This window comes from Nyctereutes procyonoides, unplaced genomic scaffold (assembly GCF_905146905.1).
Source record: "Nyctereutes procyonoides isolate TBG_1078 unplaced genomic scaffold, NYPRO_anot_genome, whole genome shotgun sequence".
Lineage (NCBI taxonomy): Eukaryota > Metazoa > Chordata > Mammalia > Carnivora > Canidae > Nyctereutes > Nyctereutes procyonoides.
The window spans coordinates 10612190-10717355 of NW_026575117.1; the positions used below are offsets into that span (position 1 = coordinate 10612190).

The 105166-nt window shown below is 43.6% G+C and overlaps 1 protein-coding gene across 3 annotated transcripts; it reads right to left on the reverse strand.

Annotated features, from left to right (window-relative positions):
• Window positions 1-11323: 11323 nt before the first annotated feature.
• TGFB2 (transforming growth factor beta 2) lies at window positions 11324-91106 on the reverse strand. 3 transcript variants are annotated; one of them, XM_055333958.1, is made up of 8 exons: window positions 90230-91106; window positions 75308-75391; window positions 39155-39318; window positions 18523-18655; window positions 18290-18400; window positions 16616-16793; window positions 15273-15426; window positions 11324-11798 (listed from the first exon to the last, which is right to left on the reverse strand). In XM_055333958.1, exons 1-8 carry the CDS (start codon window positions 90573-90575, stop codon window positions 11640-11642), a joined length of 1329 nt encoding a protein of 442 aa, XP_055189933.1. In that variant the 5' UTR covers window positions 90576-91106; the 3' UTR covers window positions 11324-11639. The 3 variants fall into 3 exon arrangements, with proteins under 3 accessions (XP_055189933.1, XP_055189934.1, XP_055189935.1); XM_055333960.1 differs by having other exon boundaries at window positions 11648-11798; window positions 16616-16678; XM_055333959.1 differs by lacking the exon at window positions 75308-75391.
• Between the last annotated feature and the right edge of the window lie 14060 nt (window positions 91107-105166).

The window sequence follows — 105166 nt, forward strand, 5'->3', positions numbered from 1 at the left end:
GGTTTGAAGACAGCTTGATTAGGGTGTGGAAGATGAGAAGAGGACCATGATCCCATAACCCTGGTCAGTTATGAGGAGCATCCATGTTCCCACTTTCCCAGACAGTAACCTCATGCGGCTAACATGGGACCCGAGCTGTAGAAGACAATGACTGAAGAAGCTGTTTGGAAGGATGGAACTAAGGCTGCAACAGAAAGTTTTATGAACTCAGCGTGAATCAAGAAAAACAGGCAAGTTTCCAACCCCTCTGAAAATGGCCCAGAAATGGGAGAGTCAGCCAACCACAAGAGACAGGGGATTGGGATGTGGACAATGTAAAGCACGTCTTCCTGACAACAAGAAGGACACAGCGGGTCCCCTGACATCAGAAGCACGTAAAGCAAGCACAGAGGGTGTGCTGGGCCTGGGCCTGTTTGCTGTGAGATCCGTTCCTCACTGTTGCCCTCCCTTGTCCTCCCACGTGGAGAGGCTCATCCTTACAGGCTACATTTCTGTGATTCCCATCTCACCTGGCTTCCTACTGAGTTTAATCACAGAGATGCTGACAGGACATAGGGCAATAGGAAGAAAGTATCTCAGGAACTTCTATCCTACTTTGTCTCAGACATTTCCAGCAAAGGTTGTGTGCACCTCAAGGCTCCAGCCCCCAACAGAAAGGCCACTCTGATGCAACCCCTGAGCTAGTGTAGTAACACCACTCCCTCTCTGTGTCTCCGGCTTAGGGGTGGTAGGTACCAGCATCCTGCTGTTGCTCACCTTCGGGTTGTCTTAAAGTCCCCTCTGTGGTATCTCATCCATTATACCACTCGGGTAACCAGTTCTGCACACCAAATTTCTATCTCAAACACCAGTGGTTTTTATTTTCCTGTTTTGACCTTCTCTGATCTAGAAGGCCATGTCCAAGATCTGACAGATTATGACACACTCCAGGGGTCAGTGAAAAGAGTATCACAGACCAAATATGTACCTCCTATAGGCCCCCATAAGCCTCCACCAGGACCTGCATGCTCCTTAGGGAGCAGAGGGAAAGGAGGAGTGGGCAGAGAAAATCCAATACTGAGTAATTACCCAAAAGAAATAGCTTTTAAACTGAAGCAACACAGTTATCTTCACTTGGCAGGCTTCATTGTTCTGCTACCGGAACAAAATGGGAGGCTTGTAAGTTAAGTGGATTCTCTCATAGAAACATAAATTCCTTTCTTCGTGTCCTTCCTTCATACCTAGGCTTAAAATGAACATCTACTGTGTTAAGGATTTTATATTTGCCCTATATGCATTGCCAATGCTCGGAAGGGAGCGAAGCAGGGGCTGACATATTTGATCATTACTTGAGAAAGATCTTGCTGAGCTGTGAAGAATGTCTTAATTTTTTTTTTTTTGGAAATTTTATATATTTATTCACTAGAGACACAGAGAGAGGTGGAGACACAGGCAGAGGGAGAAACAGGCTCCCTGTGGGGAACCAGATGCGGCACTCGATCCCAGGACCCTGGGATTACGCCCTGAGCCAAAGGCAGATGCTCAACCACTGAGCCACCCAGGTGCCCCTGAAGAATGTTTTAGAAGGAACCAGATAACATACAGACAGATCTGTTTGTCTTCTTATAACAGCATATATTGACGGATCCAGAAGTGGCCTTTCTTGAGGATTTGAGCAATTTGGCCGTAGAGGAGGGCAACTGTATATACTCTCCAAGAAATTGTTCCTATTAATAAAGATGACAACACAAGTCCGTTTCCTTCATTAATCCCCAAACAAATTTTTAAAGAATTTGAGGAAAATGCTATGAATATGAACCTGGAAAAGGAACCATTAAAGCCTACTTTCCCAGAGCCCAAAGACTTCTGAGCTCATGGGGAATGACACCATATTCCAAATGCAGTTGTCGTTAGAGCTTTTATTTTATTTTTTTTTATTTTTTATTTATTTATGACAGTCACACAGAGAGAGAGAGGCAGATACACAGGCAGAGGGAGAAGCAGGCTCCATGCACCGGGAGCCTGACGTGGGATTCGATCCCGGGTCTCTAGGATCGCGCCCTGGGCCAAAGGCAGGCGCCAAACAGCTGCGCCACCCAGGGATCCCCAGAGCTTTTATAATAGACACAAATTAATGCATAATTTGCTCTGAGAGACCCTCTAGTTGAAAGAAATTTTGGAAATATACTCACTTTTCCTACTGCGCAACTAGAAGGTCATTCTAGAAACTCATCGTTGTTATTCATACTATTACATAATTCTTCACTGCCTCATGAACCACTTGATAACTAAAAAATGTTGAAGTTTTTGTCGAGATCACAGTTTCTCAGTTACAACAATGTTCACTTTCTTCGGCCATATAATTCTTTCCTGAGGGAGGCCATCCTGTACATCGTAGGATGTTTAGTTGCATCCTTGGCCTTTACTCACCAGATGCCAAGTAGAGCTTCCTGAATTGTAACAACCCAAAGCGTCTCCAGATCTTGTCAAATGTCCCAGGGACAAGGGGTCAAAAGTGCTCCTGGTTTACAACCCCTGGAACTGGGATTAGATGGACAAGTTACTCATGGGATAAAAATTAAAGCACACACTTGTAAGTCATAGTGATGATCTGTAGATGATGGCATGCTGGGCAACAAAACTAACTGCAGAACTAGTTAGTATTGGTTTTCAAGGATTATAGGTGGTGGAAATGAACATCAGAAGCCCTATTTGCTGGCCCTCCATTTGCAGCGATAACAGTGTTCCAGTCTTCCTTCATTATGAAAAGCTGCTTATCAGTTCTCTTGTGTGAATTTGCAGAGTTGGGTTATCTCACACAGGGGTTTATATTCCAGCTTCATCTCTGATTGGAAGAAGAAAGGCTTTGTCCACTGACAGGCTCTGATGGATAAAGCATTTGGGGAAGTAGGGGCTCTTCCTTCGCTTACACCTGTCAAATCAAGCCAAAGAAGTGGCTGCTGATTCTGCCTCCGTCAGAGATGGAAACCAAGTCTCAGTGCTGGCAACAGGGAAGCTGCAGTGTGAGAGCACATTCTAGAATCTTCTTTCAGGTTTTCACTGGAGTGAAATCCCTGCCCAAACAGAATTTGTTGAAGGCAGAGTTGACTGATTTGGCCTGTTCTGTTCACTTCTGTGTACCTGAAACCTAAAACAAGATCTGGTGTATAGGATAAGCTCAGTAATTATTTGTCAAATGAATGGTGCTTCCTGTTCACCAGCACCAGTCATAGAAAAACACATGAGGGCAACCTACAAGTCAGAAAAAAAGATTACCGAGTACTTTATTGGATCACTCAATCCAATGCTTTTGTTTTATTAAAGAAGGACATGCAGAGAACGCTGATTTCTTGGGGATACCAGACGGTGCCTCAGTAGCAGAGTTGGGGCTATAGCTCTGTCTCAGGCCTTTCCCCAATTTAACAACCATTCATTAAATTTCCAGGAGCTAAATTGTGTACTAGGTGCTGGAACGCAAGATAAATAAAGACTGGTCCAAAAATAGAAAACACAGGATTGAGATGTCTCACTGTTCTGAGGGAGACCCCAGGGGGTGGGGGGCAGATGTGACCCTTCCCAAAACCCAGTGTAGCCAGACAGAGACAGAGAACAAAGAGCCACTTCTTCCAGTCACATCATTTATGCAAGCAGCAGGTTGGCTTTTAAAGACTCCTAGTGAAAGACAAGAACACGATGGGATTCCTCCTTTGAATCTTTTGCTTGAAGTGAAGCCCACTTGACCAATTTGTTCTGTATTTCTCACTACGTTTGTTTGGTTGCTTTGGTATTACCCACAGACATCAAGCTCTTGGACTGAATGTGAGCTGCACATGAAGCTGGTGCTCAGCGTCCTTCATTTCCCCCCCTCCCCTTTACCGTGTCCCCTCCTTCCTTCCTCTTCCAATCATGCCTGAAGGTGTTCACTGATACCACTCTCCAGATCCCTGATCGAGAGTAAATAAATCAAAATCGATCCTAGCACTTCTGGGTTACACCACTGACAATATTGAAATATATATATACACACACACATACTTAGGGAAAAACCTATGGGAATAATTCCTCATTTTTGATGATCAGAAGCTGTAAAAAGTAAGCAGTAATCAGGGGGGTTGCCAGACCTCCCTGGGGCTCCACTGTGCCTACCATGGCAGCTTCCACATATCCACCTCTGTAGGAATCTGAACATAGCTAGTGGTTTCTCAGAACACCCGGATGTGAGCAATGGGAAGATGTACACTCATGGTGGTGTGAAATTTGATAGTTCACAAAATGAACAACCACCGCTTGACTTAAAGTTCTCAGTTTTCTGTACTGTTTAATTTAATTTTGTTTCAAATGGAGAAATTAGTGTTACACCCATATTTGAGGACAAGCCAAACTGCATGACTTCACATCGCCTTTAGAGCGGTATTGGATTACATAACTTCTTAGCTTGTTTGCTCCTAACATCCTGAGATTGAAAATTTTCTATATGATTCAGAATGAAGATTTGGGTCTGAAGAAAGGATTTCCATCTCTGGGGCTGGCCAGACCTTTATGATGTCACCTGAGTAACACATCTGTGTTCTTTCAGTTGGGTTGGCATCTATAGGACAGAAAATCCTACTTTGGGGGAAAAGCCTGAGAGATTATATTGGGCCTTTTCATTTACCACTAATGTCTTGCTTTGCTCTTTAATTATGTCTGTTCTCTCAGGCTGACTGATTTCTCTAGTTTTGATCACACGGTACAGAGTCTCCCTCAGTACATTCTGTTCCTTTCACTAGGTCTCAGCCCAATTACAGGAACACACTCATCTCTTCTCCAAACAGCCATTACTTGCTGAAAGAAAGACACCAACTCAAAGTATTTCAGGAAAATAAAGACACCATCAGGAAGGAACCTAAAGCAATCCTTTCATTTAAAGAAGGCTATTGAAAAGCATTTTTTTAAATAATTTCAGGTAATAACTTCAAGAAGTTGCTCATGTCTACTGATACAATGATCAGATATGTGTCTTAACAATTTCTCCAAACTTATACGGTCTAGTTTGATGTTTCAAAAGAGGTATAAAAATAACATTTTCTTTATTGTCTTTGACCTGGAATATTAGTGAAACTATGGGTCTTATTTTCCTTTGTTCAGCTTGCAGAATGCAGTTGCAGAGACAAGGGGAGGACAGAGAACAGAGCGACTGATTTAAACCGATTTAAAACCGATTTTTAGTAGATTAGCAATAAAGAGATGAAATCCAGTTGTAGCTAGAATTACAAGGTAACAGTCTTTGATAGAAACAAAAGCATGTGTTAGCTTAAAGCCCAGAGGCAGGTTTGCAGTGAAGCTCTTAAAATTTACGATGTCCTGGCTTTCCCCATTTTTATGAGCCCTTTCTAAGGCTCTGAATTTAATTTTGTATTTGTAATTTTGATTCCGTATATAACAAAAACGCAACTCCTCCCTTCTGTGAGTTTTCGGGACCCAAAGCTTAGACGCACCCATCTAAGGCCTCGAAACATAGAAAGTTCAGCACCACTTACTTAGTGAAAGAAAAGCAATGTCTTCTCAAGACCAGTAACTCAAATGAGCACAACAAATATTTTGATTTGTTTTCCCCCTTCAGCAGAGTAGAAAATGTTGTCACAGGTGTATCGATGAAGATTTCTATGGACTGAAAACATTTAATACAATAGTCCAGTGGCCCTAGAGGTGGGTTGTATTGTCCACTTCATGGCTTTGCTGAGATGTAACCAATGATTTTATCAAGGGTTTTGTCAGTGGGGCGTGTGTAATATTTGCATTTTCATGACCGTATTAGTCGATCACTGTCAACTGTTAAGTTGAACCCTAATGAATTGCCAACTGCATCAAATCAGACCTACAAAACCAGTTTCAGAGTGTTTGGCCTAATATTGTTCAACCGTACATTAATTACAAACACAAAAGCTGGAAGCTGGTCAAATAGCTTATGGCAATAGTTTAGCCTTAGTTTCTAAAGAGAGCTGCTTCCAAATCCTACGCTATCACTATCTAATCAATAGAACTTCAGTATCTGGTTCTGCATGTAGAAAGCTTGGAAATGGCCACTTCATCCTGACAACTCATATGAAGCTCAACATACTGAAAAATCAATACGTTTTCTTGGATCCATCAGAGAGGAGAAAACTGCAGCCTCCAGAACTAGAGAAAGAGGCCAAAAATACAGGCCATCGCTGCTTACAAGACTAGAGGCTCACAAGAAGGAACCATTGCTGGGGTAGGTACACCTGAACTCTGGCGAATTGCAGAAGGCCCAGTGCAAACAACTCTGAGAGTTAAGAACTCTGGAGGGATCCAGTCACAGGGGCACCCGCCATATTATTAAGGTTTACCTCTCCAGGAGCTCTACCACATTCCCACGGTAAATACTGGAGAACAATTATACAGTACATCCAGGGGGAGCAAGGAGCCATTTTGAAATATACCCAAGCACTCTGTTTTTAGCATGGTAGCCCCTCCTCCTGCACCTCCCCACCTCAGGGGAAACTAACTAACCAAAGGCTAAGGAGTTGGAATATCAGAATCTAACTGACCCAGGGAAGGGAAATACCAACTCCAGCCCACTCTAGCCATGTTGTACCCCCTAACGGTGAATGGTGGTGGAGAAAAAAACTGAGAAACTCTTGTGAAGTTCATCGTCCAGAGGCAGAGGCACACTAAGATGGAGACCTCACCAAGAGATTATAGAATGTTTCCTCTCCCACCTCCACACTAAGCTAAGAAGGCCTAGTTATAGCAGTTTCTTTTACCCAGTATGTCATGAGTGGCTATCAAGAAAAAAATTACAAGGCATACTAAAAGGCAAAAACACAATCTGAAGAGACACACATGCATCAGAATCAGACCTGGCAGGGATGTTGAAATTACCCGATTGGGAATTTAAAACAACTTTGATTTACACGCTAAGGGCTCTAAAGGATAAAGTAGACAGCATGCAAGAACAGACAGATGGACAACATTAAGTAGAGAGATGGAAATCCTAAGAAAGAATCAAAAAGAAATGCTAGAGAAACAGAACATAAGGTAACAAGTGTGAGCCACATATGTAATTTTAAATGTTATGGTGATTGCATTAAAAAAAGTAAAAAGAAACAGGTGAAATTCATTTTAATAATATACTTTATTTAATCCCATATATCCAAAATAGTATTATTTAGACATGTAATCAAGATCCAAAATTAATGCAACATTTTACATTCTTTTTGGGGTACTATCTTTGAAATCTGATGTGTATTTTACACTTTGAATTTTATCTCAGTTCAGGTTAGACATATTTCAACTGCTTGAAAGCCACATATGCCTAGCAGTTAGTGTACTGGACAATGAAATTCTAGACCTTTCCCTTACAAATTGAGGGATCTTGGACACATGATTTACCATTCTGCGTCTGCTCACTTCCCTGTAAAATGGGGTTATATATGAAAACCCAACATCATAAGGTAATACGTGAGGTTAAATAGGTTAACAGAGAACAGTACCTGGTAAGTGCTCAGCAAACCACAGTTCTATTATCATCACCTTAGGAAGTGGGTCATTCAGCTAGCCACTTTGTCTCTTTCACTTGGATTTTAGTTGGTAGACATGAGCAAAGATTTACATGAACATTTCCCCCACTATCTTAAACAATCTCTGGTCAGGCATGTAACCAAAAGTTTAACGAACAGAATTACAGATTATTCTCGGATATAACTGATGGCTTGATCCATTTATGAGATTAGCGTCTGGAGGGTTTACACATTCACTCTCAAGATGGGGAAGTATGGGCCCAGGTTACAGTCTGAATATAAACAGCTCATTGCAACAGAATTGCCAAGAAACCAAAAACAGAACAAGTTGAAAAATATGTTCAGACTACCATTTACTGATCATCAGCTATAAACCAAACACCGAGGGAAATACGTTTCATATGCAGATTCACTTGAACCACAAGGACACAACAGCAAACGTGCAAACCCCTGTAAAACAGGTTGTCTCAGCCTCATTTCAAAAATAATGAAACAAGGCTCGGAGTGGCTGACAAACTTGCCAAAGTTGGTATTAGGTGACTCTTCATTACCCCGACACCCTTCTTTTCTTACTCATCACATGAAGGTGATGCGGGCCGGGGTGATCGGCCTGGTACTGGCCACTCTGCAGAGGAGCAGGAAGTAATGTGTTGGAGGCCAACACTTCCTTTCTCTAGGAGTTGAGCATGGAAGATTAATCACAGATGATGGTAGATACGGGACCATTTTCGATTCCACCTAAACACTTGCGTTGATGGTTCGTTTCTATGTGAGGTTTAGACAATGGGCACAAACTGGTTTTTTCATCAGATAAAGCAAGCCAACCGGATCGAGCCACAACTACTTTTTTATTAGTTCCATTTATTAAGGGACTGGCAACTCACTTGCGAAGTCTGGTCTTGAAGGAAACGGCCAAAGTACTTTGCGGGAATAGGGGTTTTTTGGTGCAGTGGTCTGGGGAAGCAGAGAGAAGTAGCTGCTCCCAACACCAATCCCAAAGAGCACGTGGCTCTTGTTATATCTGGCTGGCTCAGCAACTATCCAAGTTATGGGGCTTCAGGGGATACTGTCTAGACCAGTTCTTTTGGCCCTGGGGTTGGCAGGACATAGAACCAGAAAGCCAAGGCATGGTTCAAACATCCCTCTGCATTTTTTCTGGTAGACAGTCAAGCTGGATGGAAACTAAATCTCAAACAATTACCAAATGGCAATAAACAAGAGAATAAAAAGACTGCACAGGGCTTTCTTTAGTCCTTGGTAGATACGTCCTGGCTCGTGAGCTCTAAGACATGACATTTCTGCAGGAAATATCCTTGAGAATAAGAGCGCAACCTTAAAGACGTAGGACTTTTCCAGCTTGAGATGATTCTCATGGCAGGAGAGGTGTTCTCTAGTCTCAGTGAGAAATCCCATGAGAGGAAAAACACATCAACGTACAATTGAAATAATTTATTTACCACTAGAGCACCACAAAACAGACATACATCATGTTTAAAATACAGCGTAATCAGTCATCAAAATACAAAACAGCTATTCTTATATTCCATTTTTTTAAACCATGCCAACCATAAAATTGTACTGCTGCTTAACATAGAAACACCGCCGTCCCACCCCCCGCCCGTACACTAACACCTTCCCATTCCCCCCATTCCCACCCACCTCCCTCCCCACCCACGGCAATATTTACTTATGGGAAATAAAGACCCTATAGAACCCCCCAAACTGAAAAAAAAAAAAAGATTCAAGAGATCTTAAAATAGAGCATTTAAAACATCATCAGTGCATTCATGAGGAAAGACAAAATAATACAAAACAAAAAAGTCATTCTATCTGAGAGGAAAATACCTGCAGAAATAAAAGTGATTTACATAGAATTAATAGAAAACGGAAGGTAAAATACCAACACACTCATTTCTGGGATTGGGTTACACCCAACACTAGGGTTGTTTACTCCCATGGCATCCCCCGCTCTCTTGCTTTTCCAGTTTTCAAACCTGCGAACCCAATCTGTCATTGAATTAATGGTCAGGAAATGTCAAACGAGAAGCACTGCTAGATCAAACCATTTCACTTGGATTCACACCTCGCTGGGTAGCCCTTCAGGTGACACTGCAAATATTCCATTGTTTTACCTAGTAATTTTTATCTCAAAGCTGAGGAAGAGACAACCAGCAAACGGACATCTCCCACCAACCCTGACCGGTGGTTCCTTTCTCTGCAATGATACAGCAAATCATCCATTTATTAAAGCAAGGTAAATTCTAGCCTCAGATCTAGATACCTCTCATTCAGAGGGGTAAAAAAAAAAAAAGAATTTTTTGATCATGGGAGTACTTGGCTTGTACCTCTACAACCGTCAAAGAACATCTATGAAAACCTTAACTTTAGTGAAATCAACTGAGTGACTTATGCTGACCGGGGCTTTTTTTTTTTCCCTTAAAAAAAAAAAATCAACCAAAATGTAAATCTTTCCGTGTCCCCCTGAACATCAAAAACCTGATTAAAAGAAAAGATGCTTCCTATGAACTGATCTCTAGTAAGAAAAGAATTCTGTGAACATACCGATTAAACCAAGTTGGAGAAAGCTTGTCTTCACTCAGCCACGAAGATTCTGAGTTTCAGTCAGATCCTTAGGCCTTTGCTAAAACTAAAATATTTTAACTCGCTTGTCTATACATCTATAATAGTCCCCAATTTTCCTAAAAATAGAAGACTGTTGACATCTGAACTGATTAGTATTGATGCTTGGAAGATAAAGGAAGACTACTGAAATCGACTCTATCCGTTTTATAAAAGAAAAATGAAAGGACTCAGGTAGCTTATGTCAGAATATTGGACGATGCACAAAGCACAAGTGTAGCAAATACTATAAAACACGTATTTGTAGTGCAAGTCAAACTATGGGGGCTTTACTCAAAAGTACTGGCCAGCTAAAGGAAACACACAGTTCTGAGTGATCATTATAAAGAGCCCCAATTTAAGTCCAATCTAAATCATAGTTGATGTTATTAGAGAACATTAAAAATATGGTAAAAATGTACACATCACATGTAAAGTCGTTAACGTTCTGATTTAATAGTTTGCAAAAGAGATCTGCAGATGTGTTTCCAATTATACTGGCTTCTATACCCATCTATTATAATATAGGCATGGTTACATATACCGAAACGAAGGAAAACCTAGAGCATAGCTGTACAGCAATACTTTAAGGTCCGAAGTTTGACCAGTACGTATCAAAACATGTCAACATTTCACTGGTTTACTAAACTGACAAAGAACCATTTACAATGAAAAAGAAAAAAAAATCTTACAGACTTCTTCTGACTGAAAGTTTCCTTTATTAACAGGCTTTTCGGTTTTGAACCTTACAAGAAGCTTCCTTAGGCAGTTGGTACATAGCATGTGTTTTCTGGGTCTTTCTCTTAATGCAGACTTGCTTGGTCATGTAATAACTCGCCTGGGTTTTCATCCTGTTAACATGACCTCTTTTTTTCTGGCTCGTTTGAGTTCAAGTTCCTTAAGCCATCCATGAGTTCCTGGCAAAGTATTTGGTCTCCACTTTATACACCTGTTTTATTTTCCAAGGGCAATGAAATGTTCATTATATAGTAACACACAATAAATAACTCACTGTTAACTCTAAAGGTAAGAATGGGAAGGGTGCCTATTGCATAGCAATACAGAAAAATCAAGTGAGGCATGGGATAGGAACTGTATGTACAGCAACTCCACTTAATGGGATTTTCCTGTTTGTTGGTTTTTTTTTTTCCTTTCACATAATTAACACTAACAAATTCTTCCAGTGTTTATTTTTTTCTTAAAAAAAAAAAAAGGTTTTGCTTCTTGTCTCTCTCACAGAGTAGGTGAAATGTAGAATAAAGCCTTCAATTTGTTTTGTTTCGTTTTGTTTCAGGTGCCAGTTTTAACAAACAGAACACAAACTTCCAAAGTGTTTGAACTAGTACCGCTTTTTTCAAAAAAAAATTTGTTAACACTGTTGAAGCAAGGCTCTCTTATGTTTTCTTGTTACAAACATTGTCCTTGTTCTAATCGCTGTCGTCGTCCTCCTCCTCCTCCTCCTCCTCCTCATCATCATCATCACCACGTGATTATCGTCTTGCCGCTTTTCCAAGAATCTTAGCTGCATTTGCAAGACTTTACGATCATATTCGAGAGCTGTTCAATCTTGGGTGTTTTGCCGATGTAGTAGAGAATGGTTAGCGGTTCTAAATCCTGGGACACGCAGCAAGGGGAGGCAGATGCTTCTGGATTTATGGTATTATATAAGCTGAGAACCTGAAAGGACACAGGAGGAGAAAGAGAAGATAGGAAAAGACAAAAAAAAAAAAAAAAAAGGAAAAGGAAAAGAAAAGAGGGGACAATTATTTTAAAAAGAACCATTACATATTGCCACAGTTTTATCTTATCAGTCACAGGGCTCAGTAGACAATTTAAACTACTTTTGGTTTACAGTTTCCTTCTCTAAACCCCCAATTATGGTCAACTTGGTATGTGTTCCTAGTAATCACTGAATTCATCATTTTCCTACAGAATCCTGTTCTCATGCATCATAAACAAATGGTTTTGTAAAAGCTCGGATTGCACAAAATCACTCATTCAACAGATTTTACAGTTTTCCCAATAATCCTTTACTTTGATCACTGCTCTGCTGCACATACTTGCCAGGCCCTCGAAAAACCTGGTCCTCTTACTATTTGCTTTTGTGTCTACACTTCCTTGTAACCGAGTGTATATTTCCAATTCCGACCTAGATTAGAGTTCCCTTGAGCTCAGAGGCTCTGTGGACTTTATTTTGACCTCAGAGCCCTATTAAGACAAAATGGGACTCCTGTGCTCGGGTAAAGAAGCAAATACATAGAGAAGGAGGAGAATCAGATGCCTCATTAAAACTCCCGTCAGAGCTTTAATCTACCCCTCTGTATAGAAAAAGACACCTGTCTGCATGTGACACTTCTCTGTGCTGTCTTCGAGGGCCAATTTAATATCATCTACATTTTCATTTAAGAGAAAAAAGAGGGATCCCTGGGTGGCTCAGCAGTTTAGTGCCTGCCTTCTGCCCAGGGTGTGATCCTGGAGTCCCGGGAATGAGTCCCACGTCGGGCTCCCTTCATGGAGCCTGCCTCTCCCTCTGCCTGTGTCTCTGCCTCTCTCTCTCTCTCTCTCTCTCTGTCTCTCTCTCTCTCTCTGTCTCTCATGAATAAATGAATAAAATCTTTTAAAAAAATTAAAAAAGAAAAGAAAAAAAGAGGTACGCCCGGGTGGCTCAGCAGTTGAGCATCTGCCTTCAGCTCAGGGAGTGATCCCCGGGTCCTAGGATCGAGTCCCACATCAGGCTCCCTGTGAGGAGCCTGCTTCTTCTCCCTCTGCCTGTGTTTCTGCTTCTCTCTGTATCTCTCATGAACAAATAAATAAAATCTCTTACAAAAAATTAAAAAGAAGAAAGAAGAAAAGAAAAAAAGAGGGACACCTGGGTGGCTCAGTGGTTGAGCATCTGCCTTTGGCTCAGGGTGTGATCCCGGGGTCTAGGGATCGAGTCCCCTATAGGACTCCCTGCAAGAAGCCTGCTTCTTCCTCTGTTTATGTCTCTGCCTCTCTCTTTGTGTGTCTCTCATGAATGAACATGTAAATAAAGAAATCATCTTTAAAAGAAAAAAAGATACAAGTCTTTTCATGTATTATGGCTTCCTAAATACAATCAAGAAGTAAGCAGCTAAGAGCTAATTAAGAATGACACTAAAAGCGAACTCTATTTTTATTACTCACTTTCTTACATTTTGCTTAAAACCATAATAGTAATAATAATCAACCCTCTGTTAGATTTCACATGGTACATGGTAGTGTCTTAGCTGGAGGGCAGATAGCCAGTCCCACAGTGGAATGAAGAGAAAGTTCTATAGTTAGTCCTACACAGTTAACTCCGTCTTATAGCAAAGGTGTATGGGACTTGTACTAATGGGAGTATGTAGGTTCCCTGGTGATGATAAAGAGACAGTTCCAAGGATGCCATTAGTGCATTAGTCAAACAGCAAGTGACCTTTTTCCTCGAGATTCCCTGCAGTTTTTTCAGCCTAAGACAGAAGATCTGTTCAGTGCCGCAACACTGACTACTCTATTAAGCTACCTCTGGCTTCTTGGGTAACTGTCCAAACCACATATTTGTGACCATGACAGTTCTTCTTCCTCTCTCCTTGAAAAACAAGCATGGTCTCAGCCTTCACACACTCCCTCTGTGTATCAGGGAGGGGAATTATATTTCTACTTGGCACTTGGGCCTTGCCCACATTATAGCTACTGTTGCCACAGCCCGGTTGGAACAGCCTGGCCAGAGAGCTCAGACAAAGGGACAGGCATGAGCAAGCTTTCCTCACATGGCCAAGCACATGGTCAGCCCGGAGTGCCAAAATCTACAGGGGAGTTGGGAAAACAGCTAAAGGGAGGAGAGTCCTATTTGTCAATTTAAAGTCTAGCATATGTAGGCATTTATAAATAAACAGACTTCATGTTCTACTAACACATGATTTTTCATATGAATTAAAGAGGAATTTTATAATGCAGATTGTCTAAAATAATTGATCACCCCTAAACTCTTGAATTGAGCCGAATGCATTATGTGATCCTTTTGGCAGCAGATTCATTTTCCTACCCTGCAGTGAAGGCAATTTTTCTAATGCCTCTTTAATAAGGAGATTTACAGAGGCATAACCCCAATGTGTAGCCACATTTCAGGAATTAAAGTCAGTAAGACAGAGCAAACGGAGGCCTGGTTATAAAACAAGGAAGCCTGCATTCCAAGTTTTGGTTTGTCACCAACTGTTTGATCCTGGGCGAGTAATCTACACGATCTAGACCCCAATTTCTTTAAGGAAAGTGAAATGTTTGGACGAGATAATTTATGAAATCCTTTCCATCTCTAAAATCCTACGTTATGAGGTACCAGGAAAAAGCATTAGGAAAATTTCTATTATTACATAGAAAAAGTCTCTGCAGAGCTGGGCTACTAACCCCTGGCATCCCATCTAGGATTTACCCTCTGAATTAGCTTTCTATCCTCACTGAAGTAACTTGACAAAATATATAGATTCCTGCGTACTTTGGGTATATTCAAAAAGAACTGGGGGTACTGATTTTCAAGTCATTTTCACTTTATCATCCTTTTGCTTATACATCTACTCTTTTTTCATTGTTGTTTTCAAGATTATTTCTAACATAAACATTCCTTTTACTTATAAATTGATGCTTTGAGGTTTAGAGGAGTTAAATGACTTTTTAATTGCCACACACTAGTGGGTCACTATGCCAGAGCATCAGCTGAGGTCCTCAAAGTCTCTCCGCTATGACAGTCCTTGATGTAGATGATGACAGCTCCTTTTTTCAGATGGGGACCTGGGTCCCTTCACACCCCAGCTGTACACAACACCAAGTGATTGATTCCAAAAGATTTTTTTTATAGCTACCAACAGCTTATAGCTATTGTGAATATAAAATAAGGAAAAAAATGTAAACAACACTGTCCTCTGGTTGCATATAACTTAATTGGGAAGGCAAAAGCTACTCTTCAAACTGATCAGTGTTACTCGTGATCACCTACACCCTACATTCCTCCTCATCCATCATCAAAGGATTTCTCCAGTACCCATTCATGTGTGATGATGAACGGGCACCCAGCTGACTGGAATTCACTGGACATATTACCAGCAGGTACACACACATTAGCAACCCCAAATAGAAAAGATGGAGCCAAATACTTACCCTACTGTGCTGAGTGTCTGAACTCCATAAATATGGGCATGCTCCAGCACAGAAGTTGGCATTGTACCCTTTAGGTTCATGTATCCATTTCCACCCAAGATCCCTCTTGAAATCAATGTAAAGTGGACGCAGACAGCAATTATCCTGAACATTTCTGTTAGAAGAAAGAGCAGGGGAGATTTTATAGCTGATTTCCCCCTACCCTTCATTCCAAGCCAGAAAAATGACTCATTCACTAATTCAAACAGCATCCAACATGCAAATATCATGGGCCAGGACCAAATGGCTTTACAGTCATCTCAAATGACTTTCATGATGGAGTGTCATGGTGACCTGCTGGACTACCTTCCCTTATGAATTCTATGCCCCGAGTCTCTTGGTTGTGACCTTGAAAGTCAAATCTTTCCCTTGAATGACTAGATACAAGCAGAGAGGCGTCTGAAGAGACCCATCTCCGTTTTCAGCCAACACCGGGCAGTTTTGCCAATCAGCCTCGACTGCCCTTCCAAATATAAAATGGATGAAGTACAACAGCTATTTTCAAAGAATCATCTAAGGCATTTTCCTTTGAGAATGAATCCTTTATTTCATCTCCTGTCCCTTGACCCAAGAATGGGCCACAGATCAAGAAACATGGAGGCTTGCTTAGTGCAACATTAACTCTGGCGAGCAAAAAAAAGCCATTTACTCATGAATTCTTTGAGCGCTTTATCACAGTGAGAACCCCTCACTGCCCCATAGCTCTCAAAATAAAGAAAGAACCTTCCTCTTATGAGCCCTGATAAGAAACCACAGGAGAACATTCACACTTTCCCCACCATGAGCTCTTATAGGAGTGGGAAATAAATTTGTGTTGCCTTCGCTTCTCTCATACTCTGTAGCTAACGACACAATAAATAGTATTCTTCTTCTATTTCTCTCATCTTCATGAAAAAAGGTATGGCCATGGGCCTACCATGGGGGGTGAGGGCTTCATGCGGACATTGAGTCTTTCCAATTAAGGATCCGCCATCTTACCCCTCAAGTAAGCTTATATTTGCTCTGGGGAGCAAGAAGCTCATTTTCTTCTTCAGCCCTAAAGTGCTTCAGGTGGATTTGGGAAAAAAATTCAGGGGACTAATTTTCTGACTTCAGACTTGGTTCATTGCAAAAGGTTGCAGAATACAACATAGAAAACCTGTTTAAAGCCTCCAGGAAGAATGACATGAGGAGGTATGGTGGCTATCCTGTACTATACCGGGTCTTAAGCAATGAGTGGAGTTTAGGTGAATTTGTAAGAAAAGACAAAGGCAGTGTAAGAGTTAACAGACATAATTACTTTGTTTTACTTTTATTTCCTTTACCTAAAACAATAGGCTGCATCCAAAGCACGCTTCTTCCGCCGGTTGGACTGTTGTGACTCAAGTCTGTAGGAGGGCAACAACATTAGCAGGAGATGTGGGGTCTTCCCACTGTTTTTTTTCCTAGTGGACTTTATAGTTTTCTGATCACCACTGGTATATGTGGAGGTGCCATCAATACCTTGAAAAAATGCATTTGGGTAACAAACATTTAGCTTTACCTTCATCAAATATAACCAGCCATTCCTTTTTCCTTTGCATATTGTCACAAATAGCCGCGATGACCTCACAACAGCATCATCAGCTGGCTACAGTCATTCCCCACAGAAATAGATCTGCCACAATGAGACAATCGCAGGTGACAATGAACACTTCTCACTGAGGCTCTTGTCAGGAGGCAGTTTGGTGTCCAAGGCAGGCCTTGTTGGTAATGAAGGTCACTACAGGAGAAGCCTTTGACCAGAGTCCAAGGGCAAACTGGGTAGTTTATTTTCATCAACACTCAGTTGAGGCTGAGTTCATCCCCTCAACGACTGAAGGCACAGCGGAAGAACATGGCTCGTCCCCCCCCCCCCAGTTCACTCTCGTCCTCAGACTACTACACTCAAAGACTTTCCTAATGAACACAGCCCGAGACCTACACTAAATTGCAGTGAATTAGGTTCAAGTGAAAGAGAAGTCACCCTTACCTAATGCTATTTGGGGAAGCTGTGAAGAAAGGGCTTTTTCATTTATTTTATGGCATCCTCAACACTTTCTTGATTCCATCTGAGATTTAGAAACTCGAGCTCTCCAAAGCATGCTCCAGAGACTGCCAGTTTAAGCATTTAATCTCCACACTCTAGAGAATCGTGGCTAGGTTAGAGCCTGAAATAAATCTCTAGACCTCCGGGAGAATTTTTCCATGAGCAAGGGCCACTGTAGCCTTCTGCAAGTGGATGGAGGTCCCAGGTGGTGGTAGCTGGGGCAGGGGAAATCAGCTCCTGACGTGGTGGTGTGGGGTCAACGAGGCACGAGCACACAGCAGACTTCCCTCTTATCTCTCATCATCCAAACCGGTTATCTAATAAGGGAAGTAACTCCAACCCTTGGTATCTCTTCATTCTCCTTGACCTTTGGCTCATCACCAACAGGTGAGCAAGAATAGGGAAAAACTAAAGCCTCTGTATGTCTTTATAGACTATTCTAAAAGTCTGATAAGGAGACCACTGGAAATACTGGGCACCAATTAGAAATGGTGGAGTGTTCTCACATGTAAAGTGAGGTTAAAGAGGCTGTGGTGTGAGGGGAAATATGGTTGTAGGACTCTTGACATTGCACTTGGGACATTATCAATGGATCTCCTTGAGTGCATGCTATCTTCTTCTATATTAGCATAGCTGGAAACTTGCTTAAATGAAGAATAAAAGGCTTAACTGACTAATAGTTTGGAAGGTTGATGAATCAGTCAGCTAGTACTGCCAAGTCATCACTTGGCATGTAGCAGCATACAGAGGCTTGGTCCAATTCTTTCTGCCTTCATATATCTTTCTCAACCATATATTTAGCCAAACAATGAAAACTCCTCAGGCCTCACCAAACAATCCCATTCTCACATGCAAATGGACTTCATCCCCCCATGAGATTATCAATACAGGCCCTTCCCTCCCCCACCTCGTAAGACCAAGTTTCAGTTACCTGCAAATCTTGCTTCTAGCTCTTCACTTTTATTGGGAATGATGTAATTATTAGATGGTACAAAGGTGCAGCAGGGACAGTGTAAACTTATTTTAAATCCCAGGTTTCTGTCTGGAAAACATTAAGTCAGGGAGGTCATTTGGATGTGTGACAATACCCTTAAATCTGCAATCAACTTACAATAACGCGGGGTCACTGAGCATCTAGGGACGAGGACAGAGGGTGGCTGTAACCTTTATGGTGGAGCCATTCATGGACGGCGTCGGTCACGTCAAAGGAAAGCCATTCGCCTTCTGCTCTCGTCTTGACGACTTTGCTGTCAATGTAGCGCTGGGTTGGAGACGTTAAATCTTTGGATTTGAGAATCTGGGGAAGGAAGGAGAAAGCGAACAAGCTCACTTGGCATCCGGTCAGGATGACTAACCCAAAACCATTAACAGTATTCCAATTCATTATCTAAACCTAGCTCCACTCTGGTATACCCATGTTATTGTCATCTAACAGCATGGCTGTGTGCATAAAAGCATAACACCAGGCCATCTGCCATGAAAAATAGAGCTACTAAGTCAGCTGTGTGTTATGATAAAGGTGACAGGAACCATAAAGCCAAGTGTCTAAGAGAAAGTGACAGTAATTATTTTACTTTGCTGACATAAGCTTTGTAAGATTTCAGTCATAAATTCTATGCTATTAAGTTAATGGTTTTGTTGTTCTGCTTCTCCACTTTTTTAAATCTGGAGAGCTGGGAGCTGGGGAGGGACAGGAGGAGTAGGCCAGTTCAGAGGACCCATTCTCACCCTCTGAAGGCCCTGGGTTATAAATCTCCTTCTAATAAAGAGAAAAAGGTCCTAACCCGGGTTCCTAAATCCACCAACATTAATACATGTGGCACGCCTCAGCTTTTGAGGTAAGTCTCTAGCTGAGATTTTTACTCTCAATGTGACTTGTTATGATTTATGAAGATATTCCATATCCCACAGACGAAGAATGAATTTGGGCAGGAGCAGTCTGGCACAGTGTGTAGTGAGAGTCTGAAAGCAAATCAGCCTGAACACTGAGACTTTAGAAGGATTCATTTATTTCAAATATATAAAGACCAACTGTAGTATGTTCTTGGGTTTCTATAGGAAGTGAATGCTTTAGGTAGTTTTTAAAAATTCTGAGTGTCTTTAAATGATACTGTTTTATGAACCAGTCAAGCCAAGATCTCAAGTCTCCTAGAGCTCTATCGAATCCCTACCAAACCCGTATCTTGCCTTCCCTCCGTACTGAGGGGCTTGTAGTGAGGGGCTTGTACTGCCCTTCCTGATGTCGAGTCTAACTGTTCCGTTCTCATGTCATACATATGGGTTGGTCTCTCCAACAAGTTCGGAAGCTTCCCCGGGGCACTGATCTTGTCTTCGATTTGATGCCATTCCCAAGCATGGCACTCACTTTAATCAGTGTCTATGAAATGACTATCTGAATATCTTGAAGATTTATGTGCTCTCCTTTAAACCTCACAAAACAAAAATGCACAGCTTTCCTGCTGATTTTAAAATGCACTTTTCTTCCATGTGTGTACATGATTTGTTTCAGGTAATTTAGCAACAAATGCTTCCTAAAACATCTGGCATCATGGTCGGCTTTTTTTCTGGATTAAGTTAGTTTAGAAAGAGATTCCTCCAGTGGACCTTTGGGGGGCTCTCAGCGAATTTTAGACAAAACCTACTCTATAGTCTTACCCTCGAGGTTTAACAAACTCCACTAACTGTGGAGACAATCTAGAGGCAATCATGATTCCACCACAGGCAAGACATGTTCTTTGTGAATTAAGGGATGCAAGTAAACATGGCCCGAGGGCTGGGCATGCTGGGCTCTGGGTTTGGCACACATTATTTCATTTAATTTAATCCTCACAACATTCCTATAAAGTAGATTAAGGAAACTGAGACTCAGGGAGGTTCAGTAACTCACGCAGTGCCTCATGGTGAACATGTATGGAGAGAGGATTCAAAGCAATCCTCTAGTTTTCCCACTTCAGTGCTGGATTTTGAAGGCCAGAGAGTTATGGGAGTCAGATTTGAATCATAATTCATCCTTACCCTCTTCCAGATGACAAAAAACATTCAGTGACAGAAGCAAAGGTTTTTTAATAAGATAAAAATAAATGTTGGTACCAGATGGAAATAGAACAAGTCGATTAAACATAGTTAATGCTGACATAAACCTATAACTTTATTTTTTATTTTTTTTTTGAGATTTTATTTATTTATTCATGAGAGACACAGAGAGAGAGGCAGAGACAGAGGCAGAGGGAGAAGCAGGCTCCATGCAAGGAGCCCAATGTGGGACTCAATCCCAGGATTCCTGGATCATGCCCTGGGCTGAAGGCAGATGCTCAACCACTGAGCCACCCAGGCATCCCATAAACCTATAACTTTCAAGACACAGCTTAACAGCAGTCCAATCCTCTGTAAATCAAACCTTTCCTTGAAAACACTTCCAGTTGGGCAAATAAGATACCACGGATCCAATTCATAATAATGGGTATAATTAACCTAACCTAGGATAACCATGATAATACAATATGTGAGACGTTTTCAGGCATTTCCATCTGCCTTACTGCTTAAAAATTAGTAGCAAATCCAGAACTCATTTTTTTTGAACTCATTTTTTTTAATTTTAAATTTCCTCCCCTCGGTGGACCTCCTATAATGATGCATTATTTCATGATGCTTTTATATTGGCTTCACTCCTAACCAGTATAGTGTATGTCTTATTCATCTTTAAATCCTTAACACTTAGACACAACATCTAGAACAAAACATTGCTTTCATTGTTGTATTAATACATATTTTGTACATATATAAATTGATACATAAGACATCTTATCTAAGACATCTATCTCTGATACAAATCACTGAAGACACAGAATTTTTTTTTAAAGGATATATTGACCAAATGGGCAGAAAACACACATACCAACAAATCTATGGACATTCTTCAGAGCAAATGGGTAAATCTAGATGATCTTGCTTTAAAAGCAGATTGAAAGGGAGCAAAAAGATTCTGAAACTTTCTCTCTTAAATCTCATTTTCTAATAAGTGCTTCTTTGGTCCCAAAACACCAGTAGGTTCTGACAGTGGACAACTTCACATTCTCACATGACTGATAGGTCCTCTGTGTCTTTTCGCAAGTTCAAGAACAAGCCAATTGAAACCACCCAAGAATGACAGCCAGTTCTAGCTGAACAATTCTGAAACAGTGTGGTGGCTTTGGTCTTGTGGGTTTGCTGCCTCAAACTTTATGGCCAAGGACTTCTTAAACTCACTTGTTGCAATTGAACTCCTTTCCTACCAAGTCCTTAGTGGAAACAGGAAACAGCTGCCTTCCATCACTCATAGACTATCCCTCATATGCTTGGAGACTATTATTAAGTCCCCCTCAGCATGCCTGCTCTCTCTCTCTAAGCTAAATAAACCCTGTTCCGTTAGCCCATATTTAGAGGGGCAATTTCCCAAACCTTTAATCACTTGGGTCACTAACTAGGATGAATGATGCTATATTAAAGTACTCCTCCTACAGCTTCGTGGTGGTGTTTCAGAACTGGCTAGAAAGCCTTCTAATCACATCTCAGAGTCTGAAATCTTAACTTGAAAGGTATCTTCTTTTTAAGAATAGGCACAACCTCCTTATTCCCAGTTTATCTTCCATTCATTATCCACACAAAATTAAACTGGAAGGGAAGAAAATCAACCCACTGCTGTTATTGATTAGGACTTTCCTGAAGTCAAGAGTTTACACAAAAATGATTAGATCAGTCAACTTCCCACTCCATTTCAGCCTTTGCTGTCATCTTTCTTCAGTCTCCCAACAAGTGTATTGAATGGGAACAGTTTTGAGTATCCAGCTGTTATATTTTTTTCTAGAGCCAAAGTCACCACTAAATTCCTCTATACATTGTATCATGACAAAGATAGTTTAGTTGAACACTGGAAGCTCTCATACCTGGGTTTCATTTAACAGCCAGATTAACCACGATTCCCCATTTGTTCTGTAATATATATTGGCTGATGCTGGGGTTCATTGCTGGAAAGCAACTCTCTAGTATGTTCTGAGAACTTCTGATCTTACCGGCTGAATTGTATGCTTAGCAAGTATCCATTGTATATGTTTCTAAACCTGTGTATGATAGTTGGACTTGATATCCAGTGGAATCAAATAATCTAGAAATGATGAAATGCAGGCCCAAAAGTAAAGAGAACTGTTGCTTCTGTGAAAATCAAGTTGAATGCTTTGGAAAATCTTCAATACAGACAAGCTGCTTAAAAAAAAACATTTTTTTAAAACAGTTTGGTACTTCCTCAAAAAGGTATACATAGAATTACCATTTGATTCAGAGATTCCATTCCCAGGTATATAACCAAAGGAACTGAAAGCAGGGACTCAACAGATATTTGTGCCCCAATGTTCATAGCAACATTACGATAGCTGAAAAGTAAAAACACCTTAAGTGTTCATCAGTATATATAAAAACACTATAAATAAAATGTACTATATACCCACAACAGACTATTATTTGGCCATAAAAACGAATGAAATTCTGACACATATAACAACATGGATGAATCCTGAAGACATTATGCTAAGTGAAATAAGTCAGACACAAAGGGACAAATATTACAGGATTTCACTTCCATGAGGCACCTAGAGTAGACAAATTCGTAGAGGGAGAAAGTAGAATAGAAGTTACCAGGGGTGGTAGGTAGGGAAAATGGCAAGTTACTATTTAATGGGTGCAGAATTTCTGTTTGGGGTGATGGGAAATTTCTGGAAATAATGAGTGCTAGTGGTTGTATGACATTGTGAATGTCCTTAACACCACTGAATCCTATGCTTTAAAAAGGGTTAAAGGGCTACACTTACATATATTTTGCCACAACGAAATCTTTTCCTAATTTTAGATGTTAGGGAAACAGCTATAGAAGAAATAACAAAAGGAATAATATGATAGAAACCTAGAAGGATCCTGGGGTGCCTAGGTGGCTCAGTTGGTTAAGCGTACAACTCTTGATTTCAGCTCAGGTCATGATCTCAGGATCCTGAGATCGAGCCCCGTGTCAGGCTCTACGCTCAGCGCGGAGTCTGCATAGGAGTCTGTCCCTCTCCCTTTCTCTCCCTCTTCCTCTGCTCTTCCCTCCACTTGCTCTCTAAATAAATAAATAAATAAATAAATAAATAAATAAATAAATAAATAAAATGTCAAAACAAACAAACAAAAAACAACCTTAGAAAGATCCTGCACACAGGTTGCTCAATAATTTGTCCTGAAACTTCTTTGTTCTTCAAAGAAATGAAAAACTAGAAATTGTAGATGGTGCATAATGGATATGTTTCATGCCAAAAATACAACATGGATTGGCAATAGGCAGAGCCACAGTCAAAGAAAAATCCTTGGCCTTTTATAAAACACTCAGCATGTAAATTGTGTATGTGTTTGTGCACATGTGTGTGTCTTTGTGTATATAAATGCATATTTATACACATATATGTTTTAAGTTAAAATACTTATTTCCCTCTCTCACTCATTCACTCCTGTTTCTATAATCCTCTGCTTTGACTTTTTTCTTTAAATAACAGACCAACAACTGTTTCTGATTGAATTAGAAAGGAGAGCTTCTAACATACTGAAAATGAAATTTAGCTGCCTCTTGCTTAGCTACCACCCACAGCGGTATGAATGTTACCTTCATTACATTATTGATATACACACATTATCTATAATACGTGCAAAATACCCACATACCGCCTTTGGCAAGGCTCTAAACTCTTCACTGAATTACAAAACTCCCTACACAAAAGGATCCATTCATCTCTCTGCCACTGGAAAGCAGCCAATCAGGAGTGGATCTAGGCAAAAGTCACTGATGTTACCCAATAGTTGGGGCCAAAAAAAAAAAAAGAAGAAGAAGAAGAAAGAAAGAAAGAAACAGAAAACTAGATGCAAAATTATAGCCAGAGGAAATCTTAGTCTTGAAGGAATACTGTTGTAAATCGACTCAGGATTTGCCTTAGACACCGAGGGTGATACCGATTCCTCTCCTATGAGGCACTGCAAAGACGTATAAGGAAGTATTAGGAATTCTATTTTACTTGGCATATTCAGGCATCAACGGACCTACAGGAAAACCAGGGGGCCATTTCAACCAGACTTCTATTGCAAAGGTAAATTTAACAATAAAGCTGTAGAGAAAAAACAAACAAACAAACAAAACAAAAAACGACACTGGGTTAACTAGTTGTTGGTTTTAAATGCATTTAATGTTTTTAATGTACTTAACATTTAAATGAATTTAAATGTTTGTGGTTACAGGCACAGAGTGATTAGCAAATGCCGAATTAAGCATTTACTCTGCTGGCCCTGAGCACTCTCTTCTCAGAGGTGCCTGACCCCATATTCCTTAACTTCACTCTCAGGAAGCATCAGTGTTAGAGAGGCTCTAGAAGGCCATCTGCTCCAACCCATGCAGTTCATTCATTCAGATCTGTGTCTCCATCTGAAGACTTCTCTAGACAGTGGACTCACTACTTCTTGAGAAAGGCCCTCTCACTTCTGAATAATTTGTATGTTGTAATCCTTCTTTACCTTGGACTTAAAATCTCCATCAGTCTTACTCAACAGTCATATCATGGCTTCATATTCATACTATCATTTCTGTTTTTTTCAAATATTTGCACATTTTCATGTGTTTTGGTCTTCGCAAAAACCCTGTAGGGTAGACATCAAGGCCCTCATCACCTACAGTCTGTAGCCAAAGGGAAAGAAGCCTGAAATACTTACCTGGGTGACCACAGCGCTGTAGGAAAGTCTGGACTAACCTCTTGCCCTCTTCATTCCAGTGGAGAGGGCTTCCCCCGTAAAGTGTTTTGTTCTCTGGCACTAAAGAGAAAATTCTTTCTTTTTTCTATGTCAGGCCCCAATCATAGGAGGCGACTTCTCTTAACTGCTTCCTTCAGGACAAGGTCTGAAGTGCTTCACCACCCTTGTCAAGCCCCTTTCCGATGTTTCTCTTACAATGATGTCCTCACCACATTTAGATGCTGCCTCACAGAATGTGGAGAGTATTCCAGAACGTGCCACATGTGGAAACAAGGAGCTATGGCTTCCCTTGTTCTGGTCACTATTTTTAATGCAAACTATTTACTTTTTGGCAGCAGCCACATCACACCATTGAGTCATAGTAAACTTTTTATAAAATAAAACCTTTGTCCTGACAGAAACTGTGAAGTCAGATTTTCCATCCCAAATCCTTTCTGGAATGACATGGACTGAAGAGAAAGAGACGAAGGGAGGCAAAGAGGGAAGGGAAGGTTGGTTTATCTAGCTGTGTGGTTCTCTAACTGCAGCATGTGTCAGAAACATCTGGAGGGCTTATTAAATACAACACAGATTGCTGAGCCCCAGCCCCCAAGCCTTTCTGGTCTAATAGGGATGAGATTGGGGCCCAAGAATTTACATATCTAACATATTCCTAGGTGATGCACAAGCTGCTGATCTGACTCTGAGAACCACCTCTCTAGTCTATATGCAATTTATTTTTGAACCTAAATGCAAATTACACATTATCTCTGTTAATTTTGAACTTCTTATTTGACCCTGACCTTGGGTTTTTAGCTTTTTGGGATCTCTCCAAATCATGTTTGCTGCTCAACATATATGCTATCCTTCTTAGCCAGATTGTACCAGCAACTGTGCCCTGTGCCAGGGTGTTGATAACAGCGTTAAATCACCCAGGGTCCAAACCGTAACCTGCTGCTGGATCCTTGGGTCCTTCTTTCCTTCTTGGCCCTGTTCCTTTCATCAGCACTCTGTGATTATGTTGTACACAGCAGAAAAAAGTAGAACTTCACTAGTGTGAGGCATGAGGCCCGGTTGAGGCTAGGAGTCTCACCCATCTTCACCAACTGACAGTTCAAGTCACTCAGGTTTGTTTGAAGAACCCCCTAGGGTTTGCCAAGTGCCTTTGTAAACCATTAATGTAGCAAAAAGTTGCATAGGCTCTGAAATCAGGCAAACATCAACTATCACTTACTGGATCTGTGATTTCCCTATTTATGAAATGCATTAATAAAACCCACTTTCTATGTTTGTTAATAAAATAAACACAAGTAGGGAAAAGCATCTATCACATGGCTGCTATTCAACAAATGTGAATTATTATTATAATTACGTTCCTTATCTGGTCAAAATCTTCCAGAGGCTTCTACTGTCTAGTGAATAAACTCCAGATTCCATAGTTTAGTATTTCAGACACAATTTGCCACCAAGCTATCATCCTCAACTCACCTCTCATTCCTAGGAAACTAATCTAAATGCTACCCCTGAAACTTATATTCCATGTCCCACCTCTGCTTTCAGACAAGTATCCCTATCAGAATCCCTTCCCCACTCTCACAATTTTTATTTAAAAACAGAAACAAACTTAACAATAACAAAAAGCCTTCCCACCCTTCAGCCTAGCCTTTTCAATGAAATGGTTGCTTTCACTCTGAAATCAGTTTTCTTGTCCCAGTCCCCCAGCAATACTGTGTTTGCCAAGCATTCGGCCCCTTCCTTGCACACAGTGGCCTCATGGGTAATCCCCATGTGTGCAGATGTCCATTTCTCCCAAGGGAATAGCAAACTCCTAAAAAATAGAGGAAAACATAGACTTATCTACATCTCCATAATCCCTGTACTCTAGTCAGCTGACACATAGTCACTGATTTAATTTTAGAGATTTGACTCTCTGGGGTTGAAATCTTGCTAATATCAACATTTTCTCTCATGTGAACAGACAACCAGAGCGCACTCGTGAAGGTGTTTCTTGGCTTATCTACAGGAGGAACTAGTGATTCTCCAGCATAGCACTTGTACTGACTGTGGAGGGGCCTTTTGCCCACATGACAAAAACCAAAACCGAAACCAACCTACGTGTTCTAAAATATTTAGTATGGTCAGCTCTTTGGTTTAGCCATTCATTCATTTGTTGGATAATTGCGGGGCATCTGCTACGTGTCTGACTCCTCATTTATTCATCTGTTCCAATTTATCTCATAGCTCACTTCCTCTGGTTTAGTTCAACGGATACTAAACACTTGTGAGCAAGGCATTGCCCTTCTGTCCGGGACAATAGGATGGCCCCTGTTCCTAAAAGAGTCCACGCTCTAGTAAGAGAACTCAGACTCTCAACAACGATGTAAAGCCCTGTGTTCACAAGGGCACAGTGAGGTCACTGAACTAGGGTTTCACCTGGAGCAAGGAGATAACGATCAACAGGGTGAAAAGGTAACTAGTACCATCTGAAAGGCTGGGGCAAGAGTACTGTGCAGTGTGAGAACACAGTCCAGATCATAGCAATGTGCTGGCTCATTACAAAAGAGAACACATAAATGGCTTCTTCCTTTCTCTGTGGGGCTCCTTTATCTGTCCTAAGCACCACAACCTTGAACTTAGAGTTTTCTCAGAAAGTGTGTTAGACTCCCAGGGGCTGCCTGAGCAAAGCACCACAAACTGGGTGGCTTAAAGGCAGAAATGTACTCTCTCATCATTCTGGGGGCAAGAATTCAGAAATCAAGGTGTTGGCTGGGTTATGCTTCCTGGGAAGCCTCCAGAGGGGGATCCTTCCTCGCCTCTCCCAGCATCAGGTGTTTTGCTGGCCACCTCTGGCATTCATTGGTTGGAAACTACCTAACTGCAGACTCTGCCTCTGTCTTCACATGGTCATCTTCTTATAAGGACACAGATCATACAGGATTAGGGGTCTTCCTTCTGATTTTATCTACAATAAATGACTCTATTTCCAGAAAAGGTCATATCCTGAGGTACTGGGGAATAGGACCTTAACATATCTTTTCTCGAGAGAACACAATTCAAACTATAACAATAGGTGTCCATAGGTTACACTGGGGCTGAGTATGTTCTAAATGCCCTGACCATGAAGTCCTTCCAAGCAAAGAACGTTCCGGCTCTTTCTTATTCTTTCACAAAGTCTTTTCCACTGAATTTGCACAGTTCCTTCTTGGTAAATGCTTGTTGACTTACAGACATCATTAGAAAGACTCACACAATCAAGTGACAAATAAGCTTGAACAATCCATCTTTTATAGTGATCGATAAAAACTCTTTCTTGGAATTTTATGCACACACATCATAGAGATTATGTATGCGTGTGTGTGTGTGTGTTGTATGTATACGTGCGTGCATATATATATATATATATATCATATATATGTATGTCTCAAGGAGGATGGAAAAAATGATCAGTGTAAGCAACCCTCTACTGTATTTTACCCTTTCTGCTTAATATAGTTCACTGTGGAAAGAAAACAAGAGAGAAAAAGCAAGAAAGGAATTTTCAGGTATCAGAAAGTAGGGGGCTTTATGGAGAATGAGAAGTAGGTGAAATGGCTTTTTACTCTGAGGCGTAAATGTACCCCTCTGTTCCTGCTGAATGCAGCCTCCGTGAACAACACTGGGTCACTTTAGGGGTGCTTAACAAACCAGCACACTGCCTGATTATTCTTCAGAAGTGGCTCAACAGACCCAATACTTATCTTGCTTCCCCCATCGCCCTGGCTTGTAATTGCCCTGGCTCCTTTGAAATCGCATCCCTCTAAGAGGCCACAGTAATGTATACCTCACGAGAGCTTCGAGAGAGCCTGCATAGTAGACTCCCATGGAGTACATATCAGCTTCAAAAGAAAGACACCCATAAAAATACAGTCTCTCTGGAGCTCAGATATCTACCTTATTATGTCACTATATTAAGACTTTCTCTTTAGAGTACAGAGTTCCTGTATTACACATCTCCCCGTGCAATTATGATAAAGAATGGCATATATAGATCCTTAATGACCTTTATGGAAGTGTCACCAGATATGTCTTCAAGCTACGCGCGCGCGCGCGCACACACACACACACACACACACACACACACAGAGGAAAGCCTTTCCTCTGTGATGAAAACACCTTATAATTCTCTATTGTTTCCTTCCATTTTTTTTTCATTCTCTACAGATGGGCCTTTATGCTGACTGCACATACGCATAAACCAGTAAATGCATTTCCACAGGTTTGAGGGATGAAGGAGTCCTTTGTGTGAACAACAAGTCTCTCAGATGTCACAGCTCAATAGCATTCATAAGACCATCACAGATAAATCACAGAGCAGAGAAAAAGAGTCAACTGCACAAAAGTCACATCAGTACAGGCAAGAGGGAGATGTGTGTAGTACGACATTTGATGACAGCATTTGAAGGGAAACTAAGTCAAGACCTCAAGTTACGTCAGTCGTTGAGGCTGGACCACACAGCCGAGTATGATGGATTTTGGTAATTCCACTTGTTTCCTGCTACGGGAGGAAGGAGTCTCCCCAACAAGACTATAAGCCCTCTGGGGCCGGATCTTCTGATTTTCTTAATTGATCTTCCTTTCCAAGTCCACTCTGACTCGACACCAACACATATATACTTGAAAACCACACTTCCAACACCCTTTCCTACTTCCTGGCTACCAGTAACACATATGGCCTACATTACAATTTAAGTCCCTTCTTATATTCAGCTGAGAACTTTAATTTAGGGGGTGAGATTATAAAGCAATGAGTCAAAAAATAAAGTAATGAGCCTGGGTTTTCTGCAAACAGAGAGAGTTTACGGGTTACCTAAGAATATCAGTTTCTTGAATCTCTTACATAATTTTCTTTTTTTTTCTTTTTTTTTTTTTACTTACATCGTTATTATCCACTGAACCAGCACTAGTTCTGAATAAGTAACAAAAAAATGGGCAGATATATGTTTCTTTCTTTATCAATAGTTAGACATCATTAAAACCGATGTAGCAGAATTTCCAAACCCAAATAAATGAAAAGATTTCTCAAAAGACTACCCCCGTGAATTAGACACTTATTTCACAACATTTCCTTGTACTTGAATCTGATTTTGAAATGTTTCTTAAATTCACTGGAAAACATTTGTTGAACACACACTACGCACCAGGCACCATCCCAGGAATTTGTCCCTAAGCGGTGGAGGTGAGACTAAACCAGATAGAGGTGGGATGGAAGATCAAGTACGCAAAATGATCGAGGGTGTGGAGGGGAAGTGTGCAGTGGAGAGTGGGGGTAGGAAATTTGGGAAGAGGGGCTCTGAGATGTTAGGGTGACCACGAAGGCCTCTCTAACCGGGTGACATCCGAGGAAGCACGTAGGGGCATGAAGAGAGCAGGAAGGAGAACGTGGGAGGAGGGCAGTAGCCACAGGCTTTAGGAGGAAGCGGATGCAGGTGTTTGAGGTGTAGCAAGGAGGCCAGTATGGGGGAGGCATGTGAGTGAGTGAAGTCAGGCTGGGGCGTTGGAGGGCTAGCGAGAAACAGGTCCAGACACAGTAAGGACTTTGGCTCCTAGGCGAAGTGAGGTGAGAAGCCATCCCAGGACTTTGAACAGGGGCATTTAGATCTGCCCAACATCTTAGCAGGACTCACTCTCACACACACTCTAAGGGGCCCACGGGGCAACAGCCAGACCAGCCAGGAGGCCACTGCAAAAGCAAGAGGCAAAAACCACTGGGACGAGGGTAGTAGCAGCAGAGATGAGAAGCAGCTGGACTTCAGATCTATCTTTTAAAAGCAGCTATCACGTAGGAAAATTAATTACTTTTCAATTTCCTCTTCACTAGAACTCTGGCAGTTTTTGAAAATTAACACTACCTTTCAGAAGCTCGGATTTGTTTTCCACTGAAGGATATTCCCAACTATGTATTGGTAGGCTCTGAACATGGTTCTAGAACAGAAGTTCCCCCCACCCCCCGAAAAAAAAAATTCTGAGCACTGTTGGTATCAAGAAATAAATCTACATCCTCCCTCGGAACAATTTTTGCCCTCCCTGGTGGAGGGTATGGTAGAGTTGGCGTACGTTAACAGTTTTTTAAAGTGGAGCCTTATTAAAATCAACCCAGGAAGCATATATCACGCTTATTTGTATGGTGGGGAAGTGGGAAGAGGTAGTGACAGGGGCAGAGGATGAGGTAAAACGACAGCAGTGGAGCCCTCGTCTGACCAGAGATGCCTGACAAAATCACAGAGTGGTTTTATAATCACAGGCCACCTCTAGGGGAAATATAAACCATGCTCTAGATGATAAGCAAAACCCTGACAATAGTGTACTCCTCGTGCATCCAACAGGCCAGACACTTCACATGCATCCTCCTCCCAGTGACTCGTTAGACAAGAACCATTATCTCCATTTTATGATGAAAAACTGAGGCTCAGAGACATGAGTGATTTGTAAGGCCAAACAGCTGATAAATAAGGAGAGGTGGAAGATGAAGCCAGCCCTCTGCCCGGCCACCCTGCAAAGATTCTCTTCTTTCCTGCCTGGAGCTGCTCATCGGCAACTGAGTGAGATGGCCAGGAGCAGAATTGAGGTGAAAATAGTATTTCAGGAGGTTCTGAAGTGAACTCCTGGTTCAGCCACTGAAAACCTGACCCTGCAGCAATGGAGGTCGGGGAGGGGGAGGCGAGGGGTTCATTTCTAGGAGATTTTGAGCAGATCATACATTAAAGAAACTGTTTCTTACAAAAGTTCAAACTCCATGCTTTGGAAATAATAATAATAATAATAATTAATAATAATAATAATAATAATAATAGTGACCATTGAGCAGAACTACATTGGCTAGGAGTTTCATGCATTCTCTCTTTGCTTTACAAAGTCCTGGCCAAGTGGGTGTCTTTACCCACAGTCTACTGACGTGGAAATCGGTTCAGTGACGTGACTTCCTTAGACTCTCCAGGGGGGCAAGACCACAGCTTGAGCTCATCCTGGCCCCACTCCAGAGCCTGCGTTCTTCCTACTAGTGTGGGCAAGTGCTCTAGAGCATGGCCACTGGGGCCAGACTGCCTGGGTTCTAATTCTGCCTCTGCATGGCCTGGGCGTTACTTAATTCTCTGTGCCTCAGTCTCCTGGTTTGTAAGATGCAGCTAAGAAGCCACTTCATAGGGTTATTGTAAGGATTGAATGAATCAATCTACATAAAGCACTTAAAGCGGTCCCTAGCATCCTGTGCATTAGTGATAGTTACCGATATCGTTACACAATCGTATCACACAAAAAGAACATGGAATTATTAGTTACTGTTGCAGGACTATCAACATTTCTTTGAACACAGTGGGGAAGGACTACTGTTCATACTACTTTTGGGGTCCTGTCTGCCCACAAGGGTAACAGACACTTGGTAACATCATCACTTAATGTAAATAATAACGATCCGACTTCTTTATGAGGCAAGCCTGTCATTTGATCAGTTTGAAAAAAACCTGAGATATTAATAGCCTTGTGCAAACAAAGTGTTTATTATATATACCTCATGGCTTTTTTTTTTAAGGGGGTTACTATACAGTGTGTCTCCAAGGTGGCACCGGAGTCAGGATCAGCATTAAGGGGACTGTATGCTGTAAAATTCTGTACAACAGGAGCCCAGTATAATTTTTTTTTCGGCACCACTTTTTGCAAGTCTAATTTAACAGTTTTTTTGGCTGACCCCTTTTTTTTTTACACGCCCTTGGGCAACATGAGAAATGAAAACTGAACTCTGTGTGTGTGTATGTGTGTGCATATGCACATGTGCACATGCATGTGTTTGGGGTTCGGAAAAGGCGGCAGTTTTTATTAAACCCATTTGTGTTGTGTTCTCTACGATGACGGGAACTTCACCCTTCATTTTGCAGCATTAGAGTCCCTTCAAAAGTAGGCTAGGCCATCAACCTTACAATGTTACAATTTTCACTGTAAAGCCTCTGGGGTGTGCAAAGTTTAAAACTGTTGCAGAGATTTTAGATAGATAGATAGATAGATAGATAGATAGATAGATAGATAGATGATAGATAGATAGATGATAGATAGATAGATAAGAGATAGATTCCTCTGAAACCCACTTGAGCTTATTTCATCTCAGCACATTTATCTTCTACTGACTAACAAGGACCTATCAGCAGATTATAGTCTCCCAAGCCCTCTGCCACCGACACTCGTGGCCTCATACCAGCACCATGCAAGAAGATACCATTTTCCTCCTGATGCTTAATGATGAATGAACCCATTACATCACATTATCTCCCAATGAGTTATTTTGCATGATTTTATTACTGGTCTGAAGCTAATACATTAATCTTAAAAATAATCTGACAACTGACTTTGGCAGATAATTGTCTAGAGGGCTCTTTCATTTAGAGGAATCAAAGACTTAGAAGCCAAAATCTAAGAGATGACATGGAAGGAAGGGAACTAGTATATGCGGAGTGCCCACTCTCCATCTGGCAGCTGGAGATATTGTTTCATTTCACCCTTACAATAAACACCAGGCTAATCAGGAATTATTAAGAAAACTTGGTTCACAATGCTCATGCCATTGAACCCTCCACCATGTTGCTTCATCAAGGGTGAACAGAGAGCATAGATATGATCATCAAATCCCAGGATGTTACTACACACATTGAAACACAATACAAGTAGTGTTCCAGCATGATTAAAGAAAATGCTCTGTATATTAATTAACCAAACCTGTTCCAATCTCAACCTGATTTACTCAGATATCCCTGCTATAAATATTATTGGGCTCAAAGGAATCTCTTGATTCAGACAGATGGCTCCACCCAAGGAGTCCAACCAAGATGCCAGGCTGCCCAACCCCCTCCCAATTCTCACAACTCCCTTTCTGGAAGAAATGAATTCTGAGGCATTTCTCTGGATCCTCCAGAATTTGCTTTAAAAGTACCTTGGGTGTATCTCTATTAGTAGAAAGACTGTACTTTTGAGACACAGTATCATATAACTGTTTTTGAGGCCATGAAATTTAGGGGTAACTTGTTATTCAGTGAATAGATTGTCAAAACAGTCACAAAGGTACACGTCTTATTATCCTAGAGGTGGTAAAATTTGAAATGAGCAGTTAGTGTGAAAATAGTGTGAGTTAGTGAGAGGAAGCTAGAAATATCTAAAAGCTCCACGGTCCTCGGAAGTCAATAGAGCTAACATTAAGTATTGGTTGGAGGTCCCATGGGGCCATGAAGTCATGACGGCCCTTAAATAAGTTAATAATTTCCTGGAGCCTCAATTCTTCACTTGTAAAACTGGGAATTTACCCCAGTTCAAGATGGCAGGTGCCCTTCCTCATATTGGTGATATTCATTTTGAAGACTATTTCTCTTCTATGTTTTCTCTGTCTCATAACTCTGGGCATGATTTTAATCATAAATATAGGAGCAAGTTAATCAAAGAAAGATGTGTTCAAATTTCCAAATGAGCTGAGAGCTATTCTAAATATTGCAGGTTCGAAGGCATTTCCAGAACACCGGAGCTTTATCTGATCATATTCCAATAAAGGCTGCCTTTGACATGAAGCTTGAAAAACATGGTAAGGGTCATTCCCATGTGGAAAAAGTTCAGTTTTTATCCTTTTTTTTTCCCCTCTTCTTTTTCCTCGTCTATCAAAGGCCTTTATCTCTCTCATATTCCCTCCAATATTGGCGTGTATATTTGAAGTCCTACCATTATCATACCGGTATCTGCTATTTAGAGTCTATCAACATAACAGAAGTCAGAGAGAGGAGGACAGTAAGGCTTTATTTACCACCATTCATCAAAGTTCTGACAGACTATTCTGCAGAGAAAAGAGAGCAGTGAGAACTCCGAGTTCCCTTGCCAAGCTAAATGTGACTTCCATGGAAGTTCGGGTGTCCTAATGTTCCAAGGCAAGGAGAATCAACAGATGGCCAGCCCTGGACAAAGACAAATTCTGAACTCACTCACAGAAAAGCTTTCTTAGGCCTTTCCAGCCTGCTCTTCTGGCTCTAGAAAGAGTACTTGTATACATTTTATGGAACAGAATGACCCCAAAACCCTGCCTGAAATGTCTCATTCCCAATGGAGAATGAAGAATGAAGAATGATCATACCCAAAGAAATGGGAGAGCCTTTTCACACCACATCTGTCAGTTCTCTCTCTCTCTCTCTCTTTCTCTCTCTCTCTCTCTCTTTTTCTCTAGGGAGAAGCAGAATCTAGAGAAAGGGACTGTGGGCAGTCCTTATAAAAGCTCCTATAGGGCTTCCGTACTTGGGGGAGTGCCTGCACTCACACATGAACTCGCATGTGCACACACATATGTACACACATTCTCCCCCTGCTTAAAACCAATGCCCTGAGGAACTCTAATGAATTATCCATTCCACCATCTGAACTGCCTGAGAACCCATTCATAGTCATCCTACCGTTCTTCTAGGGAGCGGAATGTCAATTGCATGTCAAGCAATACAGTAATCAGAGGGCATCTAGAAACTTTGGACGCTTTGTTCTGAATAGTGGAGCTTTCCAAGTAGCTAAAGATCTCCCCATTTAAGCACCAAATATTTTTTTTTCCCAAAGTAACACTTCAGCAATTTTGGACACATAAAACCCTCTGAAATTTTATTACATGTATTCAGTTTCCTGAATATAATTTAGCCTCACCTTCAGAACTCAAGGCCCTTATCATAAGTACCAATTTCTGTCCTGGGGCTAGACCACCAAGTGGCTGCTGAGGCCAAGTGGAAAGTCAGAGAACAAGCCCAAAATGGGGCTCCAAATAAAGACACCACAGCAGATGTCGGAAACCAGGTCAGATGCCTGGGCTCTAAGGCCTGGGTTAGCCATAAAGAGGGTAAGATTTAGAAAGGGTGTCCACAGTAAGCATTGCATTCATTCTGTGACCTGATTTTCCCAGCTAGCATCATCGAGGTATGCGGGCAAAAATCTTGAGTCTAAAGCATCATCTGCTTCTGCAAAGCATCTAACTCCAGCCCTCCACTTCTAATTCAATGCTTCTAATTTCTTGTGGTCCTAGAGACGATCAACTTGGTCACAAGTGAATAAAGGGCCAAAGGTTGCTTTTCTGGTAACTCAGCTACATGTATGCCTTGCGTCTTCTGGTAGGGTGATTGGGGTCTCTGACTTACTTCCTAGTTATAGCTCAGGAGGGTAGACTGCTGCCTCATTGAGCTCCAGATAGATAAGGGGTCGTTTCCTTCCTTACTTTCCTTCTAAAATCATCTCCTTCCAGCTTCCTCCTACGCTCATCCTATTCATACAATACGCTTCCCTCTTGAGTTGTACCTTTTCCAACTGGGAACACCAATCTGTGCAGATCTTGCTGCTCATGATGGGACAGGTGGTGCAGCAGTAACCTCTGAGAAGGCACACATCCACTAACAAGTCACTAAGGAAGAAGTCACTGAGGTCTTCTAAATTACCAGCCTCAAGGGACACCTCCTTTCCCAGCATGGAGAGGACCTCTGAGACTAAGGCAAGTGATCAGTAATTCTGCTATCAGAGGCCACCCTCAGAGCACAGGGTCAGGGGCCCACGCATAACAGTGACTTAGCACCTCATGTTATAGATCTGGCCTTCAATTTCTCAGACAACTGATATGGGGCCAGGGAAACATTCCATGATGCTATTATCCATACACAAAGTCATGTAAAAGCAATTTAATTGAAAAAAGAAGAAAAAAGAGAACATGTGATCGTGTTTTTGTTTTTATTTTTTTAATGACCTTGAATTATATATCTAGCTACCTTTGATCTAGCTTCTTTTCCAGAGAACTCAGTCTTTGCTTTCCCCCCAAATATCAATCCACCCTCTGACTAGCCTAGTTTCTCTTATTTTTTCTTCTATGCTGGCTTATCCTGAGGCAAAGAGGAAGGAAAAGCACAGCACGTGAGGAGGAGCAAGCACTTGGGAGCCACAGCTGGATCTGTATGGTCACCCTGCCATTCCCTACTTGTGTGACCCTGGCCAAGTGACTTACTTTGTCTTTGACTCAGCGTGTTTCTCTACAAAAAGGAGGACGAACACAGTAGTTGAAAGAATGCCTTCAATGGGTGAATGGGGTCAAAAGGTACAAACTTCCAGTTATAAGACAGATTAAGTCCTGGGGGTTTCATGTAAGCACAGTGACTGTAGCTAACAATGCGGTATTGTATCTTGGGAAGTTGCTAAGAGAGTACATCTTAGAAGTTCTCACCATGGGGGCAAAAAAAAAAAGTGTAACTATGAAGTGATGCGTGATAACTGAACTCATTGTGGTAAACCTTTTGCAATACATGCGTACATCAAATCATTATATTGTACACCTTAAACTAATATCATGTCACACTGCAATTATATTTCAGTGAATTCTGGAAAAGAAAAGAATACCTCATCATGCCAGTTTCACAGTATAGCTGTATTAATGGAGACACTACTTACAACATGCTTCACAAAGCCTCTGGGACCCAGGAAGCCGACCCTGACCCTATCCTAGGTGGTGACAGGAAGCAATGGCTGCCCTCTAGGTGCTCTCAGAATGTGCATTGAGATTTGAAGTTCTCCAAGAAGGGGTCCTTGGGGATTCATTCTAATAGGTAAGAACTGTTTTGCACGAACAGAGATGTAAACTAGCACCTGAAGACTCTTTTTTAGAACTTTGAAAACTTACTGTTTGCAATCTCATACACAACATTTATTTGCATAGTTAAGTCCCCATTCTCATAAGAAATACGAAGCAAATTCCCATCCAAATTATTGCAGTTTCCAAATGTTTAGAATCCAGAACGACTAGAAGTTTCTGCATACAGATGTCAATGCCTTTCTTTTCCTCAACAAGCCTCCTTTTTGGCATATAAGTCTACATGCCTCCTCCTCTCACATGGTGGTTCCCTGTTTTATTCTGGACTCTTTCTAGTTTCCCTCCATACACTTTCCTTGGAGGGGCAAGCTTCTCCCAGTCTCCCCTGACCTCCAGTCTCTCCTGAGCACCATCTATTTGAGGCCCTCAACAGGTGCCATCAAGGCTGTGTTTTTGCACAGGTTGCTCCTCTGCCAAGAATGACCATCCCTCATCCTGTTTTAACAGATACTTCTCAAGGTCCTGCTCAGATGTCTCCATCTGCTCTCTACATACACCATTCCTATGACACCACGACACACTTAAGTTATTCATGCACGGGTCTGCCTCCCTCCCCAGGCTCAGGGCTTTTAGAGCAGTGCTTCAAAATGCTTATGAATCACCCAAAGATTTTGTGAAAAATGTTGATTCTGTTTTACCTCCTATGTGTTCTGACTCAGTGAGTCTGGGATGGGGCTTGAGGTTCTGCATCTCCCATAGCTTCTAGATAATGATGATCTACTGCCCTGTAATCCACTTGGGAAGCTTTGAAGAAGCTTCCGAAATGTTAGTGACTTGGCACTTCATCATCATCATCATCATCATCATCATCATCATCATCTTTTAACACAGCTGCCCAGCAAGTGTACTTTAGGGAGATGAAAGAAATGTCAGGGCTGCCCGGAATCATGCAGGGTGGGGACACGCAGGGAATGGGGGCGAGGGGGTGCTGGAGAAAGTGAGTAGAATCAGAAAAAGGAAAGGAGAGAGAATGAGGTTAGCAAAGAGGCAAGAGACAGCAAAGAGAGGAAGAAAAGGGAGTGAAAATAACAGGGAGAGAGAAGACAATCGGAAGGCCTCCGTTGTCTGACTTTCCAGATCAGGGGGTGGACTTTTGGACGCCATCCCTCCCAAGGGTGGGTACTCCAACAACTTATGTCACTGCAGAAATGTGCTCAGGCCTTCACCACTTCCTTCTAAACATTGTCCTTCCCTGACTAATTAATGAACAAGTGGCCAGTGGCAGGGTAATAACAAATGAGAGCCTCTCTCATGATTGCAAATGCACAGAATGGTTTGTATCAGCTCAGAATATCTACGATGGGCCGCAAGTATTTTCCCCTAAGACTTCAAACCGTCCACCCCAACAACCCACACAAAAGTTACCTGATACAGTTCGATCCGCTGTTCGGACACTCTGGCTTTCGGGTTCTGTAAACGAAAGACTCTGAACTCTGCTTTCACCAAGTTGGATGCATTCTTCTCCATCGCCGAGACGTCAAATCGGACAATTCTGAAGTAGGGTCTGTAGAAAGTGGGCGGGATGGCATCTGTAAAAAGTTAGGGCAATCATTGAAAAATGATAAAATCCATTGTTCTCTCACAAAGACCATGCAGCATGAGATAGTCCCAAGAAAACATAAGGGAAATATCTACAGAACGATTTAGTTTCCAAGGGCCAATTTAATACCATTAACAATTTAACCAGAGGGGGGAAAAAAGTAAATAAACATGTGCATTTGGTTACAGGAGTAGCAGATTAATAGAGATTAACAAACCACTTCCAACTCCATCTGAGGGCATGTAGTTAACCCTATCCTTTGAAAGTTGACAGAGCAGTGGAAAATCCTAGACGGTTATGAATTGGAACAAGTTCATGACAGTTGATGCCTGGAGAGAGCTGTCGGGCTTGCATACACTTTAATCAGCTGTGCCAAGAAAATAGCTCCTAATGGCAAGCAGTTTGCCCATGTATTTTTTTTCCTTGAAGTTTTGGCATCTGGATGCTCTACTCTATCCAGGTTCATGCATTGCATCTTTTTTGGCTTCACTATTTTGGTTTTTCACACACATATGACCGAATACACCCTCTAGTTAAGTTAGGGTGAGAAAATTTGAATGGAAGAAAAGAATAAAAACCTATAGCCACACACTGGTTATATCAGGTCCAGTCTTAAAATTCTTTATTCAGGTTAATGTCCATTGGTGGGAGGGAATCCTGGCTAACGAAGAGAAAGAATCAGCCCCAATTCCTTCAGCTCTGAGCCATGTGAAACACAGAGAGGCAGATAGTACACAGCAATTTCGAGTTCATGGGTTGCTCGAGGTTTGCTGTTATTTTGCAGTAATTTGCCACCGCCTCTGAATAAGCAACTGAACTACGCCAACAAAACCAAAGCAGGTCCTAATTCTAGCCCCACGCTCCATATACAGCACCCGTTCATTGAGCATGTACACTGGGCAGGCCACTTGTTACAGATGTTTCTACGGTTCTCTTCCAAAATCTTCTGCAAACTTTCTCTCATTATTCTGGAATGCTCCATCCAAATCTGGTAGCTCCAGGACTCTCTACCCTCTTCTCAACTATGTAGCTTCATTACAACATAATCATTCACAGTTGTTTATGGCTTTTTACAAGTGTTTTTATTACTTCTGCATTATGTTTGTTTATTTTGTTTTCCCCCATGAAATTTTAAGAATCTTGAGGGCAGAGACCATATTTGCCAGGTTTTCCCTCCCCCCACCCCCACATCCCTAGGACAGGGCCCTGCACACACGGAATTCACCAACTATCCGCTGTTTGCATAGTTGGTCATCAATGGGACTCTTGAAAGACTCAGGCATCTGGCTATTGGCAAGACTAGCTTCTTATTAAATAAACGAGCCATCTTGCCGATCTTAAAATAGAAATAAATACCTTTCATGATTTCTTGGGAAATCCGTGCCCTGACGATTACGCTGAAAAAAATGCTAGGAACACACCAACATTCGCTGATCCTAAGAGCTCAGCACTTTTTACTCTCAAGGGGGCTTTCACCCATCCCTCTCCCCGTGTCCTGTGACTCTCAGAAAGCCGCTTATGGGGAAGCAGTGAACTCCAAGCCAAGCTCTGCTCCATGACTGCTTCACAAACGACTGTGTGAATGGAAGCTTTGTAGCTCCTGAGCCAGCAGTCTCCGAAACAAACAAACAAACAAAATAAAAACCCCAAAAATCTAAAGCATCCAGGTGTCAGAGAAAAGGAAGTATTCATGCAGACGCAGCGATGGCCCAATGCACTACTACTGTGGATTAGTCGGTGGACAGTTTTCGGGCAAACATTCGTCCAAGTGGCCAGGTTTTTGGAGCCCCCTGGCATTGCAATTCGAAAAAGTCGCTGCTGGGAAGAAATCTCTCTTTCCCTCCTCCGGAACATGCCCACCCCAGGTGATTGGACAAGCTGGTACTGGCCTGACCAGCTCAGCTGAAAACAGGCCAGATGCCCAGGCAGAGAAGCTGGGGCAAAGCTGGAGCCAGGATCTGGCTTTCTACACCCTCTAGTTTGGCCAGAACCTTCCACAGGCCTAGTGGCTGCATTCCTCTTCACATGGCCTCCCCATTAAGACAGCAGAAGCTTCAAACATGCTTTGAAAGAGCATCCTGAAAGAGCAAAGCTAATTCAGTGCACTTCCTGCCATGAGGACGAGTAAACATCTCTCTCGTGTTTTCCCCTCCTCATTCGGCGGAACCCCCCACAGGCCAGTTCTACTTCCCCGAACACCCATCTTTCACACCCACCCGCCCCAATCTTATCCTTCCATCAAGTTTGTAAATAAGTGCTCTTGAGATTTATTTTTATTCTCCTTTGTGTTTATTAAACTTCGAACAATTTTTTTTCCCCTTTCTGGTCTTCTGCCCAAACTCACTCTTTCTTTTTATGGCTGCTTCGGACCATGAGGTCAATTTTGTTTCTTCTTCTTCTAAGCAAATTGTCCAATGATCCTGTCCTAGGCTTTTGAGCTTTGAAGGGGCGTTTGCAAATATTTACAGGAGTAGCCTGATGGTTAAGTGCAGCTGTCCTGCTCTGCTCCCTATACGCTGGCGCGCAGCCCTCCTCCCTCTGGCTATTAGAACCCGGGCCGCTATTTCTATTTCCATGCCCCATAATACAAATCTGCCCTTTTTTTTGGGGGGGGGGGAGGGTCTTGCTTTATAAGCAGAAGGAGTTAATGCACGAGGGGAAATGACCACTGAGCAGCCCCCACCAGCAACTCCACTTTGGTCTCGTAAGCACAGTGAAGGGACTGGGCCAGGAGGAAGCAGCAGCCTCCCCCACGCCCTGGCTCGAGCACACGAGAGCAGGAGATCCCTTGATAAAGACTGTTGACCAAAGAACTGACTACCACTTCCAAAGGCCGCTTGCAGCTGTCCCCTGTTGTCATCTGCTATGGGTCACCGGCCCCCTGCCTGTCTGAGGAACTTGAGTGACTTGGCAGATGTTTCTGCATTTGGGGGAAAAAAAAAAGTCACAGCAACTTGCTCTGGCCTGGGCTGTGACCCTACCCTTACCTCATAAAAGCTTTTGGATGCACAGTGTAGGGAGAAGTGACAGTGGCCCATCTACACCCAGCCAGGGACACAGCAGGCTCACTCCCTGGGCTCAGGGCGCCCGAGAGGCAGGGTAGGTATTTAATGGCTTGTGCAGCCCTGATCCACCCACCTAGCCTTGGAGGGATGGAGCTTTTTCCTCTACCTTCTCCAAGAACTCATTTCCCCCGTTGGAATGGGAGTTCTCCCTAAAGTCCTCTGTAATTCCAATCCCAGTTCCTCTTCCATCGCCAGGTGGTCAGGTACTTGTGCTTGACCTTTGCCAACTTACCCACACTCACATCCTGGTTGGCTCTTTCCTCTCAATTTCTGACCCATTTTTTTTTTTTTTGGTTCAATCAAATCGATTTTCCTGCCACCCTTTGGATCAGACCACCAGGCTGATTCTGCTCCTCCTCCCATGCTCGTTCCCGTGGGCCTGCCTCTCAGGGAAAATGTTGCACACGGGAGATTCCAGAATGACATCAAGTGAGTGGTGTTCCCCTCTCCTCGACCCTGGCCACACATCCCTGCTGAATCAAATTTGGGGGAATGGACAGGGGAAAAACAAATAAGGAAATCTAAGTAGTTATCAATTTACAAAGTAACAGCGTACAGAAAGCCTAATCATGGCACTTAATCACAAGCTACTTTTTCAAGCCTTGTACCCTGACTGCTTATCTACTCCAATTTATTAGCAGCTCATTGTATATTATCTTCTCCCTAAGGAGACACCTCAAGGTCAGGAATCTTTACTTAAAGTTCTTTAGTTCTCCACAGCCCAGGGCTTCATGGACATGTGACCAGTGCAGTTACACAGAGTCCCCATGCTCTGAAAAGCCTCATACGTGAGTTTAAGGATCTATGGTCACCGTCTTGAAATCCTTAATGATTTCATCTTTGAGTTTAGGCTTTAGAAGGGAAGTCCGAGGGGACAAATGGAACCAGGGCAGGGGGCATAAAGCCTTGGCTCATGTGTTATTCCATCTCTCAGGACCTGCGAGCCTCCCTAAGAGTGGTCCTCAGGCCCCTTGCCCTTCACCCTCTGGTGCCCCCAGCCTCACCTAGGGGAGTCTGGGTCAGGCAGGGCAGGGTGGCAGCGTTGCAATGCATTCAGAGGGCAACTCCTGCCCACTCCTGATCCAGGTACCAAGCCCACTGCCAAGTTTGCAATCCTAGGGGTCAGAGTGGCAGCGCCGTGGGAAGGGAGACGCATCAGTCTGGTGGCTGGATGCTGGGGGCACCCAGCAGCACCGTCCCAGGGTAGAGGGCAGGGCCCCGGTGGCTGCGAGTCTGCTCCCACCCTGGGGGTGTCCCCGTACCCAAGCGAGCACGACGTCAAAGAGCCCACGAAAACATCGCAACAGGTCAAAAGACAGGAGAGAGAAGGAGATCACGGAACAAAGGAAAAAGGTTTTAGAGTTTAGAATCTTCCACAGGATATTTTCCCTGCTTTTTAAACGAGAGGCCCCACATTTTCATTTTGAAAAGCATCCTGCACATTTTATAGCTAGCCCCGCCATGGTGAAATGTAGACATAGGACCCTAATGTGACCTGGGACCTTCCAAGCCATCTGAATTTTAATCCCAAATCATCCGGGGCGAGCTATATGGCAACAGGGACGTTTCTTGGCTTTTCGGAGTCGGTTTCTCCATCTATACAAGGATTGCAATCGTGCCCTATACACTGTGCATTGAATCACATGGTCAGGACTGCGCAGGGAGCACTGAACTGGCACTAACTTCCCCTCAGAAAGGTCCCTTCCTGTCCCCTCTCCCGTTCTGCAGCAAAGCTGCCCAGGGATCCTCGGGCCTCCCTTGAATATCCGCAGGGAGAGAAGACTCTCCTACCACCTGACTAACTTCATTAGAAAAGAAGGGGGCACCTGGTGGCTCAGTGGTTGAGCATCTGCCTTTGGCTCAGGTCATGACCCTGGGGTCCCAGGATCAAGTCCCAGCATTGGGCTCCCCATGGGGAGCCTGCTTCTCCCTCTGCCTGTGTCTCTGCCTCTCTCTGTGTCTCTCAGGAATAAAGAAAACTTTAAAAAGAGAGAGAGAGAGAGAGAGAGAGAGAGAGAGAGAGAGAGGAGAAGGAGCAGAGGCAGCTAAGCATACTGGGGCAGTTCATAAATGGCTCAACCCAGTAGCCACCAAGTTCTCTGAGACACCCCCCCCCCCGCCCCCATCCGCCTTCAGAAAGGGGCCAAGGTTCCTCCTTGCACCAGCCTTCTCTGCATCAAGCCATTCTATCTCCCACTAGGATGCTCACTGCAGGGCCACTTGCATAAAAGGCCGCAAAAAACAAAACCCGAGGGCAAGTCTCAGGACATGACCAGTATGTGAGGAGCTCTGACAGAGAATGTGGGTTTGGGGCCTGAGAGAAATACCCCCGAGGATGCTCAGAGCTCAGCCTTGAGGAAGGCAGTGCTTCACTTGGCCATCTGCTGTGTCATTTCCCACTGGATCTGTCTTCTTGCCTGAGGCACTCGCCACTCACCTGGGCCTTAAATACAAGTGAGTGTCCCTCCCTGGGGAGAGGTTGCAGAGGCTTCCAGAGCAGCCCAGGCTCCTGGTCATTAGCGGATGTCTGGCCCCTCCATAGCAGGGGTTCCCAAAGGCACAGACGGGCGCCAGGGAGGCTGGTCTGCATTCTCTCTAACGCCTCAGGTGACTCTCATGTTCCCTAAAGCTTAGGAACCACTGAAACAAAGGACAGAAGAAAAGAAATCCACAAAGACAGACAAAGGAGCACCTATGATAGACTTTTTTATTTTATTTAATTAATTTATTTTATTTATTTATTTTGAAAGTACTGATCATCTTCAAACATACTACTAAAATTGAAAATACTGATTATTTAAGTCTCTATTTTTTATTGTCCATCTCCTGCTGCTAGAATATAAATTCCATAGAGGGATCTTTGTTATGTTCAATGAAGTAAGTATCCAAAGTATCTAGGAAAGTATGTAGAGCATCATAGTAATTCAATAAATATATTGTTTCAAATGATTTTTATTTATTTTTTTTATTTATTTATGATAGTCACACAGAGAGAGAGAGAGAGAGGCAGAGACATAGGCAGAGGGAGAAGCAGGCTCCATGCACCGGGAGCCTGACGTGGGATTCGATCCCGGGTCTCCAGGATCGCGCCCTGGGCCAAAGGCAGGCGCCAAACCGCTGCGCCACCCAGGGATCCCACAAATGATTTTTTTTAAATGACAAAGGAGTGTCTAAACCTTTTTTTTTAAAGAAAGTTATTTATTGGGACCATCTAAACTTTTTATCAGCATTACACGCAGAAAAAAAAAAGAGTAGGACAGAGAAAAGATGAAACTGCAGCATCACGAGACTCTGAGGCTCCTTTTTTTTTTAATTAAAGATGTTATTTATTTATTCATGAGAGACAGAGAAAGAGGCAGAGACACAGGCAGAGGAGAAGCAGGCTCCCTGCAGGGACTCGATCCCAGGTCTCCAGGATCACGCTCTGGGCTGAAGGCAGATGCTCAACTGCTGAACCACCCAGGCGTCCCGAGACTCTGAGGCTCTTATAATGGAAAAATAAAATTCCCCCATGATTTGCACTAATTGTCTACCTTGACTACGCATTTCCAACTAAAGAACTTTGAAAACATGAATGCCTGGGTCCCAGCCCCAGAGACTGTTTAATTAATTGGATTGAGAATGACTGTTATAAGTTCCAGAGCTGATTCTCAAGCAGAGACAGAACAGAGAGCCCAACCCCTTAAAAAGGAACTGACAACACTTAGCTTGCAGAAGAGACAACTTAGAGACACCAGAAGACTCCAAATATTTCAGGGGTTTGCATATGGGAAGTTCTTACTTTCCAAAAGGGCCAGAGTCATATTTTTGGCTCAATGCATAAAGAGTTTTTATAATAATTTAGAAGAGGTCTTTTTTTTTTATTGTTTTTTGTTTTCTTTTTAATGCACTGTCCTTTGGGAGCACTCCCTTCACTGGAAAAATTCGCGTAGTTTCGAGATGAAAAGATGCTATGGGATGTCCTGAATCTGGGGGTGGGTTGAACTAGGTGGCCATTCAGCTCACTTGCAGCTCATCATTCTCATTTTAAGCATTCCCCATTCATAAAACTTCCCCAAAATGGTTTTCTCCCCTAAACCCCACATTAAATGTCTGTCACTCACTACCTGCGTGGGAACTGCCTGGGGGGAGCTCATTACTACGCTCGTTACCTGGCTCCATCCCAGACCCACTGGGTGAATCTCAGATGATTCTGTTTTACTCAGGTCTGATAGCGTCTGCCCTAGACTCTGGTCCAACCACAACAAAGCTGGCCAGGCTTCCCTTCCCGTTACTTAGCGTCATGAACTAGCCAGGGATGAATAAAATATGTCCATCCACCACCCACACCCTAAAAAAGAATGGCCTGGTGTCACCGCAGCCTCAGAACTCCACTTCATCACTCCCTCCCATTTTGTGGGAGGACCCACTAGCCTCACATACTTCATTTCTGCTCAGACGGAGGGTGCTTTTCATCCCCATTTCACAGATAAAGATTGAGAGCAAGGACAGTGAACGAGCTCTTGGCTAAGATCAAGGCCAGCCTGGCCCTTCAATCAAAAGCTCTGGCTTTTCATTATAATGCCTGCCTTCTGCACAAAGATGCCCCTTGAACACAAGGCATGAATGCTACCCCAGGCAGAAATACTGACACAGGCACTGGGGCACTGGGGCAAAACCCACACGAAGAAGTGGTTCCTTCTCAATTTTTCAGCGTGACCTTGCCTGAAAGCTCTAGAAAGTTCGATGCAAGATCAAGTATTTTCACTGGCGCTCCTGGAAAGAATGGTCCTAATCTGGAGATCTGGGGGCTTGCTCGGTGTGAATGCTTCCCCATGAGACGCACTTTGCCAACATCAGTATATTGTCCAGCACCCGACGGCCTCCCATACAGATGTGCCCAGTGGCCCTCGGCCCCCGTGGCATCTACTGGCTCCTACCCCACGCTCCTCCGATCAACAGAGCTAACCTCTCATCTCCCTTTCCAGAAATGACCACTTTTCCTGCAGCTGTGCCATAATCGGCATGGACTTCTGACATGCCTAAATGAGTGTAGCAGCCCCTCATTCCTGACATCCCCAGCTTTGAGGGAAGTAGTTTGGGGTTCATTAGACATCCCCCAGAGTGTGGCAAGACAAGCAACCCACTGAATGGTTGGAGGGCAATAAACTAGCTTCTATTTGTGTGTGCAGAGACACAGCCAGCAAGAAACCAAGACAATTGTGTTTTGGGGTTTTCTGAAATTTGTCTTGGCACACCGGCTATGGATTTTATTTCACTACCACATCCCAAACACTGCTGACATTCAAGTCACAGCAATTTAACACAAAATGACTGAGAAATAAACAGCGCATCAGCAGTGGTTTCTGATTTTCTCTCTGGCCATCCCTCCTATTAAATGTAACACAGCACCAGAGCATCTGCCATTTAAAGGGGGAGGGGGGACATCTCCAAGTCGGGGACAGTGTCGAACTTGACATGCTGTTGGCATCTGCGAGGCTAATTGTGTCAGCATCAGCTTATGTGACTTGGCCTTCATCTCGCTGCTATTTGAGACTGTGCATACTGTCAGCATGAGTGTCTGGGCCCCTTCCCGCGCAGGGCAAACGCAGTAAAATAACAGTGGTGCCGGCCCATGGCGGTTGGCTTTCTTGAACTGTGACAGACACGGGGTTTCTAGTGTCTGCTCCCAAGTTTCCATCGGGCTCATAAAAACCCCACCTACATGGAAATACCTATTCTGTTTCCATTCCTCTTACGTTTCTCCCTCATCGGGCTCAGAGCTGTGTCGGCGAAGTGTGTAGGCCTTGCTGGGTTTTCGCAGCAAAATCTGTGGTTGTGGGGCAGGCCAAGCACGGCTGCTGACAAGCTAGTGGCTAACTGAGAAAAAGTCACAGACAGTGAGTGTGGCGAGGGCCACACTCGGACCCTCCTCTGTGGGCAGGTGTCCCGTGAATGTGGCATCTCCCTTGCCAATGGCCTCCCATGGCTGGGACTTTTCTAGAAGGGTTGCAGATGCTCTTCTCAGCCACTGTCTCATTCTTTAAAGCACCTAAAGCTCTCTCGGTTTGGGTTTCTCTCTCTCTCTCTCTCTCCTGCCCCTTTCTCCCTCTCTCCCTCTCTTTCTCTTTCCCCATTCTTATCTTCTCTCCATCCTTTGCCTGATTTTCTTGCTCTGCTCTTAGCTCCCTTCTCTTCAATTTCTTCTTCATTCTGTCTATAATACCTAATGGGGCAAAACAATCATGATTTGGGCCCACTAACGGCATTTAAAGAGGCCAGAGACGCCACGACATAGTAATCCGCACAATTATCCCAGGATTCAGCAATGCCTCCCAACAAGGTCAGTAGGGAAAAAAAAAAAACAAAAAAAAAAAAAACAAAAAAAAAACGCAGTATGTGCTGACTTTGCTGACAAATTAAACTTGGAAATTTAGGATGTCATCCTTAATCTCCTAATGGATTAGAAGCGCCCTTCACTTTCCATCTCTTTTTACAGACTGAGGAACCGGGGAGTAAAGTCTTCCCAGGATTACACCAAACATTGGCAAAATAAGGCTTAAAATGCACACAATCTTAGACATTCTTGCTCATCCCAGCAGAGAGCATTCTTATTCCCAAACTTCAACAATCCGCCTTCCAGAAACTACTGCACTTTCCCTGCAGCTCTAGAATGACTGGCGTGGATTTTTGACAGGCTTACTGGGCGGAGTGGCTCTTTACTAGGCTGAAAAGCTTCCTTCTAATCTTTCTAAAGTTATGGCCGTGATGCATATAATGGCCAATGCGTGTCTGGTGCCGTGAGCTTCTCCCAGTTTGCTGGAAGCTTCTTGCTTGTGGCCTGACTTCTTTGCCAGGCAATTGCCTAAGTCCTTTGAGGCACTGTGCTGAGCTGCTGTTGCTCTGCCCTAGAGCTAAGCTAACAGGCGGCGAGGCACACACCCTGCTAGGATTGCAGGCTATTTACCAACTTAACCAAGTGGCAGGGGCTATTATTACTAACATATTAAATTCATGACTTGGTAGTGAGTACATACGAGGCGGAATAGATGGTCCGGATTATCCACTTTGAAGAAGGAAAGCAAATGCAGCCAGCGTTCCGTCTCTCTGAAACTCTACGTTGCACTTAGGACTGAGAGCACATCCAGGCATTGCCTGGCACCTACCAGGCGCTCTCTCAGGGCTGTTGGCATCGAATTCCTCTGACTGCAGTTTTCTCTACAACAAGAGGAGACCAGACTGTCTCTCCCAGAACTCCTCAGCGACAGAGAACTCCAAAATCAGGTGGACGGCCTCCTACAATCTCTGATAAACTCCACCTGCACAAAGAGCTCTTCCCTGAGGTCAGCCTACTCACAGCTCTTCCCGCTGGATCTAGCTCTGCAACACAGGGGGACTTACTCTCTGCTTGAGCCCCCCTTGGAAATTTTGAGACCGGTTCTGATATCTCACCACCCCTATTTCTGTCCTAAGCAAACACCTTCACTTCCTTCCATGATTTTTCACGAAAGCCTCTAACTTTCATGGACGTTATCCTCTTTGCTCCAATCTTAAACTCAGATCCTCAGGTCTGCACATAATTCTCAAGGCCGAAGAGAGTAGTAGCACCGTCACCTCCCTTACTGCGGGACTTAGACTTTCATTAATACATCCCAACAGTAAGTTATTCTTGCTCTCTCCTCTTTCACCTTCGCATTCCTATCTTCTATGTCTTTTGAGTGCATAATAAACTTCAAGTCTTCGGTCTTTCTCATACAAACTATTTTACAGATGCTACTATCTTGTGTCTCATACCCTGAGGCTTTTTTTTTTTTAGGCACACATTTCAACCCCTACTCAAATGCCTCTACTTATTTGACTTCATTCCTCATTTCAGATATGTACAGATGGATTTAAAATCTGATTTGGTAAGCCAGTGCATTCATCTGTTGAATGATATAGCAGAGGACAAACTCTTACAATCAGAAAGCTACTTAATATATATTTCACTCAATCTCCTAGACTCACAGATCACGAACGAAGTTTCTAAAATTTGTCTGGGTTAATACAGACCTGAATCCATAGGACAACTTCTTCCTGTGAGCCGTTTCCACTACGGCAGGCAGCACCACGTGCCGCTCATGTCAGGGTGGACAGCCAAGTCTACGGCCAATACGACAAGGTCGAGGAAGGTTCCGGAACCCACCTCACCCCAGAATGCCTATTCTCTGTGAATCAACACTCTGAGATTTGTCTTCCATGTACATTTGCTCAGAAAGCTGCATGGAAGATCTGAATTGTTCTTTGTGCTGAATGCCAGCCCTGAATCTCAAATACAAAGATGGTAGGGAGCGCAAAGTGCTTTGAAGGCTTTGTTAGTTGTCAGATGTTCTTATTAGCATTTCAGTAGATGGTCATTCAGTACCTTGCAAAGAACATTCTAGTTTCAGAGGATGGTGCTTTCCTGGGGTTGGTAGATGTATTCAGAAAGGGTGTGTACTCTTCCCCCGTCCTGTTTGTTCTGGCAACACAGCTATGGTCAATTAAGATATGGGACCATACAGGAATTATAGGAATCCAGATTAACTGCGGTGTGAACGTGTTCTGGAACGGAGCCGCGGGTGTTAGGCTTGTTTTAAGAAATCATGTTCAGTTGGGTGCTAAGCAACTTTCGTTCAAGGTGGGGTCACCACTTGTGAGCGGAGAACAAAAACCATCTTTAAAGTTGAGACTCTCCATGGCCAGAACCAGACCACAGCTGAGTCCTTTAAAATGCTCAAAAGGTTATTTTTACTTAAGTATCTGAGAGCAAGCCCGACGGCTTAGCATCCATCCCATGATTTGGGTGTAGAGAGGCTATAAAATGTGTGAAATTTCATCTGCTCTTAGGGACACCGGGATAGGAAACCAACAGGACAACAGCAGCTGGGACACCCAAAGAGTGAGTCCAACCTGCCCCACTTTCTTGTAAACCCCCGCAAAGACAGAGGGTGCTGCTATTTTGAGGACAGACATAGAATTCTTAAGAAAAAAAAAAAAAGAGAGATTCTCCTCTTAAGGAAAGTTGAAGCTCAGTCTTACAGCTCTTACAGTTTTTTTCTCGGACACCTTCAGAAGTCTTTCTGACAAGGGGTCAACACGCAGGTGGTTTCTGAAGCCTTGTCTGCTCTATCTTCTGACAGGCCAGCGTGCAGACGACACAGGACAGATGCTTTAACTCAGGCCCAGGCAGTGGGTCTCCTCCACTTCCTCAAAAGCATTTGCTACTAAGTCCCCTTTAAAGAAGAGCTCTTTGAATAAAGCCCTTGCTTCTCAAATGTATTAGGATAAAAGCACACAGAAGTCCCAGAGAACCAGAGTGGTAAATACCCAGGTACATAACCAGGATAAAATACGCAACAGGCGAAGGCAAAGAGATGGGGATTCATAGAGGCAGCAGCAGAGGGCTTCTATGCACACACCCTAGGATACCCTCAAGTCAGCAGAACAACGTTTGCCATGTTAAGGAGAGTGAATTATGCCTTTTTTAGATGCCTATTTCTTGCCATTTTGCACTGATTTCATTGGACTGTTTTTTTTAATTGAAATATAATTGACATATGATATTCTATTAGTTTCAGCTGTTTCGTTACACCATTTTAAAAGGCTCGACAACATATCTGAGAGGCTTCCCTGTGTCCGAAAAGAAAACAGCCACTTCCATAATCTCACCTGAGTAGATTAATCTAGCTTGTGTGCGTACAAGTAAGAAAGGTCGCCAACGAAGAACACACACATTGCACAGCAGAGCACCCATGGGATCCTGGGATACATTCAGAGCCAGAGGAGTTTGGACAAGGGAAACTTGGCAGTTCTTGTCAAGGGCTGCTAAACACCTAGGGAGTGAGCTGGGAGTGAGCCATGTCATTGTAGCTCTGTAGCCCGAGGTCAGGGTTGGGGAGAGCCAGCAAGAGGTCCGCATGCGTGTCTCCCCAAGGAGCTCGTGGTGAGTTCCCTTTTAGACCTTCCTGACCAGGATCCACAAGGGACCAGCACTGGGAGCATCAGCACTGGGAGGACTGGCACTGGGAGGATGGGCGACTGCGAGGACAGACACTAAGAGGATGGATGCTGGGAGGATGGATGCTGGGAGGACGAGCACTGAAAGGAAGGGCACTGGGAGGATGGGTGCCAGGAGAACAGGCGCCTGGGAGGAAGAGCACTGGGAGCACAGACACTGGGAAGAATGGTACTGGGAGGACAGGTACTATAAGGAAGGGTGCTGGGAGGATGGGTGCTGGGAAGATGGGTACTGGGGGGAAGGATGCTGCAAGGATGGGTGCCCAGACAGGCACTGGGAGCACAGACACTGGAGGATGGACATTGGGAGTACAGGCACTGAGAGTATGGGCACTGGGAGCACAGACACTGGAAGGAATGGATGCTGGGAGCATGAACATTGGGAGTATAGACACTGAGAGTATGGGCACTGGGAGTACGGACACTGGGAGGATGGGCGTTGGGAGCACAGACACTAGGAGGATGGGCGCTGGGAGGAATGGCACTAGGAGCATAGACACTGGGACAAATGGCACTGGGAGCACGGACACTGGGAGGAATGGCACTGGGAGGACAGGTACTATAAGGAAGGGTTCTGGGAGGATGGACACTGTGAAGATGGATGCTGGGAGGAAGGATGCTAGAGGAAGGGCACTGGGAGGAAGGATGCTGCAAGGATGGGTGCCCAGACAGGCACTGGGAGCACAGACACTGGGAGGATGGACATTGGGAGTACAGGCACTGAGAGTATGGGAACTGGGAGCACAGACACTGGGAGGAATGGATGCTGGGAGCACGAACATTGGGAACACAGACCCTGAGAGGAATGGCACTGGGAGTACAGACACTGGGAGTATGGGCGCTGGGAGGAATGGCGTTGGGAGCACAGATCCTGGGAGGGTGGGTGCTGGGAGCGCAGACACTAGGAGGATGGGCACTGGGAGGAATGGCACTAGGAGCATAGACACTGGAACAAATGGCACTGGGAGCACGGACACTGGGAGGAATGGCACTGGGAGCACAGACACTGGGAGCACAGGCACTGGGAGCACAGGCACTGGGGGGACAGGCACTGGGGGGACAGGCTCTGTATCGAGGGAAGGGCCTCTGTAACTTTCACAGCACCGGGGCTAAGTCGGCTGGCTTCCCACCCCTGTGTCCCCTCCAGCCCCAGGACAAGACCTCCCAGCCTGTAACAGGTGCTCAGTATGACAAAGCAGAAGGACATGGACTCTTCTTTCCAAAAGCAAAGTCACGTGATGACCATGACCGCTAATCACACCTGCACGGACCTGGTGTTTCACGACACGCTTTCACGTATTACCTCATCGGAGCCGGTAACTGATAAACACGGTAACATCCTCCCCGTCATACTGTTGAGGAAACCACAATCGAGGCCAAATGGTTTTCTTTAAAGGTTCTCTGGGCTTCTTGGAGCTCATCTAATGCTCATCTCCTGACACCAGGGATACTAAGGAGAGGGGACGGCAGGCTGAGAGGACTGACTCTGAGACCTCGGTGACACTCCGACTTGGGGAGATACGGCAACACTGAATTAAACACGCGGACCTCTCAGCTGCTCTGATGCTTGGGTGACAGGTTTCTCTTCATTGTTCTTTCGAACAGCTACTTCTAGCGCCAGCTATTCCAAGGGCCACAATAACTTCCAATGACGTCACCTCTCCGATTTTATCTTTTTTTTATTGTTCCTTCCCTCCCTCTATGCCCGCTTCCATTCTTAAGCATCCCCTCCTCTCTCTAAACCTCCAACCAGTGAGGTCTGCACAATAACTTATAGTCACCTCAAAGAAACAACGTCAGAAACGCCTTCCTCCAAAAAGCACAGTGGCCTGAGGGTGACAGTACAGAAAAGGGGCCGAGATGGAGAAAGGGACTGACTGACGGCCATTTCAGGCAGCCACCTTGGGGACCGTGATCGACCACAATCTCTGTAACTGGCACTTTAGGAATGACCTGGAAATGAGAGAGAGAGAAGCAGGGAGAGAGCAGCCAGGCTCTCCAGTTTCAGCAGGAGATAGACCATGTCTTTAGAACCCTCAGCTTTCTTCTGTGGTAGGGGAGGGAGAGACGGGACCACAGGCGCTGCCTCCGTGGGCCTAACAAAGATTCAGAGGCCATGGTGGCCGTAGGCCTATTCGATGACAAAGTCATTCTGCAGTGTTCAACGAGAGTCCACAGTTGCCTGGGAGTTTCCGGCGCTTTCAAATTGTCCCTCTGGATGTGGAGAACCCGCTGTAGCCGTGGCCTCTCTTCCCCCCAACATGGCCTCACCGAAGTCACTCTGCTCGGACAGGCAATCCGTGCAGCCCAAACACGGATGGACCTTTACAAACCCCTTTGCTTTTGTTGTTGTTGTTGTTGAAACCAACTGACCCTACATTATGCTTTCATTGTAGGAAGGAAGTTGGTTGGGGGGTGAGGGTGCTCGAAGAGGCAAACATGGCTTCTCCAGCGCTCTACGGTAATTACGCCCACGTCTAATCCCACACCCACTGCTCTACGGGTGTACTGAGTCCTCTAACTATAGATTCTAATCTTGCAGAAGACACAGATGCATGGTTCTGCTCAGTGGGCCTTCCAGAAGTGAGTCTGAAGAGGACGGCAGCACTTTCCCCGCAGACCTCTACTGTGGCGCGTCAGTAACCAGGCCTCAGTTCCCTCGCGTCTAAGACAACACTGGGCTTGGGCTCCACGTGTCTATCTAAGGCTGGGAGACTCCCCGCCTCCCGCTGAGGTTCAGGTAAGAAAGCACAGACTCTGCGATAGCTTGGCATGCCTTTTCTAGCATATTAGGGTCCATTCTTTTTTTTTTTTTTAAATTTACCATATTTCAAATTATTTTATTTGAATTCAATTTAGTTCACATAGAGTGCTTTATTTATTTCAGGGGTAGAATTTAGTGATTCATCTGTTACCTGTAACACCCACTGCTCATCCCATCACACGCCCACTCACCCGGTTACCCCATCCGCCACCCAGCCCCTCCAGCGACCCCCACTTTGTTCCCTATATTTACGGGTCTCTTATGGTTTGTCTCCCCCTCTGATTTTATTGTTCCTTCCCTCCCTCTATGCCCACTTCCATTCCTAAGCATCCCCTCCTCTCTCTAAACCTCCAACCAGAGAAGTCTGCACAATAACTTTCAGTCACCTCAAAGAAACAACTTCATAACGTGTGTTGCTTTCTAGACTGTGACCCAAACCTACCTTGCCCACTTCACGGGCACCCTGTCATCCTCCCTCCCTCCCTCCCTCCCTCCCCTGCCACAGCAGACTCTGCCCTAAGCGCACCCTGTTATTTCCAAACTTGCCAGGCACCACCACACCACCACACCCATGCCCCTGCCACATCTGGCAAAATTCTACTTATCCTGGAAGGTCCAACATTAGTGCTTCCTCTTTTTGGAAGACTTTCTAGCTCTTTCAGAACACAACTGACTTCTCCCTTCTTTATGCCCCAATGGCACTTATGTATTATAGTCACCTCTTTACATGTTTACCTGATAGACAGGGGCAGCATGAGGGCAAGGACTCAGACTCATTTCTGTTTTTAAAATGTGATAATGCCAGGGCGCCTGGGTGACTCAGTTGGTTGAGCGTCTGCCTTTGGCTCAGGTCATGATCCCAGGGTCCTGGGATCAAGCCCTGAGTCAGACTCCCTACCCAGCGGGGAGTCTGCATCTCCCTCTCTCTCTGCCCCTCCCCGCTGCCTCTCTCTCTCTCTCAAATAAACAAAAATAAAATCTTTTAAAAAAAAAGTGAGAATGCTAACTCTTGTCTCTAAGAACTGCCATTAAGAGTTAGATAAGATAATGAATATGAAACATAACGAGTACTTAATAAATGTAAGGTTATATTATAAATGACCACTGGGAGTGGAAGGGGGAAAGCTGCACTTATTCTCAGAGACTGACTGATAACTCTGAGACATCAATAAGACTCTTCCAGCCAGGAACAGAGAAGAGGTCCCCTATATCAAAACTGCCTGACACCCTGGGGATAGGAGCCACCCTCTCCTCTGCCTTTACAGATTCAAGCACACACACACACACACACACACACACACACACACACACACACACAGCACAGTCCTTGCATCTGCCTCTGCTACTCAGTTTACAACAACTAGAATCAGAAACCTGTGGGCACATGTGAGCCTGATTCAGTAGGACACGTGTTAGAAAAACCACTCCTGGATCCACCGGATTTGCTGACCCGCTGCATTACTCACATATAAACCAGGTGTAAGAGGAGACTTTGGGTGATCGTGCTATTAAAAGTACCCACTTCACATACAACTTGCAAAGCACTTGCTTGAACATAATGTCATCCTAAACCCAGCAGCATCTTGTACAGGTGCTGTCTTATTGATGGGGTCAACTCTGTGCTAGGTCAGCCCCCTCCTGAAGCTCCTCATGTATAAATGAAAGTACTGAGGTTTCCAGCAGACGAGTCACTTGTGCACATCAGCTAGAATAGAGAAGGGGCTGGAAACTGCCAACCCAGTCTATACTCTTTCCATGGCCCCATGGCCCCATGGCCCCTCCCGATCAAGGTTTGTCCTGCAATATTTTAAGGACCAGGGGATGGAAAGTCCCAGAACAGCCCAAGCTCAGCAAAGCCTTCTATAGGTCGGAGCGAACCGCAGAAGAAGCTGGTGACTGGGAGCAGTCTTATGACAGATTTGAGGAAGGATGACAGAGCCAGACGTCCTTTAAAATACAGTCACCTCGATGACCCAGACCATGTGCTGAAGTTTATCAGTCGAGTCTGGTTCTAGCTGTCTGACTCTTCAGTTTTTCCTCAAGAGGACAGAGTTGGACACACCAAGAGTTCAGAGCCAGAACTTCTAAAAAGCCTCATGTGGGTTTCGAAGGAGTCCCTAGGGGGTCTGTGCAAAGGCTCCTTCTCACCAGCCGATGACATGTCTTGTGTGTGATTGTAGCTAAATGAGGAGACTTTGATGTTACTCTTGGCATGCGGTTTTATTAAAGCGCTTCAGTAAAAATTCCCAAGCCTATGGATAAGGGGATGGATGGTTTATGCCAAGGACCATGTCTTCTTAGTAAGAATTCCCATCTGTCCTTGAAGCTGTGTCACCTTGAGGAAGACCCCATAACCTCTCTGTGCCTTGTCAACTTGTGACTGCTTCATGGGGTCCTAGTCCCTGCTCAAATACGATGATGCTTGTGAAAGCGTTTTGTTCAGTGCAAGGCGGTAAATAAGGCGGCGTAGCTGTACTTAAACTTATTCTCAATTGTCCTTGAGGAAGAACAGGCCATCCACACACCCCAGGAAGTCATTCAGAGATAACAAGTGCGAGCTTACATTACCTTATCTAATCCCCCGGAAATAACTTTTGAGGTAGATCCCTCACTTTGCAGATGAGGAAACTGAGGCTCAGAGCTTGTAACCGGAGAGTACTAATAAGCGATTATCCAACCCAAATCCTGACTCTCACAGGTGTTCTTCTCACGCACCACATCACCTCAAACTTGGGAAGGGTTCATGCAGATTTCAAGGCAGAGAACTCAAGCCACCCTTGGGATGGGTCTGTGAAATCCCTGTGACATCAGTCCCTTGAACAATACGTGCACCTGCAGCCAACTCTTTTGTTTGTCCTCCCCGCTTCACTGAGTGGCCTCACAGGTCACCCTCGCAGGTCACCCAGGTCAATGTAACCGACATTCTCGACAGATCTGAATTGTCCTTCTGTCCCTTTGTGGGCAGACCCTAGGGATGTGAATGGGCTCTCCATGACCCCTGAACTTTAGGGAGGAAGAAGGAGAAGCAAACACATGATGAATCTGCTCCCTGGAAAGTCGGCCTCTCGATGTGGAAGGTGCCAGTAATAGTGCCAGCAGCTAAGAGCCTGCCCTGGATTCTCTCCTTGAAGCCTCATGAGGAATCTATGAGGTAGATCCTATTTTTGATTCCATTTTGCAGATGAGGAGACAAAGGCCAGACAGATTACATATGGCCTCACTGGCCCCAGAGGTAATCAGTGGGAGAGTCAGGGGAGCAGGGGCTTACGATGGACTACTTGCAGTTCATCACTTCAGACGCCAGTATCAGCCCCTATGACACACAACCCTGTTCATAACGGATAGTGGAGCACCTAACGTATTTGCTTTTCTCAGCTTTTCAAATACCCCACATACCTTGCAACGCTTTTCTATCTCAGGTTATTGTAATTCTGTTCTGACATACACAGTGACGTTGATTATCTCCACAAGAAAGATTATACCTTTGAATCCTATAAACTAATGAATGACAAGATACAGTCATTAAAAAATTAAAATAAGAAATGTACCCAATGATATTTAATTCTCTTTCTTTCTTTCTTTCTTTCTTTCTTTCTTTCTTTCTTTCTTTCATGAATTAAGATGTTCTGGAAGGGCTCCACAGAAACTCTGTGAATTACTTATTATTATTATTAATATTATTTAAGTAAACTTTCTCTATATCTCGTCTCTGCAGAATGGCCACAGCACCACCAAATCGCCATGTGTGACAAAAACTCTGTGGTGCCAAAATGAAGGGAAGGGTGGAGGGTAGGCATTCTTGGTCATTTCACAATTTTCGGGAGGCTCCAGCATTTGGTACTTTCTCGTCAGTATGTGTTGACTCTCTACCTTTTTAGGTGGGGAAATCCAAAGGCAACATTTTTTGCTTGAAAATGCCTTTCATGGGAAGTTCTTCAGAAGCTTGTGGTTAATTTTGTTGCAATTTCTAACTCCTTGAAATCTGACTCATGGAACATATCACCAAATTTTGTGAGTCCTCTGACATGCAGTTTTGTTAAAATTCTTCAGCAAAAAGCTCCCAAACATCAGAGTTTAAGGGATGAGCGGTTTATGCAAGGAATTCCTAGTTGCCCATGAAGCCAACAGGAGCTGGTGACTCCTGTGCCCGCAAGCCACCTGCTTTCCCATCAAAAAGAAGAGGGACCTCCGAAGGACAAATGAACACTCTTGTTATTGCATTTCAGAATGTTCTTGTATTTTTTTCTTAAATGTAGATTTATAGATTTATATTTACAATAGATGATACATTTTCCAAAAAGACATGCTTTCCAGCCTTGCATTTTGGAACCTCCTAAAGATCAGTAACAAATTCGAGGAGGATTATACATTGAAAAAAAAAAAAAGGATTTCAGATTCTGTCTAAATGTGGGTTCATTTGTGCTCCTAGTGTTCCAATTAAACCTCTGTTTACATCATAAATCCAGTTCTGCAGCTTTCCTGTAATATCCAAGGGCAGAACCCAAAAGTTTAAGACTCTGTCAGAGTTTTCTTTCCTCCTGGTTGAGACTTGCCTCTCCTTTTGCTTTTTTACTCTCCCCTAGAACCCTTCTTTATCATCTACTATTTGATTTAAAAACCCAGTTATTGGGCAGCCCGGGTGGCTCAGCGGTTTAGCGCCTGCCTTTGGCCCAGGGCGTGATCCTGGAGACCCAGGATCGAGTCCCCCATCAGGCTCCCTGCATGGAGCCTGCTTCTCCCTCTGCCTGTGTCTCTGCCTCTCTCTCTCTTTCTCTCTGTGTGTGTGTCTTTCATGAATAAATAAATAAAAATCTTAAAAAAAAACAGTTATTTCCAAGAAGACATTAAAACCAATTTACAGTAGGTTTGTGTCATAAAACAACCTCCTCAGCCCCATAAACATTTATTTTCAAAAAGGGAGCGAGTGACCAGAAGAGAAACAGCCCATCACACCCCCATACACCTCCAATGCTTGGAAGGAACGCCCATAACCACAGGAGCTCCCCCCTCCAAGACCAGAGGCAGCATTTGCAAATGGTCTCAGCACAGTCTGGGGGGCAGGGGCTGGTAACTCTAGTCCTTGCTTCCTTCCTCCTGACTCCAATGGTCAAGTGGCTGTTCCACTACAGACAAGTTACTCTACCCTCTTCTGCTTTTAGATTTCAAAAGATGGATTCAGTTTCCTGCGTCCAGATGTTCAACACGACACAGTGGCACTGGAAGCCAGTAAAGGGGGAAAAAAAATCTGAATTTCCACAGAGAAAAAAACCCGACTACCTACTTGAATCTGGAAGTGAAACCAGGTGCTTCCAGCCAGTCCCTACAGGAGCTCAGCAGCAGCAAGCCCTTGAGGAGCCCGTGCCCCTTCTTAAATCTCAGCGCACGTCTCTGAGCACACTTTCTCTGCGTGGGGGGCGACGGTTCTTCCAGGGACAACACTAACCAGAGAGCTTTTGATTTCATACCTTTGCTCTCATAATTTTCCACCTTCAGCTAAAAATACTTCTTTCTGAGTGAGAGTCGACCAGAGCATAATCCCCCAAAGCAACAGGCACAGGGGCAGAATGAAAGGCTCTTGCAAGGGGCCTCGGGACAAGAAGGCTCTTCTGTTTTTATTTCCAGCCTCCTTGGAAGGCAGCCCTGAGCACTTGGGAGTGGGGGTGAGGGTGGGGGTGGGGGGCTGTTCCGGGTGCTTGGGATTAATTCACACCCCCCACCTCCCACCCCACCAAGATAGGGAGGCTCTGCTGGGGGCTCTGCTGACAGCCCCCATCTGCCCATCTGGTAAGGGCAGAAAGAACTAGAATCAGCTCTCTCCATCTCCCTTTGCTGACCTTGGGGATCCTGTCACCACTGACTCATCAGATGAAGTGATAACGAAACTAAAGCACTTCTCTGGCAACCTCTGCTCTCTTCAATTTGAAAACAATGCTCCCCTGCTCCAGCCTGCACCTCCCCACCGAGGCACACATGCACACGCACGCACACCCACGTGTACACACACCCATCACACCTCTAATAACAGTATCTCATCTACTGGCTCTGCTCATGGACATACGGGCTTCTGCCCCCAAGCCCCTTCTCTTTCGGGAACATCGCAGAGGGCCGTGCTTGCCGAGCTTTAGGGTTTGGTTTTGTCTGTCCCAAAACTGGCACAGGTGCCTAGGGAGGACCGCAGTGTTGTGACTCAGCAGGCCCACAGTCCCACTCCTGGCTCTGACACTGGAAAGCGGCCTGGGGGCGGGGGGGCGGCGGGGATGCTCTTCATCGTATTAGGCCTCAGTTTCCTCGTTTGTAAAATGTGACCAGCAGCCACGTGGCAGGGTGGCTGTGAAGGTCAGAATCAACAGAGGACATGGGGACCCCACGCGACTCCCTTGCTCTAGGCCAGCCTCACTAACATACAACTACAGACAGACCTTGGGACGAACCACACTTTTCCCATCTGCGAAATGGACGTGACACAAGGTCTCGCTCAGACAGCTGTGACCTTAACAGACGATTGTGACCGCGAGAACACAGAGCATCGTGCCTGGCACACGGCGAGCACCCCAACATGTTGGCCTCTGCTATTTCCTCCTGGATTCCACGTTGCCAGCAAAGGGGTTGTTTCTGGCAAATGTCTGTTCACCTTCCCAGCTACCTACTCATTCAGAGATTCCTCTGAACACTGAGCTCCCTTCGCAGCGGCCTGACCCGCCCCCACTCTGCTCAGCTCTGCTCTTCATCTCCAGATGAAGCAAAAATCTGGTAAATATTACACTTACAAGGTAACAGGTCTGGAATGCTTGGCATCTCAGGCGGAGCGCAATTGCTTCTTGGCACCCAGACACATATATGCTGCAGCCCAGGGCCAAACTACATTTGGCTGCTTTGTGCAATTCAAATAAAGATATTAAAAATCCTCCAAGTCTATAAACATTTGTACTGTTTGCTAATCAAAGGCGTTCTTTTTTTTTTTTTTAAGCCATCTGAAGAGAAGTTGGCATGCTGATTGTTCTTTTCTATTTAGAACCTAAGGAGTGCTGCGTATCTGCACACCACGTAGGTTTCTAATAGATATAAATGCTTTATGTATTTTAGGCCAGGTGGACTCTACTTCCAGAGAGGACAGCCTTTCCCCAAACAAACAGACCTGAGCAATTTTCATTCCAGAGTTGGTGTCTGTCACCGTGCTGCTCTTGTGCACATGACTGATGACTCATCTGAGCTTCCAAGTAATGGGGGTGGCAGCTAAGGTGGGTACGTGTCCTGGCTCTACCACTTAGTAGCTATTGATCTTGGGCAAGTCATTTAATCTCTCTTGATGCCTTGTTTCCCTCATATGTGAAGTACAGACAATAGGAGTACCTATCTATTATTGCCAGAATCAAAAGAACCAGCATCTCCAAAGCGCTTAGAGAAGTCTCTGGAGTATAGGCAGCACTTGCACAAGTATGAGTAATAAACATTATTGTTGTTATTGACCAAACACCGAGTGTAAATAAAAGATAGTAGACAAGGGTCCTTAGCAAAGGCTAATTCGCTCCCCCCACAGGAGGAGCTAAATGCAACTGGACTTCTCAGGCCTACCTTCATCCACTAACTAACAGCAAGGAGAGGAACGTGGTAAAATTAGATGATCTCACAGCCAGTGATTTAAAGTTGGACTTCACTCATTCAGATGCCAGGACTGAACTTCTTTCGATGAAAAGAATAGAAAAGATAATAATAAAATACAATTTTCAATTGGCTTCACCTTATCTACCAGAGGGTTAAGCTCAGAACTCTTAAGTGAAGCCTCCTCCCAGGTGGCCGCCTTGAGAAGACATATGAGAGCCGATTTTGAGGGGCAGGTAGGAACCGAGAGAGAGAGAGAGAGAGAGAGAGAGAGAGAGGCAACATTTTCCTAAGAAGAAAGGAGATGAACTCTCTCAAGAGAGAGTTGAGTTCTCTCAAGAGAACTCTCTTGTTCTGCTTTTACAATTCAAGGTACTAGTGAGGCCCGACTTCCCCTGTGGGTGACCGGAGGTCATGTCTTATATCTCAAGGACAGCTGGGATGACCTCTAGAGCCTGCTGGCAGACACCCCCCTGGCTCGCGGGCCCTGGAAGGTGCCGTGGAAGCAGCAGAGGGCCCCAGACCCAAGCAGCATGAAGGTGACCGCTGCCTTTGTGCCCTTTCTACACCTGTTTCTCTCTTACCCTTCTTCCCCCCACCCTCCCCGCCCCAACCCTCCCTGTGTATCCACAACTCTCGCTGCTCCCTCAGGTCTCTTCTGTGTAAGGAAAAGAAGGACGAAGCACCACAACACACATAATGAATGAGAACCAGGGAGATGGTGGCCAGCGGTGGGGAGAGGGTGCTCATCTCAGGATTCCCTTTACAGAGGGTACTACAGTCATACTAGTGAGAGAGATGGAAAGAGTGGTTATAAAGTAGGACCCTTGGAGGCCTCAGACTGCATCGTTGGGACGCATCTACCTTGCATCCCCATGACATGGGCCAGAGCTTCTCCCCCTCCACGACCACTCAAGGTAGAGGAGAGGGCTGAGCTTTCTTTCCCCTGGGGGGTCAGCAGGAGCAAGCTGTACCACAAAGGGGCAGGCACCTGGCACCAGAATAGGCCTTCTGTCCTTTGTCCTTGAGAAGCCTAAGTCTCTCTCAGTACACAGTATATGAGGGGGAGGAGCAGTGAACTGAATGAATCACAGCGCTGATTTGGGGGTGGGGTTGGTGGGGAGGGATGTCCTTGTGGTTAACCACATTTTACTGGGGTTTTTATTGATTGCAGTTGTATTGAAAGAGACATGACTCAGACATACCATATCCGAAGCCACGTATAGCCCTGGGTTCTAATGGAATTTCAATATATGAGAATGTCACGAACTGGACTGTGAAATGTGAAAAGCTTTGCTATCAACAGAGACATCATCTGCTTCTGTCCTTTAGTAGCTCAAGAATAGGCTGATTTTCCTATTTCCCTTTCCACTGGAAGGCCATGGTCATCCATCCCTCAGGTACACACATTGTTCTGTGGGCGTTATATGGATCGCTTCTCTTGAAAGGTGGTTTCGTGTTAACCAACCACCCTGCCTCTGTGTTCCCAGCGTCCTTTGCTTGTCAGTATCATTCGGCAGGTTTCTAGGATTCTGCTTTGTGCAGGGTTGTTAGTTTACGAATTTGTCTGCACAAGTAGGCTATAAGCTACTTGAGGGCAGGGTTATATAACAATATAAACAATTACAACAACAAAAGCGACAGGATCTGTTTTGAGGGGCCTGCCATCTGTCTTGAACCCACCAGGTTTATCCCATTTTGGTGGAAGCTGAGAAACTGAGGCTTCAAGAGCAGACATGGCTCATCTTACCTATGGAACTAAAAATAGCGCCACCTCGACTCCACCTGGGTTGTGTGATCGCAGCGCCTTTCTCTGGGCCGGCTGTGTTGCCTCTTCCAGGAGGGACCCATCCCTACTTATCTCATTTTTTATCTACCTGTGCAGTTCAGACACCACACCCTGGAGGCAATATAAGTTCAGTAAATATTTACTGAATTAAACTGAATAAAATAAAATTTTCCACATCAGTGTTCCCAGGGACAAGCCAGGCAGGGATTAAAGAGAGGTAACATGGGAGGCAGATGTACCAAGCAGCAATAGTAACCCGCACACGCAGTCCTTCTAGGCTAGTTCTGAGAGTTTCAAGCCCTCCAGAGAGGACAGGGAATGTCATTCTCCCTTACTTAGTTCCATCGATTTCTAAACACTATCTCCGATATTATTCCCTCTTACAAAAATCAGCAGCACTTTTTAAATTTCTTCCTAGGCTTTAAAAAAAAGTATGTCACTCGCTCTTCTCAATGTTCAGAAATTTGGTATTAAAAACACGGGCTGGAATTTCTGGTTCCCCTGTAATTCTCAGTATACAAAAGCTAGAAAGTTAAAGGCTTCATTGACCACCCTGAAATAAATGAATGAATGGATGGGTGGAGGGATGGATGGATGCCGGTTTATTTAGCCCTGACCATGTGCAAGGCATGTGTAAGTATTAATTTCTTTTTTGGAAGGACCATCAAGGAGATTTTTTTTTCATTAGTTCTCATTTTTGAGAAGAGAAAGATGAGGTTCAGAGAAGGTAGCTGACTTGCCCCATATTACGTGTCAGGATTTTATCTGGGTCTCCTTTATGCAAAGCCTGTATTTTCTTTCTATTCTATTACAGACTCAGTGTCACACTCCAGATTCATCTTTGGCTCATGTGTGAGTCACTTTCTTGGCTTATCAACAGTAGGTTAGGATCAAAAAACCAAAGGCTGACATCTTCACAACTTTAAAGGAAGGGACCACCGTCTGTTATAACAAAGCAAAAGAAACAGAGAGGCCCATTATATGAACCCGTCTGTCTAGACAGATGACTAAACAGGGGTCCCTCCAGGGTTAGACTTGAATTTCCTCCGTTCAGCCTGTTGGATATTTAGCAATAAAAAAAAAAAAAAATTAAAAAAAAAAAAAGTAAAGAAAAGAGAGAAAGAAAAAAAAAAAAAAAAAAAACAACCCACTGCTTAAAGGCTGTAGTGCTAATGCAACCCCTCCCACACTTCCCGGAGACTCATTTCAATGTTGGTCCAGCGTAGCCTGCAAGTGTTTGAGTTTCAAGCAGAAATCAGGCTGAGACAAGAAGAGCCCTAAAAATACTTGTGCTGTCTGGCTAAAGACCCAAGCACACAGGCCTAACTGTCCCTTTGTAACTCCAGTGACAGCAGTTTGAACTCACAGAGGGAGCAGGGAGCAATCCAGGTGTCCCCTTAGGACTCTCCATGGCAAGACTACCTCAAAGTGGGGCTTCTCCTCTTTCGCATGGGCTGGCAAGTAGCTTCTCCTCCTCCTCCTCATGTGCCCTGGGGACTCTGCACTTTTTCTGACTTATAATATGAAAAATGCTACTTCGAGCGAAGGAAAAGTCAGTATCCTTTCATCAAGGGCTAAGAGAGATAAGCAGAGGCTGGTGATGTTTTTTTTTTTTAAAGCCTATTAATATGCCTATGTTTCGTGTACAGAAAGGTCTCCCAGGTAGGCAATTAGGAGTTGGCTAACAGACTACGCGGCCCCAGGCTGAAACCGGGAGCTTACCAATTAACTACGACCTTGCTCAGTTCCCAAGAAATCCTTAGCAACATGCAAGGTACTATTTCGATTATAACCCATATTTGCAAATTCATGCACTCCCTCATTTAACAAATATTTACCGGGTGCCTCAATCTGCAACATTCTTTCATACGTATGGGGATAGGTAGGGCTGCCAGGAATGGGTGGTGGAATTTTGAGGGCCTTAGCCTGGTACCATTCTGGACTTTTAACAGGCATTATCGGATTAATGCAGTAGTTTAAGTAAGTACTTAGATTTGCCAGCCTGCAGAAAAACAAACAACAACAAAAAGGTGGTTCCTATCCAGGGAACAAAATGAGAAACACCCGGATTTTGTATTACACGCTCCAGTGATGACACAGTCTGAGCAAGAGAATAAACTGCAAGGGATTGCCACACTTCGTGTCAGCTCACGTAAGAAGAAACCATTTCCATTCCTCAAATGGGGAACACAGAACACAGACAAGCTAAACTCAGAAGCCACCACCTCATTCCCACATCTGCGTGCAAGCCCTTGGGTTCTGGGCCTGCCCTGAACTTCCCCAGGTTTTGGGGAGCGAGATACTGTATTTAAGAGAAAAAAAGAAAGACACCCAAACATCTCATTTTTTTCACTTTTTCACAGTAGAATGATTTCCTAGTAACACAAATACAGCTTGTTTTCCATGAATTCTCCTTTGCTGACATCTTATCCCTTCATCCAAAATTTTATATTTAAGCTTATCATCTTAGGGGTCCGATCGGTAGGATGAGCTCTGAAGTCAGACCAAGTTGGAGTTCTGGCTCTGCCACTTATCAGCTACATAACTGTGGGGAAATTACATGATGTCTATCAGGCTCGGTTTCTTAACTATGAAACAGTGAATAATAATTATATTTATCTCATAAGGCCAAAATAGAGATTAGCACGGTGCCTAACGTAACTATTCAATAACTGATGGCTAGCATTATCAGTATTTTTTATTTATTATTACTGAAGACAGATCCATCCTCTCCCTCTCCCATCACCCCTGCTCAAATATATGCCTTTTCTTCATACAGAAGTTCATATTATAACAAGGATAGCTGGACAGAAAAACCATAGTTTTAACAAAAGCTATGGAAACCCCCAAAACAGAGTTTCTCAACTGGAGCCAAACAGTAGAATCACCTGGGGCTTTTCTGAAAACTAAAGATGCCAAGTGCCCCCCACTTTCCCCAGCCCCACAGTGCCCCCCATCAACTGAGTTGAAATTTGGGAAGTGGCCCCTAGCACATTAAACGCCCCCCAGGTGGCTCGATGCACCTTGCAGTTGAGAATCTCGGCACTAGAGTCCACAAAAGTGACTGTGCCAGGGACGGTTCATGCTTCTGATCAGGGGTTTGAGCATGGGTGACCTGCAGGCCACATCCCCGTCCCTGGTCCCTGCCGCAGCCCCAGGGTACCTGCAGGTTAGCTGTTCTGAGTGCTTTCCCTGATTCCTTTGGAAAAGCCTGCTCTCTCCCTAACACTTGCACTCAAGTCAACAAGCCCCCGAGCCTCCGCAGGGCGCTGCCCTCCTGCCGTCCTTGAATGCGGCCAGTGGACGAGGTAGGTAGCAGTCTTGGGAAAACAAGCAACACAGGGCAGGAAAACAGAGAAGCAGGCCCTGCTGCCGGCGCAAACCCCAACGAGTCAGCTCCACTTCGGAGCAAAGGTCCGATCCAACTGCATATTAGAAAAACGTGGTCTGACCATTTAGATTTCGAGAGGATCCAAAACCAATTTTGACTCCAGTCGGTGGACAAAGTTCACATTCAGCAAAACAGCTCCAGCGGTTGCATCATGCACACAGCAGGGCGATTCAGAAACACAGATGTCCAGCCATGTGCAAAACAATGCTTTCCTTTTTTTCTTGCTCTTTCCCACCACTGACCTCAAGAGCAGGGGGGGGGGGGGGTAAAACTCAGCATCTGCTGCTACTAAGGATACTCAGGAGAGGCCGTGGAGATGATCATGAGCTCGTGAGACCAAGCCACCTAGCTCGCTCTGAAGCCATCAGCGCAGATGGGCGGCTGTCACTGCATTGAGTGTCACATGGGAGATGCCCCTCACTGGCAGGGTAATCTCCATTTGCTCACTGAACACAGCAGGCAGGAGCATGAGTCTAAGCAGCCTACCTGGTAGGTCAGTGTCAGGACACCAAGGCTCAGGTGAGATGGGATTTGAGAGAACCACATGGCACAGGACGTTTAGGTCACTAAATTGGCATGGAACTCACACAGAAGAGAGAAGAAATAGGAAATTCATGCTTCCTCCTGCACTTAAGCATCTACAGACTTCTACTCTCCTGGGACTTAGCCTGGGTCTTAGTGGGGACAATATCTATCAAGTATGGCTGGGCATGTCAGGACCATGGCATCGTGAGACCCTATAGCTGAGGGACGTCACTACCTATTCGGGGGAGAGGGGGTGGGTAAGTCTGAGTTCCAGTGTCCCTGACATACACAAATGTCACCAACACATCAGGGCTTCCTTCAGAAACCCAGGACTATCAACTGTGTCATTTACACCAGATAACCTTGTCTCCGTTGGAGGAGCAAGTCAAAATAAAAATGGCGAATGACATTTATGCCTGTCTTATAAAGCTAACCTATTAATTATTCAGTAAATATCCGGGATAACACTCCCCATAATATCACAGACAAAGCAATAGTGTGGATCCAGTCATGTCCAACACACAATAGAGAAAGTTTTTTTAACAGGAATGACGTATTTCAATGCTTTCCCCAACTCCCCCAACCTACACTGTGGTAAAGTGGATTATCTGTTCAAAATGTTTGACCCTCTCTCCTGGGCCCATTGCCACCTGGCCCTCACCTTGGTCCTCCCTTCCTGTCCTATTGAAAGCAGGTGCGGCCAATGGAATGTGGGCAGGAGATACTGTCACATGTCATGGTGGTCTGGCCATGAGGTCAGCGTGCCCAGGTTAGAGGCTGCTCCTTTACCCGGGTCCCAGAATGAGGCTGTCACGAACAAGGCCACAGCCAACCTACAAACCCATAGTCCTACAAGTCCTATTGGACTGAGAGATCAATTTTCATGGTATGCCACTGAGAGGAAGAAAAAAGCCCTAGAGAGTGACCTTGAGCTTGTCAGATAATGCCATGTTCCACAGAGTCCCGTTATTACCACAACACGTCATGCTATGATGGATTTTATACGCAACAGACATGAAGGAATCAACTTTGAATAACAAATACTTACTATAAAAGTCTTAGCCTCCAGCCTCGGTATTTCAGAGTGGGCCTCCTGAAGGAACACATCGTTTTTTTTTTCAAAGGCCACACTACGTGCCTTTGCTGTTTCTTGATTTATCAAGACGGTAGTTACGCAAGCTCAGAGAGGAAAGAAACAACACGAAGGGCAAATCTGCAAGTCTCCTTCCAGAAAGCATAAGGAGCTTCTACTGCTGCCCGAGGACTGCCAAACTCTAATTTCAAAGGTTGCCTTTCAAGCAGCAGATATCACCTCCCCCAGGAAGGCCTCCTTCACCTCTCCAGCACAAAGAAAGCCACTCTTCCAACCTGTCGGGACTCATACACAGTTTCAACCACGCAGTATTGGCTTTTTGGTTTTGTTTGGTTGGTTTGGTTTACCTGACTTCCTCGCTCAGTTGTAGACTCCCTAAAGACAGGGTCTACACCATTTTTTTTCCATCTATTGGCTGACCTAGCACAACGCCCGGCACATGGTAGACTTGATAGATATTTCTTGCACAGATGAATGAAGGAATAAAATCCACATTCCAGTCTTACTGTTCAAAACTTAAAAGTTAGAAAGCAAACACTGGTCCAACAGAAATGCTTTTCAACGAATAAGAGACATAGTTTTATAAATTCCCTGGCTTCTGACCTCATTTCAAAGTTTAGGCAAAGGCACCAGGCACATCTGGACAGATCCAAATTCTCCTTGAAGCCCGTCTTTCTAGTTTACACAGGAAAGGTAGTCTGTCATTCTCCTAGGATGACACATGGTCACCAGCAAGCTGACTGCCACGTGTCCCTGCCCACCAAGTCAAAGACACTGTGACGAGGCATCACAGCAAGTACGAACCCCCAAGAGCTGCCATTCCACACCTGTCAGCACAGATGGGAGACCCAAGAGGTTATTTTTTTTTAAAGATTTATTTTATTTTATTCTATTCATGAGAGACACAGAGAGAGAGAGAGAGGCAGAGACACAGGCAGAGGGAGAAGCAGGCTCCTTGCAGGGAGCCCGACGTCAGACTCGATCCTGGGTCTCCAGGATCATGCCCTGGGCCAAAAGGCAGACGCTCAACCACTGAGCCACCCAGGCTGCCCCACCAAGAGGTTATTTTAAAACACAGATAGCTCCTTTCTAGAAAGGAAGGGGCTGAGTTGACAATAACTCAGGAATATTCATTTTAAAAATTTCCAAAAACTATATTCTACGTCCAGAACCCACTGTAGCTTGCTGATCAAATTATTAACAAAGAAAGAACTCAGCGATTTTGAAATTCTTGGAAATTCTTGGAAACCTGGGAATGCAGCTGTAAAATGCCATTGCAATGCAGCACAGACTCCTCCTCACCAGACTTCAAGCTCCGCCTTTACTTACCCTGTGTACGATAATCACCTTAAAGCCACCAGAACCACCTTGACTGAACCCACCCTTCCCCTTATTTTATTCAGAGGAAAAGCCACAGACCTGATGTTGGCCTACAAGGCGCTACCTGACCTGTCAGACATGATCTCTCTCTAATCTCATCTCCTAGGACATTTCTGATAATCCTTGAACATGTCAGGGGCAGTACCAGCTGTTCCCTCTGCCAGAAATGTTCTTTCCCAGAGAGCTCCAGGCTCTTCTCTGACCTCCTTCAAGCCTCTGCTTAGATGCCACCCTCTTCCTGAACCCTCCCACACCCAGCTTCTTTAAAACTGCAGCTCCACCTCTAACGCTGCTCTGTTTTCCCCTCTAGTATTTTCAAATTCTGTCATGCTTATTTAATTTTTAAAATTAATTATTTGTCTTCCCCCAAAGCGTGGACTTCACTAACGACCAAGTTTTTTGCTGTTTTAGTCACTGGTGGCATCACTAGAGCAGACACGTGGTTAATACCGCGGAAGGAACTAATTTTCACAAGAACAACCTGTTTTTTACCTGTGTCCTCCCACAATCTCTGCATGCGTTTGACATTTATCTTAAACCTGTATCTACATTTATAATTAATGTAGAGATCTTTCCATTAAAGGCTTTTGGGGAAGTAGAACTGACACTACCCATCATTCCTTTCACACTTCAATAGCCGGGTGGGACGGTTAGGGACACAGACCACGTAGAACTGGGTATTTCCCTAAGTAGTCTGACAGCCAAGAATCCTACTGTAGGTACGGAACAGCCATACTGTGGGGCTGGATTCAAAGTACTCAACGATTCCCAAGTAACATCAAAATAGCAGGAAGTAGAGGATTGTACAGACACCAAGAAATTCATCATCAACTTTGCTTTTTAAAAGATGATCCGATTTGCACCTGCTCTAATACCTCTGGTTGAGAAAAACATCATTTGGAAGCAGAAAACTGCTGTTACTCAAAGCCCAGTCTGGCCGAGAGAGTAGAGTTTACATTCCATTGTCGGCCAGATCCTTACCCCATGGAATGTCTGAGAACAGGATTCAGGTCACGAAGAGGTCGGCAGTGCTTCGACCAAACACAACCTCAGGGAATTAAACACTGTACATCGACTTATACGTTATACTAGGCCACTTCCACATCATATATTAATTTTCAAAATCCCCTTCCCACTCAGAGTTGCCTGGCTGAAGGCACCTAAGTGGAAGAATTCACTCCTAGGCATAATTCCAAACTAAGCATGCATTATCCCATGTGACTAATTTGTTTCCTTACATACTCACTGCCCTCCCCCCACCCCATGGTGAAGAGTGAGCATGGATATGTGTGATGCTGCTGACAGAGGGGCTACCTCGAGGCATATCTGTATGCACTTAGGAGACTGGAAAGGACGGGACAACAGGTCTACCTCAATATCTGTATGAACTTGGGAGATTGGAAAGGATGGGACAACAGGTCTACCTCAATACACACTTGGGAGAATGGAAAGGTCGGGGTCAAGACTCTGCTGTGCTGTAGGTGAGGGGTCCCACCTTGCAGAACCAGTTGATCACACAGAGGCTCTGCTGGATCTGAATCCTTGCACACTGCGGGACTGTGAGTAGATAGACCTGGATAATCAGAGCATCCACTGCCCTGAGCAGCCGCAGGCTCCAGTGAGGTCAGAATAAGCTGCAGAGCCTGCTTACAGGTGTACAAGCACCAGCTCTGAGGCAGGGCCAGGGAATCTGCTCTTTAGGGACACCTCAGGAGATACACATGCAGGCCACGCTTTGAGAAACACCATCTTTAAATCTCAACAGAGCTACTTGAAAAAAAAAAAAAAAAAAGCAAAACCAAAACCAAAATCAGAACCAGAACCACCTGAATTTGCCTTCACAACTTTTAATCCATTTATTCACAGAGAAGCAAGCTTGGTTGCTGATCCTCTGGATTCATTTATCTTAGAAGGAAAAGCTTCAGGCAGGCTAAGCTTAGCTTCACCAAGATTTGGGGGGCTAATGAATTTAAAAAGAGAAAAATGATTCAGCAGCCACATGGGCTGTGAGGAGCAAGGACCATTCCGTCCTCCAGAGGATTTTATTTAAAGCTGATGAAGCATCAGCACTGCCAGTCCAATCATGGGTGTCAGAACACGGAGTTATCAACTACACCCAGGTTAGAGAGTGAGAACAGCAAGAGGCGCCACAGGCCCTGCGCTCCCTCCAGCCGCTCCCAACATCTCCTTGGAATGGAGAGGCGGTTCACGCAAGGTGACAGGGATGGCCCTCGAGCTGCTTGGCACAGGCCAGCCTCCACTTAACGAGTGCTCAGAATCACACTCAGCATGGAGAAATTCACCCTGACCCTGGACACTTGCCCCCTGGCATCCACTCACTTACATTTTTACTCAATTACTATTTCTAAGAACAGAGACAAAAAAAAAAAATGCAGAGCCCCACTGCTCAGCGGTCTTCCATGGAAGGTCTGAAAGGGGTCCGCAGGTTTTCCCACAGGCCTGGAAGCTGGGTGGGGTGAAAGGGCCTCCCGCTGTACGGGAATCTGCATGGAGCTTGGGCCCTATCTCCCTTCCACACCCTCGGAGACACTCCTGATTTTCCCAGACTCACTGAAGGGCAGGGTGGGTTTCCAGTGTTTTTTCACCAAAGAAGGAAGGAGGCTTGCAGCAATTCAATGACCGAACATAACCCCAAGTGAGGAGTGTCTGAGAAGAAAAACCACACAGAGAACCAGGGTAGGCCTCTCGACTTGTTTACTACAGGAAGAAAAGATGAAAAGGAAATGAATCCAAAGGGGTCACTAAGATAATTTAAAAAATTAATGGGACAAGATTGCAAAGGGAAAGCTAAAGGAGGGCTGGAAAGTCCAGGGGTCTGTGGTCTGGTTGGAGGGCATCGAGGCCAGACCTGAATTCGGATTCTGGCTCGGCCACCCCCTGGTGCTATGACCCAGAACAAGGTATTTTCCTCTCCAAGTCACAATCTCCTGACATGTGGGGATGGTCATCCCGGCCATGCCCAACCCCCCAGCATGGGGAGGGTCAGGATGATGTGTCTGTGAGTGCCAGGGACATAGGAGAGACTCAACAAATGTGTTCCTTCTCTTATCCCCTTCCCTTTTCTTTTCCAAAAGGCTAGTGGGGAAAAAAAGTCAGACAATTAAATCCTTGGTTTAGATAGTGAAATAAAATATAAACATAGAGGATGAAAACAAAATAAAATCCGTCTCACAAAAGGGAAACTTAAATGCATGGATTAAACCTTTTACTCTTTATTCACATGGCAGCTTCTAGCCACTTTCATCCATGAAAATAAATGTATATTCTCAATAGAATCTGCTCTTTTATGAGGAAACCCAGCTTAGGCCACTGTAAATAAACTACTTGAATCCTTCATTCCTTGATTCCTAAGAAGCCAGGTCGGGCATGGTAAAATGCAGAGTAGGATATACCAGTGAAGCAGATATCTACTAAGGTAATAAAAACATTTCTTTTGTCCCTACTGGGACCTTTGCCCACATTTAGCATCAGTATAATCCAAACCTTCTTGAGGGTCTCAAAAAATGTGAGTAAACCAACACCAGGATTGTGAGTCTATGTCACCTCTTCCTGAACATGGATCAGGGACACCTGGGCCCCTGAATTCTTAAATATCAGGATCAACTAAGGCTGTTCTTTGTTATGAGCTCACTGCTCAGCATACAGTAGGCTCTCAATAAAAGCTGACTGAATTGAGTAATGTTCCAAATCAGAAAGCACTGAGAACTCTGGCTTCTGTGCTCCTCGGCCTGACCTGTGGCACTGGCTCTGAGGGGTAAGCACTTGTTCTGAGGGTCAGGGCTAAGTGGCAAGCTCCCAGGTCCAGTCAGCCAAAGGCTTGATCCATGACAATCCATTCTCATGCAACCCAGAAATGACAACACGAAGGTCATAAATAATGGCAACTTTCCCACAGGCCTCCCTCCAGAACTTCAAAGGAAAGCAAAGCTCCTTTCCCTTTAGTTCAGTACAAGAAACATTAATTGAGCAACTACTGTATGCCAGGCATAAGAACATATATATAAAAAGACACCCAGAAGGGACCCCTGATATTCTGGCCATACTGTTCAACCCTCCAGAGAGCATCCTCCATGGGGGTCAGCAGATCTGTATTTCAGACCACTCTGTCACCCCTGGAGCACATCTCATGTACCCATAACCCACTCTTTCACATACGGCAATCAAGTCATCATTTACTGACTAAAAATTTGGGAAATCTTTCTGTCTGTTCAGCTACAAGGCTGCATTCCAGAATTCTCTCTGGCCTTGGACAAGTTCCCCAAAGGAGACAGACACTAAAGATGGACTTGATATCACTATGTCAAATGAGGTATAAAGCAGACAAGTGTACTCACCAAGGTACCCACAGAGCACCTGGGACTGTCTGGAGCAGAAGCTGCCCACTGAGCCAGAGGGTGTTGTAACAACTGGGCAGACAGCTAGGAGTTTTAAAAAGCACAGTCATTAGCTATTTTACTGAGGCGATGCCTTGCACAGAGCTATACAAAGATTCAAAGTCGAAGAGGGCTCTCCGAATGTACTTATATCCCCCACACATATAAGGTCTCTGCTACTCAGGGACCAAGGATCTAGGAGGGATTCTGGATTCCGGTCCCAGATCTATTGACATCCCTTAACCACCAGTCAGGCTCCTGAATTCCCTGTTCCCTTTAAAACGCTCTAGCATCAAAATCACAAAGTACAATTTATACACGGAAACGGTAAAATAAATACCGTGACTTACATCAAAGATGAACAGGAAAGACCTTGACCTCCTTTGACAAAAGACAGCCTACCTTTTATGAATAAAACTCAAGGTTTCTTTGGGCTGGCCTAGATTTCAGTTTCCTTAAAACATCCCCTCCATCACCATTCCTAACCCGCATGTGAAAATTTCTTGAATGTGTCAAAATTCCAAGTGTACCTTGGTTTGGGGCTGCTCAGCTACAGTTTAAAAATCTAGGGCTGCTCGGAATGGATTATTACATGATGGAATTTTGAACTTTTATTTCTTTAAAGTAACAGCAACTACATCTTGTATATTGCCCACCATATTCTTATAAAAGAAAATACACCCCAAAATACCTCCAGTTGAAGGGAAAACGTTGCTGAGTGTTCTAATCTGGGGTAGAGTCAATGACAAATAGAGGAGTTTTGCATAAGAAGATGTAGAGGGAAACCCCTGCTCTGTTACTGGTTTCCTGTGAATCTTTGACCAAGTGCCTGGATTCACCCAAGCGTCTGTTTCCTATAAATGAAGCCTACATAATGCTATCCCTGAGGGTTTTTAGAAGATCACAAGAAGATGATATATTTAAGAGATTGGCAAAAAAAAAAAAAAAAAAAAAAAAAAAAAAAAGGTGATCGAGAGATGTGATAATACTAGTCATATAACTTATCTGATAGATGAATCCCTGACTGGCTTCCAGGCCTGGTATGGATGTACATCTTCCCTAGCTCCTGACACAGATTTAAAATCCATGCACCTTCCATTCATTCATCTAGGGCATGTCTTCCAGAAGAAGCACCGCCACTCTTCAGACCGGACTTGAAGACTTCGTTTGACAAAAGACAAAAGATCTTATGGATTCCTCTCTCAATTTGGGGGGTGGGGGGGGGGTAAGGGTGGGGGGTTTGTGTACATGGTTTTCTTTCTTTCTCTTTTTCTTTTTTTGGACAGATGTGTGCCTTTTATCTCTCGATTTGAAAACGGATAGGAAAGACTTTTTCTAAACCCTGTAACTTACCGTCTCTAACCCACTAACACGACCCCTGTGACATGCTTTCACACTTCTGTGGGACACACCTCCCAGTCAGAACTCTCTTTCACTGAGATTATGGCACACTGGATGGCCTGCAGAGGCATGAAAGCGGAAGGCTCAACATCACGTTTCTGAAACATGCTGCTCTCATGTTGCCACCATATGCTGTTACCAGCTGACATCTGCTCACATATGTTCTCACCAATAAGCAACTATGTTGTTTATTTTTAGAGGCTCTCCACAGCCTTAACAGGGAGAAAATGCCCTCAAATAACCAAGTCAGCAAAGACAGGAAGCTACTCTGGGTATAAACTGTTTGTCACAAGATTAGCAAGTCAAACAAAATCTTCTCATTCATATCTGACCTCTAACGAGAGATGCTGAAAGTTATCTTAAATAAAAATCTCAAAGAATATAACCAGAGAAAGAAAGAATATGCAGGGTAAGTCACTTGGTTAGCAATGCTTTTTCTTCAAACTATGGCCCTGTGCGTTTCTTGGGGGGATTTAACTCCTTTTCCTGGGAAACAGCACCTTCTTCAGGCCAGTGGATGCTGTGGATGCTGTGGTGCAGAAGAGGGACAGTTCCACTAACAGAATCCAGATCCCTGAGACTGCTCCGGGTCACCCGGGTCACAGGAAGGTCTGGGTGGGACCAAGGCGAGGTAACTACTGTCATCGGCAATTTCCAGCAAGCAGTCCTCAAGTATGCCCCTTTGGTTTGCTTTTACTCTACCATAAAGCTGCACTATTAAAATCCTTTCTTTTTTTGTTTTGTTAGTTTGTTTGTTTTTAAACAAGGCCAAAAAAGACAGGGCCCTCTGGTGTCAATCTATTGCCTCAGAAGTAAAGACTGAAAATTGGGTGGAGATATATGTGATGCCACCAGTGATTATGTAGGCCAAAGAAAGCAATTCTTAGTTTTTAGTTTAGTTTTGTTTTTTTTTAATCAATTTCAACAATCTGTATCAGTCAAGTGGCATTGTGGTAGGAATACATTTTTTTTAGATCAGTGAGGCTTTGGTATATGTGGAATGCTTTATAAAATGTGAAAACTGGGAGACTGGGTGGCTCAGTCAGTTGAACGTCTGCTTTTGGCTCAGGTCATGATCCCAGGGTCCTGGGATCGAGCCTCACATTGGGCTCCCTGCTTGGCGGGGAGGCTACTTCTCCCTCTCCCTCTGCCTGCTGCTCTCTCTGCTTGTGCTCACTCTCTCTCAGATAAATAAATAAATCTTAAAAAAAAAAAGGATAATTGCTAGAAGTCAATTTCTAAAAAATAAATAAAATAAAATGTGAAAACCTATGAAAATCTAAGACAATTAGTTTCAGAGAAATAACTCTTTTTAGAAGTACTTGGGCATTCGCTAATAATGGAGGGCTACCACTCACATAAGTTGTAAGATAGAAACTGTCCTGGAATTAAAGTTTTTGCCTGAGCAACTTACAAAATGTCTGTAAGACTATGATATTAAGGGGATCCCTGGGTGGCTCAGGGGTTTGGTGCCTGCCTTTGGCCCAGGGCGCGATCCTGGAGTCCCGGGATCAAGTCCCACGTCAGGCTCCCGGCATGGAGCCTGCTTCTCCCTCCTCCTGTGTCTCTGCTTCTCTCTCTCTCTCTCTCTCTCTCTGTCTATCATAAATAGATAAATAATCTTAATAAATAAATCTTAAAAAAAAGACTATGATATTAACTAGAAAAGTTTTGAGGTTCATTTTGCCCATGATGACACAGCTAAGAAATAAAGCAACAAAATAAAACAAACAAACAAAAAAATGCACAGTGTTTCCAGAGTGTTTTTTAGAACTCCTGCCTAAGAATCACCTGGCCTTCTCATCAAGGGTTCAGGTTTCTGGGTCCCACCTGAACACTACTGAATCATAATTTGGATGGAGGGTAGGAGACAAAGGTTTGGAAATCTGCATTTATAATAAGCACTACTGGGGATATAGGGGGCTCTTTTGCATGGTAAAATGCGAGAACCTTTGGTATAGGCATTTGTGACTTATTGCTTCAAAAAGGCCTTTTATCAAGATGAAAGCAGAGAGGGAGACAAACCATGAGAGACTCTTAACTTTAGGAAACAAATTGAGGGTTGCTGGAGGGGAGGGGGTTGGAGGCAGATGGCATAACTGGGTGATGGGCATTCAGGAGGGTACTGGGTGTTCTATGCAACCAATGAATCGCAGAACTCTACCTCTGAAATAACACTCTCTATGTTAATTAATTGAACTTAAATAAAATATTTTTTAAAAGGCCTTTCACACAATCTCACTTGACCTCGATACAATCAGGTGGATCAGGGAAAAATCAGCCCTTCCTAAGGTTTACTTGTTCTCGGTAAGTAGGGGTTTTGTGTCGTGTGAAAGTGTCCATAAGGAAGAGATAAAGGCTTTCCCGCTGCAGTGATATCGTAAACATAATTAACTGCCATTACAAATGCTCCAGTAAACTCTGTGTCAGATTAGTCCCCGCCTCAATCCCTCCAAACCTTTCAGGACTGCAGAGCTCCAACAGTGGGTACTATCATTTCCTCCCAACACACACACTACAATGAGTTTCTACTTTACTTAGAGAATTTCCAGCAAATATTACCAAGAAAGGGCAAACTGCTGATCCCAAATACATAATGCCTCGGGGTCAGCTTGCCTCAAAGACCCTCTTTCTAGAATCTGGATAGTAGTGTCAAAGAATTAATGAAATTAGACATGACTCTCTACACAGAGTTTCATTGCTGATGGTGATATTTTGTGACAGTGGAATTCTTCTGAAATATATCTCTCTCCAAGATAAACTAGCACCAGCCACCTCATTCTACGGAGGAGAAAAGCACAAGGTTAGTGGGTGAAACAGCAGCAATTCAGGATTTAGTTCATAGATCTGACCAGTAACTTCCATTAACACACCTTCCATTAACAACCTAAGGCTTTATACTATGAAGAGGTACAAGTGAATGACTAAACTATTATTCAACTCAGCAGGAGTTTTGAACAAGGTGAGATGCTTCAGAACCTGAGGAGCAGGCCAAATTTCAGCTTCAGTTCTGCTAGGCTACTTCCTGTTTAAAGCCAGGAACCCCAGCCCACTCCCACCCCTGTTCCATTCTCATTAACATCCAGAGCCTCAGATGCCAAGGTATGAGCTCAGATGTGAAAACATCTCCCATCAGAAAGCCCAGACAGACCTCGAAGGGGGCAGTTCCTTTATCAAGTAACCTATCTTGTGAAAAAAAAAAAAATCCTCCATCTGTGAATTTTTTTTTCTTCTCCTAAAGTGGAATCTGAATAAGTCATCTACTCTTTGAGGTGCTTTGTCAGCCAGCAATTTACTTGTAAGAGTTTATGATAAAGCAAGTAGCAACAACTTCAATGGTATTGTCATTAAGATGTCAAAGCAGAAGTGAAAATGAGATTAAGCCAATGGATAGGAAAATAAATGACCAAAGAAGAGCCAAACCCCCAAATGGAAGGAATGACAAAGTCACTGCTGTGTCTGGTATGGAAAGAATAATCTCTGATGAATTTAGTCTAAAAAAGTATTGAATTATCAACACTGAAATGAATCCAAAACTCAAAAAATAAGTGATACTTTCCCATTTATGTGTTGCCAACCATCAATATTTCTGTGCTCTTAAAAGACACTAAAAAAAAATGTGCAATGTTGTCTTTTAGATAATGCTTCCATATAGATTTCCAAAGGCCTCTGGACCTGCGGTCATTTCAGTGTCTGTCTCAAAACCCAACTTTGCATTCCTGTCCACAAGATGAAGTTACAAATAAGAATTCTTACAACAACTTCAAGTTATGAATGGGGAGTTATTTGTGAACTAGCTTGTCAAGACAGATGTGGTATTTGTCAGTGTGGTGTGGGTTAGATAGGGAAAGCCAAATGAACAGAGCCAAGGTCTCAGTCACAACATTTTTCTCTTTCTTTCAGGAGACTGGAAAGATGCTACAGTATTTCCTGAAATAAACAACATTTCCAAAAAAAATCCAAAAAAAAAAAAAAAAAAGGCAAAAAAGCAGTCATATTCTCAAATAGCTGCTCTGAGGCTCTTCTTTCAGAAACCCAGTGTCTTCACTTCAGGGATAGCCTGCTTCCCAATCACCAGCATACGGGCAGCAAGGAGAGCCTGAAGGAAGAGTGGCACTCTCCCTGTGAAACGTGGGGAACATGCCAGCAGAAGGGCAGACAGCTGCCTGGGGAGCTCGGAAATGCACTGGAACTATTTTCAGGTTTGAGCTTCACCACCTCCAGAAAGCATTTTCCATTCGCCTTGAGTTCCTCAAATCCTTGTGGTTATAGGAGTTATCGAAGCCCCACATTTCCGACTTGTCAGGCAGTAACATATCCAAGGGCTCATATGAGAGAATGAAGGGATGGTCCTGGTCCACAAATAATAGCTTTCTCAGCACCAGGAGGCTTTCCCTCCTTCCAACAGATGCTAAATCCAGTCAACTCAACTCCTCTTGGACAGCAACGTTTTCTTACACTGATGAAATGGCCCCAGAAAGGCTGGATGCTACCTCACACAGAGAACGCCTTGCACCGTTAACAACCACCCAGGGCCTAGCGTGGCCTCTCCTCTCTGCTATCACCTCCCACGTTTTCATTTCCTCCTCAAACCCTTTGTGGTGACACTTGACCACGCTCTCCTCTTCCTGTCATCCATCTTCCTCTTGGAGACTTCTACTCCCTAATTGCATTGTGTTGCGAAGGCCTTTTTTAAAATCAATCACCTGACAGCTAAGAAATCGTTGTGGCCGGTGCTTGGTTATGGAGGTGAAATGAGGTCCACCACAGTCTAACTTTGGCTGCCTGACCTGGCTCAGCTTTGACTCCAAATGGCCTGGCTTCCTTCTCCACAGTCTCTCACTGGGGGAGGTGGGGGCTGGGGGGGAGACCGAAAACCTGTGAGAAAGGTCTGAGCCAGGCCCAGAAGCACATTACTCAGCAGCATCCTCTATACGTTATCTTTTTAGGAACAACATCCCCGCCTTCCTTTGCTGGATTTTAAGCCTTATAACTGAAGAAGATAAAGAGGTGAATGCTGTGTGAGTCATACGTATGTTCAGAGAAATCAGTTAAAATAAGTTAGACATTTTTTTTCCCTAAAAATGCATATACTCCTTGGAACAACTGGTAACATCTTGAGATGTCAAAAAATATCAAACCTGAAATGAATGCACTGAGCATGCACAGCGAGATGCTCTGGCCAGGAGGAATACATTACGTAGACCTCCTGCTTTTAATTCAGGGGGTAGATATTACCAGTCAGTGGCTCTTAAAGTTTACTAGATAGAAAAGTTTTCTGAGGGCAGATATCCTGCCTCCACATAATTTTATGTTTTATATGCTTCTAGCCTTCACTCTGCACTATGTCCACATGGGCTTCTTTCATTCCATGAACATTTATGTGACTTTACACATTTCCCATGTTTTACTATCACTGAACTATAGATCTTCTCTCCTAACTAAAACAAGAGCAGTTTTTAACAATTGCCGTAGGTCTGGAGCAAGACATCTTGCCTTTGGTGCCATCTCTTCCCCTTCAGTCTCTAAGGTCCCATTCCTTTTTATTTATTTATTTTTATTTATTTTTATTTATTTATGATAGTCACACAGGGAGAGAGAGAGAGAGGCAGAGACACAGGCAGAGGGAGAAGCAGGCTCCATGCACCGGGAGCCCGACGTGGGACTCGATCCCGGGTCTCCAGGATCGCGCCCCGGGCCAAAGGCAGGCGCCAAACCGCTGCGCCACCCAGGGATCCCCTCCTTTTTATTTATACTCCTTTTATTTACCGGGTCTATATGGCTCCAAAGTCTGTGCTCATTGCACCACTACCAGCCTACCTTCCCAAATAAATTAATTCTCTGAAAGAGACAAGATGAAGCCATCATCAATCAAAACTTTAGTGAAGAAATGGTTGTAGTTAACGACCAACACTGGGTACCTGATAAATCATAATTTTTGTATCACCCAAATATAGTGAGACAAGTTGAATGTGTTAAAGGTAGGGTAAAAAGACCTAGGGTTGTATCCAAGGCTTTGGAGTTATATTGCCTTTTGTTGGGAAAGAATTCGGAGCTTAAGAGCATAATTCCTGGTAGGAGAGGGGAGATGCCACACTTGCATGGCTGTGGTCCATCATTTTGTAAGAGGGCAAGGAAAGTCATGCTCTCTGTTTCCTGGTCTCTATTTTAGGGCCTCGATTAACTAAGAGCCTTACTTTCAACAAGCCATCTCTGATAGAAATAGCTATGTCCAAGTCCTCAGATGTCATAGGGAAAATACATTAGTATGGACTCTACAGGGCTGCATGTGAGGATCAGTGAGGGCATGCACACAAAATACTCAAGACTATGCTTGACACAGTCAGTACCCAGTGAAGGTTAGCTGCCATCATTATTCTCACCATAATTTTCTTCGTGATCTGTAAAACTAGAAATAGGAAATGTATAGGTATGAGAAACCCAGTGTTGTCGTAACCACAGTGATATGATGCATCAAGCACTATAAGAGTCAGCTCCTTTTCTGAGGCAATTTACAAACCAGTGAAGATAAGAGCTGGAACACAGCTAGATTTTACCGATAGCCATAGAGAAGAGGCTGGTTTAGAGATGAGTATCTGTCTTGTGGGAATGCGGAGGATGAATTGATTCACGTGACAGGGAAAAATCAAAGGTTTTGGCATCTGACAAAACCTGAAACGATGTTTAGAGGTGGTAAAAGATAGATCTCCAGGTGGAAGAAACAGCGTAGACCAAGGCCTGGAGGCACGAAGGTAAATGACCCATTTGGGCAAAGGCAAAGAAGGTGATGTAGCTGGAGTTTAGGTTAGCAAGGGTGGGATTTAGCAAGAGGTGGGGCTGACCAAGGAGTGGCCAGACCCTGAAAGGTCGTGGATGTTGTCAAAAGAAATCTGAAATCTTATCTAAGAAGTCTAAATTCCCAAGGCCTTCTTATATGAGCATAGCTAGTACTAGACATGGTAGGTGACCAGCCCCTCCAGTCTCTGTTCCCAGTCTCATAGTGGCAAAGGTCACCTGAAGACCAATACAAGCGAGCAAGGGAAGTAGATCCACTGAGCAGAACTTACAAAGAAAAGAATGAAGTGCCATGATATTCCAGGCTAGTGCGAGTGGTTCCCAGAGCATCACTTTCCATCATATTTTACTATCTCTAAAATACCTCCTCTGAATGTGTCTTACAACTGATGGCACCTTATAATTAACTGTAAGCACTACATGAAATAATGGCACCTCTTAAAATCAGTGATGTTTGAGATTCAATGAATAATAGCTGCCAGGAAGGCCTACTAAGTGCCACACGCAGAGCTAGGTGCCTCTTTAAGCATGTCATCCTGGATCCTCTACAACCCTAGGAAACAGGTACCTTCCTCATCTCTGTAAGTGAAGCAAGTGAAGCAAATGAAGCCTGGTTAAGTGAAGTCAACTGTCCTGCATGTAGATACTCCAGAACATTGGAGAAGAAGGCAACTCCCAGGCAGTGGAGAAGAGATCGGGGGGAGTCTGACGCAGAGCCCAGGCCACCAAGCTGACCCAGGAAGCAAGGTGGTGGTCACCGTGCACGGCAGTTCCAAACCCACTTCCCGATACCAGAGGTTCGAAAAGAAACAAAACAAATGACCAGCCAACCTCTCTCGGGCAGTCGCAGTGAATTTCTCCTAAACAAATGACGGAGGCCAAGCTTTCAGTCTAAACAAACCCATCAAAGAATCCTTAGCCTGTTATTAAATTTAAAATACCTGGAGAACACTGAATTCCTGGGTTCAGAACTATCTTTGTTTAAAGAATATTAAAAAAAAAAAAAAGCACACCATATGGTTTCAAAATGACAATGGAAACATTTGTTGATCTGGGCCAGAGGCACATTGCATCAAGCTGTTCCGAATCTGCAAAGTGGAATACACCCTGCAGCAGAGAGGGCGGCCTGCAGAGAGCGAGCACATCTGGCAAATCCAGATCCTCTCTCCAGGATCCGTCAGGACCGGAAATGCTACATCAAGACAGCTGAAAAGGCTGTTTGCAGAGCTCCTCCTTGCAGCCTCTTGGCCCTAAGGCTGCTCACCTTACCGCCAGGGGTGGGAAGGGGGTGCGGATAGGGGGGAGTGGGGGGGGGCAGAGTCAGGCCGAGGCCCACCCGGGGGTCGCCCAGGGCCGGGTTCCTCCACTCTGTTTCCCTAACCTTCTAAAAATGCAGCCTAAAGTGTGTTGTAATCTCTGGGCGAAGGCCTAGGAGTCAGTGACCTCCTCGGTGCTAACCCAGATTTGATGTGGGATCAACAGTGAGTCATTAGCTGTTTTTTTTTTTTCGCGTCTCCGTTTCCTCTAGGAAAAATGATCTGTCATTCTTTCATATCTTTATATGAAAGATGCTGCGACTAGGTTACATCAGCATCTTCTCACCAGGGAAAAGTTGGAATTTAGAAAGTGCAGCTCCGCGAGTAGACCCCAGGGGTCGCTGTGGAGACACAGAGGGCTCCAGGTCCCTGGGCCAGGTCCCCGGGGTGCCCACCTGCCCCTCGGCCTCGCGAAGGTCAGCCTCCAGGGCACCCAGACTCCGCAAGACGGGCTTGCAGCGAGCGGGGCTGGCTTGGGACCAAAGACGGCCCAACCCCTCCAGTTACAAACACTATCCTCCTCCTAGTCTTTGAGAAGTAAGAGAAGGAGAGGAGAGGAAATCCTAAAAGAAGAATGTGACCTAAGTTTACTGGAACCACAGTTAGGACACTGGAGTTAGGACAAGAGATGATACAATAAAAATTCAGGAACTGAAGTCTGGTCTGCTGTGTATTCATAACTCAATCACCGTGCAAGCCAAGGGGCCAAATCCGATTGTCTTTGATCCTTTCTCTCTTTCTCACATGTCCTCACAGAGTATCTTTAAAAAAAAATAAAAATAAAATCCCTGGATATAAAGCAAAAATACCACTACGTTCCAGCAATTACTAATATTTTCCTTCATTGGGCAACTGGCCAATAGTCCGGCAATCTGTATACAGAAGGACATGTCCACGACCAGAATCTTAAGTTGAATTCCCCAAAACCATAGTGCTATCCGTATTCATTCTACATTCCACGATTTCACTTGGAAAATGACAGGGGAAATAGAAAAGGAGACTGTTTGCTATTAAATGTTTAACATTCGTGTGAAACACTTACACAGGGAACCTCGTTGTGATGTCTCAGGCTGTATATTTTGGTTTATCTAATTCAATATGATAGAATAAACCAACACAATTATTTACTTTCTTCGGTTGTCTCGGTTGGAGATTCCAATCCTCATTACCATGTACTGTTTAGTTTCCTTGCAAGGAAAATCCGAGACAATTCCTCACTTTTTTTTTTTTTTTCTCTGTTCTGACTAACATCACAAGTGCTGCGGACTGAAGTTACCGATGGGTGGGGCAACATCATAATTTAGGCTAAATGAATGGGAAGTTTTGAGGTTTCCAATTTAGGTGCTTTAAGATCATAATAAAAAAGTATACACCCCACAAAATGGTTCAATTCATACTCCCATCTAATGAAGGTAACTTTCTGATTATCTTTCTATTCATTTTAATCTTTTGATCATACAGATATTTTTATTTTTAGGGTATTGCTTTTAAGATGGTACTCTGAGCAAAATTCAGTAACCCGACATAAATAGCAGGGTGATCAGGGCTTCTCAACATGCACCTTATCGACATCTGGGGCTGGACAACTCTTTGATGTGCATGGTGGTGGTGGTGGTGGTGGGTGGAGGGAACCCATCCTGTACATTCTAGGATGGTTAGCAACAATTTGTGGCCTCTACCCACTAAATGCCAGTAGCACCCCCTTCCCTACCACCCTAGTCACGACAGTCAAAACCCTCTCCAGACATTGCCACAGGTTCCCTGGGAGGTGGGGGTGGGGGTGCAAGATCACCAACTGTTAGAACCCTGACACTGCCTGGTTTCTTTTAGTGAAAAAAGTGAGAGGAAAGATAGAAAATGAAACTTTTCTGTCTCTTTCTTTCTTTCTTTCTTTCTTTCTTTCTTTCTTTCTTTCTTTCTTTCTTTCTTTCTTTCTTTCTTTCTTTCTTTCTTTTTTTTTGATTTTCCAAGCCTCTACAGATTTTAACTGTCCATCATTTGGATTCTTACTCTAGTCAATGGAATCCCTCTCAAGATTTGTGCAGTGTCTTTCAAATAGATGTGCCTTGAACTTCAGATGGCCTGTGAAAAGGACTGAAGCATCCACTAATGCCCACTGGGTAAACTATCGGTAAACCTTAGCATAACTCCACTTTGAGCCTTAAACTAACAGCATGTGAAAAGATCAATACGAATAAATTCAAAACTAATCAGACCCCTTCTTTAAATGTTGACACAGTATTATTTATATCCCATAAATACCTTCTTGACTAAAATCCATCCTAGGAGATTGGCACCTGGCCAGTTCTATTCATATTTACTGTATTTATACAGTATACTCGGCCAAGGATAATATTTTAAACAAAATATGCCTGAGGGCATATACAATATCTCTTATATTTTTACTTTTAAATCTCCACATTACTAAAAATATGTAGTCTGAACTGTATAAAATGTCCCACAAAGGGCTATCAGCGATCTGTAATGATATATAGCTCATTGAGTATAATTAGAGCATATTTGTAATATTTGAGCTGAAGTCACTCCCCGAACACTAATAAGTTGGTGGTAAAAAATGAACCAGTGATCTTTCCCATGCCTTCATCTCTGGGGCTTATGACCCTTGCCGGATTCACTGCAAGAAATGACAGGCACACTCCCTCCCTCAGCCACTTCAGTGACGAGTTAAAAGTTGGGCGGAAAAGTCCTAAAGAGGGAAAGCTGGTCTATAAGCCAATGCTGTACTTTCAATTTGCTCTTTAAAAATATGGTGGAGTGATTTCTTCTTTTCTTCCTTTTTTTTGGAAGGGCTCACTATATTCCAGTATAACTAGAAAGTGCTGGAAAATCAGTTAACCTACTTTCTATAAAATTATCCACAGTTCTTGCACAGGAGTATCCAATCTGCCCTTAGTATGCTTTTCTGCCCCTAAACTTCCATAGAAGCCAGTATTCTTTGTATGAAAACTGATAGTATACTTTTTTTTTTTTTAATACTGCACTTAGCAGAGCTTTTAATCTATTTGGTGGCTGGAGGTGGGAAGGAGAAGAGAAGCCACATCCTGATCTTAGACGACACCCTGTGCAATCCCAACAACCTGAGACTTTTTCCAGTTTGGGGATGATCATTATCCCGGCTTGGATCACCTCGCCTCTTTGGACTGAGGTGTGCCCGAAAGAACAAAGAATCAAGGAAGCAACAACACCCCCTGGGGTAACTGGCTCTCTCCACACCTGTGTACTGATGAGGAAGAGATCAGACTTCCGGAGTGTTGTAAAAGTGCTGGCAACTCACTTCAACTTCCGCAGGTAAACACGGTTCAGATTCTATATAACCTAACTTGCCCGCCTGCCCAAATAGCAGTGGAACGGATACACGTGCTTGAGAAAGCAAAGTGACTCAACTCTCGGTTTGGTCTCAGTTGTTCTGGACCAATTACAGTGAACTTGCCTTCCTAATATCTCCTAGGCTCCACCCCAGGTAGAAAGCTTTACTTCCTGAGGGGAATAACCGGGGCGGTGTGTATTTGTCACCCCCGTTGGGGACTGTGCCTAATTACAATAATAAAACCATGCTGCTTGCCAGGACCTTCCGCATCTGCTCTGCTCTGGAACCAGAAGAGAAGGTGCAGGAAAAAAGAAAGGTGGCCAGGGAGACTGGCGCTAGATCCAGGGCCTGACATTCGGAGACTGTCAAGTACAAGACATGGCAAGTCACAGAACCAGGGCTTGTCAAACTAAGAATAAATATTAAAAAAAAGAAGAAAGAAGAAAGAAGAAGAAAAGAAAGAAAGAAAGAAAGAAAGAAAGAAAGAAAGAAAGAAAGAAAGAAAGAAAGAAAGAAAGAAAAAAGGGGGGCACCCTGCAATTAGAACCTCTAGGATAAAACGACTAGGATGGCCATATTATCTATTTAGGCAAGACACAGAGACTTTGTGAAGGGAGCCAGCAAGTATATAGGGCATGGAAAGGGAGGGGGGTGGGGGAGAAATGGGCAACCAATGAAAAGTTTATGACTTGGGATTTGGAATACGCTAAATGTTGAAGCTTTTTTTTTTACTCTCTCTCTCTCTTCTCTTCCTGGTATTTAACCCTCTCAGGTATCACTGGATGATGCTTCTGCTTTGCTTTTCTTTTTCTTTTTCCCTTAAGAACTTGGAAACCATTCCCAGCTAACTGTCCTCTTCCCTCCCCACTCCCCCCCGGCCCCCCTCCCCAACTGCACGATAAATCACTCCCGCTGCTACTGTATGCCAGCTGGGTTTGAGGACGCTGCCCTTAGAGAAGCCAGTTTAGGAAAAAAAAAAAAAATCGGCTGTCTTCTACTGGGAGATTTAGGAATGCACCGAAATAGCTGCAAGGAAGCCTAAGAAAGCGCGGGGAGCCCAGGGCTCGAGGGTGAGAAAGATAGACGGGAACCCCCTTAAGGAGAAGGATCCGCTCCACCAGGAGCTTAAGCAGACAGGTCTGAGCCAACCCTGAAAAAATAACGCGAAGGAAAGCCCTGGGGGACACCGTCAGAAACCAGGCCGTCCCCCTCCTAGCGCCAGGTGAACTCCGGAGGGGACGAGGGGACCTGGTGACGAGCCGCGCCTCCGCCTCCGGGGGGCGCAGGCCCGGGGCTCGGCGGGGCGTCCGGAGGGGTCTCGGGTCCGCCTGGGTCTGGGCGGTGCTGACACGGCCTCGGGGCGTTAGAGACAATAGGGAAGGCCGGGGGAGCCTGCTGATAGGTCGGCCCGGAAAGGGGCGCCTTCCGCAGAGGCTAGCTCCGAGCCACTTTTTGCTTTAACCCTTCGCGCGCCAGTGCGCCGCCCGCAGCAAGGGGAGCAAAAGCCCCGCCGGCCGCCCCGGCTGCGCGCGGCCCCGGGGAGCGCCACCCGGCGGGCGGGGCGCGGGGTGCGGAGTCCCGGAGAGGGCCTCGGGGGCCAGCCGGAGAGGGACAGAGCCTCCCGCTCCCCGGGCCCCGGGCGCCAGGAGAAAAGTCCAGGCGCGAGTCGCCGACTGCAAGCCTAACGTCCTCAGGCCCCCGGCTGGCGAGGAGGGGGGTGGGATGGAGGTCGCGGGGGGTGGGATGGAGATGGGGGGGTCGGGGGGATGGAGGTCGAGGGGGGTGGGATGGAGATGGGGGGTGGGGGATGGAGGTCGAGGGGGGTGGGATGGAGGTCGAGGGGGGTGGGATGGAGATGGGGGGTGGGATGGAGATGGGGGGTAGGTGGGATGGAGATGGGGGTGGGTGGGATGGAGTGGGGGGTGGTGGTGGGATGGGGGTCCGGGAGGGAGGGGGGATGGAGGTCCGGGGGTGGGGAGCGCGGCCCCGGGAGCCTCGGGCGGCGCTCGGCCGCGGGGGATGGAAGCGAGAAGCGGTACTTACTTTCCGAGGGGAAGAAGGGCGGCATGTCTATCTTGTAGACCTCCTTGGCGTAGTACTCCTCGTCGCTCCTCTCGCGCTCGCAGGCGGCCGCCCTCCGGCTCGCCTTCTCCTGCAGCAAGTCCCTGGTGCTGTTGTAGATGGAGATCACCTCCGGGGGGACCTCCTCGGGTTCGGGGTAGTCTTCCGGGGGGCTGGTGAGCTTCAGCTTGCTCAGGATCTGCCCGCGGATCGCCTCGATCCTCTTGCGCATGAACTGGTCCATATCGAGCGTGCTGCAGGTAGACAGGCTGAGCGCGGCCGTGACCAGATGCAGGATCAGAAAAGCGCTCAGCACACAGTAGTGCATCTTTTTTTTTTTTCTTTTTAAAGGTGGAAAAAGTTTCCAAAAAAAAAAAAAAAAGTAAAAATAAAAAAAAAACTAGTAAAAAAAAAAAAAAGAAACCAACAACTCTCAAGTAGAGATCAGGTAAATTTTTGTTTTGTTTTTTTTTTGTTTTTTGTTGTTTGGTTGTTGTTGTTGTTTTTTTAATGCGAGACTTTTGCAAACAGTCGAGAGTCAACGTCCAAGAGAAAAAGGTGTCTTGCTGGAATTCCTTTAAAAAGAAAATGCAGGTCGTTCCGAAAGTGGAAATATTCACACGCGATGGGGAGCGAGAACCCTAACTTCGGGGAGCAAGAAAAAGTTTTCTTGGAGCAACGAGATGGGGAGGGGGGCGAAAAAAGAGACGAGGGGCTACTAGGCAGGAATGAATTTTAAGAGGAGGGAACGGAGTTCAGTGTGTCAGTTTCGGGTGCGGAGTGGCGGATCTGAACTCGGCTCCTCCGGCCAAAAGGGACGAGATGAAAAGGTCCCGGGGCTGGCAGCTGGCGGCGGGCGGGCGGGCGGGGCGCGGGGAGCGCGGCGCGGGGGGCCGCCGAGCCGGCCGGGCGGTAGGGCAGGTATTTAAGGACGGGGCGGCTCGGCCCTGCCTTCCACTGCGGCGCCGGGAGCCGGAGCAGCCGCGGCCCCGGAGCGGAGGGCGCACACGCGTGTGAGTGTGTGAGTGCGCGAGTGTGCGAGCGGGTGTGCGCGCCCGCGTGTGCGCGCGCTGGGGGCGAGCCCGGGACGCGGCGGGTCCCGCTCCCGGGGCTGCGCGGGGCCGACACCCCGACACCCCGGCGGGCGCTCGCGGCCGCGTGCAGCCTCCACCTCCCTCCCTCCCTCCCTCCCTCCCTCCCCGCTCCGCTCCGCTCCCGCTCCCGCTCCCGCTCCGGCTCCCGCTCCCGCTCCTCCTCCTGCGCTCGCTCCAGACGCCAACCCGGCCGCGGACCTGGGGCTGCCGCCGCCGCCGCCTCCGGCCCGGGGACGCGCCGCGCGCCTGGGGAGGTTGTTATTCCCGAGGGGCTGCGCGGGGGCCCCTGCGCCCCCACCCGCTCCTGGTTTCTCCCGCTCGGACTTTCTCGCTGCGGGTAGGTGGGCGCTCGGCACCCCGACGCAGCCCCTCTCCTCCCTTGTGCAGCCGGGCACCCCCTCCTTGGCTCCCGATGGCTCCCTAGACCGTTATACTAGGTTCTCCATCCCTGCCCCGGGCCGCCGTCACTTGCGCTCCGGCTCCGCTCTTCCGTTTGCCCTTCTCTGCCTGGCTGCGCCCGCTCTCCTCTCTGCCTCTCTCCCTTCTCTCTCCCTCCCACTCTCTCCCTCCTTCCCTCTCTCTGCCTCCCTCCCTCCCTCTCTCCCCCTCTCTCGTCGGGAGCTCCTGGAGCTCCCCTCGGAGCGAACCTTCTGCTGCCAGCAGATAACATCACGATCTTGCCTGGGAGGAGAGATTTATAAGTTCTCTCTGAACCACGTGTTTGCCTTCAACAAAGTGACGTGCTAGGATTACAGTCAGAAGTCCTCTCGTTTACTTAGACCACGAGCTCTCCCTGAACCGTTGAGGGGGTGTGGAAATGAGGACGGCTGTGGGGAAGGGAGGGAGGAGGTGGAGTGTGCGCCCTGACAACAGTGATTTATGGTATTTACTTTATATAGTCATCTTGGACCCGTCTGGTGAAGGACAAGCTATCAAGCCTCCCGTTTTTAGTGTGGCTCACTCACAGCCTCCCAAACGGAATCACTTGCTCTAGATCGTCCTCCCTCCTGAACTGTACACACACATACACACTTACGTGAATGAGCATCCAACAGTTTACTAGGAACCCCCCCCCCAACCCTGAGACCTGCTTCCAATCTAAGATTCACCTCCTACCTTGTTAGTGGAATCATTTTCTGAGATCCCATAACACTGTGCCAGTACCTCCATCCTGAAGCTTATGGTTTGCTGTTTACAGTCGAGTCCTCCGTTTGACTGTGAACTGCTGCAAACATGAAAACAGACCCCCGTCTTTAATTTATCTAGAGAATGAAGTACACTTACCGGTGTCACCGTTTCAGCGAAAGAGTGAATACCTTAACTTGCTGCCCGGGGCCCCTTCTTCATATGGCTTTCTCTTCTTCACCTTCTTCCTCAGCTAGACATTAGCAACCAACTTCATTCTTTCCATAGCATACATCCAGGAAGCTGGAATTTTAAAGTGTTTGGTGTCTACTGTTGTACACCGCACAGTATTTGACATTTTCTATTTCAATCTCGTCTCCATTAGAGGAGTCCAAGAGTGATTCTTGCCACTGTTCACTTTTCCCTTTGTCTTTTACCTTTAGTTACTCAAAGTCAACATTTTCGTTTCGTCATGACTGTGGCCATACCGACTAGACAGATGATTTAAAGCGGAAACTCTGTTGAGTTTTCCCCCAAACTCAAAGCCTCTATATTATTCCCTAGTTTAGATGTGTCTTTTATTATAGGAAGAAACTTTAACTTTGGAAATTGACATGTGGATGAGGCCTATATCATTAGTAAAGAGTTGAATAAATAGTCATAATAGTGGCTAACACATACTGCACTAAGTAATGTAAGATACACACACACACACACATAATGTTTACAACAACCCTAGAAAGTAGGTATGGATTTTACAGTCAGGATGCATTGTCTGTGTCCTTACCCACCACAGATTTCTAAGGTGCCCTATGTAAACCGGTACCAGAACATGTCTGACAAACACAGACTCCACAGAGAAGTAAGTTTGGGAGATAATGGGTCCCTGCTGCTTCTTGCAGATTCACAATTCCCATCATCATGTTAAAGGCTCTGAAAATCTTACAGAAAAACAAAACAAAACAAAAACAACTTGTTCAGCTCTTTTAACCTAGCATATTCTAAACTCCCTTGAACATGGAATTCTTTACCTATTAGGACACATGGGAAAACTCTGAAATAAAGAGATTGTTCCAACCCACTTCCAAACACTTCTGAAAGTTATGTATAAATCAGCATTAGCAGTTTCCTCTCCTTGAGGCTGGTTTCAAATGGAAGTGGCTTGAAAAGAGATGGACAACCAGCTGCCGTTCTATTAGCCAAAGCAAAATATAATCAAGAAAAGCTACTGTGGGGCTAGTTTTCCTCCAGACTCAACAGGTTGAAACTCATCCAGTTGCCATCCCTTTGCATTGTTTAAGAACTGCAATAATCAGTTCTACACAAAAGTAGTATTTGTACATCTGAGGCAATTCTAGAATATAGAGCAGGACGTGCAAACTAGAGCTAGTGACTGAAGATGTTGCCTGGGAGTATGGCTGGTCACCTCTGCCACTATACTCCACTGAGGACATAGGTCCAGCCTCCCTGGTATATAGACACACACTCACCTGAGGTTAAGTGGATTCAGATTAGAATATGGAGAGATTAGCCAAAGTCCATCTATATCACTTCTAGGAAAACAATGTAAGCACTAAATTCTTCTGACAACCCTACCCAACATAAACATGCATACTTATGTCCCTAATATCAGTTGGTTGAGCACTTATTGCTAACTTAACAACCCCTTAAAACCCCTGGCCTATTCATAAGAGACGACTTCTAATTTCCAGGAAGGTAGGACAGGGGAGAGGGTGGTGAAATGTGGTATAGGCAAGCACAGGAACTCGAGACTAGCAGGAACAGAGTCCCTCTCTACCTCTCAGGGAGAAACCCTTTGAAGATGTAAACAGATTAAGACGGTAAGACATGCCTCCTTGGGAACCACAAACGGATCCTTTCTTCTATTAAATAACTCTTGGAGCCTTTTCATTTCTATATTCAAGAAGTATTCACTGAATTTATTGAGATCTTATTACGTGGTAGGGACTTCAGTCTTCATGGTAAAAGGCTGTTGAACTCCTATAGATCGTCTTGATTTCTTCAGAATGGTTATTTAACCGGTATTAACCATCTTGATTACCTCAAGGAGGCAGGAGAGCATAGTGGTTAAAGGAGAGGCTTCAGAGTCAAGTTTCCTTGGGTTCAAATTTCTGTCACTTTCTGGTTTTGTGATTCTGGCCAAGTTACTCAGATGCTGTGTTAGTTTCTTCATCTGTGAAAAGGGTATAAAATATAATACAAACAAGATTATTGAGGATTGAATTACACAAGTTACCCAAAACACTCCCAGCAAACATGGCACTTAGTATATGCTCATTAAATGTTACCCACCATTTTTAATATCCTCTCACTTCTCCATTTGTGTCAGGGACTGTGTAATAAAACACATGTGGCCTCTACTCTTTCTCAGATATAACTAGAAAGAAAAAGTCAGGGAAGATCCTAGAGTAAGACTTTGCTTCATGGTTATGCCTGCTAGCAGTTTTGGTAAGTACGTTCCCATTCAATTACTTTGAACAGTCTGGTATTTGGCTCCCATGGATTATACGAAGAAAGGACAGGAACATATACTTCTGGTGAAAAGAACTCTAAATGACTAGAGCCCAGTTAAGTAGAAATTCAAGATTAAGATCTCATTATTTAACACCCTAAAATGGACGTCCTTGTTGTACAGATCAGAAAGGCAGAGAGAGGATGCAGCTGTTTCAGCCACTGGCCCTTCTCTGCTCATTAATGGGTCTATTCACTTAAGTTATGTGGAATTCCTACAAGATGCTAAACAAATGTATGATATCAGAACTACTCATCCATGTCCAGAGTTTTACTATGTGGATCCGAGGCAAGAGTTCATGATATAAGCGGTCCTTCCTGACTCTAAGGAAAGAATAACTTCATCTGCAACAACTTTGAAAGCTTCCCATAAGCTTGGTATCAAGCACGGGTAACCAGGAGGTAGGGAAAAGAAATATTTAGAACTAGTGACACTCACTACCTGCAAAATAACCCTTTAATGTGAAAATACATCAAAGCCTTTTAGGTTTTTCTTAATTTTCTATTTGATACAATTCAAAAACACTGTTTGGTCTATAAAAAATTTTTCTCATGTTCTGTAATGCATTTCTGTAGGTAAACAAATTTCTGCTCTCAGAATGATGAAATGGAAAGGTGATCTCCCCATGAAAAAGAATCCAATTATTTTCTCCATTTTGTATCTATAGGTTAATCTAAGACAGAAGTGATAAGTATGGAACAAAGGACAGGGAGGAGAAAGCTTTTAGAGAGAAGAATAGAGGTGGTAAGAGATAAAGGGATCAACTCAAGAGATAAGGAGGAGAGAAAAACAGCAGAGCAGAGATTAAACTCACACTTTAATGATACTCTGTGGGAACATTTGTCTTACTTACCCTTTGGAATTATGATTAGCTGATGGATTACTACTTGTGGCCTTTGGGCACTTACATCTCTACATAGAACTACTTTTCTGCTCTGAGAGTTCCAACGGGAGGAAGTCTTTCCTTGGGAGGCAGTCTCTCTGTGGCCTGGGCTTTGTCAGCCCCTCGGTCTACTGAAATGTGGTTTCTTGCCTCCGGTGAAATTCATCCACTAAAATAGTATTTAGTGACTGATATAAATAAATAAATGAACATAAGGGGGCAGCTGTCATAGAGTATAAAATGGATACATGCTTAATAAAATGCTAATGTTGATAAAGAGAAGCCAGCAGCAGGATTTTCCTTACTCAGGGCAGTGTTTGCTCCTGGCCCTTACAGAGTCTCTACTACTACCCTTACCCCAGAACCCCAGGAATCCAGACACACTACACAAAACAAGAAGCCAGAATGAGGCTGCTGGAGAGAAAGGCAGAGAGAGAAGTATTTCAACAAAGTAAAAATATATATAAAAGATGAGTAGGGAAAAAGAGAAGGCAAACGGTAAAGACATGATTATGTGCTCATAATTTTTTAAAAAATGACGATCAGAATGTAAAGTGAAATTGTCATTTTTTAACGAATTTGTCATGTTGGTGGGTATCATTGTGTGAAATTCTGAATGTGTACATTTTCATTAGCAAAGTTACCCACCTATATTTCAGACAGCCTTGCCTTTTGATTGCCTCAATTATCCTGCAATTAAAAAAATGAAAACAAAAACCAACAGAGGACAGTAATGGCACATAAAAAGAAAATCTGGATGCAGCTCTTTATGTTAGAAGGAGAAAACAGTAATAAGTATTTTAAACAGTGAAGTACAAGTATACTTAATTAATATTATAAAAAGCAAAGTTATATGAGTAGTTTATAATCTGTAAAACTGGAGACTCAAGGCTACAAACTTTTCCTGACGTTTAAGTCTTGGAAAAATAAACTTACAACTAGGGCAACCATATAACTTATCACGCACTTTCAAGTGTGAAGAGGATGCTATTCATAAGTACATTATAAGACAAAAGGGGTAAACCGCGACTGTCCCAGATTGTCACTACTTTGAAACGATGCCACTCCAAAATTTGAATCAGTAACAGTAACATCAGTTAGACATTCACCTGTTCTTCATTACCATAGTGATATATTTTGCATATTTCCAAGCCTTTTTGTTTCCTTTGTGTTTCAGATTCTAATAATCACTATCAGAGCTAAAATTTGAAAATGCTTCCTTGTACAGCTGTAGTATTGATCTAAGCATGCATCCCCCCAAAACTGAAGCCCTTAACAAGTACTTGGGGTCAAGCTTCTTCTGAGCTCCATGAAAGCCAGCCTCTCACATGGAAAGGAAAAAGATAAAAGATAATAATAATGGGGATTAACAAGCATTTCAAGTATGCTGTGCACACGTTTGCTTTTCAATTTTGGAAAATGAACAATTGATAGAATAATTTGAAAAGTAAAAATGGATTCTGTCATTTTTGTGTACAGAAAAAGGTATGTTTGTCACCTGGTGCTTATGGGTCACTTAATACTGACTTTTCTACATGTTCATCTTCCCTGTTTAATAAACAGCAATGGCCTCACAAAACCAGAACTTCACTCAATTGATAGGGTTGTTTACTGTTAACTTGAAAATTGCAGTGATCAAAATTCCAACAGTTTGTACTTTCTGCTTAGATTATTCCAGTCATACCTATGTACTCCCTTTAGTACAATATCTTTATAGTTTCTATCAGTGACAGGCTATTTACTATAAACCAAAGAAATAAGTCAAACAATGGGCGTGTGTGCTATGGCCCAAGAAAGACTTGAGCAATACACAAACAGGATTTTGGTTGCCTGGTCAGTACAGATAAGATTTTCAGTTTTGCTTCTTTCAGAGACCTTTGTCTTTTAACATTAATTAGGGTTATGAACAGACAATGACAAGGTAAACCTAGTTATTTGAACAGTTGTAAAAATTAAATCTAATCAATGCCACCATTGTACAGATTGTCCAGAGACTAGACACTCATCTGGTTGAAGGGGAAAAAAAAAAAAAAAAAAAAGATCCTATCAGTTAATTCAATGATAGCCTAAATCATGCCACCTAGAGGAGAGCAGTGGTACTTCTCACAACTTCCTCTGGAGAAAACCAACACGCTCAATTTTCTGAGTATATTCATCACAGCTTATTTACGAATCATACAATTACCATTTTGCTTAAAATCTGTTAGGAAACTAATCAACAGCGTCACCTCAAGAATATTTCCCATTGATTTGTTGTTTCATTTCCTGAGGGAAAACACTATATAACAAAATCTACTGCACAAGAAAATGGAAGCTACAATTTGACATCTTGAAAATATACATTTTCAAAAAAAAAAAAAAAGAAAATATACATTTTCAGAAAATATCCTAGGTCAGTAACAGTGGAACTTCCATAATTCTAGTTATCTCTTAGCCAATAACATTCTAAGCTAAAGTCTAGTCTTGTGTATAAAGCATGATTTAAATATCCAAATTCTTAATAGCAAAAAAGTCAGCACTTAAATTTTTATTAATCATCAAAATGTCATTAAGTAATAAACAGAAGTATACGGGCAATACATTGTATCTTGGTAATGAAGGGAGCAACATAGTCATGTTCTAAGAGACAAAAGCTATTGGACCCCACTCCAGTAGTAATGCAGTTGTTTCTGCAGAATCTGGATAATAAAAACATCCGAATTAACAGACATACTCAAGACCTGAAGTAAATTCTCCAATGCTGCATTGTATAATAAATGGACAGCAACAACCAAAATGCAGCCTGAGAAGACATGCTAATTTGAAACTCTTGACTTGCCACTGCCAGGAAGACTTTTTCACCTTTTCATAAATGCTGTCCCCTTCCCCAGGCCCTAGGTTTTGCCCTAAGTAAATGAGACTGAAAAATAAAACATGTCCATTTATTTTTCCAGAGCAAAGTTCAATTTCTAGAATCTCATTTTCTTTAAGACATTAATATCGTCTAAAATGTGGGGAATTACTGTTGTGTATAGCAGTTCTGTTGATTCAAGGTTGGACTTCAATGTATTAGCTGTGTGACCTTGGCAAGTCACTGAATCTACTGCTTGTTCCCTCACCTGTTTATTGGGGACAGTAACAGAACCTAGTTCATGGGGTCATAGGAAGACCGTGTGAGCTAAGGACATTACAAAACACGTAAGTAGTATCTGGCATACAATTACTGTGTAAATATCTGCTGTTATTATTACTTGTTTTGTTTCACCTAAACTGGAATGACGGATGGGACTATCAAAATAAAATGGTTGAACATGAAAAGGAAACATTTTAAAAATAAATCAAGGAAATGGAGATTCTCATTTTACCTCTGCACTTCTTATCAATCTCTAGAGTGTCCTGTGTAAAGCGGTATTTAGAGTTTGAGTTCTGGAACAGTCTAAGTAGGCAAAAAACTTAATATCTCACTAAATATCTCACTAAATATCAGGATCTTTTGTGTGAGACTTGTTTTGCAAACTGTCAAAATTATCTTCTTTAAAAAAGAATGAATTTTTGACATTTAAAAAGCTTATCCTATCCACTTTTTAATCTTACCTTTTCAGGTAACATTATTGAGACGTGTTTTCACTGGTCTTCACAGCCATCATTCTAAATGGTAGCAGAAAAGTAGAAGTACCAAAGTTTATGTAAATGATCTCTTGCCATTAAAAGCAATGCTATAATAGAATACTGTTCATACAGCATTTTTGTAATCAGGATCTTTTCCCGAGGAGGGTTTCTAGAAGTAGGGTTACTGGGTCTCAATATGTATCTACTATCTGCAGACTGTAAACTTATGTGGGGAGAAACATTTACAGTTACACAGACCAGAAATGAATGACAAATCTACATGTACAGAATCTGATCCTCTAAATGCATAATAGAGAACATTTGTTGAGACCCTCCCTAGATAGGAGGTACTGTGCTAGGGAGATATTGTGGATACATTATTCAAATTCTTATTATATGAACAAGTGTATGCCTATGCCTGATTTATTTATATGCTAGTGATATATAACCCATCATCACATCAAGTACATTTGGGAGTCCGTGGAAAAACCAAGATACGGCAGTTGTGTGTCACGCAATCTTGTTCCTAGTGTTTGTAGAGAAGGATAATATCACCTTGAATCTTTTCAACTATGAGCTTTTATATTTATAATACATTTAAGAGAGCCCAGTGTTATTGTACAAAGACAAATATTATCTAGAAACACCCCTGATGTTATGCTTGGTAATACTGCAGTATTTCAGGATGACTGCTGTGTCTGGCTGCCTTGCTGATGTTTTGAGAGCTGATGTCAATCTATTGTTTATGTCCATTCCATGGGAGGAGATACATTTTTACTTCAAATGGAAGTCTGGTTCTGCAAGCGCAAGAAGGCAACTGTCTAGTAGCCTGAGGGTGAATCGACAGCTGCAAGGCCACCCACGCGTTAAGGACACAGCTCTCAGCTGTCTCTCCATTCGGAGCCCCAGTTGGTCCTGACCCCATACAAATTTGGTGTTCTTGCTTTGATGTTTATGAAACGATTGCATTTAAAATGCAGGATAATGATTCAGGGGTTAGAGAAACTGTTATTTATACAAATGTGGTTAACACCTCATCATTTTAAACTGGCTGCTGCTAATAATGCTCATTATGCTCTTTGTTTTCTGTTTTTTTTGCCCAAATCTGCAATCTACATTTGCTCTGGCAGGATGTCAAGTGTGTGTTAGAACAGCCTGGAACTGCTGGACAACTCTAGAGCCCTGCAACTAAAGGTGCTTCTTCAGGGAACCTCCAACCTTACATGGTACCTGATAAATCTGTGAACCTGGCAGTTCTCCAGATGTCCTTTTTCACCTATTATAAGTCAGTAAGACTTGTAAGTCAGTAATATTTGATTTTCTCATAGAAAATCAGTAAGATTCAAAGTTTGGTGTATTTATCCTAAAAGCTGCAGATGACTGCACTAAAAAAATGAAATGTTGTTTGTTATTAACAGTGGCCTCACATTTAAGGAAATAGTTACCTGAGGAAATAATGTAATTATAAAGCAACTTAATATATCTTCTTCAAAAGACAAATAGTGAAAAAAATAACAATTTAATCAATAAAATTACACCAATATTCGTACACTTAAACTGTATCCATAAAAGTTTATCAGAAGAACTCATAGACAGGATTTCAAATTTTACTGATATATTATCAGACTAAATATATGCTAACTGCATTCTCTTTATAGTTAGAGAGACCACCACTAGCCACACATAGCTTTTAAAATTTAAAGTAAGTAAAATTTAGAATTCTATTCCTTTGTATCACTACAAAGAGCACTTAACAGAAAGCTCATTATGTACCCCTGCAACTGGAGAGAGGGCACTAAAAGAGGGAAGAGGTGAGCAGTGCTGGACTAGTTATTCTAGACAAAATAAAACACGTTCTGTAACTGTCTTTGAGGATCTCTCTTCTGAGCACAGAAGGTTCATCACATATCTGGATAAAAAGAACTAAATTGTAACTCCCTGAAATTATGCTTAGTAGGCTGGATGAAAAATGTTAATGTGGTTCTCTAAGCTAGAAAGCACTCTTTAGAAAATCTAAAATTATTTAAGAAGCATTAGAAGAAATCTATTTTATAGAATTCTGATTAGATTCATTACAACTTAGTATTTTGTTAAACATCAATCATGGTTCTAAATGTCTTACCATGAACTTCAAAGACCATCCTACTTCCAAATCTGTTCATAGGTCCTCTAAATTAATTCATTTAATCAATTTCAGAAAAGTTCACCCAGTGAAAAAGTTCACCAGGCCTACCTTTGCTGCAGTCACTAAGATTCATCTATCCAGCTGGCCAAAATTCAGACTCCTGTTCCCTCGGGAAGAGAATGAGAGACGTCCTCGTAGGCATGGAATAGTTCTATTGTTTCCGAAATTTGCTCACCCCAAGTAGTCTCCATATTCATATCTGCAGGGCTTAACAGTCCCTACCTATCACCAACATACTGAACAGAAACAAATGGTACATTAATCCTAAGAGATGAATTTATGGAAGGAACAGAATGAATTCTTCCTTCACTTAACTTTCTAATTTTATTAAAGCCAAGAAACAATGGTAAAGTTATTCCACAAAGTTAAAAACGTACGATTTGCTATTTTACACACTGCTATAGATTGAATATGTATCTTCCCAAATTCATTTATTAAAGCCCTACTCTGCAATGTAATGGTATTTGGAAGCAGAGCCCTTTCGAAGGTAAATTAGGTCACCAGGGTGGAGCCCGCACGAATGAGATTAGTGTTCTTATAAAAGAGACTGAGAAAAGATGATCTCCCTTCTCACCAAGCAAAGACAAAGCAAGAAGTCAGCTGTCTGCAAATCAGAAAGAGAGCTCTCACCAGACATCAAATTTGCTGGCACCTCAATCATGGGACTTCCCATCCTATAGAACTCTGAGGAAACTTTGTTGTTTTAGCCACCCAGTCTACGATATTCTGCTATAGCATCCATGGCTAAGGCAGACAGATAGACACATGCTTAAGAAACGTAAATGTCCAAAAATATGTCTACTAATTTTTCAAATGTTTACTTTACTATTTTTTAAAAGATTTGTTTATTGGAGAGGGAGAGGGAGAGTCTCCCCAAGGAGGCTGCACTGAGAGTGGAGCCCTCCTGAAACTCAGTCTCACAACTCTGAGATCACAACCCTGAGATCATGACCTGAGCCCAAACCAAGAGTCAGAGGCTCAACTGACTGTACCACTCAGGTGCCCCTCAAATGTTTATTTTATAAGTGAAATTCATGTTGCACAAACATAGCAACATACTAAATACAATAAATGTCTTCTAAAGTCATTAAAAAGCCTGAAAAAATAAAACTTCCAACCCATTTCACTTATGACTCTTTTCAACACATTTATAAAACTTCACGATAAAAATAACAAAAAATAAGTAAACGTAAGGGAAAAAAGTTATCCAAAGTTTGCAAAAATATGGCCTTATTTATTTGATCTCCTCCTTTCTCTTTTATAGAAACACTTCTGCTCTTTGGAAATTCCATTACAGGCGAAACTTCCTTAGGCCTTCTATGTCTTTAACTCCTTAAAAATGCAATTTTTATCTTCAGTTTGTCTGTGTTTCTGTTCACACTTCAACCTTACGACGCCTCTGCTGTTATATGTTTAACTAGAACATCTTTAGGCATTTATGAACTGTAATCAAATGGCTTTGTAATGAAGTACTGTACTCTCACTGCCTGAAGACCAGCACAGGGGGCAGGATTAGGTGGAAGCCACTGAATATTAAGCATATTCATATATGCAAAACACAGTGATCAAAAGAGCCCTAAGAGGTTTCCCGGAATATAAACATTTCCTTTTCACTCTCTTGTAGTACACAAAATATTTTAAAGAATTTGGGACTAACCCTCCAAGAAACCTGGAACCTCCTCCCGAGTCATTTTCAGCTGTGGGTACTGAAGGTGAGCCTCTCATCCATTCCATCTAAAGGGCTTCCACCTTATGCTTTTCAATGAGTAGAATAATATTTGCTCTACGTAGAATCTAAGCAACTTGAAAATAAATTCAGTATGCAGACGCCAACCTAAAGTGATAAACTACTAAGATGAATCTAAGTGTTTTCAACCTAAAACAGGTTATTAATTTTGACTTTGAGAATTCAATGCCTAAAAACAATTAATAACCAATACTAACCTATGCTAAATATTGACAACGTTCACCACAGCCATCTAAATATCCAGATAAGGGGATATGATAATGCCTAATTTACTAGTTATCTGGTTACTATTTTCCATAGTCTTTCTAAAAAAAATAAAAATAACCTTTTTATTGCTATATTACTCTAAATAGTTAACAAAATAAAATCCAAATATTGTTACATTTAGACAAATTAGGGGGGATCTAGAAATGTGGTTTTCTTTTCCCTCCTTAACTCAAAGACAATGCAGGAAGATGGAATGGATGCAGAATTATTTGACTGATTTGAGAAGAATGTAGATAAAATACTTAGGGTAGAGGTAACAAAGCTAGAATATTTAAAACATCTCAAGATATATGTTTGGTTCCTAAAATATAGGCTCATCCTGGGATTTATATTAATATATGATGGTATTTTGCCTACATATTGTAGAGCCAAGATGCAGCACAACTAATATACATAAAATATCCCAAGATGCAGCAAAACTAATATACATAAAATATCCCATTTTTACAATAGAAATTATTTCATGTACTTTGAATATGCTTTATAGCCTTCTAACATAAGTGATAAAATTTTTTTCTTATACTGGCAACTCATCTTTATTTTGGAATAAAATGATTTCTGAGAGGGAAAAAAACTGCATATATTCACCTATTTTCAGTTAAAAAAATCTTGCCCAATTTTTCAAAATTAAACCAAAAACTATGTGAGTATATGTTTTGAAAGCATTCCAGTAAATGAAAAGTTATTTACCCATTTCTATCACCCCAGTACTATCTGGAAGAATGTTAGCCAAGTTTTAATAGGATTCAGAATAAGATTAATAGCAAAAAAGAAGTATAATCTTTAATTCTGGGGAGAAAAAAATTTTTAACTGCTGCAAAAAATTCTTTTTCAAAATTATGCATGTGTTAAGTTATAATAAAATATTCATCTGTGTTACAAAATATGATACTTAGCACTCTCATTATTTCGAGGAGTATCTGCTCACATTTATTTATATTATTATTATTTATATATATTGCACTGATGAAATGGTAGTTCTATAATTTAATAAAACACTAAAGTTCAAAAGTTGGGATAAATACAAGAATACATTTTGAGCTTTGCTGGCTTAATCACTTGGTATCACATTATAACAAATACCAGGCCATGGACTAATTTAACCTTGCATATGTAACACTTAGAGTGTAACACACTCAAATGGGTTTGAAAATATAAACATTTCTGCTCCAGCATAAGTTTGAGGGGAGGATGCAAGTATATGCAAATGAGTAGTAGAAGGGAACTATTTTTATTATGGGGAATATGGGAAAAGGAATGGAACCTTTTTTTTTAAAGGAACAGATCAATTTATTAAACAATTCTTTTATAAACTTTAGATCTTAAACCAAGTTTAAGATCACAGAAAATTTTGGAATTATACTAAACAGTCTTATTTTCTTTTTTGTTTAACATCTAGATACTGTCACCCAACTTAATTATGTTTTAGGGAACAACAAGGAACCAAATCTCCAAACAGATGGGAGTATTCTGATGCAGAGTACCTGCAGTCTCACT

Bases quoted from the DNA above. Each gene is read 5' to 3' on its own strand.
- TGFB2 (XM_055333958.1), bottom strand. From the start codon at position 90,575: ATGCACTACTGTGTGCTGAGCGCTTTTCTGATCCTGCATCTGGTCACG. The intron at 18,656-39,154 runs GTAACTTTTGTG...TTCCTTCCCCAG, and splicing joins AGCGGATCGAACTGTATCAG to ATTCTCAAATCCAAAGATTT. The intron at 11,799-15,272 runs GTAAGTATTTGG...GTGTCCTTTCAG, and splicing joins CAGACACTCAGCACAGTAGG to GTTCTCAGCTTATATAATAC.